The 144,179-nt window shown below is 33.4% G+C and overlaps 1 pseudogene; it reads left to right on the top strand.

The window, feature by feature from the left end:
* Nucleotides 1–22,754: 22,754 nt before the first annotated feature.
* Nucleotides 22,755–134,048, top strand: LOC149543300 (putative cellulose synthase-like protein H3; annotated as a pseudogene).
* Nucleotides 134,049–144,179: the final 10,131 nt, after the last annotated feature.

Here is a 144,179-nt window from a genome sequence, read left to right as displayed (position 1 = left end):
CTATACTGAATGTACTAGCTTATTTTCATAGTTAATACAATTTTCCTTTTGCTGTTGTGTCCATTCTGTGCTTGGGTTGTGTCCCCATCACAAAGTCCAAGAATGACATAACCAAATGAGAGACCAAAACAAAATATCACTAGATACACTATAGTAGCAAGGTTCTTCCAAGGACTTGGGGAAATGTCAAAACCATCACCCCCATTGTCTCTTATATAGAATTTTACAAAAAAAATGCCCTAGAAGCAATGGTGCTATAGAAGGACGGGCTTGATAAGGTAGAAAAATAAAAATAAAGCCCAACTCTAATAAAAAGATCATTATTATTGGATTCTTCTATGTGTCCCCACACCATACTCAACCCTAAACTATTGAAAATAGATTCCATCATCCATTCCAAGCCATTTTAAATACCAAAAACAATTACAAAAAAGTTGAAGGGGAAAAAGGAATTTTGAGAAAAGTATGTTGGTATTGCTTGAAAATTTATAAGAAATGGAGAAAAAATAATTATAAACCTCTTGGTGCCTAATGTTTTCTTCATCCTTTGCATCATTTTTCTCCTTTGACAGCTTCATAAACTCATCCAAATTTTTTTGCTCCAATAATTCTAGTGTCTAAGGTAGAGATTCTTGATAGCTAGCATTGATTTGTTGCTCATGTTTCGAGCCTTTGACATCTTTGACATTTTTTTTTTTGGCTGTCCTTTAGAATCTAACATTTGACTTGGATAGAAGGGGCTACCTAATTCAGCACTTGTAGGAAGCATGTTGCTACTGCTTGGATCTAGAGGACCTAGACCTATAATATATGCACTTAGAAAGGTGTCAAACTTACATGCTTGATCCAATTTTCAAATTAAAAACGTAGTTACTCTTTTTACAATCTAATTCTTCTAAAATAATTATAAATACTATCCATGCATAAAAAAATCTAATATCCAAATGCAATTTAGTCATTTAGACCTATTTCCCAAATTAGTGTCTGAAAGAAAGTGAAACTAGATGTAGCATAGATTTCTAATGAAAACATATTACCGTATAACTCAACATAACCCTAATTATTATTTCCAAGCCATTTTACCTATATGGATAAGAATCTCACCAAATCCCATGAACAGAAGTATCATTCACAAGAAGCAATTGAATCAAGTGAAAGCTAGTCTTGACTAACAAGTCAACAAGTAGTTTTAGGTCCAAAAATTTGCTTACTCCTATGTCATCATTTGTTCTAAGTGCAAAAATTGGAATTTCAAGTCCAACACCATGCCATGGCATTTCCTACATATTCAATGGTGATAAGAAAATGATTATAATTTTATATACCAACACTTTCTTAGAAATAAGAAAAAAGAACTAGTACTAGTCAAAGGTTATCTTTTGGAAATTCATCCTTTCTAATTATACAATTAGCTTTTTAGTAAGTATCTACACAAAATGAGAGTCTAATAGACTCCTTAACATTCTAGTTTCCTAATACTGATGCATTGCTGGTCAAGAATGCCTATAACACTCAAAATTTAGTTTTAAAATACAATCAAATCCATAACTTGTAGGCTCCTAAAAATGAATAATTTACCTGGTATGCACATGCTTTAATATTTTGGTGAAATCTAATTAGAATACGGTGAAAACCTGACTAACATAGCATATACTATATACAACAAAAACTTACAATTTTCCCACTTCCCATTTTTGGACAACAAAGTATGAAGTGGACAAGGACAGAGTCTGCACAATCTCAACACAATATTGTCAGATACAACTAGCACAATAATATAAAATAACAATAATCTGGTAATCTAGGTCCAGAGAACATATAAACATCAACGTTTCCCTATGATTTGAAATGTCTCTAGATTTATTTAAATCCAAATTTTAAATGTCATCAAAGAAATATAAAAGTTAGGAGAACAAAATAAAACTAACCTTGCATGTTGAAAGTCTCTACATGGACATCATCTTGTTGAATAGTTGCTTTGAAATCCTCAAGCTTATCTATGTTCCCATCTTGTTGGATGATGGCCTTTTGAAAGGCACTTTTAGAAAGTATTGATGTAAGGGCAAGAGGAATTTAGAAGCATAAGACAAGCACTTGAGGCAAACATGAGGAAGCTAGATGAACTTATGGAGTAGGATAGGAGAAACATTAAGAGATGGGAAGAATAGTGTAGACCAACTTTAGGAGCCTAGATGGATATAGAATACAATTGGAGAAAAGACCAGAACCCACACCTATCATCTTTGAAGAAAGATAAGAATGTTGTTGGTTATACCCACCCAACCAACTATATCCATCTAGGCTCCAAAATACATAATTCAGTTGCTACATTCAACCATCTCAAATTAGAGAGTTTTATTAATTAGTTGAGAAAATATGAAGATGACCTCTCAAATTAGAGAGTGACTAATAAAATCCTCACATGTTTGCTAAAGAAATTTTGAAGTAGATATATCCATAGAGGAGTTTAAACATTATAATACAGTTGTTAGGATTCAATTGTGTAGTTTTTTGAGTCAAACTCATTGGCCCATTATTCATGAATAGTGGCTTACAAAATCCCATCTCTCATGAGAGGTAATGGAACATTTAGCACTCATTGCATCTACGTGATGTTCATAGACTTGAACCATTGAGACTTCATTGCAAGTTACCCATCCTAATACTACGACAACTCAAGTGTGCTTGAGTAAATTAAATTTGAGATTTTGCAATGGATTATAATCACATGTTGTTATTCTTAATTTAGATGAAATTCAAGAACCAACTACTTAATCGATTTTCATTTGATGAATCTAGGAGAAAGGAAACTAAAGGTTTGATAGGTCAAATTTACAATGTTTTTATTGCACAAAATGGTCATTTTGCTAACAAGTGCCAGAAGAAGAAAGCTAATGCTGGCAAGCACTTCATACACATCACATAGGAGTCAGAAGATAATATGAAATCCATCATCTTAATGTGTAATGTGGCTTGTAAAAGTTCAAACAATGTTTCATTTTTGAATAGTGGATCCAATAATCACATGACTTGAAATAGAGAGTTGTTTACTAGTCTAGACACCATCAATCCAAATGATATTGGCTATTGATTTCCTATGTCTCATCTATTCTTTTGATTTTCTATGATTCCTTTTTATGTATATCTGATTGTGTCAATTATTTGTAGACTGTCATTTTGCTAGTAAAGTTCCTTTCGATGTTTTACAGTGAATCTATAATAATTTGTTAACATTTTAAGTCTTCCATATATATACAAATACATGTTCCCGTCATGGTTTAAGGGTTTAAAAGGACATGGATTGTTTTTAGAAAGATATAAAAATTTACTAGATATGTTTTGATGCTTTCCACACAATGTGCCACTTGGATCTAACTCTTTAGTTTTTACAATGTTCTAATCTTGGAAGCACAATAATCTTGTGTTCATGAAGAGAGCAATTTGGATTGTTAGGTGGTGTTTTTGTTTTTTTTTTATAGAATAACATATTGGGTAGTCATATGTTTAATGCTTTTATTTTTCTACTAGTCAAGAACCACTAGAGTTACCAAGCATACATATGTTTGTCTTCTTTACTATCTGTTATAAACAAAACTACTTTTGTAATATTGATCTTTTAAAATTTTTATGCAATGAAATAGTTGAATAAGGCAACCACCCTCTGAAATTCCTTGAACTCAATATAGTTCCTATATAAATATATATGAACTATCATCCCCACCTTAAAAACAATGTGGAACATGGTAGTTTTACAACACAATTTTTGACTTGATACGACTCAAGTTTTATGTCTTTTATTAATACTAGAATGCATAAAATTTTTGAAAACACAAAAAAAAATCCAAAAACTTATCTTCCAACACTTTTACATCATTATCCTCACCAAGAAAAAGAATTTAGCTATCATCAATGAAAACATGTAGAGCTATCAACTACATTTACACAGGACTCGAGTCAATTGCACATCATTGATTTAACAATCTGGACTCAACAATAGAGAGATATGTTAATAGATAATTACATCATAATTCTAAATTCATCTATTAGAGTGAGCATAATGATCCTTGTGCCCCTCATTTAACATTTGATTGAGAGATGTACTATAATGCAGTTAGAAAGAAAAAGAAAAGACAAAAAAGCTCATTCAATACTTTTGCACAACATGATAGCAAAGACCCATTTGACTTTTGACCTTTGTTGGAAATCTTCAAGCTATAAAAACAATGCACTGTATAATTTTTTTTTAAAAAAACATTAAGAAAAATTACATAACTATAGAAAGGATGCACATATACCATACAAACTTTGTAATATCCCCATTCAGGGATTTGTGTTAATTTAATCCTGAAATATAACTACAACTTGGGATAAGAATTGTAGTACATTTATTAATAAAAATGTACACATTTCAGGAGTGCAAAAGGGGTGAGATGTTGGAGCGCAAGGGAAATGGCAATGGCATTGAGGACAGGGGTAAGAGGGTTGACCTACATCATCCCAGGTGTGAGGGGGTCTCTCATGGCCTGGCTCATCAACAACAGGACCATTACATGCATGAGGGGAAGTGGCGTGGCTTGGAGTAGCATCAACATTGGTGTGAGGGAAAATCTCATGGTGACATGCGACAAGAACAGGGTAATCAATCTGGCTTTGATTCTATCTTTCACAAATTTTCTTCCATTTTTTCATCTAGCCCTATTGTCCAACCGGCTTAGGATCAAGATCTCAGATAGATTTTTTCTTCTACACCAATGGTACAACCTATTGAGTCTATGTCTAACCCTTTTCTATTTTAGAGTTTTCCTTTCAGAGATATTAATTCTAAATGGCTCCCAAATACCATTGATAAGTTTATTTTCAAAGGGAAAGCAATTGTTTAGCCTGCCAAAACCTTTTTCATTAACCCTCATTTTCATGATCGAAGGTCGCAATTGAGATCTATAGGATGAATCTTCTAACCATGCTCATCAGGCTCAACCTCCAAAATTTTTTGGGTGGGAAAATTTTTCTCATAATAATCATTCAATGAATTGTTCATCCCATAGAAATGCTTCAGATTCATTAGTTCCTACAAAGGTGAATATGCGATATAAATCTACACTTGCACAGAGAAGTCCAAAGAGAAAGATCTTCAAAAAGTAACTAGTTTTTGATATTTGTGAAGGTGCTCCTCTCAGTTTACCTGTCCAAATGCAATCTTCCTAGATGCAAAACAATGTGACTTAAGATAAGTTAGATTTGAGAATTCATAGAGCCCCCTTCAGTCCAAAAAAGATCTAGAGAAAGAAAGTTCAGGGTAAATTAGATCAAGGCCTTTCGATCTTTGCACCTGACCAATAGTTGCCAGACATTAGCAAAGAGAAATATTAGAATTATACCGATCAAGATCCTTTGAATTCTTCTCAACAGAAATTGCATGTTACTTTTTTAAATCAAATGTTGTAGGGCTCGATCTCTACTCTTCAGTAGACAACTCTCATAGGTAAGTTTTTTGTTGCTTCTTTATCTTTTATGGATATCAAGAATTGGGCTTTCATACGCTGGTCTGGACTTAAAGATATTTTTGATCATGACTCAGACTCCAACTTCTTTATTGCTATTTTTAATTCAAAGGATGAAAGAGATGCTATTAATAAGCAAAAGGGTTGGTTTTGTCAAGGAGTGGGGTTATATACCATGTTGTGGATTCCAAATTTTAATCCAGGAGATATTAATATCCAATTCTTTCCATAGTGGATTTCTTTTCCTTCCTTGCCTTTGGAATATTGTGATCCTGAGATTGTGAAAATTATAGCTAACAAGTTGGGTATTTTTTTGAAACATGATTTGATTCCATATGAGTGCCCCCAAATGGAAGTCAGGGTTTTTTTATTGAGTAATATGCATAAACCATTTCCTAAATCTATTGCTCTCATATCCAAATGGGGGAAATGGATGCAATCAGTTAAGGTGTAGGATTTTTTTGTGATTAACAAATTTCAAGATAAACTTGGTCATTTTAGTTTTATGTGCCAAACTGGTCAAGAGGATGTTTTACAAGTTTGTCCTGATCACTATTTAGACCCCAATATTTTCTCTCAGAAATTTTCTTTGATTGACTATCACACTTTTGTGGTCAATAACATTTTCTCTTTGTCAGGGGATCAAGATGTTACATAAGATAGCTTGCACAATATGCATGCAACAAACATGCATACAGGTGAATTCATGCCAATCTTATTCATGGTTTATCTTCAACAATTTCTTTGGATTATGGCTTTCTTCCAGCGTGCGTGCTTCAATAGTAAAATATTTTTGCTGGCGTTAACCTCATAATGGTTTTTGGCACTTGAGTTCCAACACACTTAACCACATTCCACATTAGAGCTGAGTACACCATACATGCCGAGTGAAGATCAGATGCCAAGTGAAGATCAGATACCAAGTGAAGATCAGATGCCGAGTGAAGATCAGATATCGAGTGAAGATCAGATATCGAGTGAAGATCAGATACCGAGTGAAGTGTAAGTGTCAAGTAGCACAAGTGCCGAGTGTTAACAAGTGCCGAGTAAGTTAAGGTGCCGAGTGATACAATTTTTTTTAGGTGTCGAGCTATCCAAGAAATAGCATGTGCTGAGTATCAGCAATACTTTAGGAGCTGAGTAACTCAGTATATTAGCATAAGAGTTTGTAATTGCACAAACTATGATGCAAACAGTTTTTACAGCCGACATAAGGTAAATCTCGAAGGACTTAATGATAAGATCAAATCTTTTATTTTTCCTATGCAATCTACATGCAGCCAATAAGAAAAATGATGAAGGCATGTAACCAATAGAATAAATGAAAAATAAATGGAAAATGAAGATTGAATATGGATCATAGATCCATACCTAACCCTAAATCCTCAAATGTCTTTATAAGGAAGATGAAATTTCATTGTAAATAAATGAGTGGTCATACAAGGGTGCACAAGGAAATCTATTTTTAGAGGCAAAGGTTATTAGATCACAAAGGATCAAGATCAAAAAAAGCAGAAAAGGTGCCTGCATTCAACAATCAAGGATTGTAATCTATCAGGTTCATTATACCTAATACTTTTTGGCAATTGTATTAGAATGAAAATCCTATGGTGATAGGTTAGCTTAACAACTATTTCATCAGATCCTTTAAATAGGTGATTAAATCCTTTAACAGGGTGACACTTCATGTTAAGTGTTTGGAAATCCTCTAACCAGGTCACTACTAATACAGTGTAAATCCTTTAACAGGGCAGACCATCAGAAGTGGTTGAACAATATTGCTGTAGTAATTTTTGTGGGTATCATCCCCACACTAGTTTTACCTTCTTATTCCTGGAGGGTTTTTGGGTTACCAAATTCTAGTGTTATGAGTTGTTGATGCATGTGTTTAGTTTCATGTTTATTTGATGTATTTACATGCATGCAATTTACTTTCAGTTAAAGGTTTTATTGGCTAAAGTGTGATACTTATGATTCACCCCCCCCCCCCCCCCCCACCCTCTCATAAGTACTCTTTCCATATTTGAATATTCCAATAGCTGGAGTTTGTCCCTTCATCTTCAATGGATTCCTTTAAAGATGTGAGATCCAAGTTACTTCCTCTGATAGACTTTCAACGTTGTGTATCTTCAAAGTCACTCAATTCAATCAATTTCAGAATAGAAGTTTTTCACTTTCATTGCTAGGGCGATCTATTTGGTGCCTCTCTATTCATCCTTCTCTTGTGATATTAACTTTTATTTGTGAAAAAATTTTGTCTGAAATTACCATTTCTATTATTTTTGATAATGCCAAAGAAGAAGTTTGCAAGTTGAGGATTACAATTCACCTGTAATTGACTCCTTGCTTCGAGAATTTCAATTTTGAAATAAATTGATCCCAATTTAGGCATTTGAAAAATAGATATTTCCTCAAGATTTTGGCACAAGAAATGTAGATTTAATGGTAGAAGATCCCTTGGGACTAGAGGCTAATCTCTATCAACTAGTGCAAAAGTCTACGGTATCATTTCCTAAAGAACCTCAGTCTCACGATCCTCACGATCTAGATAATTTTAAAATTCAGCCTCTATAAATATTGCAATATCCTTCTACAATACCTCCTATTGCTAAAACACCCAAGGTGCGAGGTAGAATGAAGGGTTCCAAGATAAGAATATAAAGTTCTATAGGTAGTCAAACAACTTTGGACAATAGCTTCACTATTATTAAAAGATCGACAAGGAGAACTAGGAGTTCTCCTTATCTCTAATGAAAATCATTTCTTGGAATGTCAGAGGTTTAAATTCCTCTGACAAGAGGCAAAGAATCAAACAAGTTATTGATTCGTTGTAGGCAGATATTATTTTATTAGAGGAAACTAAATTGTCCCAACATAACTTTGATAAAATAGTTGCTAGCTGGAAAAAATGGAATTCTTATCATATGCAAGGATTAGGTACTTCTAGAGGTTTAGCAATTCTTTGGAATCCTCTTACAGCTAATTCACAACTCCTCCAACAAGAGAACAATTGGTAGATGCTTCATATAACTGCATTTGACATATCTTTTATCCTCATTAATGTTTATGGACCTGCTTCGTCTAAGGATAAAGCTTGTTTATGGGATTCTATCATATGCTCTCTTCAAATGCAAGAGCATCTATAAGTGGTTATTGGATTGATTTTAATGCTTTATTATCTCAATCTAAGAAAATTGGAGGTATTATCCCCCCCCCCCCCCCTAAAACCATACAAGATTTTAATGCTTTTGTGGATAATAAAAATCTAATGGATGTTCACCTAAATAATGACTCATTTACCTAGACTAATAAGAGATTTGGATTTGCTAATATTGTTGTTCATCTAGATAGATTTCTCTTATCAAATGATTGGAAGTTGAATTGCTCAGATATTTCTTCAGAAATCCTTACACTACAAGGATCTGATCATTTTCCTATATCTTTAAGCCTCATTTGCAACAACAAATGTTTGAAACAACACTTTCACTCTTCATTTAAATTTGAAAGTATGTGGCTTAGGCATCCAAAATTTCTACATAGTATCCAACAGTGGTGGAATGAAGTTCCCATGGAAGGTCTTAAAATGCATCAGTTTGCTATGAATCTTAATTATGTCAAATCTCAAATTAGGATTTGGAATCAAAAGGTTTTCAAAAATGTGTTCCACCAAAAAGTAGAAGTCAAGAAATAGTTAGAAGAAGTATATAATCAGATCATCCAGTACGACATGAATGAAGAAACATATTCTTCTCAAAAAAATCTACAATCAGAATGGGAGGACCTATTTGCTAAAGAAGAGATGTATTGGAGACAAAAATCTTGAGAATTATGTCTCCAGGATGGGGACATAAATACAAAGTTTTTCCATTCTTCAACTAAGAAAAAAAAATTAATAGTACAATATTCCATATCAAAGATGCTACCTCTAGTGATCTCCTATTCAATAAAAATCTTATCAGAAATGAAGGTGTCAAATTTTTTAAAAACCTTCTTGCGCCTGACATTTTGCCTAATCCTTCTATGTCACAAGTGGATGAACTTCTTGACTTTATTCGAAAACTAATTACAAATCAAGACAATGATATTCTGATGGCTCCCTTCACTATTCAAGAAATTTGAAAGGTTGTATTTTCATTTCCACCTGACAAAGCCCTAGGTCCAGATGGTTTTATTGCTTTGTTCTACCAAAGTTGCTAGAATATAATTGGATGGGATTTATTGGTTGCTATTGAAGAATCTAGAAGATCTAAACTTATGTTGAAATATTTTAACACTACCAATATTTCCATTATTCCAAAAATTAGGGTGTTGGCATTATGATACATTTTTGTCATTAGTTACAACACTTATTGGATTCTGAATGCTTACCGAGCTCTCACCAGACATTCCTTTGTAAGCCAAGCTTTACCTAGTTCTCAGTGTTTACTGAGTGATTGAGGTGAACAAAGAAGTCAGTGTTTACCGAGTGATCGAGGTGAACAAAGCAGCCAGTGTTTACCGAGTGTTTGAGGTAAAGAAAAGAATCAGTTTTGACCGAGTGAAGATGTACTTAGTATTGACCAAGAACTTTGTGATAACCGAGCTCCTGAGGTTATCAAGGAAATTAATTTTATCGAGCTCAGACGGTTATCAAGGAAACTAACCATCACCGAGTCACAAGGTTCTATCGAGTGTTTCCTTTGATCACTGAGCTACAGTTCAGATAGAAGTGTTCACCGAGTGACATCTCTTCTACCGAGTCTCCAGTGGTTACCGAGTTCAGAACTACTCGAAGTGTTTAGTATGGACCGTGCCTTCACATCTATCGAGTGCATGACGATGTCGAGTAACGCAGTGGACGCCAAGTATCAGAAGGACACCGAGTCAGTTTAGTAAACCCGAGTTTTTACCTTGGGCCGACTTTGTATAGAGATTTGCACTTGTTGTTTTGGCCGACCTTGCATGTATTGTTTATTTGGATGGTATATATATGCAATGTATTGTATCATTCAAAAGAAAAAAAAAGAAGAGCAATGGAAATAGTAATGGTAACGAATGAAAATGCGAAAGTGTGAAAGAAATACATGCGTGCGAAAGTATGTGTACTGAGTTGTGAAGATATTCAGCAAGGTCAAGTTTTGGAGCAGAAAAGTTTTATCTATCACATCAAGGTGAATCAGAGCATAGCGGATCTTATCAGCAATTAGTTGTAATCAGATCCACTATTTCATTCTAACAGGTGAATCAATTTTTTAAATCCTTTAACAAGGTAGACTTAACAGTCTTTTGTAAATCTCCTAACAGAGTGCATACTTTATTGTATGTTTGTAAATCCTCTAACAAGGTGGATCTAGCAATCCTTTTGTGCTCCTAACAGGGAAGATCACCAGAAGTGGTCATTGTAAGCCTTAACCGGCCAACTTCATACTGCAGTAACGAAGCTTTGTGTGTTTCATCCCCACCCCAGTTTTACTTTCTATTTGGAAGGTTTCTGGGTCACCAAATCTGTGTGTTCAAGTGTTGCAAATGATTTTGTTTCATGCTTATAGTAGGTTACTTGGATGAATGGTGAATATATCAGTATGTAGTTTAATTGTTTGAAATTTTAAAAGTTACTGATTCACCCCTCCCCTCTCAGTAACTTGTCACATCTTGAATATTTCCAACAATTGGTATCAGAGCAATAAGGTTCTCAAGATAAAAGTTTCACAGCTTGAGCAAAGATCAAGGACAATGGAGATATTCAGACTTGACAAAACTATTGAGAATGAAAAGCTAGATCTAAAAATGGCCATGGCTCAACTCAATGAAGCAAAAGAGCATCTTTCACAATCCTTGAAAAGAAGAAAAGAACTTGCAAAGAAAATGAATGACCATCAGTATGTTGAAGAAAAGATTGAAGATCTCTCACCATCAAGTAGTTCAGATGAAGCTGACAAAGCAATCAAAGAACTTTTAGAAAAGAATGGATCTCTACAGGAAGAATTAAGAAAGCTCAAAAGAGAACAAGAAATCCAGTCCATTAGGCTATGCAAAATCTTGGAGCAAAGGAACAAGGCAGCTAAAGACTTAGAGGTAAGGAATAATCAATCCTCTCAGCTTGAAAATCTTGTAACTCAATTATCTAATGCAAATGAAGAAATTATGAATCTAAGATCTGAGAATGAGAATTTGAGAAATGACTTAATTACTGAAAGGCAAATCAATGCAAGCTTACAAAGTGATCTAATCTCTGAAAAACAAGTCAATGAGAGAATGGTAAAATCTCAAAAGGACATGGATCAATTGAAACTGCAAAATGAAGAAAACTTTCATAAACAAAATGGTAAAGCAGGCCTTGGATACAAGGAAGAAGGTGAATCCTCCAAACAGGGTACTCAAAAGAATCAAAAACCTACTTGTAGCCACTGTGGTAAGTTAGGTCATACATCTAACAGATGTTGGAGCAATGGAAAAAGAAAATTTAATGGAAAGTGCTACAACTGCAATCAGCATGGACACAAAGCCAATGAATGCAAAGAGAAACCAAAATTTGAAGGTAAATGTCACAAATGCCAAAAGCAAGGTCATAAGGCATCACAATGCAAATCCAAATCATTTAATCCAGCTGAACAAATTGTCAAAGAAATATTTGGTTGGGACTACAACACTTGGTGCAGATGTCATTATTGTGGAGAATATGGTCATATTGGCATAAACTGTGCAAGGCATCACCTAAGAAAAAGGGATACCACTGTAAGATGTTATACATGTACAGAACTTGGTCATATATCTAAAAACTGCATGAATATAAAGAAAGTCGAGGATGAGAAGAAAATCAAAGTAGACAATATTCGGAAGAAAATGAAGCAGCAATGGATTCCAAAGTCTACCGAGCCAGATAATTCAAGTGATGGAATGGTCACTCAAGAAGTGAGTGACTCTACCATTTCCAATTAAGACTCATCAGGATAAGACTAGGACTGTATCTACAAAGCAATATCCTAAGCAGTCCTAGAATGAAAATATGATCAAATCAATATTTTAGATACATCAGGATCATGGTCGGTACATGACCTTACCGAGCTCAGTCGGGTGCAATAAGGCTTCTTTCACCAAGTTGCACTTACCGAGCATGGTTGTTTCTTCTCTTACCGAGTTAAGGTCGGTTTAACCTATTTTCTTTTGGTCACCGAGTTGCAAAGTTTAAGCTGAGCTAGTGGATGACAGTCTGTCGATCGCAGCTACCTCTGTATTGAACATTAATGGCAATTTTTTCATCAAAAGGGCAGATTTCAACCTCATTTTTCACCGTGAATTTGAGATTTACACAAAAAAAAGGCTTTCAAGCAAGTTCAAGCGATTTGAATAGATTTTCTAGCGAAGTATTCTTAAGAAACCTTTTCACTCACCAAGCAGCAATGGCATCCACAAGCACCAGCAGCAGCAAGGCGAAGAAGGGTTTCGAAATACTTTTGAAGGGAACGGAATGGAAGGCACCTACGTTCAAGCTCATTCCTACCATTGCTGAATCGCTCAATCCCAATGGAGCTCAATCACAGATTCCACCCAAGGTACTCCTCGTGAACGACATTCGCACTCATTTTAAGTGTGCTATTCAAAAAATAGGGACATTGGACATGGATAATGCCCTAGCGGAGTTATGTGTAAATGGTTCTCTCAAAATCGAGCACAAGCATTTGGAAACTAAAGGTTTGACTCACATCACGCATATGCCTAGAAACTTCCAAACCAAATGGATTAGGTATATCTTGAGTTGAGTGCATAATGGTCAGTTGTGGTTGGAACAACCCGTTTTGATAACCAAGAAGATGATTCACAAAATCACGGGTCTCCCGATGCTCAGCAAAGCCAAAACCACCAAAACCCTAGGACAGGATGAGTTACAGAGGAAAACCCTAGCCGAGTGGGACGGTAGAGGTTTGAAGGTTAACACTGTAATAGATCTGGAACTAAGATTTGGCATACATATTATTGCATATAAGTTATATAGTTCCAGCAGATTAAATAGTGTACCGTGTGAAGCTGTGGATTTGGCCCTGAAGATTGTAAAGAAGAATCTTGAGTTTGATCTGTCAGAAGTATTGTTGAAGTAGTTAAACAAGAACATGGACAGTATAAGGACATCAAAGAATAACCCCTGTAAATTTGGATCTCTGTTAATATGTTTACTATTTTATGTACAAAAATTCTTTCCATCAAAGGGAATCGTAGAATGGAGAAAAGATGTCCCAATTTTGTATCAGATTAAAGAGTTTATAGCAGAGATGGGAGAAAATTTTTATAGTATCATGGATAACTATTTTGAAGACTTTAAGGAGAGAATGAATAACCGATTCAGAATTCCTCCTAGGCTTGTTGAAAAATATAAAGATGACGTATGTTTTATGGTTGACTCTGACAAGGTGTACATACAAGTAGTTAGACCCCAAGTTGCATGGGTGAAACCTCTTCCATATGAGGTAAATATTGATGAAACAAGGGATATAATTGAAGCACTGGTAAATGAGCCAGTAGACCCAAGGCAACGGATTTTTGGTACTTATGATGAAGCAAAGGCCAGAATTGAACTGGAAATCAAAATTCCACAGGCCATCAGCAAAGGTAAGAGGAAAGTGGCCAAATTGAAAACTGCAATAGGTCCTCTTATGCTCACTGAGGGAAAAGGTGAAGATAAAGAAAGTGAAGAAGAAGAAGAAGGAGAAAAAGAATCAGAAGAAGAGCAATCGGAAAAGAAGAAAGGCAAGGTAATCATTACCAAGCCCAAGAAGCAGCCTACTGCAGTATTTACTCGAAGGAAAAGAAGAGGTATTCAGGAACCTATATTGGTTAAGCCTGCACCTACATTCGAGCAAAGGCTCAAATCATTGGAAGAAGGAACTGGCATCACAAATTTCAAGGCATTGAAATTTGAGACAAGGACTGATGTAGAGAAAATGCAGATTGAGGAACTGGTACTTAACAAAATGGGAAAATGGAAATACTCCCTAGACCAGATTGCTCCTCATATCTCTAAAGAACTACTGGAGAGAGTACAGTCAAGATGGGAGTTAGCCACCAAGACGGTAAAAGATATATATGAGCAATCCCTGAAGAATCTTCGGCCTAGTCTCACTGGAGCAGAGGTAAAATCTAAATTGAAAACCTATGAAGGTAAAATGATGATCAGATTCCACAGTTGTTTGATTTTGATCAAAGATATAGAGCATGTTGTAAATGATGCTACAAACATGTGGAAAAACATCTATCATCTACATAAGCCCAGTGTAGACCCAGTAGAAATAAAGGATGATGACAGCAGCAATAGCAGTGATGAATCAGATAGCGCTCCATCCATCACAGTTACACCAGGAGAGTTGCATGCAATGATGGAAGAGAAAGAGGAAGAAGACAAAGAGGATGAAGCTAAAGAGGAAGATAAGGAGGATGATCCGGTAAAAATTGCAGCAGCAGTTATTGCATCCCTTCCTCACTCCCCAGCTAAACTTGTGACATCATCAAGGTTGGAGTCAGCTTCAGCAGGTTCATCTACACCAGATTTACCATCTACACCTGCCATATCTCAGCTCCAGGTATCATCAGTGGAAGTGACTACCACTTCGTCTACCGAGCTGCACCCCTCTTCATCTACCGAGTTGGCCTCCTCGATTCCATCATCATCAGTTGGTATTGCTGTGAGTTCTCCAATTTTGACTACTCCAATTTGTTCTACAATTTTGTCGCCATCTACTTCAGGCACAGTGAGCTTAGATACTATATTACCGAGTGTATCACCATTTTTGGCCAGTACTCAAATTTTTGACCCTGTACATAATCCTATTGGCACTCAAACCTCAAGCATCCCAGTTTTTACTGCTAGTCCTTCTGTCTCTACTGTTGTGTCTATTCCAAAGGTCAAACTAGTCATCTCAGAAGTCAAACAAAAGCAACCATTAAGACTTATGATCACTAGAAAGGAAATTCCTAAAGACATTGACTTGGACACAGAGATAGTAATTCCAAAGATTGACTTTGATAATGCTACCATTGAAGAAATGAGGTATGCTAGTCAACTTATTGAGAAAAAGGCTACTCAGATGCAGTTAAGATCGGAAAGGGATAAGGAATACAGGATAATTGAGGATGCCCGGAACATAATTACTGAGGCTATAGGTGTTGATGTTGATACTTCTCAACACATTTTGATTCAATTGGAAGAGGCAGTTAATAAATTCAATGAAGATGCCTCCGGACAAGAAAAGATGATTGAGCATGCAGCAAAGAAATTTGATAATAAGGTGTTGGGGTACATTGCCCAGAATATTGCAATAAATCAAGTTGCATTAACCTCAGTTTTGGCAGATATGGAAAATTCTTTTAATAATGTAACATCTCTTTTTGCTAAGATTTGTGATGTTACCGAGTACACTAAGGGAGTAAGAGAGAAACTAAATAAAATTGATGGGGATCTGAAGTGAGCGCACAGAACTTGAAGCTTGACCCCAGTTCAAGCTCATCTCATCACCTCAGGATCAAATTTTTGTTAGAGAAGCAGGCAGAGCTGTTGAGAGAAGAGGCAAGGATCCGATCTACATTGATAGATATCCAAAACATGATCCTTCCCATCATGAATTCAATGCAGAAGCACATTGCACATTCAAAGACATTAATCCATGATAATAACTTCTCCATTGCAGACCATGTGATTGAACTTTTGGCTGAAGTTCAAGTAGCTCTTTCCACCTGCAAAATTTTGCAAGAGAATTGGGATAAAACTCTCCAGCTTATTCTTCAGGTACATTCAGAGTTCATCTCTCATTTTGGTGTTTCTATATAAGTATATATATTCTTTTATTCTTTGGCATTATTGTCAAAAAGGGGGAGATAATTATTGTTGGATATGTATACTATGGGTGAATAAGTGTTTTCGGAGAAATTGTACAAAGGAAGAGATATACAACTCATGTAAATACTGTATGTACATTCTATGGGGGAGTTGTATATAACAAAGCTATGTATATTCAGAATCAGTCATCAGCATGTCAGATAAATTGTCTCATAAGTGTTTTTGTCACTAATGCCAAAGGGGGAGATTGTTGGCATTATGATACATTTTTGTCATTAGTTACAACACTTATTGGATTCTGAATGCTTACCGAGCTCTCACCGGACATTCCTTTGTAAGCCAAGCTTTACCTAGTTCTCAGTGTTTACCGAGTGATCGAGGTGAACAAAGAAGTCAGTGTTTACCGAGTGATCGAGGTGAACAAAGCAGCCAGTGTTTACCAAGTGTTTGAGGTAAAGAAAGGAATCAATTTTGACCGAGTGAAGATGTACTTAGTATTGACCGAGAACTTCATGATAACCGAGCTCCTGAGGTTATCAAGGAAATTAATTTTACCGAGCTCAGACGGTTATCAAGGAAACTAACCATCACCGAGTCACAAGGTTCTATCGAGTGTTTCCTTTGATCACCGAGCTACAGTTCAAATAGAAGTGTTCACCGAGTGACATCTCTTCTACCGAGTCTCCAATGGTTACCGAGTTCAGAACTACTCGAAGTGTTTAGTATGGACCATGCCTTCAATTCTACCGAGTGCATGACGATGCCGAGTAACGCAGTGGACGCCGAGTATCAGAAGGACACCGAGTCAGTTCAGTGAACCCGAGTTTTTACCTTGGGCCGACTTTGTATAGAGATTTGCACTTGTTGTTTTGGCCGACCTTGCATGTATTGTTTATTTGGATGGTATATATATGCAATGTATTGTATCATTCAAAAGAAAAAAAAAGAAGAGCAATGGAAATAGTAATGGTAACGAATGAAAATGCGAAAGTGTGAAAGAAATACATGCGTGCGAAAGTATGTGTACTGAGTTGTGAAGATATTCAGCAAGGTCAAGTTTTGGAGCAGAAAAGTTTTATCTATCACATCAAGGTGAATCAGAGCATAGCGGATCTTATCAGCAATCAGTTGTAATCAGATCCACTATTTCATTCTAACAGGTGAATCAATTTTTTAAATCCTTTAACAAGGTAGACTTAACAGTCTTTTGTAAATCTCCTAACAGAGTGCATACTTTATTGTATGTTTGTAAATCCTCTAACAAGGTGGATCTAGCAATCCTTTGTGCTCCTAACAGGGCAGATCACCAGAAGTGGTCATTGTAAGCCTTAACCGGCCAACTTCATACTGCAGTAACGAAGCTTTGTGGGTTTCATCCCCACCCCAGTTTTACTTTCTATTTGGAAGGTTTCTGGGTCACCAAATCTGTGTGTTCAAGTGTTGCAAATGATTTTGTTTCATGCTTACAGTAGGTTACTTGGATGAATGGTGAATATATCAGTATGCAGTTTAATTGTTTGAAATTTTAAAAGTTACTAATTCACCCCTCCCCTCTCAGTAACTTGTCACATCTTGAATATTTCCAACATAGGGATCCCTAAACTTTTACGAATTTTTGATCAATTTCTTTATGCAATTTATCTTATAAGATTATCACTAAAGCAATATATCTTAGGGTTTAGCATCTTATTCCATGTATTATTTCTCCAAAACAAGGTGGATTTGTCCTGGGAAGGGAAACCATGGAAGGGGCACTCGTGGCTCATGAAGTTCTCCACTCTATTAATTCAAGCAATTTTTCAAACTTGTTTATTAAACTGGATATGATGAAAGCTTATGATAGAGTTTCCTGGAAATTTTTGCTTCAAGTTCTTACTAAAATGGGTTTTTGAAAAAATTGGTGCAAATGGATTAAGGCATGTATTTTGGGAGCTTGGTTTTCGTTGATCATTAATGGTAAACCTATGGGTTTTTTTCCTTCTAAAAATGGGATTAGACAAGGGGATCCTTTTTATCCCTCGACTTATTTATTATTATGGCTGAAGCATTTAGTAGGGCCATTTCACACCAACACATGTTGCAGAAATGGAAAGGAGCTCTTATTTCAGGTACAAACATATCTATTACACATTCTCTTTTTGTGGATGGCACTCTTTTGTTTGGATTTTTAGATGTCTAGGAAGCTTGCCATATCCTTTATACCCTTGATCTCTACTCAACTGTGTCTGGTCAAGCTATTAATGCTAAAAAATCCAAGATTTATTTCTTCTCAATACTAAGAAAATGGTTTCTGGAAAATTTAAATTGATATTGGGTTTTTCAGAAGACTTTCTTCCCTCAGTATATTTGGGTATTCCTTTCTTCATGGGTTCAAATAAATCTTCATATTGGTCTTCAGTTATTTAGCATATTCAAAGTAGAATTGCTTCTTGGAAAGTTAGATGGTTGTCATTGGTAGGAAGAATTTTGTTGATCAAATTAGTTCTAGTTGCAATTCCTAATTATTTCATTACTGTCCTCAAGATCCCACCTAAAGTGTTACTAACAATTCAAAAATTGATTAAAGGTTTCCTTTGGTCGAGTAATATGAATGAATCTTGTAAGATCCCACTTATTTCATTACAAGATATGTCACAAATTTCAAGTGTTGGAGGGACAGGTATTCATGATCTATCTATTAGAAATGAAACATTTCGAGGGAAATTGATTTGGCACATGTATTGTAAGTTTCAGTCTATGTGGTGCAAAATTATGTAGCAAAAATATCTAGATAACAATGATCCTTCTAGAATCCTTACTATTTCAAACCCTCCTAATGGCTCGTTAATTTGGGATTTCATGATAGCTTTGTGCAAAATCATTGTAGATGACATCTCTTGGGAAGTCAATAATGGCTTAAGTATTAATTTTAGGAACGATTCCTGGAATGGTCAAATTCCACTTTCTAAGAGTGGAATCTCATTGAATGTTATCCAAGTTGCCGAGCTTCATTAGGGATCACAATTTAATCATTATGTGGAATATGTCTATGAATTTTCAAAGAAAATAGTTTGGAAGGATCCTACTAAATTACCTCTATCACCGCAAGAAATCATTCAATTTCAAAACATTTTGAATTCAAGGCAAGTCTTTTTTTCTGAAGCGCATGATCAAATTTTTTGGGCTCTAGCTAAGGATGGAAATTATTCAGTGAAAGAGGGGCACAAAATTTTAAAACAGATTGGTTTGAATAAATCTACTTCTAGAGCTTTTTCATTTTGTTGGAATCCAGTTGTTCTTCCTAAAGTAGGTTGTTCCTCATGGCTAGCACTTAAACACATGATTTTAACTAGTGACAGATTGAATAGACTACATATTGCTCCTCCTTTTAAATGTGTTTTTTGTGAGGAACAAGAAGAAACTATGGATCACCTATTTGTTACATGTTCATTTTCTTATCAATGTTGGTGCTTCATTTTGAGTAAACTTAATTACCTTACCCCTCAGCCAAACAATCTTTGGGATCTCTTTCAAGCCTGGCCACTTCTTTATCAAAAAAAACTATTTGCAAATCTCTGGAAATGCATACCAGCCTTGGTAGTTTGGGCTATTTGGTGGGAATGTAATAAGCATATTTTCAGAAAGGAATCCCTATCATTAGACATTGTTTTGATTGGTATTGAAAAATCAATCTCGGAAGTGACTAATTCTAGTCTAAAAGTGATTAAATTCAACTTGATTGTGACCCATTGGGATTCCCAAATCATCCAACAATGGCAACAATTATTCATACCAAATGGGTGGAAAGTTAGCCTCTCACCCACATATCTCTTACCTAGAAAGAATTTTTGGAGAACCCCTTCATATGGTTTTTGGAAGTTGAATTTTGATGGAGCTTCAAGAGGAAATCTAGGTCCATCAGGTTTTGGAGCATGTATTAGAAATCCCTCTAGTCAGGTTGTGGCTATCACAGTTTCTCCTTTTCCCTTTGATACTAATAACATAGCAGAGACTCATGCCCTATTGGCTGGGCTTATTTTAGCTAAACAAGGCAGTTTCCATAGGTTACATATAGAAAGGGATTCTTTAGTTATTATTGATGCTTGTATCCATAGGTACATCATTTCTTGGAAGTTAAAATATGTTCTTAACCAGATTTGGAGGCTTCTTGATGAATGTTTAGATATTTTCATTTGGTATATTTATCGAGAAGGAAATAAAGTTCTAGATTTTTTATCAAATTTGGGTTGTGATGGGGTTACTATCTCTACTTTTCATCCTTTACCTTTTATTGAGAAATACAAGGTTCTACAAAATCTTATTCAAGATGACTTGGAAGCCTCTACCCACTCAGCATTTGAAGTTCACGCTTCAAGAGCCAAGTAGATGCTAAGTCCAAGAGAAAGATAATTGATTAATATCAGATGCCAAGAAAGTCCTTAGGTGCCAAGCTGAGAAAGTTATATTCTAGTGCTGAGTAAGCTATGTTCTAGCACCAAGTAAAGTAGAATTATATTAGGTGTCGAGTTGGTCAGTTCACATGGTTGGTTGCTGAGTTCATCAAGAAGGTAATTGTAGTGGAGTAATCTTGATAAGTATCAAATGCATACGTGCAAGTGATGAGTGAAGTAGAATTGTATTAGGTGCCAAATTGTCTAGAAAACATAGCTGATCATGTTCTAGTTTGAATGTGATATATGCTGATTGAAATATAAAAGGTGTTGAGAATATTTGATATCCTTTAGGTATCGAGTTAAGGTGCTGATCCTATTCTAGATTGAATGTGATATATGTTGAGTGAAAAATAACAGATGCAGAGAATATTTGATATCCTTCAGGTGTCGAGTTTAGGTGGTGAGAAAGTCTTTAAGTGCTAAGCTGAGCAAGTTATATTCTGGTGTTGAGTAAGCTATGTTTTGGTGGTGAGTAAAATAGAATTATATTAGGTGCCGAATTGATTAGTACACATAGTTGGTTGCTGAGTTCAACAAGAAAGTAATTGAAGTGGAGTAATTTTTATAAGCTTCAGATGCCTACATTCAGGTGTCAAGTGAAGTAGAATTGTATTAGGTGCCGAATTGCCTAGAAAACATAGTTGATCCTATTTTCATCATATATGTCAAGTACACAATGGAAGTTGAGATAGAATCCCTTTATTTGCTGAGTCACAGATAGTGCCGAGCAAGTTATAGTAGGTGTTGAGTAGATGAGACCAATATGTGTTGAGTAACTCAGAATCCAACAGAAGCCAAGCATTGCAAAGTTAATAGGTGCTGAGTAACACATGAATTCTATAGATGCCGAGTGACACAGTAATTCTATAGGTGTCAAGCAACTAGGAAACACAATAGATGCCAAGAAATCCAAAATAGATGGTTCCAAGAATCAGTTTTACTGTAGGTAATTGTAGCAAAGTATTGTTGATTTAGGTGCCGAGTGAAGCAAAATGATATAAGGTGCCGAGTTTAGAAGGATTGTTTCATGTGCCAAGTAGAGTAGATTTTTTAGATTTTGAGTTAAGGTCATATATATTAGGTGCCGAGTTGCCTAGAAATAGAGTATGATTCAAAGATCATTAATGTCATATAATTTTATTAGAATCATTTATGATGACATGCCATGCATAGTATATTTTGAGTGTTTCAATTCTAATTATTCTCTGACGACATTTAATTTCTATTTCTGTGATTCAATTTCCTCATGTGGCTAAATTTGTGTCATTAAAATGCATCATCATTAGTAATTTTTCTAGCTCTTTCAAGGACATTTTTTGTGTGAGCATAGATGGCTTATATCATGTTGCACTATGTAATTTATTGCTTAAGGAATGACATCTTCAATTACACATATATGCAAGAGCTCAATTCTATGATCTATGCTCATGTTTGTGTTACAAGATGAGTTTTGGGTGGGATATCGCTCTGGCTTATGGAATGTGTCACAAACAACACTTTTCCATCATGCCAAGGAATTTTTATATATGCTTGCCAACAACATTGGAGGAAACTATGTTACCGAGTATTATTTTAGATGAGGTATTAGATCAAATGTTTTTTATTTCTTCACTCATAGTCCAAAGAGCTATTCGGCATATCATCTATGAATAATTTTTATATCCTTCGGCACTTGTATTTTTCTATCTATCTCAGCTCATTTCAATTTTCCTTTCCAATGCTATGGATCTCCTACAGTCTCTTGAAATGCTTCAAGCTTTGGCCCATAAGGTAATCTGACCTCACTTCTTGGGTGATAACAAATTGATTTTGGCTTTGCAAAAGTATGACTTATGGAATGGAGTGGCATTAGTTGGTGGTTTGTTCTCACATTTTCAACTCCTACACTATCATGAATTTTATGTTGTTTTTGAGGCACTTAAGCATGCTATTGACACTGGTAGTTTCATTTATTTAAAACATGCTTTGCCACCTGAACCAAGATTAATGGGTGTTCATTTGGTGGAATAAATAAAGATGGTGGGTCAGGCTATGATTGATTTGCAGAAGGAATTTAATGTTTCAAACTCTAGGGATATGAATGTTGCTTCTATGCAGCTGATTGAACAAAAATTTTGGGATTTAATTGATGAGGTTAACTTGGATTTGGATTGGATTCATAGCACTTCAGAGTTTTGTTCTGGCTGGGGACCTATTCTTGGTGGGCTTGGGTCAATTGAAGGTGGTTTTGTGTCTGATTGGGAAGATTTGTAAGATAAGTGCTAATTGCTAGGATACGTTTGTCATGAAGATAGTGCTTGGAATAGTCCAAAGAAATCAATGTAAAGGTACTCTCTAGTTCACTATTGGGTGGTAGTTGATACACCCCTTGTAATTATTTGCTTAAACTATATAAGTCTATGTATATTTTAGGGATGATGCTGGGTTTTCTTCACTGATTCTTTCCTAGTTGACCTCGTTGAATCAAACTTAATAAAATATTATAGTGGCTTGCCACTTTTTCATATAAAAAAATTTAAAAATGTACACATTTCATTATAATATTTAACTTTAATTCTGAGTCTACTTCATAAGATATGACTTATCTTTAGAACCGTGCAACTAAATGATCTTCAAACCATAAATGCATTTGGGTCAAGAGTAATAACTAATAACATATATGTATGTATGTTAGACAATTAAAAAACATTTTTTGTTTATTTATTCAATCTAATAATAGATGAGACACTTAAGGCTGACTAACACATTTCAAAATTAATCATGAGAAGTCCAAGATCATTTTATATCTAGATGTACCAAGGCCCTGTGGTATCTCAACCTCAAGTTACAAGCAATACCCATATTCTTGCTTCATTTTCTAGCTATAGATCATAAGAGAAAAGGGAATTGTTACATTAAGTGCCATGGTAGATTCAAAAAGAAAAACAACATCAAACATACCTTTATTCTTGTGGCATTCTAGAATGAATGCAGATTAATGGAAAGTTGCACTCCACAAGAAGCTTGTTCAGCTCTGTAGCTCTGCTAACACTCTTGCAAAATATCACAACTTGATTAAAGTATAGTGCATCAAGAAGATTATTTAGCTTTTTATTCTTCTCCATCTTGCTCAATTTGATGTAGTGCTAGAAGAATCTCAAGACATAAATACTAGACACAACAAAAGAGAGAATGGTTTACTATTTTACCAGACATTATTAAACTCAAAGAAATTCAATACCTAAACTAAACCATGAAGTGTCAATTTTGCCTCATCATCAACATATATCTCTATAGGCTATAAACAAAAATAAATGTGTGTAACATTAGGTGGTGTGATCACCATCAAGAGCCAACAATACCACAACAATTCCCTCATTGATCCAAGGAGCACATGTTGAACAAAAAGTACTAAAAAGGTTTAACTAGTAGCTTCATGGTCCAATATACTATCCTTGAATTCTAAATTTAATACTTTGCTATATCATTGAATTAATTGTTTGTATTATTGTTACAAAACTAGTAATAGAGGCTAGATGTAACCCATGTCTCCACCATGTACAATGAATGAAAGTTGGCCACCATAGAAAATGCAGCTCTACACTACCTCTAAGGCAACTCCATTTTTTGCAAATGCAAAGAAAAGGATTTAGGTAACATGCAATCCCAGGTTTGGAATTAAAATAAATCCATGGTAGTCCAGTATTGATGACCAATGATGAGAAAGTAGAGGAAATAAAGGGCTTGGCTAAGAAGTACAGAACTTCATGGAAACATGAATTGCCTTTGCAAATGTGTGCTACCAACTTATGGCCAAAACACATATCACCTTTGCAAGGGTTAAATAAACACCTTAAGATCAATACTATAGAAATAAGCATAACTATTATTCCACTTGAATAAAGCCAATTTAAATGAACTGACTAGTTTCCCCAATCATTAAAGTAATATATAATGTAGGATTAAATAGGTCAACTTATAGAAAAGACAATACATCTTGCATGAATCTCTTGCAAATAGGCTGAATCTCCTTGCTTAGTGTGACAAAGAACATCATAACTTGCTTATCATGAGAGGTCATCTTGAAAATCTCCTAGACATCTCTCCACATGTCTACAACATTAAAAAAATAAAAAAACCATACTAAACAGACTATGTAATCAGAATCTATTTAAAAAGATATCTAGTAACATACCAAGTAATTCTGACATTCTATCACACTCATCAAGGATAAAATGTCTAACATTTTTGAGACTCAAATCTTTTTCCCTTGCTGGAGCAAGTATCTTTCTAGGAGTACCCACCACTATGTGTGGAAACTCATTTTTTAGCAATTCTTTATGGACTTTAATGTTTTCCCCTCCATAAAGTACAATCACGTTCAAGTCTGTTAAACAAGTGATAAATTTCTCAAATTCATGTCATATCTGCAATATAAAATAGAACTGGTAAGAAACTGTTATTAATGGGTATTCTCATACAAACCTTCAGATGGTGTTGTGTCCTTGTACAAACCTTCTAACTTGTCAAGAAAATGGGGATCCAATGGATTGTTGGGGGAATGCCATCTAGAAATTTTTTTATTAGAATCCTAATGAAACTAGAAGCAACAAGTACATCTCTAACATATAGTAGATTAGGAAATTGTTCCTTTGAACAACAAATACCATCCATTCTTAGAGATTCAATATTAAAATTTTCAGTATGGGGTGTTCCAGCCTCTGATGGTGCGTTACAAGTATTTTCCCTTGCAATTTCCTCATCTCCAATTTTATGATCTTTGAAATGTAATAATCAATATTGAAAAAAATCAATGAGACACAACATTAAAGAAGCATAGCAAGCCAAAACTACAAAAGTTGCAGAAAAAAAAAGGGATCTTTTCTTTGGGGAAAACCATTTGAATTACAATGCAGCTCTTCCATTCCTCTATCTACACTTTACCTTTTTCAAAGACAATTACTGAGAAAATTAGAGCAACAAAATTCTAAATTTATATTAACAAGAAAAGTATAGAAAAATACCTCTTTATCATTTTGGCATTTGGTTATATTCATAGGGCTCTATGAGCACTAAAAATCATGGAGAACAACGTCCATAAGTAATGAATCTAATCTCAAATACCGTCCCTTGGTAAATAGTTTTAAAAGACACTATAGAGTCACCAATAAACTTACATCCATTATGGAAGCTTGAACTTTTGGATTCTAAAATGCCATGGAAACATCAGGATTCGCCATGATTTTTGAAATCACCTCTTCTAGTGTGAGTCTTATTTTCTATGCATAGAATAACCACACAAAATTAAAAAATCAATAATATCAAAATCAAGGCTTCCATGCATGATATTTTAGTGATAATAGTATATTGTTGAATCAAATAACATATAGAAGAGGCTATGGAATGTCTAAGGTAAACAAGATGAAGCTGATAATGATAAAAACATAATTTATGACTAAGCCTTTTAAAGGTTCTCCATAACACAATCATCCTATAGCTCAAATATAGAGGTTATACTCATGATATTCTAAAACAAATTCAAATTCTTGATCTCAAACAATGTCTAGGTATTCTTCCTATTTCCTCAAAGGTAGTAAACGCAGAGTATCAAAAGTTAATATTTTGAACTTCAAAACTGAAAATAATCTCATTTGGAAATATCAAGATTAGACAATAACCAAAAATAATAATCATCATCAGCTTCAAATGAAATGTAGAAACATTAAGAAAAGACAACCCTATTCCTGAAATGTGAACCCACTTGAGGCAAACATGCATAATTAAAGAATGTAATTAATAAAATAATGTATGTGACAACAAGACTATTTCTCAATCACATGTTTGGCAATTATAAAGATATTGCTGGCACAATAACACTGAGTGATACATGGAAACAGGGACATATATTATTGATGGAGCATAAACTCTTCAATCACTTTACCTCAAAATTATCGAGCATAACTCTGAGTTTGTAGCAAGCCTTACCAATGATGTCATGATTGGATACATATTTACAATAATCATTGGAAGTGACAAAGTATATGCTTTGAGTGTTTCACAATAAATAAAGTTTAGTAAATCCATAAATGCCACTTCCTCTGCAATCATTAAAAGAAACTTGGTATATTAGTTATCAACAAATGAAAAATAGTATTTTAAAAATTGCGAATCAAAATAAAACATCAAATGAAGTTTTGTATGTCCAAAATGCCATTTCCACTTCTCCAATTAACAAGAGGAACTTTACATATGCCAATAAGAAAATAGCATGCTGAAAATTCAAAAAAGCATCAATCAACAAATATACCTGTACAACTTAAATAAATAGTGACATCTCTTTGCTCTGATTCTTGTATACCATTCAAGAAAAGCTTCATTTGTTCCAAAAAGTTTGTAAATAGAGGTCTAAGAAAATAGGGTACATTAGAGAGATCGAAAGTATGTGCAAGCTATTATTACTTTGTAAAAGAAAGGACCCTTTTCCACCAATAGTAGTGAGCTAACATGTATTCTTCTAACTTTCTAACTCTCACTATAGAAGCAGAACAATCCATGATAAAAGAACATGAAGTCTTATTGCTTCCATTTTGATTATTTACAAAATAAGGAAATGGAAGAAAGTATCACTACACAACAAGCACAAGTTTTGTTTTATCAGATATGTAGACATCTAAGCAATCATTGTAGCACTAATTACAACTAGGGCTGCATATCCTAATACTTCTCAAATGTTTTATGATATTAATAAAGAAAGTGGAATATAAAATTTGAAGTAAGGCTATGGTCATAAAAATTAATCATAATTAGTGTTGTATCTAAATTTTTTTGTTAGCTCGCAAAAGTATCACTCCTAAGATTGACAACTTAGTCAAGACCTGATTGATCATTTCTTAAAATTTGTAGAGACTTTATAGTCAAGAGAATTTATTAGCTATGCTTAAGGTGTAGGAGTTTCTTTAATCACTTGCATAAATTCTTAATTTAGTTTTGTAATGTATACTATTGTGCATAAAAAACACTCCAAATTGGTCTATTTGTCAAGCCCTAAAATTTTTAATCTTTAAAAAGATTATGTGATAGGGAAGACCTATTAACCACAACACTTAAGGTGAAGGAATTTGTTTCCATAACTTGTTGATTGATTTTTTGAAATCCAAATTGGTTTGCATAGATTTTGCAGTCAACAAAGAATCAATCTATATTGGTTCAACGTACAAAGAGGAACAAAGGAAACATGCAGGTAAAAAAGAATTTTTCTACCCAAAGGAAATTATTCATGAACACCCTTCTTAAATCATGGGCATATGATGATGTAGGCCAAATTAATAGAAGCATCATGGTGGTATCACATTGCCTTCTTTAGTAGGCAAAATGCCATTTGTAATACAAAAACCCTTTCAAGGTTCCCTCATTATGTTCTATTTGTTGGGATAATTGTAGTAGAAAGTCTATAACTTCTAGGGTATTGTAAATTGTTTCTTGATCATGTTTTAAGATTTTCCTATCATACTGAATAAAATAAATAGGCTCATCAAGAACCTAGATTTATTAGCTCTAGTAGTTGCCCACATCTTGTTTGTTTAGATTTCATTCAACATTTGGTATACAAGTCCCCATACTAATCATGAGATTTTGATACTCTTTTGATTGATTTTTTTTGAAAGGCCCAATTAGGCACACATGGCCAAGAAATGAATATCAATATCTTACATTCGGTTCACAAAATGTTTGGATTGTATGTATCCTTACACCTTCATGTTGGATAGATCAGAATAGTTTTAAAATAGATATATAGAATTGTCAAAGAGAGTTGTATAGTTTAACTAGCACAGATTCATCTTAATGGAACCTGATATTATGATATATGATGAGGCATATAAAAAATTCTAGGAGCTTTCTAGCTTGTTTGAAGGAATATTTTGTTGCACAATACATTTTTACTCTAGTTTCAATAGTTACCAAAAAGTTGTCATACTTTCATTTAGGTATTGCTAAGAAAAGAATAAATGGAGTTTGAATCTTTTGTACTAGTTGAAGCTCATAAACATCGTAATGGTAGATTCTTAGATTGGAAAAGCAAAAGTAGAACCAATATTTGAGATGAAATTTCCCTCTACATGATAATTTATATCCATTATCTTGATTTAGAATTTCTTTTTATTTCAAATAATGCCTTAGTGGTTGTGTATATGCCATGGTGGTTGTGTCTTGAACTCCAAGGCAATTTTGTTAGTTTCAAACCAAAAATAAGAGTAACAATACAAAATGGTGCCACTTCAAGTTCCTATTATGTAGTATCTCTTCTTCATTTTTTTTGCTCATAAACGCCATCTAAGGATCACAAATATGCACTAAAAATAATTCAAAGGCAATAGAAATGCTTTACAGTATTGCCAAAGGTGATCTACAAGAGTTCTTGGGGACAAAGATTACTATAATAGTGGAGAGCAGCAGAGAAATATATTAAAGAAGTAATTCTCATCAAAGTAGGTTGCAGAGAATTGTAGGGATGCTCACAAAACCTACAATTCATTTTAAAACTTAGATGGAGTCACATGATTCTCAAGATGACAATAGACATAGGGAAGCACATATTCACTATTCTAAACTTATCCTACAATGAGGTTACCTAGGCTAAGCCCTTGCAAGTTGTGTCTATCTCTATTTAATGTTTTGATACAATTGTTTTCTTACTTTCATTCAATGAAACTACATCATTATCCTTTAGAATGATATGTTTAGATGAAGATATTAAAGTACTTTATCCTCCCTTAGCCAGGCTTGATCTACATATTTTTCTTTTCTTTTCTTGCATTCCCTCATCTTAATGATGGATCATAGAGTGTGATCTAAAGCATTGATACTAAAAGACATATACAATCAAATCAAGAAACAAAATTTATATTTCAAATGGATTGTCGAAATATAATAAAGTTAATTAGTTCTCAATGAGTCCTTGCAAAGCTCCCTAACTAAGAGCATCTCACACTTTCTAAGCATCTCAAGAAGAGCATGAAACTCCTATCTATAAGTCTACCTCCAAGAATATTCAACTTAAATAAAAAAGAATATATTCACATACACAAAATGGCATACAATTGAGCATTTCACAAGACACTAGATGGCAGCAATTATACAAAATGCTTAAGAAAGGTGACACATACTAGGCCACTTGCCCTAAAAATTGCTCAATGCATAACATAGCACTCCAACAGTAAGGCCCATCTACTCTGATACTTTCAAGTTACTAGCAATATATCTTTGAATTTGAGCTTCATGAAGAATACCTCTACAAGCCAGACATAATATCTAAAAAGTGCCCATCTAACCCTAAAAGCCTTCTTAATCATCATTCTAATCCCATAGATGTACCAAAGTTAGACTTCCATGGATAGGCATTCAATTCTAACATAAGGAGATGTGTCTTGGTCATAGGTTATAACAATCCCATCAATGGAGGATAGAACAATATCATGGAGAAGGAGATCTATGATTCACATGCTAATGAATGGACCCTTATCAACATGAATATATCTAACCCAATTTTTCCATGTAGGGGAGGGATTTATTCCAAAGGGAGTCTTTATTGGCTCAATAGTAAGAGTTATTTAGGGAATCCTAATTGGGTTAGTGGATATAGTACTAAGTTTTCATTTCATCTTGTAGCACTTAATGTTGCAAAGAGGGATTGGAGTATTATAGAACTATAAAGTTGGCCTGAGAATTCTGATGACACTTCTCATTAGAATTTAATTGGGTCTGATGGGAATGTAATTGTGGCATATAAGAGAGATCTTTTATTGTGGAAGTTGAATGAAGAGAACAATAGCTGGTTAGAATTGCAGTTGTTTCTAAGGAGTTTAGGTGAAGAAAACAAGAGGCATCTAAATTTCTATTGTGGGAAGAAATTGGCAACAAAAGTGGTGGTTAGCCATTGTGGGTAGATTTTGGTATACGTGTTATGTTGCAAACTAGTTATATTTGACACAAATGGGAGAATGTAAATGTGCATCAAAGATAATTCACTCAGATTCCTTGATGCTATTGGAGGGTCATGGAACATTTATGGGTATAGAGAGGAACCTCTACAAGCCAGATAGAATATCATCAGTAAGAATACTTTTGAAAATGCAAACATGTACAAGATCATAGAAAATATGGAATTAGATAGAAAAACTCTAGAACAAAATAGACTCTACAATACTAGCAGTGATTAAGAATCCAAAATGAACCTAGCAATCAAAATGAACTTGCAAAATAAACCCTAAAATGAACCCAGTATTAGCCACAATCAAAATGAGCCTACAAATTGAACCAAGTATTAGCCCAATCAAAATGAACTCAATATTAGCTGCAATCACTACAAAACAAGCCCTAAATTTGCCTACAAATTTCCATCATAGCTAGTGGGAATGAAATTAGTCAAAATTTCCACTCTTACCAACGTAGGAATGAATTTAGCTATGAATTTCCATTCTTCTAACCCCAATTTTTCAAGCTTGATGCATATGCATTAATAACATTCTAAAAGTTTGACTTTTCTATTATGACCAATTCTATTATGACCAAAGTTTTGACCAACTTGGGAAAATTTAGGATATTTTCAACTTGGGAAAACTTAAGTTGGTCAAAATTTTGACCAAAGTAGGCATACAATTTTTTTATTTTTGACCAACATGGGAATGAAAACAAAAAAGAAGAAGGATTCATAGCTTTGGTTGAAAAATTTGGTAGAAAAACAAGTGCAAATGTACTAGTGTTTGAAAAAGACTATTAAGTCTACCTTGTTAAAGCATTTAATTGATACACTTGTTAGGATGAACCACTGGCTAATCTTTGATTTGCAACGTTGATTTGCTAGTTGAGATTCTTTTGAAATGTAATGATCACCTTGTTGTAATAGATAAATCTTTTCTATTCCTTATATTGCTTATAGCCTTTTCACTTTGTACTTTTTCTCTTTATTTTTACATCATTACTTCTTGCATGGTATTTGGATATTATATAGTACATTCTATATATACCAATCGAAAACACAATTCATCAAATTTGGCTACAATATAGATTACCAAAAAGAATCTCAAAGCTAGCCCAACTATTGGTACTTGGGTTTTGAAGAGAAACTTGGTGAAGTTATGATACTCAACAACCATTATCCATACTTAGCATCATCATGCCCTTAGTAGAAATAGAAGCTTAGTTCATACTAATTGCTTTAAAGTAGTCTAAACTCAATCAACATTGGTGACTCGATAAACACTGCAAAACTTGACATATAAATTGAATCACTTGGTTGACACTCAATGGCTCGATCAACACTAATAATAAGCTTGTTTAAAATATAATCACTTGGTTGACCCTCCTTAGCTTGGTCAACACTAGATTCACATCATTGACACTACAAGCTTGATAGACATTAGAGACCATGGTTGACACTATGCAACTTGATAACAATTGTGAAGCTCAGTTTGCACTGTCACTGATCAACTCAGTAGATACTATTCAACATGAACTAAATACCAATTTTGAAACTTAGTAACAACTATAGAACTTGGTAGAACCTAGATTACTCATTTAACAAAACATACTGCAAGATAAGCTTAGTAATTGTTTAACCAATTGACTAAGTGTGAGTCACTAATAAACAAACTTGACCATAATGTCAACACCTTTCACAGAGAAGAAAAGACAAAGAAGAGGTAATGATTTGGCTTTGAGAATATGAAAATTATATTATTAGACTCAAAGAATGAGAGATATTTACAAAAGATCAATCCTTATAGAAGGAGATCAAAAAACATAAAAGTGAAACCCTAATAGGTAAATGCCATTTAATAATTACTAATTAATTATTAAATGGAAATGCAAGTGCATAAAGTGAAATATTAAGAAGGGAGTAAAGGTAATTTAATTAATAATTAAATTAATTCTTTACTCTAACACTATTTACTTAATCTAGCTATTAGAATGATTTATAATAACTATGGGGGGAGTTGAATTAGTTATCCTTAGGTCTAGATGTATGAATTGAACTTTAGTCACTTCAAATACTTCAGATCTAAACATTTAGTAGCTCAGTCTCTATAGCAAATAATTAATAACATAAAACATGTAGTCCATTGTCCTAATAGTAAAACACTTATAGAATGTAAAACATTAAATATAAAAAATCTTAGATAATATCCACACAAGTATGACACCAAGATTTAACACTAAAACCTAATTTGGGAAAATCCACTAGTAACATGCTACCAATTTTTCACTCTTCTAAAGTGAGCTCTATTAGGATCAAACTCTGTTAAAGGTTACAAAACACACTGTTAAATATGACCTTGTTAAAGTATTTCATCACTCTATTAGGAGTGCCCTTGTTAGAGGGCTTTAAAACATTCCATTAGAATGTCACCTCGATTAAAGGATTTAAAACTAATGCAATGGTTAGAAAGTAACAATAGGTTGATATTTGATAAATACAACTCACTTTGGAAATATAGATCACAATTTAGCTAGTATGTTGATCCACTAACTTACCCCCATTGTCATCTCTATCTTTGATCTTCTTGGCAATCCTTCAAGAAATCACACTTCAACTCTTCATAACTCTTCTTAACCTCCTACTTCAGTCCAGAAGTCAATAGCATCAAAAAAATCATCATTATAGATCTTAGGGTTTGGTCAGATTCATCGAATCCTTTACTCCTCCTTTCTTTTCTAGAATCTTCTCAAAACTTATCTTTAAATCCATGCATAGAAATTCTCAAACATAGTTTCCCTTGAATTAAATTCTCTAGGTCATCAATCCTTATCTTCAATGCACTTTCCATATTCCAAGAATTCAATTGTGTTGGCTCAAAATTAAGATTTCATGTTAAACTAAAAAATTATTGTCACTAGGCCAACATTGGTTTTTGATGCTCAATCATCACTGAATTACTCGGTCTATAATATCTATTCTATTTGACATATTTTTTGATACTCAATCAATACTTATTCTCATCTTATACTATCACTCTATCAATACAAGAATCATTTCATATATACTTCTAGTTCCTTAATCATTTGCTCATTCACTTGGTCAAGCCTACACATTTGGTCATCTATTGATCACTTCTTCTAGGCTTTAATACAACTAGCTTTTCACTTGGGTCATGATTAGACAATCATATTATTTTTTCAAGATCAAATTGATTAAGTGATCATTGTAGTTTCTCATAACTCAACCTCTTCTCTAGGTCCTTCTATTATCTCTACTTCTCAAATCCTCTTCATCAATCATCTTGATATAGCACTCTACTTAGATAGTAATTATCTTACCAATAAGGTTTGAAATCAATGAAAATATAATAATTGTTTGAATTTAGTTTACAACAATATCCCTCTTTGGCATTGATGGAAACACCTCTAGTTACCATGCAATTGAAAACATTGAAATATTTTGATAACTTGTCATGCCCTAAATTTTACTAGTAAAAACACTACAATTTTTTTTTTTGTTGTTGTAAATTTAAACTTGCAAAACTCATAGATAATCATTTTCCAAACGCATTTCTAAATTGATTACCAACTAATTATCTAAATGGAAAACTTTAATTTACTGCAGTTGCCAACTTCTTCCTAACATCCAAGGAATTATATGAGTGTCAACTATAATAGTCATATTTAAGGTAATTATTTACTTCCTAACTTTTATAAACACTAATTACATATTTATTATTAACACCACTTCTTAACAAACACTTTAACTTTACACACTTTAATAATAACACTATTATACTACCAAACTCCCCTACATTCCAAACTATAGCAAGAACATTAGTTAATACCAAAACAAATCTACATTAACCCCCCAAAACTGGCGCCTAGTCTCCCTTATCCCAAGGCTCCTTACCTATCTTTTCACCTCCATATGTGGCCCAGCTTCCACCTAGGTTCGCATGTCATGGGAAGCGCTTCATAGGAAAATCAAAAGTTGGTCTTAATACTTTCCAACACCCCTTATAACCACATAACCCACCTTTCCAAAGTGCAGATTCAACTGCCTAGATGTGAGATGGTAGGTGCAGTAATTGTATCATACCATCTTTTTTTAAAAATGGTGCCAATGGGGAAGCTGAACCAATACCAAGAAAGGGGTGTTTATTTATTATATTTTTCTATCATAACATTATTTTAAACATCCAAGCCCAAGGTACTATTTTTGTCTTATTCCAAGGAGGAGAGGAAGGATTTCTGAACCCATGTCAGATCCATCTCAAAGGAAATGCATTTATTATATGCTCACAAGGCAAGGTACACCTAGAATGATTGACCCCAAGTTTTGGTATTAGTGGCTTATCTTTTAATAAAGTGAGTTCTACTATACGTGTTAGAGTGGGGAAGGTGTTTTTCAAGCACATGCAAAGTCCTAGGTGAATGGGTAGTCATCTCAAGGAGATATTGTAATTATTGTTATTATATTATATTATATTTTTTTTCTTTAGATGTGACTCCTCTAAGTCACGGGTCTCTTATAGACCTTTACTATGATTATTTTTATCAATAGAGGGTTATTCAAAATTAGTCTATGGCTTAGCCCTATTTTATTCTATTTTATTTTTATTTGAATATATTTTAAGTACTTCCTATATTTTAGTCTCCTAGGATAAGAATAGATCTTTGTGACATATATATATATATATATATTTTTAAAGAGGGGTAAACGCTTTGACCTGGAGCTATGAACCAGTGAGGCCACAAATGGGGGACCTCATCCCCATTAGATTTGAACCTTGAAGGCAAGGATAACAACTCAACAACTTAGCCATTATAACATGCCACTATTGGCTTGTGATTATTATATTGGTCTGTAATTGGAGAGTGAATTTTTTTTTTCCCCTCTCCATACATTTTCCAAAGAGTGAAATACACTCTCCCAGCCATTTGTTTGAGTTCAGGTATGCTTGCTTACATTGTTTTTTCTCCTATTTGATTTTGCTCAAATGGAAATATTATATACATGAATGCTCACTTATGGTTAAATTTAAAGGAGGACTAACATTTTAATTAATGCATTCAAATAATCATTTCAATGCAACTTACTAAAAGATGATCTTGGGGCCTTACCACATGTTTTCTCACTTATCATCAATAGATTTTAAGTCCTTTCTTTTAAAAAAAATTGTACAAGATATACTATGAAACCTATTAATGCAATCTTTCTTTTATACAATGAATTTTTTCTATATTGAACTAAATCACTTTGTTGAAATCATCTACATTACCAACCATGATATGAGCACACTTTTTGTCATCACATTTCATACATCAATTGGGTATATTTTAAAGAAGATATTCACTTGATCTTGATGGCATTATCTACTATCAAATAATTATCTAAAATAATTCCATGGAACGTTTCCAATGTTATACACACTAAGACTTCACTTGAAATAATGAGTAAATAAATCTAGGATCCAAAGTACTTTCCCATACCATTGACTTAATCTATTACAACAACTTTATAGCTTGCATTTGAACAAGATCCCTTACAAAATTTACCAATGTATTCATTATAATGAAGCCTTAATGAAAATTCTAGCTTCTTACATGAACAATCAAAATCGAATGCATCTTAAATTTTTTATTCCAAGATATGAATATGACTATTTCTTAACATAAAACTATCTCATATATGGCAGAGAAGATAGTCAACTCCTTCTATTCCAATAAAGCACATAAAGATGGAGTCCTATAATGCACTTATTTAAGATAACCTCCAAATTATTTTCTCTGCCCATGTACCTATACATCACAGTGGCATATACAAATGGAGATCTTATTTTATAGCTCAATACACAAAACTAAAAGAAAAGGAAATATACTTCTACAAATACAATATTTGATGCCATGAAAAACAATATCTCCTTCCAAAAAAATGACATATCCCTTCTTCTCTACTATGCAATCATTCATTGCAACCACATGAACAATATGGAGAGTTCTCTATTATAGTTTTAAAGCAAAATGACAAGTTTTATCTTCAAGAAACGTCCATAAGATGATTATTCCAAGCTTGCTTCCATTGCTCCTTTGAGCACAAAATCTGCAAATACATCACAAATAAATAAAAAGGACCATGGGTGCTTTCCACCCAACCATAGCCCTCAAAGAGACCACCCCCGCGCTAGGGGAAAAAGGCTCAAACCGGGTTTCACACATACATCACAAAATTTTGCATGAAGACACAACACAAAACACAATCAATACATTTCCATGGCTTGCACAATGATTCACCATTGGAATCATAAAACGTTGGGTGAAGGTGGGCTCTTCAAGGAGGAGAAATTCTAACATCATAAGTATCATATTGCTAATGCATTTTGCCTCTCAAGGCCACCACAACATAAACAACATATTGCCACTACATTGCCTCTCAAGGCCTTCAAAACAACCATCTTCTCCTCATCCACCAAACCTCCTTGTACCTCCCAAACAACAAGATCCATGGCCATGATGGAGCTCGTGCTCCATGATAATAACAACCTCATCATGAGGTAAAAATAAAATTTTCTTTCTCACCTGCAATGTCAAGCCCAACTTATGCCCTTCACCCAAGGCTTCTCTGCCCTCCCAAGGGTGAGTGAAGCCTTCACACCCATAATCACAATCAACACTCCCATTCAACAAGAACAAAAAAAAACAAATGAAGAACAACAAAACACAACCAAGAAAGGATCTCCAAAAGCACAAAACACATTCACTTCTTCCCAACACAATGACAAGCTCATAACACAAGATTGACAATGCAATGCATACTCCATTGATAAACTCCACACTTGCAGATTTGCTTAACCATGCTAAAAGAAATAAATGGAAAAGAAGCAGGTTTGAGATACCAACCTTGGTCCAAGCTAGGGTAAGGATAGTTGTAGTAGAGCTCCCTTAATCTCCCTCCAAAACCTAACAGTCTCTAAAATTAGAGAGTGGATAGACACATCACTAGTTTGGCCAAGACCCTCTAATAAAGCCTTCCCACTAACTTTTTTAGCAAAAACACTAAGCCACCTCCTCTTACAAACTTGTCTCCCGTAATTTTTTTCTATTTTTGAGTTAGTGGAAAACATGAGAGAAGATAGATATGACAACTCCAAATTCGAATTGATGGAATAATGCATGGGTAAAAGGGCCCTCTAGGCTGCCTAGTCACTCACATGATCAAAATTAGGCCCCTAACTTGCTATACTATCATATGGGTAGCTTATTCTCTCATAAAAGACACTTTGGGACCACCTAATGACCCCTAAAAACCATAGCCAAGTCCAAAATCGAATTTCCTTTGATTGAGACTCCTAATGGCATTTTTTTTCTATGTGAGGTTAACTTGGGTTCTAACTTGGGATAGAAGCTTAGCTCATACTAATCACTTCCAAGTAGTCTGAACTTGGTCTATACTTGTGACTCAATGAACACTATGAAACTCATCATATAAACTAAATCACTTGGTTGGAACTACATAGCTTAGTCAACACTATTATCGTGAGCTTGATAAACATTAAAAAATGTTGTTTGCTGTATATGTATGTATATATATATATACATAAATATATATATATATACATATATGCATTATTCATTAGATGTGATATAATACATTGCATATATACATACATATATATATACATATATACATACATATATATATACATATATATATACATACATATATATATACATACATACATACATACATACATACATACATACATACATATATATATATATATATATATATATATATATATATATATATATATATAAGAGAAGAAGTGCAAAATAAGGAGGCTATAAGAAGTATAAGGAGTAGCAAAGATTTATCTATCACAACAAGGTGATCATTACACTTCAAAGGAATCTCATTCAACAAATCAAACTTGTAGATCAAAGATTAGCCACTGGTTCATCCTAACAGGTGGAACAGTTAAATCCTTTCACTAGGTAGACTTAATAGTCTTTTGTAAATCTCTTTGTTGAGTGTATACTTCACTGTATATTTTTAAATCCTTTTGTAAGGTGGACCTAGCAGTTCTTATGATGTAGGAGCATCCAAAGGTATAAGGGCAATCTTGTGTCATCCAAAAAAAATGTACTTAGACTTAGTTTCTATTTCATGTGCTTTAATTTTTGGATACCCATTTGGGTCAAATAAAGGTTCCAACTCTCATAGTTTAACTATTAGTGTTCTAGGTTAGAGTTTTTAATCACCTTGGGATACGTGTAAATGCTAGAAAGATAGGAGTATGTAATTGAGCCATCATTTTGGTGAACTAGAAGGTGTAACTTGGCCAGATGAATGAATGTAATTGTAATTTAGAGCATTCCAAAAAAAGAATCAGGTCAAAAGGCCCCACGGTTTGAAAGTTATTGCAGTTTTTTAGTTTATGGAGACCTCTTAAGAATGCTTCAAAGTTAGGTTAGGGGCATTAAATGACCTCAAAAAATTTCAAAAAATGGGGGATGGGCACAGCTAGTCCATAGGGCTATAGAGTTCTTTGAGAGCTTTCTGGAAATGTAAACGGTTTGTCAATCGGAGCTACGATTCAACAGTTATGCCTCTTAGAAGTTTGGTTATCATTTTTGGATTCTTCTAATTTTGTACCAACTTGTAGAGCCTTCTATTTGGTTGGTGGATGCCAAATAGCACTTTTTAGAATGTATTCCTAATCCTTAAGCCTCTGGGGTCTATTTAAGAACATTTCTGGCATTGTAAAAGGCAGTTTGGAGTGGAGTTTGAGAGAAGGTACTGTGAGGAAAAATTATCTCAAGTTTTATGCTATTGTAAGCCCATAGGGCCTGTTTTGGAGTCTATTTCTCTACACTAAGTGTACTAGCATATTTTTACAGTTAATAAAAATTTTCCTTTCTTGTTGTGTCCATTCTGTGCTTGAGTCATGTCCCCATCAAGTGGTATCAGAGCCTAGTTTTCCTGAGTGTGTAGACAAAGCACCAATTGTGAGGCAGTTTGCACCAGGACTGTGTGGTTGTGGGTTTGAGTTAAGAAGATGCCTCCACAAAGAGAACATGGTGGAAGGGTCAAAGCTATTAATCCTAAGGAGGTTAGAGCCCTCCAAAGGCAGGTACAAGCATTGCAGGAGGAGCTCTGTAGAGGAACAAATGTTGCCGCAGGCGAAGAAAGTGAGGATAAAAATGAAGAAGAAGAAATTGGACCAGATGAGGAATTTGATGAGGAAGTTTTGAATTAGGCAAAGGAAAGGCTTTTTAGGGACATTACTAAGTTTGGGAAAAGACCTACAATTGATGTGGGTGCATTTTCAGGAAATCTGAAACCAGATGAGTTGATCGATTGGATCAATGAACTGGAAGAGTACTTTGAGTATGAGGATATCAAGGATCCAGATAGGGTTAAGTTTGCTAAGGCCAAACTGAAAATCCATGCCAAAATCTGGTGGCAAGAGGTTCAATTGGAAAGAAATAGAAGAGGAAAGGAGAAGATCACAAGTTGGGATCATATGGTGGATAAATTGAAGAAGCAATTCATTCCTATTGATTATGAGCTTGATTTGTTTAAGAAGATGCATGGGTTAAAGCAAGCAGGAAAATTAGTCCAAGAATATATAGAGGACTAATAAGGAGAAGGTTTCTCATTATATCAGTGGGTTGTGACCTAGCATCCAGGAGGAATTAAGTCTAGTAAGAATGACCAGCATTGAAGAGGCATACCAATTTGCCCTATGAGTTGAAGAGAAGCTAAATAAGAGGTTTGAAGGGAGCCAAAGAGGTCATGGTCAAGGAGGAAGAGGTAGTGGTAGGTTATCTGGAGGCCAAAATGAAACCCAAAAGAAAAATGAAGATGTGGGTACTAGTAGGAATCAGAGGAACGAGGGTTTCAACAGCTCCCATGATCAAGACTTTGGAAATTAGAGAGGAAGAGGTAGAGGACATGGACAAGGAAGAGGAGGCTTCTATGGTACCTATTTCTATTGCAATGAAGAAGGTCATTATGCCTTTGAATGCCCTCAATGACAAGGAAGGATAGATAGGAGAGCTGAGGGTCAAGCTAGGGTTGCTCATGTGGATGAGGATGAACAATCATCACATTCAAAAGATGTAGAAAGAGGAGAGACTTTGGTAAATGAAAGGGTCCTACTAAGTGGTGAGATTGAACCAGGAAAAAGGAGGATTTTATTCTGTACTAGGTACAAGTGTGAGGATAAATGTTGTGATCTGATCATTGATGGTGGTAGCATTGATAACTTGGTGTCGAAGGAGATTGTCTCTAAGCTAAAGCTCAAGAGGGAGAAACACCCCCAGCCCTATCGGATTGCTTGGGTGAAAGATGATCATAAGTTCCTAGTAAGTGAACAATGTTTAGTGAAATTCAAAATTGGAAGTTACCATAATGAAGTTTTCTATGATGTTATTCCAATGGATGTTTGCCATCTATTGTTGGGAAGACCATGGTAGTTTGATAGGCATGCAGTACATGATGGTAATGCAAACACATACTCTCTAACAAAGGATGGAGTACACCACAAACTAAAGCCCATGAAAAAGGAAGGTGAAAAGGTATGTAGCAATGCTAGGATTTGTCTTGTTGATGGAAGGAAGTTTTTAGATGGCATGAAACATCAGTGTATGTGCTATGTTTTGATCCCTAGGAAAGATAAAGAAGGTAGTAGTGAAATACCACTTGAAGTTTCAAATTTACTAGGTGAGTTTGGAGATATCATCTCTGATAATGTTCCAGAAGGATTGCCACCAGTAAGGCAAATCAGTCATCAGATAGATTTAATTCTAGGAGCTAGTTTGCCTAACAAGGCTGCTCACAAGATGACTCCTACTGAAACTGAGGAGCTAAATAGATAAGTTTAGGAGCTATTGAGGAAGGGCTTGATTTAGGAGAGCTTGAGTCCATGTGCAGTACCTATAGTATTGGCACCAAAGAAGGATAGAGAGTAGAGGATGTGTACAGGCTCTTGAACTATAAATAGAATAACCATCAAGTATCAGTTTCCTTTCCCAAGAATGGATGATCTTATGGACTGCTTGAGTGGAGCTCAGTACTTCACAAAGATAGATCTCAAGAGTGGCTATCATTAGATATGGATACAAGAAGGATATGAGTGGAAAACAACCTTCAATACCAAGGAGGGTCTTTATGAGTGGTTAGTCATGCCCTTTGAATTGAAAAACGCCCCAAGGACCTTCATGCGACTTATGAATGAGGTACTTAAGAAGTTCTTGGGAAAATTTGTTATTGTCTATTTGGATGATATTTTAATTTTTAGCAAGACTTTGGAAGAACATTTATTGCATATTCGTAGTGTCCTTGAAAGGTTAAGGGAAGAGAAACTGTTAATTAATCTAAAGAAGTGTATCCTTGCAAAAAGGGAGTTAGTCTACTTGGGGTTTGTTATATCACCTAAAGGTCTCAAAATGGATCCAAAGAAGGTAAAAGCCATCTCGGAATGGCCTACTCCAAGGTTTGATACTGAGGTGAGATCATTTCATGGTTTGGTTAGTTTTTATAGGAAGTTCATTAAGAATTTCAGTGGCTTATGTGCACCCCTGACTGACACAATAAGAGGGGATAGAAAAGAGTTCAAATGGACTACGACAACTACGAGAAGTTTTGAATTGCTGAAGAAGAAGGTGACAATTCTACAACCTGTGTTGGCACTTCCAAATTTTAGAAAGGTGTTCCAGGTGGATTGTGATGCTAGTGGCAGTGCTATTAGGGATGTATTAAGCCAAGAAGGTAAGCCTATTGCATATTTTATTGAAAAATTGAATGATGCAAAAAAGAAGTATTATGTTTATGATCAAGAGTTCTATGCAATAGTTCAAGCCTCAAAGAAATGGAGGCATTATTTGTTTCCAAAGGAATTTTTTTCATATACTGATCACCAGGCATTATAGTACCCAAATAACCAAGGTAAATTAAATAAGAGGCATATGAAGTGGGTAGAGTTCTTGCAGAGCTATACATTTGTGTTGAAGCATAGAAGAGGAAAATCTAATAGGGTTGCATATGCACTAAGTAGGAGACAGTTGTTGCTTACAGTAATGCAGGTTGAAGTAGTTGGGTTTGATGAACTCAAGAATCTGTACCCTGAGGATCTTGATTTTGCTGAAGCATGGAAAGCTTGTAAAGAGCCTGTTGTTGTAGACAAAACTAAGTGGTTAGACTATCTAATTCAGGATGGTATGTTATTCAAATGTAGTCAATTATGCATTCCAAGGAGTTTCATGAGGGAAAATCTGATTAAGGAGAAACACAGTGGAGGGATGGCAGGACATTTTGGTCAAGATAAGACCATTTCCATTCTTAGAGAACATTATTTTTGGCCTCAGATTTCACAAGATGTGAAGAAGTTTGTACAAAGTTGTCAGATTTGTCAAGTTGCCAAGAGATTTAGTCACAATACTAGACTATATCAACCATTTCCTATTCCATCAAAGCCATGGGAGGACATAAATATGGATTTTTTTCTTGGATTGCCGAGGAGACAAAGGGGTAATGACTCAGTATTTGTGGTGGTTGATAGGTTCTCCAAAATGGCACATTTCATTCCATGCCACAAAATTCGTGATGTTGTCCATATTGCAGACTTGTTTTTCAGAGAGGTGGTAAGACTACATGGTCTCCCAAGGAGTATAGTTTATAATAGAGATACTAAATTTGTGGGGTATTTCTGGAGAACATTGTGGAAGAAGTTGAGAATAGACTTGAAATACAGTTCCACACATCACTCATAGACTAACGGTCAAACAGAAGTGGTAAATAGAAGTCTAGGAAATTTGCTAAGATGTTTAGTTGGGGATAAGCCCAAGGGGTGGGATTTGATTCTACCACAAGAAGAGTTTTCTTACAATAACTCTATAAATAGGAGTACTGGAAAATCACCATTCCAAATTGTATATGGAAGTACCCTAAGGACTGCACTAGAATTGAGGAAGATAGAGCAAGGAGAGAGGATAAGTGTTGAAGCTGAAGAATTTGCTGAACATATCAAGTGTCTACATGAGGAAGTTCAAGCACACATTACCAAGATGAATCAAGAGTATAAAGCTAGGGCTGATCAAAAGAGAAGACATAAGGAATTCCAAGTAGGGGATCTAGTCATGGTACACTTACGAAAAGAAAGATTTCCAACCAGTACTTACAACAAGCTGAAAATGAAGAAATTTGGCCCCTGCAAAATTTTGAAGAAACATGACTCAGGAAATGCATATGAGGTGGAGTTGCCAGATGGTATTCACATTTCTCCTATTTTTAACATTGCAAACTTAACAAAGTATCATGATGATGGTGCAGATGAGGAGTTGATGTTAGAGCCATGTCCAATTCTTGCTTCTAAGAAGGAGGAGATAGAAGACATTCTGGATCATCGTGTGGGTAGGAGTACCAGAAATAGGCAGTATGAAGAGTATCTAGTCAAGTGGAAAGAATGGCCGATAGAGGACTCAACTTGGATATCAACAGCTAAGGTTTCCCATTTGGGATTTCCTCTACCATTCATAAAGTGACAGGGTCACTTTTCAATCTACCTTGGGTGTTTGATGCGGGAGCATCCAGAGGTATAAGGGCAATCCTGTGTCATCCAAAAAAAATGTACTTAGACTTAGTTTTTGTTTCATGTGTTTTCATTTTTGGATACCCATTTGGGTCAAATAAAGGTTCCAACTCTCATAGTTCCACTATTAGTGTTCTAGGTTAGAGTTTTTAATCACCTCGAGATACGTGTAAATGTTAAAAAAATAAGAGTATGTAATTGAGCCATCATTTTGGTGAACTAGAAGGTGTAACTTGGCTAGATGAATGAATGTAATTGTAATTTAGAGCATTCCAAAAAAAGAATCAGGTCAAAAGGCCCCATGGTTTGAAAGTTATTGCAGTTTTTCAATTTTTGGAGACCTCCTAAGAATGCTTCAAAGTCAGGTTAGGGGCATTAAATGACCTCGAAAAGGGCTGAAAATGGGGGACGAGTAGAGCTGGTCCATAGACCTATAGAGCGCTTCTAGAGCTTTCCAAAAATGTAAACAGTTCGTCAATCGGAGCTACGATTCAAAAGTTATGCCTCCTGGAAGTTCGGTTACCATTTTTGGATTCTTCTAATTTTGTGCTGACTTCTAATGCGACTTCTAGAGCCTTCTACTTCGTCGGTGGATGCCAGCTAGCACTTTCTAGAATGTATTCCTAATCCTTAACCCTCCAGGGTCTATTTAAGAACATTTCTGGCATTGTAAAAGCTAGTTCAGAGTGGAGTTTGAGAGAAGGTACTGTGAGAAGAAATTATCTCTAGGTTTATGCTATTGTAAGCCCATAGGGCCTGTTTTGGAGTCTATTTCTCTGCACTAATTTTACTAGCATATTTTTACAATTAATAAAATTTTTCCTTTCCTGTTGTGTCCATTTTGTGCTTGGGTCGTGTCCCCATCATCTTATTGCTCCTAACATGGTAGTTCATCAAAAATGATCATTGTAAGCCTTAATAGGCCAACTTTATATTGCAATACTAAAGCTTTTGGGTATCATCCCCACCCTAGTTTTACTTTCTATTTGGGAGGTTTCTGAGCTAACACATTGTGTGTCAAAGTGTTATGAATGTTTTAATGCTTTCAATTTTTCATGCATGCAATTAGATCAAAATACATATGAAGGATTAATTGGTGAATTAAGATTAATTTTTATTGGTTACTATTTCACCCCTCCTATCTTAGTAACCTAACGTATCTTATATTTCCAACACTTAACATCATTCTATTAATGTTTAATAGCTATAGTCTATTTCTTGGTAGCTTGTTGCTGCAACTTGACATTCACAATTTGTTGTTGTTCAATAGCCTTGTTCTCTAGCTTAGGTAAGGTGCATGACACACCTTTATTGACATATATGAATGTTTTGTGATCTTTAGGTTCCTTTTTGAATTCTACTTTATTCTTTTTTATATATTCATGAACTTTCACATTTTCACTTTTCATAACTTTGTTAGTGTTAGAATTCAAAAACTTATAATCTTTTCTATTAGTGAAATATCCCAAGAATATGTCTTAGTCACTTTTAGCATCAATTTTTCCATTTTTATTATCCTTTAGTATATAAAATTTTCTTCTAAAGACTTTAAAGTATTTCACATTAGGTGCATACCCATACCATAACTAAAAGGGTGTAATATTTGTACCTTTCTTGACTTGTACTTAAATCGAAGTATATAAATATGTACTTACAACTTCTCTCCATTATTTATATGACACATTCTTCTCCATCATCAGTGTTATAGCACAATCCATGATTGATCTATTCGTCCTTTAAACTATTCCATTCTATGGAAGGGTTTTGAGTGCTAACATCTATCTCTTGATTCCTCTATCATTGAAGCATATGTTGAATTCATTAGAAATAAACTCTCCTCCTCTTTCAGATCTCAAGCACTTCAAAATTTTACTTATTTCCTTTTCTTCTCTTGTGAGATACCACTTAAAGAATTGAAAATCATCAAATTTTTCTTTAAGAAACATTTAGTAGTCATCAACAAATAGAATTAAATATTTTCCACTATACTAGCTTTGTACCCTAATGGGTCCACAAAGGTCACTATGAACCAATTCCAAAATATCATTACATGAGTATGTCTTGCTCTTGAAATTGGACTTTGTCATTTTTCCCAATTGACATTGTTTACACATAGCATTATCAGGTCTCTTCAATCTTTGTAATCCTCTTACTCTTTTCATCTTACTAGTGCTTACCAAATTATCAAAGTTCATATGACATAACATTTTATGCCATAACCATATATCATCATATTGTGCAAAAAAGCATGTCTCATTAGATAAATCTAGATAGAACAAGTTACCTCTTGTCTATTCTTCACTTCCAATTAGTTCACTAGTAGTCTCAAATATCTTGGCCTTCCTATGATGGAATTCAATTATGTACCCCAATTTGTTCAAATGTAAAACACTCAAAAGATTATACTTAAGTCCTTCAACCCAATAAACATTGTCACACTTGATCAGGACTAGGGGAACCAAAGGGCACAATAGCTGGAAGCGGAGGAGAATCAATTGGCCTTCGAGGCTACTTAGGTTATGCAAGAACTGGTGCAAAAGAACGAGGAATAACTCTCACCTATTCTTTTGTTTCTCGTTGTCTTTTGGCTTTTTGTTCTAGCTTTAGGCCGTGGTTTTGGTTGTCTTTTTTCCTGGTCTTTTCTCAGAACTCTACTTTTTGGCTAGGCTTTATGCTTATTATCAGCCTTTGAACTTATACTTTTTTGGCTAGGCTTTCATGCTTATTATCAGCCTTTTATGTTTTAACTATTGGGTTTCAGGATCCCTGTAAAACCTATTTATCTAATCAAAAACATTGTCACACCTGATCTTATTAGTTAATTTTATTGATCATTTACCTTTCACAAGACATGGTACATCATTACCAAACTTGATGCAACTACCCTTATATTGTTCCAAGGTTTCAAACTTACGTTTATCAATAGTCATGTGATGTGGGCAACCTCTATCAATTATCCATCCATCACTTGTATTCACGTAGGAAATATTTGTAGTTTTTGCATCTTAATCAAAATCTTCTTTCATAGAAACACAAACAACTTCTTTATCATTACTATAAGACTCATTGCCAGTTTCTTCTTTAGCAATATAACAAGATTTCTTACATTTAAGGTAAAAGCACAAACCTGTGTCACCTTATTTAAAGAATAAGGATATCAGAATGTGATTGTTCAACTTTAATGATGAAAAAAATGGTATTTGAGTTTAGAATTTGAAGATGGTGTACACTGATGAAATGTGTAGAATTAGATGACTTTTATGCCTATAATTTTTACAATTTTTTTCAGCAAGAATTTATTCCTTTTTAAAAAATTTTAAAGTCCCTTTTTAAACTTTAAAAAATATAGTGTAGTTCCCATCAAATAAGTATATGAAAATCTTTTTTTTTTTTTTTGATTTGCAAATATCTTATAAATGACATGTATAGCTAGGGAACAAAAAGAAATAATTATTTTTTATTTATATTTTCTATCATATAAGTACTCAAGGACAATCTTATCAGAATCCAACAACTTTTTCCTTTTGTCAAAACTTCCCTATCAAATCTACACCTTTTTGGAAAAAATTACATAATTGTGAAGATGACTCTCTCAACTAGAGATAAATATTATTTTTTATTTTTTTGATATGATTTACTGATTTTTTCCTTTTTTGAAGGAACATCTTCTAAAATGTTGAAATATCAACTTATAATATTTTGAAATTATAATATATTATAACTAATCAAAAAACTCATAAATTTATATAATGATGATATTGAATTTGAGATCTATAAAAGGATACTTTTAGTTTTTGAGAAAAATGAAGTTTTAATAGAGAAATATGATTTGATCAAAATAGGTTTTGGTATCCTAAAAGGTGACATAGATCTATGCTTTTACTATTTATCTTTGTAGTCCTTGTTTCTTTTGTTGTATCTATCATCTCTTCTACCTTTATACTTTATTTCCCTCCTCTCATCCTTGTCTTCTCTGTCAGGAAATGTTGCAACAATATGACCAACCTTGTTGCATGAAAAAAAAAATTATAGGAAGTTTACATTTGAATTTTTTATTTCCTTTTGGAAGTGTTCTAGCCATTAATACTTCAACCTCATCAAGATCATCATCAAAGATGTCACTATCATCATTCACAAATTTTCCTTTACCTTTCTTATTAAGAAACAATTGAGATTTGAAAACCAATTTGATAGTAGTAGGAGTAAAATTATCAAAGTGTGACAATTCAAAAGTAGTAAGCCTACCAACTAATCCTTCCAAAGTTAGATTATTACTAGGTGTACATCTAAATTCTTATATTACAAAAATTCTAATAGCATAAATGGAAATTAGGGTTCTTAATACCTTGTTGATCACAATTTTATCATCAATATTTCTATTAGATCCTTTTATAAGATTTACCACTTCTTTGACTTATCCACAGTATTAAGAAATGGTTTCACCTTCTGTCATTATCATCTCATCAAACTTGCCTCTCAAGCTTTCTAATTTTTCTCTTTAAACATTTATGTCTCCTCCATAGATACTTTTTCGTGTATCCCACATTTTCTTGGCATTAGTGCACTCCTTTATGTCATCAAACTTGGAAGAGCTTAGGGATGATGTGATCTCCAACATTTCTTGATTGTGTTCTTATTTCTCTTTCATCTACTAAGATGTCAAAGATCTTGGTATCTCTACATATGCATGTTCCACATAGCATATTGTTCCTTCTCCAACTCTTTCCAGATGTAACATCATCATACTCTACCATACAGTGAACATCTCCTTGTTCATCTGCAATACTTTCTTTTGTACATCGTGATCTTTAACTTCAAGTACCTTCAAAAAAAAATTGTATAAGCACCAATGCTCTCTTATTGATTGTTAGAATGATTTAGAATAACTAAGCAAGAGGGGTGTGGATTAGGTATCCTTAGGTCTAGATGTACTAATTGATCTTTTAACCTCTTTAGATACTTTAGATCTAAACATTTAGTAACTTGGTCTCTATAGAAAATAATCAATAACATACAACTTGCAGTCCACTATCCTAATAGTAACAAAATTGAAGAATGTAAAACATCTCAGATAATATCTACAAAAGCATGACACTAGGATTTAACATGGAAACCCAATTTGGGAAAAACCACCACGAACATGCCACCAATTTTTCACCCTTTTGAAGTAAGCTCTGGTAGGATCCAACCTTGTTAAAGGTAACAAAACACATTGTTAAATGTGAGCTTGTTGAAGGATTTAATCATCATGTTAGGAGTGACCTTGTTAGAGGGCTTTAAAACATTGCATTAGAATATCACCTTGATTAAAGGATTTACAAATGATTGTTAGGTCAACCTTGATTAAAGGATTTTAAATTGATATAATGGTTAGAAAGTAACAACAAGTTAATCTAATAAATACAACTCACATTGAAAATATAGATCACAATTCAGCTCATATATTGATCCACTAACTAACCTCCATTATAATCTCCTATTTGTGATATCCTTGGCAATCCTTTAAGTGATCACACTTCAACTCTTCATAACTCTTCTTAGCCTCTTGCTTAAGTTTGTCAATCACTAGTATCAACAAAACCATATACTTGTTAACCTTGATTAGGTCACCCTTGTGCCTTCTTAAATAGGTAGTACTAATGTTTTGTCACTTAAACATCACCATAGATCTTAGTGTTTGGTCAGATTCATTGAGTCCTTCCATCATTTTGTTTCCTCCTTTCTCTTATAGAAACTTCTAGAAACTTCTATTTGAATCCATGCATAGAAATGCTCAAACATAATTTCCCTTGAGTTAAATTCTCTAGGTCACCCATCATTATCTTCAACATGCTTTCCATATTCCAATAATTCAATTATGTTGGCTGGAAGTCATCATCTCCTCTTAAACTTAGAAAATGTTGTCACTCAACCAACATTGGGTTTTGATACTCTTCTTATAGTGTCACTTAGTCAACACTAGAATCACTTGACATATACTTCTAGTTCCTTAATCTTCTTCTCATTCACTTGGTCAACCTTATGCATTTGGTCATCTATTGATAACTTCTTTTGGGATTTAATACAATCCACTTGGGTTATGATTAAACAATCATATTATCTTTTCAAGATCTAATTGATCAAGTGCCCATTATAGTTTTTTATAACTCAATCTTTCCTCTAGGTCCTTATGTTATCTCTTATTCTTAAATCCTCTTCATCAATTATCTTGATATGAAACTCTACTTAGATAGAAATTTCTTACCAATAAGGTTTGACATGAATGAAAATATAACAATTGTTCCAATTATAGTTTCCAACACTAGTCACATCAGCTTCCAGAATATTTTATTTGTCCTGAACCTCTTGAACACTGGTCTCTACATCCTTTGGAGCTATAATACAAAATTTTACATTAATCCAAAGACTTATTGTAATTAAATTTGTATCACTACACCAATTTTAGTTAATGATTGTGAGGCCTCACCGAATCCACCATAGTATAGATGACATAATTGCATCATGGTACTTTTAATTTGATGTTTTGATATAGTTTTGAGACTATAGGGTTATGTCATTTGAATATCAACATTTTGATGATTCACACTTATTAGAACCTAATTATTATATTTAATTATTTTATTTCATGTTCTAAGCTATTTCGATTTGCTTTAATGAAAACTGAATTACATAAATACTTGAATGTCAAATTGTAATATTCAAATTAAAATTAGCACCAAAGGATAGGTTTAGATATGCAAATGAACCCAACTCACATACCCTGTAACTTAATAGTCATGAATTTAATATCTTATTACCATGATAGAGAATAGGTTATGAGGTTGTTCAGAATGTTAATTTGATCATGTTACATAAGAACCTATTATTTTGTATGAAATGATTGAACACATATGGATACAATTTTATGACTTGATACTATTAGATTTTGATGCGATGCGAAACGTTAATTATATTATGATGATTTATGATTTTTAGTTAAACGTTAATTCAATTATGATGCTTTATAAGATGAAATATTATGATATGAAGATAAATGTAATTTGATAATGAGGACAACAAGACATATGGTTACATTTGAAAATTGGTTTTATATTGTGATGACATGATTATGAAAACATTCTAACAGTCTGAGGAATTCACCCTAGAAACTCACACACAAACCCCTCATTATGTGATGAAGGGATATTGCTAGGAATGTCATTATCCTTAACCTGATTGAAAAGATACTAGTTAACATGTCCACATATTAGTGATTTCCATTTAAATACATATACTAGGATCCATTTATTTGCTTAAATAATTTAATAGATATGACCTTAGTGTTCATGGTTATGATAGACAAGTATTGTGATAGTGTATAGAATGGTAATTTCATTATGATAAGAAAGATAAATGTTGATACACATATTTTGATATTGAAATTTTTTGAATAGTTTATGGAAATAATTAGATGGAAGTTAACTGAATAAGTTAGTGTGGATTAAGTGATATTGGATTATTCTGCACTTATCTACATGTATTTTTATATTATTTCATTGGACTACTGACATTGAGCTAAATGTGCAGGAAAGTGGAACCATGGAAATTCTTGGGGAAACAAGTTCCAAACCTTGTGAACATAGTTTAACCAAGGAAAATCTTTGGAAGATTCAAAAGCCTTGTTGTGAAAGTATTTATTTATTATTATTATTTTTAAATTTTTTAAAAAAAAATTTCTTCATAATTGTATGGTTGCTTGCTTGTGGATATGTTTAATCATATATTAGATGCATTAAAGGCATGCCAAGGAAAAATGTAATGTATTTTTATGTGTGTCACTTGACACTTGTATAGTCTATGTGTCACCTATAGTGTTGGTCTCAAGGTTACTCAATCTTGGTCCTCTTCCTTCTTTTCAAATTAATGCTTGAGTACACCCATTTGGGAGAGAGTGTTGGATGGGTCACATCATGTTGCAATTCGAATTCAAACTTGATATGGAGTTTAGGGGGTCTAAATGGGATCCTAATGTGTTATTTTATTGCTAAAAAGCTACCCTAATGGTATTATAGTAGGTTAGGCGCCTAAATTTAAGTATTTTAATATTTTCCTAGCTTTGGGAACCCCTTAAACAAAGCCAACTTGAACCAATTCGAAATTTGAGTTTTTCTATGATAAAACCCTCTCAACCCCACTTGGTCAACCTTCTAATTTTGGAGGAGCAAAAATGTAAGATAGGGAGGCTTGATGTTTCTTACTAAAAAAAGGATTAGTGGAGAGTCTTTGAAGGGGGGGAGTGACAAGTTAGTGGGTTGTTCACCCACTCTCTAATTTTAGAGATAGCTAAGTTTTGGAGGGAGATTAAGGGGGCTCTACTACAACTATCCTTACCCTAGCTTGGACCAAGGTTGGTGGCTCAAACATGTTCTTTTATTCTTTTCTTTAGCATGGATAAGAAAATCTGCAAGTGTGAAAAGTTATCAATGGAGTATGCATTGCATTGTCAATCTTGTGTTATGAGCTTGTCATTGTGTTGGGAAGAAGTGAATGTGCTTTGTACTTTTGGAGATCCTTTCTTGGTTTTGTTTTGTTGTTCTCCTTTTGTTTTTTTGTTGTTTCTTGTTTGAATGTGAGTGTTGATTGTGAATTATGGGTGTGAAGGCTTCACTCACCCTTGGGAGGGCAGAGAAGCCTTGGGTGAAGGGCACAAGTTGGGCTTGACATTGCAGGTGAGAAAAGAAATCTTTTTCTTTTACCTCATGATGAGCTTTGTTATTATCATGGAGCATGGGCTCCATCATGGCCATGAATCTTGTTGTTTGGGAGGAATAAGGAGGTTTGGTGGATGAGGAGAAGATGGTTGTTTTGAAGGCCTTGAGAGGCAATGCAGTGGCAATATGTTATTATGTTGTGGTGGCCTTGAGAGGCAAAATTCATTGGCAATATGATATATATATTGTTAGAATTTCTCCTCCTTGAAGAGCCCACCTTCACCCAACGTTTTATGATTCCAATGGAGAATCATTGTGCTAGCCATGGGAGGGTGTTGATTGTATTTGTGTTGTGTTTCATGCAAAGTTTGGTGAAGTATGTGTGTAACCTATTTGGTTCTTATTTCCCCTGCTCAGTGGGTGGCTTCATAGAAGCCTAGGATGGGAGGTGAGCCTCCATGGTTCCAAGTTTTGTGTTGTTTTGCAGGTTATGTGAAGATGCATACCATGGAGTGTTAGGGTTTCACCCTAGTCACAATGGAGAAAATCCAAATGTGTAATAGGAGTCTCAATGTTCAAGTTCTCATTGTTCATGTTTTCAATGTTCATGCAACTCATTGTTCATGTCTTTCAATGTTCATGTTCCTTATGATTTTGGAAGGTCTCTTGTGTTGTCTCATTGTGATGAAAGGAGATTGTACCATTGTTACCTAATGCATATGTAGAGGAAATAAATTTGAAAATGTTGTATATGTATGTTCCTTGTTAAGAAATGATCATTTGAAGCTTCATGAGTTAAGGAAGAGATAATAGGAGATGTAGAATACTTTGGCATCATTGTTCCATTTGAAGATTGTGGAAGGTTGAAGAATTGTATCTCTTCTATGTTAAATTTGATATGTTATGAAGAAAGATTAAATGAGATTCTTCTCCTTGATGTATTGATAGATATGGATTTCATAAAAGGACATGTAGTTGAATGTTATGAGTAGAGTTAGTAAGATTCAAAATATATGAGTTGCATCGAAAGATTGTATGTTGTATATTTCAAAATTTGAAATAAAATCTTCATGTTTGAAGGCTCACTATACATGTATAAAATATTATGTACTTGGTCCCCAAGTTCATTTAGGTTTGCTAAGAAGGCTTAACTATCCTACTAGCACAAGTGCTCATTGAATTATGAAGGAATGAAAGGAGGATTTTACATGAGTAAAGAGAGTGCATATTTCAACCTTGCTAAAAGTCCACATTTTTCTCTCTGGAAAATGTATGGGGAGGAAAATAAAATCCTCTCCTAGAATACAGAGTAATATTTTAATCTAGAGAAGATTCCTAAAATCATGAACTTGAAAGATTAGTTGAAATATATATATATATATATATATATATATATATATATATATATATATATATATATATATATATATATATATATATATATATATATATATATATATATATATATATATATATATATATATATATATATATATATATATATATATATATATATATATATATATATATATATATATATATATATATATATATATATATATATATATATATATATATATATATATATATATATATATATATATATATATATATATATATATATATATATATATATATATATATATATATATATATAACATATGTGTACATCTAGTAGACCTAAGTATTATAGAGTGACAATCATCAAAATTCATGTAGGGAAACACAACTTGAATCTCGTGATCCTAGGCCTGCACAAAATCCACTTACAAGTAGATATCAAGGACATGTTAAATCATTAGAATAATATACTAGATATTTAACACTAACCTAGCATATCCCCTATACTCTACTTCACCTTGTTTTATTAAAAAAAAAAATATACATACATATCTATATATGCTAAGGGACTAATTATGGCCATGCACTGTGGCGGGCATGTGATAAACCAAAAAAATCATAATAATAAAACAAATCAACAATAAAAATAACATAGAACCCACTAGGCGAGTGTCTAGTCATAGTAAAAAGGGGGGGACAAGACATTATGGCTTCCTGACACAACTATGAGTTTTCCCATCAACTTTCTTCACGTCAAACAAAGCCTATTGTATGCAGATTTGGTAAGTTACATTCTCCCCAATAAAAAATTGTCTTGGTAGGAGTGCATGTGTTTGGAGAGGAGGAGAGTTGGTAGCTTGGAAAGCGTTCCTAGGGGGATATTTAAACTTCCAAAAATATGTGACAGACCTGTCCAAAATTAGTAAATGTCATCAAGTCAACAACATCAAAAATTTGTATGTGCACGTAAGCCTATGCTTGGTAGCTCGAAATTTGGAAAAGGAGGGTTAGGAAAATAAAGAAAAGCAATTAAATGATAAGGAAATAATAGCATATGTAATGGGAATTAAGGTAAATGAATAGATTTTAAATTTAATAAATTTTAAATTGTATTTGAGAGTAATTAACATGAAATATATTGAATTAGGATATTAAATGAGCCTTTGTTAATTGTTGAAAATTAGATTATTGTTTTGTCAGGCATTAGTGGTCAGGATAAAATAAGAGGAAGAAAATAAGTTTATGAAATTAGAAGTAATAAGTTGGAACCAATAGAATTAATTTTCTTATGGAATATCTTTTACATTATATATATATATAATTCATTAAATATCAATATGATACTGAGTCAATTTTGGAATTGAATAATGTTATGTGAGTAAGTTCTTTTATAAAATGAATTAATATCAGGTCTCATGATAATGGTTTCTTTTTAAGAATTTTTTTATAAAAAAAAAAAATAAATAAACACAATAAAATTATTGTATTTTGCCTTGGTAAAATTTGGGCATGACAATGATGTTTATTTGTATTATTAATTACATATAAGGATTTGATCAACTCATTGTTGAAAAATAGTTCAAATTAGGATTGCAATTTTTTTTGATAGAGATGGAGGAAATGATCCTAAAATATAGCTAAGAGGTTTATGGGTGTATGGTCAAATTCACTAATTTTTAAACCATGTAAGTGCATGAATAATTAATCCCAACATTAGAAATGAAATATTTTACTCATCATTGAATTAAAATTTTACAAGAAGATGATGTCCAAATTAGTAATAATTTTTCTGGTAAAAAGCACTACCCAGTTTAGAGTCAATAATTTTTGTATGAAGCTCTTTACTATATTGAACCTTTTCAAAAATTTCCACAAAAGCATAAATACTTGGATTTTTAACCTGGAAAAATATGTCACAATAACAAAAATAAAAATAGTTATTAACTTTTGCAAAAGGGACACATTTTGAGGATGATATAGTACCAATACATTTTTTATACTATAGTAGACCTCATGCTCTACACTAACTACAACTACTTCAACACAAAGTGGATTTTAGACTAGAGAGGACTCTTCCTCTTTTGTTCCAATACAATACCCATTCCACATGATATAAGTAAAGAATAACTTGTATGATGAATGAATAAGATAGAGAACACAAAGAAAATGGGAAAGTTTAGTCATATATTTTTAATAGTCCAAATGCATTCTATCAAAAACAACATATGTGAACACAAATTTAAAATGTAAAACACAAAGAAAAATACATTACACATCTTCTAAGGGCTAGAGGTGTAGGCCTAAGTGGTAAAATCAAAAGTAAAAGTTGATAATTTAATGGGTATTATGATAATTTCAAACCCTTGTGCTAAATGCAATAAACAAGTTTGCAAGTAATGAAACTAAAAGTTCTTTGTAATTTCCTTATTTTGTGCCCTATCACAGTTAGTTTAAACGATTTAAGGTAGATTAAATGAATTAATTTTGAGGTTTCCTTTATTTCTCATGAAAATAGGTTGAATCTAAGATGTTTTGGTCTTTGAATGATTCCATTTGGTAAACTATCACAAAAGATCTCTTCATTTCAATTTGATTGGTCTAACCCTCTTCTAGGGTAAACCATGAGTAGAAATAATGTAAATCTCTTTGTTCTTCATGTGAAATAAGGTAACCAACCTATAAAAGGATTTGGGAGAGAATGTATGTAAGTTGTAACCCATCATATTATTTGCAGAAGCCCCATGCAACCATTTGCATGTGATATAGACATAGATAAGTGATTGTTATAGTCACAATGAAGGGTTAGATAACCACGTTGCATGTGTTTACACTTTGTCTACAAAATCAAGAAAAGAAATTATTAGGGGTATTGAGAGGGGTGATGTAGAGAGTGTCTATGATTAGGAAAAAACCATGGGAGATTTTGGGAGCCTACAAATAGGACCAAAGCATTGAAAGTCCAGAGAAGGGTGTGGTTGTTACCAACAAAGATAAATGTGTTTTACTAATTTTTAAAGTTACATGTAAGGAATATAATGACAAGAGGAAGTGTAGATAGGACATGGGGTGCATTTTCCAATACTTTAGGATTATTCTTGAATGTAATGTCTTGAGTGTCATAGTGACTATTTTTTCTTTATGTGGAGTGATTGTCATAGTAGACAATGAATAGATGTTTTTTTGTGAATCAAATCATTAGAGGCTTGGTATTTTAAGATAAAAGACATGTAATCCTCGTGAGGGATAGTATGTTGGGAAATCAATTTTAGGGATAGATCTATGACAAGGGTCTAGAAATTGTCATGCCCATAATTCAACAAGGCGAATACACAACTTTTTTTTTTTGATTTGCTAACTAGACACTACTAACTAGGGCCCAACTAATTATTCAATAGTTTCATTATTTCATTTTATCATTAAATCCTAATAATCCTAATTTAATAGAAGCATTTCCACTAGTTCCATACATAGTTAGTTAGTCATAAGAATTTTTAGCCTCATATATATACATCCTTCTAAATCCTCGATTGACCTATAACTACCCATGGTTGAAGTATCAATACAAAAAAATAATGCCAACAATGTATATATATATTTTTAACATAGTATTTCGTAAAGTTGAACTCTTATATTAATGTTTTTTATTTAAAAATAAAACTTACATTTTCTAATTCTATGGCCCATCTCAACTTAAACTTATTTATTGATTTTGTTATTATTATTACATTTTAATTTTACTATGTACACTATTCTAATTATACATCCTTTAATCATTATTATCATTCTACGAATATTATATTAGTTAGACATTATACATATACATTATCCTTAAGATTATCTAATAACTATAATCAAATACACTATAACCATAACTTGCAACCCCTAAATCAATTTAATCAAATATATCATTCCTTTATTATGCATATATTTATTTAAATAAAAAGAAGACACCCTCAACTCTAACCCCACCCAACAACTAATACTTAATATCATATATTTTATCTCCCCCCCCCCCCAATATACCTAAGGATTCCTACATTCCACACAATTCCTATACTACCTATGCGACTCTTAACAATTATTTAAAAATAATATTTAAAACAATAATTAAAATATACTATATTCATAACATCTAAAAACAACCAATGTATAACTATTACCCATAAAAATTATTAGTAAACTATATTTAAAATATTCTAAAAATAAACTAGAACCTAAATATACATTTACCTACTATCCAAGCATAATCCACATAACATTAAAAAATATTTATGCATTCTGGTTTATTATGCTTAGCCCCTTATTTTCCTTCTGCACATGTATCACTCCTCAACTAGGCGTGAGTGGTGGAGGATCTAAGGTAACCACTTTTTTCCATGCTCAAGGATAGGTGCCTAGGATAAAAGTGGTCATGTCATTGCAATCATGGATTTTTTTTTTTTTAACTTCCCACTTGCTCTCCCACATGGTCGCCTACTACTTTCCCTTGCTGCTCATGTAATTTCTATGACATGGTGGTACGAGAGATGGGAGGGTGGTTTGACAAGACTGACATCCACCTTATTTAATATGCCTCCCTAGTTTGAGGCACCTAGTAGAATGAGAAGTCCTATTTAGGACATATGAAAATGAATAATTAAGTTGACTTTTAAAAAAAACCATGTCCCTTTTTTCCCATGTGTGGGTAGGTGAGCAGCTAGTGGTTGCTTAATAAATTTTATCCCTTTCAAACATCTCCCAAACTAGGCATGTAAGGAGGAATGTCTGACATGTCAAAATTAACTTAAAAGCATGATTTTTATTTCATAAATCAACATCTTCATGGCCGCCTAGAGTGGGGAACAATCCCATCATCAATACCTAGTTATTTGTATTTATATATTTTATTTCTTATGCTTGGGTTGGAGAGGTGGTACATATAGGTAGGTGGAACTGGGTTAGGAGGAGAAATGTGTTTCCTCATTAATTATGCTAGATCAGTTTTGAATTATGAAAACATTCCCTTTTTTCTTCTTGTTTTTTTAATTTAAGTATTTTTTTTTACAAGGTCATATCACAAGTCAAGGACTTCTCTTTCCAAGTCTGACATATATTTAATAGGAAATATTTGGAAAGGATATATTTCTACTTACCAACTCAAGATATTAATATGTTATTCAAGGCCTATTTTTTTATTTGACTGTAATAGCAAGGAACTTTTTTTTGCTTTAGTCCATACATTTTCCTGAACATATAAATACATCTATAGGTCTTATATGAGCTTATCTTATTGGTCTAGTTCTTTCCATGTATTCTCTATGATTGTTAAGATTGAATTGGTGATAGTCTACTATTACATTATGTATTAAGTTTTCTAATACTAATAAGAAAATTTAACAATAATCAAATATCATATTACTACTCAAATCTACTTACAGTATACACTAACATGGAGCTCAAATGAAATTCTTGAAATTATAATTTCATGAACATCAAATATTGAATCTACTTTATTGATATCCAATTCCATAATTCAAACTATCTACAAGTTCATTGCTATCAATTTCATATTCTACAACCAATTTTGAAATTCAATACTAAACATCAAGAAAGTAAATTAGTCTCAAGAAATTTGAGGAGATAAAGATATCAAGGTGATAATGTCCGATTTATTCTTCAAGATATATCATGATACAAATTATTTCCTTGAACACATTCCAAATTTAAGAAATGATAAGACAACATCAACCCAATACAAACAAGCAATGGGGTGGTGGAATCATCCCATCAAGATACACAATGGAAGAACCTTAAAAACAAGGTATTTCAGAGTTCCTCTCTAATTTTCACATGCATGAGGCCAATAAAAACACTCCTAAAATACAATGAATGCACATAACATGATATAATTATCCTCCATTTCAATACAAAAACATTGGTATGCTCTTCTTCTATACAAGAGTAAAACTTCACAATTTTCAAAATGTCCAAGGCCTCAAGCAAGAACCTACAACAAAAGACAAAAGTAGAACCATGGAGGCTCACCTCCCAACCAAGCCCTCAAGGAGGCCACCCATTGAGCTTGGGGAAACAAGGCACAAATGGTTGCATGCTACACAATCACATATCATGCATGATCACAACAAAATAACATAACTCTACACAATACATAATATGACAACCCAACCCAAGGCTTGCACAAAGATTCAATAATTGAATTAAATATAGGTTGAAGGTGGGCTCTCTCCATAAGGAGTATTTTCCAAAAGCTATGATTCGCTATTTACATATATTCTCATTATCAACATGCTCTTCTGAGGCTTACAATAACTTCCTTTCCACACACCTCCTTATCCCTCCTAAATGCAAGTAACCAAGAAGATCACATTCCATTGAACATATAAAATCATCTCCACACATGGGAGAGTTCCTCAACTACATGTATGAGTCCAACTAAGCCCTTCACCCAAGCATCTCTTCCCTCCCAAGGGTGAGTGATGCTTCACACCCATTACATAAAACACACAACATGAAAGAAAAACAAGATTCAAGGATGGTTTCACACAAAACTTCTCACATGCAACACTCAAACAAAAGATCCTTTCCCACAAACCACATCTACAATACACCAAATTTGTCATGGAAGGAAGAACACCATATCCATTCTACATGAAAAATGAAGAACACCATGGATCATGGGTACCAACCCGACTCCAAGAAATGACAATGAAATGTTGAAGTAGAGCTCCTTATCCTCTTTGTCCAAACCCTAGTTGTCTCTAAAGATAGAGAGTGGGCAAGTGCATTTCTAATTTGGCCAATCCTCCATATATCACCCTCATTTTTGGATTAAATAAAAAATGTATTCTTTTTGTGGTCTCCTAGGTCTACTAGGCACCCTAGAGGTCATTATTAGCCCCCTAACTTAAAGTACTAACATGAGTAGGGTTTAGTTTTGTCACAATTTCACCTTAGAGTTACTTTATGGACCTCACAATTCTAGATAAGTCCAAATTCAAAATTTCCCATGGTGGTAACCTTTTCTCTTTACTAATTTAAGGCAATAAATCAAATTTCTCAATTAAGGCATATAACTCAAACTAAGGTGGCTGGATGATTCATCATCAAAGAACATGTCATTTCACATAATGAGCACAAGTGTCAAGTGACACAAACAAAATAAACTATACATCACACATGACATGTTAAGAATCTACACATGAAATACATACTACACACATACATCTCATATTTACAAAATAAACACATCACAATGAGGTGTAAAAATCTTACAAAGATTCACCTTGGCAGAGTCATTTAAACATGTGTTCATACCTTGTTTCCCTATTAAATTTCAATGGTTCCTTTTTCTTGGTGCAGGAGCACATTAAATACAAGAACATGGAAAATTTAAGATTCATTATTTGTGATATTAAATACATTTGAGTCATTAATATTGTATTTGGGTCAAGTTGTAAAGGCTATGAAGCCATTTTTGTCAAAAATGTAAAAGTTGCGTAAAAAGTTGTAAAATGCAACATTGAAAAAGTTGCTAATAATAGAAAAATGATGTAAAAAGGTATATGGTTGGTCTTGGGGGTAGTTAGGAAGGTTTATAACTGTCACATGGATATAAAAACCATTGTATGGTCGAACCAAATCAATTGGAAGAAGAGAAAATACTTTGATACATTTTTGGTGCATTTTATTGTTGTGGTTTTGATTGGTTTTTTTAGTTTTAGAGTAGTTTCCAGAACTTGTACGGCTATGTACAGCCTGGAAACCATGTGATATAGTAATGGATATATAGTATGATGAATCCTTATTCTCATGCTTTTGGTTTGGTTAAATTATATGAAGAAATGAATAAGTTATGGGTATTTTGGTGAAAGTGGATGTTTGCAGATTTGAGATTTGCTGAATACAGTCATGTTACAGCGTGTGATGCGGACATATTTTGGAGACTCAAGATCTCTAATTATATTCATTGGAAATATATGTGAACTACCTTTCATTTCCAACTGGTTTGAATTATTTTTATATATATTTGTGAAAGTTATGGGCATTTGAGTGAAAATTGGTTTTTAACAATTTTCATTGGAGTTACAGACAGTGATTTGTGTTTGGAAATTTATATATGAATGAGAAAAATGAATGGATTAAATATTTCAAAACTAGACTCAATAATGGATAATATGGAATTGGTTTGGTTTCATTTAGATTTATTTTGAAGAAGATATTTGATGCCCTAGGCAGGGTTACCAGTTTTGGTTCTGGTTTATGACAGAGAAAATGGGTCTTGGTTCAGAGTACCTAATTTATAATCTGCTTATTGAATTGGTCTCATATTTGGATATGTTTTAGAATTACTAATTTGGAACAATTACTACAAAAGGTTTTTCAAGAAGACGTTTAGAACAGAAGTTATGAACAATGGAATCAGACATAGCAATCTGATTGTGTGAGTGAAGATTTTGTCTTTATCGATGTATAATGTCAGGGTTCTTTGTTGTAATCTTTGAGATGTTCTTGGTTCTTTGAGGGTGTACCAGCCTATTGTGAATCCCTTGAGTTGAACTAAGATTCCTTAAAGATAAATACAGAAGGCTCTGCATCAGATTGGTATCAGAGATCAGAAGATTCTGAGTGTGTAGAAGGTAACCTACACCAGGCAAAGTTGGGTATATGATTTTTGTTAGTGAAGTTTTTGTGGTTGCAGGTGCTAGTTCACTCAGCTGCAATGGGTGGACAAGAGAGGTCTACCAAAGGATCATAGGAGATGATCTAGGGCCAGAGAGGATGGTCCTTTGTGTGTTGCCAATAGACTGGGGAGAGAGGCATGATGGGACTCCCAGGTGAGGGACAAGAGGTTGTGATGCAGCATGGAGGAGTGGACTGAGGAATGAGAAGCACCATAGAGGCAACTAGCATAACTCCATTGATGGGAGTCATTAGTGAAAGAGATAGGAAAGTGGAGGAGGCAGAGATCCAGTGATGATGGTGAAGAGTCAAAGGAAAAGATGAGGATTTTGATCTAATATTTTTTCTTGCAGGTTATTGATTCCATGTTTCCAAGAGACTTGGAAACTTTTCAAGTTTGGGAGTATGGTGCAGGAGCACATTAAATACAAGAACATGGAAAATTTAAGATTCATTATTTGTGATATTAAATACATTTGAGTCATTAATATTATATTTGGGTCAAGTTGTAAAGCCTATGAAGCCATTTTTGTCAAAAATGTAAAAGTTGCGTAAAAAGTTGTAAAATGCAACATTGAGAAAGTTGCTAATAATAGAAAAATGATGTAAAAAGGTATATGGTTGGTCTTGGGGGTAGTTAGGAAGGTTTATAACTGTCACATGGATATAAAAACCATTTTATGGTCGAACCAAATCAATTGGAAGAAGAGGAAATACTTTGATACATTTTTGGTGCATTTTATTGTTGTAGTTTTGATTGGTTTTTTTAGTTTTAAAGTAGTTTCCAGGACTTGTACGGCTATGTACAGCCTGGAAACTATGTGATATAGTAATGGATATATAGTATGATGAATCCTTCTTCTCATTCTTTTGGTTTGGTTAAATTTTATGAAGAAATGAATAAGTTATGGGTATTTTGGTGAAAGTGGATGTTTGCAGATTTGAGATTCGCTGAATACAGTCATGTTACAGCGTGTGATGCGGACATATTTTGGAGACTCAAGATCTCTAATGATATTCATTGGAAATATATGTGAACTACCTTTCATTTCCAACTGGTTTGAATTATTTTTATATATATTTGTGAAAGTTATGGGCATTTGAGTGAAAACTGGTTTTTAACAATTTTCATTAGAGTTACAGACAGTGATTTGTGTTTGTAACTTTATATATGAATGAGAAAAATAAATGGCTTAAATATTTGAAAACTAGACTCAATAATGGATAATATGGAATTGGTTTGGTTTCATTTAGATTTATTTTGAAGAAGATATTTGATGCCCTAGGCAGGGTTACCAGTTTTCGTTCTGGTTTATGACAGAGAAAATGGGTCTTGGTTCAGAGTACCTAATTTATAATCTGCTTATTGGATTGGTCTCATATTTGGATATGTTTTAGAATTACTAATTTGGAACAATTAATACAAAATTTTTTTCAAGAAGACGTTTAGAACAGAAGTTATGAACAATGGAATCAGACATAGCAATCTGATTGTGTGAGTGAAGATTTTGTCTTTATCGATGTATAATGTCAGGGTTCTTTGTTGTAATCTTTGAGATGTTCTTGGTTCCTTGAGGGTGTACCAGCCTATTGTGAATCCCTTGAGTTGAACTAAGATTCCTTAAAGATAAATACAGAAGGCTCTGCATCATTTCTGCACATCAAACTCAAGCATCAGTAGTTCAAGGTGTCAAATAAATATATACAACATAAGTGCATATAATAATAATATCCTGATTAACATAATTTAAATTAGATTTCCTTTCCTAGTCTTTTCAATTATTCCATTCAAAATGTTAAGATATCAAAATCTGCATGTCATAAGTCATCATTATCAAATTAACATCTATCTACATATCCTAACCATTCATCTGCATGTCATAAAGCATCATAATCAAATTAACATTTATCTATAAATAAGAAATTATCAAAATAAAATTAAAAAATTTCATTACATCAGAATTTGATAATATTATGTCATAAATTTGCATCCATATTTTTTCGAACATTTCTTACACAATAATAGGTTCTTAGTGCATATAACAATGTAAAACACTACTAAAGTATCAAAATCAATAGATAAAGCAATCCACTATCCATCTAAGTCTTGAATAACTATCCAAATATCAAGGTCTCAAATACCAAAATATAAATAAAATATCCATGCTATGATAAGTTAGGGTAAGGCCTCACATCCTCCCCCCTAGGCATGAACTTCCTCCTGGAGTTCATCAAAAAGATATGAGTACTATGCCTTCATCTAAGCTACATCCTCCCATGAAGTTGTGACCTCATCATAACAATCCCACTAGACCCTAACCTGGTCTAGCTCTCTACCTCAAAGTTTGAGGGTCCATCGAGCCAAAATGCAAATGGGCTCTAATGCTATCTGTCTGTCTGACTCCACCTACAAAGCATCCCAATCTATGATGTGGTACTTGTCATAAACATGTGTTCTTAATACAAATACATGAAATACATCACGAATGCATGACAAGCTAAGTGGCAAGGCTAAATGATAAGCAACTAGTCCTATCCGCTCCAAAATCTCAAAGGGACCCATAAAGCAAGGTGCTAACTTAGAACCTTTTCCAAAATGGATTGGACTCTTATGTGTTCACACCCATAGAAATACTCTCTCCAACCATGTACTCTCTATGCACCCTCTTTGCATCTACATATTTCTTCTATCTATCTTGGGCTTCTCTGAGGCATTGTCTGATTAATACTACGTGTTGCTCGATGTCCTTGACTAACTATGGCCCTATAGATATCCTGTCATCAATCCTATCCCAACTTAGGGGTGTCCTGTGGGGCCTACCATACAAGGCTTGATAGGGTAGCATGCCTATAGAAGTGTGATACTCATTATTGTAGGCAAATTCTGCAAGATGGAGGTACTCTTCCCACTTGGACTGGTGGTCCATCATATACATTCATAACATATCCTCTAGGATCTAGTTAACTCTCTCTATTTGCCCATCCATTTGAGGATTATAGGTAGTGCTAAAGTTGAGCTTGGTACCAAGTAATGTTTGCAACTCCCTCCAAAAGGATGATGTAAATAAGGAGTCTCTATTAGATATTATCTTATGAGGAATGTCATGGAGTCTAACAATATCTCACAAGAATACCTATGCCATTGCAAGTGCTATGAAAGTGGTATAGATTGGTGAAAAGTGAGGAACTTTGGTCAAAGTGTCAACTATCACCATGATGGCATCATGATGACAAGAAGCCATCTAAAGACCAACAATGAAGTCCATGGAGATAGTGTCCCACTTCCACTTGGGTATCTCATGTGGCTATAAAAGTCCACCTAGATGACCGTGTTCTACCTTAACTCTTTGATACTCTAGGCATTTTGCAATGATGTCAGCAATCTGCATTCTCATTCCTAGTCAATGATATAACTACCTCAAATTTGCATGAATCTTCTTAACACCTAGATGTGCTACATATGGTGCTCTATGAGCCTCCAAAATGATGAACTCTCATAAGTCACCCAAGGATGGTACATAAATGTACCCTTTATGGCATAGTAATCCTTTTCGTCCCAATGAAAAATCAAAAAACCTTCCCTCTAGGGGTCTGTTTGAATGGACTAGTTGACAAACTTTTGCAATCAAAGCATCTTTAGGAAGGTGGTGTAGTATGTGCTCCCTCATATCTATCTCAGTAATCATGGAAGATATCTCATGATGCCTCCTACTCAAGGCATCTGTGACTATATTCTCCTTACCTTTAATGTAATGCACCTCAAAACCATACTTACATAGGAACTCCATCCATCTCCTTTGCCTAGAATTAAGGTTTGGCTATGTGAAAATATATTGCAAGCTCTAGTGATCTCAATGAAGTTCAAATCATCACCCTAGAAGGAAATGTCACCATCATGCCAATGCATGGACCACTACTGCAAGCTCAAGATCATGAGTAAGATAATTGATCTGATGCCTCTTGAGTTTCCTCAACTCGTAAGCTATGGCTTGATCCTCTTGCATAAGAACAACTCCAATTCCATCCAAAGAAGAATCTGTGCATACTACAAAATTCTTTGAGGGGTTAGGTACTGCTAAAATGGGTACACTAGTGAGTACCCTTTTGAGCTTTTGAAAGGCCTCTTCACACTTTTTTGTCAACTCAAACTTCTTCCTCTTTCCCTGAAGAGAGGTAATAGGGTGAGCTACCTTAGAGAAGCCTACCAGAAATCACCTATAGTAACTTGCTAATCCCATGAAACTTCTAATCTTTGTGACATTGGTAGGTTTTGGACAATCCATGATGGCTTAGATCTTGGATGGGTCCACTAAGATCCCATCCCTTGATATCATATGACCCAAATAATGCACTTCGCATTTGAAAAAGGAACATTTTGACAAGCTACCATAAAGCTAATTCTCCCTTAACCATTGTAATACTTTTCAAAGGTGCTCTTCGTGTTCCTTCTCATCACAAGAATAGACCAATATACCATCTAGAAAAACTACTACAAACTTGTCTAGGAATGTGCAAAATACCCTATTCATGAGGCTCATAAATACAACTAGGGCATTTGTGAGACCAAAAGGTACCACCATAAACTCGTAGTGACCATATATTGTATGAAATGTAGTCTTGTGGATATTACTTTCCACGATGCACAACTGATGGTACCTTGACTTCAAATCTATTTTGGAGAATACCATGGTACCCTATAACTGATCAAATAAGTCATCAATCCTAGGTAATGGGTATTAGTTCCTGATAGTTACCTTATTTAGCTATCAGTAATCAATGCACAATGTGAGTGATCCATTCCTTTTCTTTACAAAAATCATTGGTGCTCCCAAAGGTGATACAATAAGTCAGATATGTCCCTTCTCCAAAAATTCCTCTAGCTAAATCTTAAGCTCATTGAGCTCATGGCTGGTCATCCTATAGGGTGCTCTAAATATGAGTTTAGCTCCTAGTACGAGATCAATATGGAAATCAACTACCCTTGGTGGTGGCATGCCAGGAAGCTTTGATAGAAACACTCTTCAAACTCATGTAATATCAGATAGTCATCGAGGGAAGGTTCCTCCCCTACATCCTCCTCTCTATCACTAATGGTGATGGCAAACAATTAACACCCCTTCCACATGCACCACTTAAGCTACATGGTGGAAATCATATGGAGGGATATTAGCCTTTGAACTCTTAAAATCACCCTAGGTGTACCATGGTCATCTACACACTCAATTATCTTTTGTCTACAATCCACCTTGGCACTATGGGTGCTAAGCCAATCCATGCTAAGGACTACATCATAGGACCACAATGAAGTAATATGCAAGTCTAATGTGATGAGCATGTCTCCAATCTGAATCAGACACACATGGATCAAGGAATCAATTGACACCCTAGCCCTTGAAGCTAACTCAACCTCCTAGTCAACATAATGTCTAGCTACCACTAGTGTGTAATGTTCCACTACAAATGAGGATATAAAAGAGTTTGTAGCTCCGAAGTCAAATATTATAGTAACCTCATATCCTCTAATCATACATGTAGCCTCAATCATTGTGGCCTAATGCTCAGCTTGGTGGTCCTCAACCATTGCAAACACCCTGTGGGACCTGCCCATATCACCTATTGTGGGCTTTGAGGCAACCCTTTGCTGACTACCTACTATGGGACCCTATGGAAACTCTCTCACAATATGACCCATACCACCATAGACATAACATGGCCCATGTGTTTGCATCTGTACTCCATGTGGCCTAGATTGCTGCTTACCCCTAGTCCTGCTAGACCCACTAAAGCCTCCCCTATAGGAATGTTAAGTCCTAGCTGGCTGTGTATACTAGTTCTATGGCCTCGAATCCTATCTGGGGCTCTGTGACTACCACTATTTAGGCTTAGATGACCTCTATCTAGTGTCCTACTACCCTCTTTGCTATGTCTATGGCCCCTTTGAGGACCTTGTTGAATGACTCTGATTACCCTTCCAAGAGGGTTTCTATTGTACTGGCTTCTGAGAGGAGTTTCAGTTATGGGACCTTTCCTGAGATTCCTATTTGGTATGAATATCTTTGGTAACCAATGCCATCTCAACTACCTCTCTAAAAGTGCTAGGAAAATCCAACTACACTAATCCCTAGAGAGATAAGTTAAGGGCCTTAATGAATTGATGGATGTGTAGTTTCTCATCTCTCATGTACTCCACATAAGGAAGTAGCTCTAACAACTTGCTCTCATACTAGGCCACCGTGAGACCCCTCTATTGAATATCATGGAACTCCTTAACCTGCCTTAGTCTAAAGTGTTCTAACAAATATTTGTCCCTAAAACAGTCCACAAAGGACTCCCATGTGAGTGTCTCTATGTCTACTCTCTCTATCATCTCCTCCTATTGCAACCAAGTGGAGGTATAATCTCAAAGTAGGTGTATGGCTAGTCATGCCTTTAGATTTCTCTTGTGGGTACACAATATAAAGCACCTTTGTAAACTCTGTAGCCATGCCTCCATATGTGTTTCATCTATGATACTAGTGAATAGGGGTGGCTTGAGTCATAGTGGGTCATTAATCTCATCCCCAATATCTTAGGGTGCTCTCGTTGGTGCTCACTCTAATGTAGGGGTTGGCTCAACCTAATGTACTGATGCCTCCCCATGATCCTCTACAAGTCTAGGTGGGGGAATTCTACTCCTTTCCCTAATATTGGCCCCATGCCCCTCTTATTGTCCTAGCTGTGGAATGATAGGTGGTAACCTCTACTGTACTAATCCAATCAGATTATTAATAACATTCAAAACCTAATAGAGATTTGGAGGTTTCCCTGGTGGGGGTCCTCCCACATCTTGTCCTGCCCCCTCTTAGCCTACAGGGTTTGCTCTAGGACCCCTGGGCCTCTAATGACCATTGTGGGTGACTATAGGCATCCTACACAAAGTTGTAGTTCATAGCTTAGACATAATGGGTTAGGCTCCTAGTGTTGAACCAAAAGCTCTGATACTAGAATGTCATGCCCATAACTCAATAAGGCAAAAACACAACTTTTTTTTTTTTGAGTTGCTAACTAGACACTACTAACTAGGCCCCAACCAATTATTCAATAGTTTCATTATTTCATTTTATCATTAAATCCTAACTAATCCTAATTTAATAGAAGCATTTCCACTAGTTCCATACATAATTAGTTAGTCATAAGAATTTTCAGCCTCATATATCTACATCCTTCTAAATCCTTGATGGACCTATAACTACCCATGCTTGAAGTATCAATACAAAAAAAATAGTGCCAACAATGTATATATATTTTTTTAATATAGTATTTCCTAAAGTCAAACTCTTATATGAATGTTCTTTATTTAAAAAGAAAACTTACATTTTCTAATTCTACGGCCCATCTCAACTTAAACTTATTTATTGATTTTGTTATTATTCTTACATCTTAATTTTGCTATGTACACTATTCTAATTATACATCCTTAAATCATTATTATAATTCTATGAATATTATATTAGTTAGATATTATACATATAAATTATCCTTAAGATTACCTAAAAACTATAATCAAATACACTATAACCATAACTTGCAACCCCTAAATTAATTTAATAAAATAAAAGAAAATTCAATATACCATTCCTTTGTTATGCATATATTTCTTTAAATAAAAAGAAGACACCCTCAACTCTTACCCCACCCAACGACTAATACTTAATATCATATATTTTATCTTACCCCCCATATACCTAAGGATTCCTATTTCACACAATTCTTATACTACCTATGAAACTCTTAACAATTATTTATAAACAATACTTAAAACTATAATTAAAATATACTAAATTCAAAACATCTAAAAGAAACCAATGTATAACTATTACCCATAAAAATTATTATTAAACTATATTTAAAATATACTTAAAATGAACTAGAACCTAAATATACATTTACCTACTATCCAAGCATAATCCACATAACACTAAAAAATATTTATCCATTCTAGTTTATTATGCTCAGCCCCTTATTTTCCTTGTTGCATGTGTATCCCACCTCAACTAGGTGTGAGTGGTGGAGGATCCAAGGTAACCAACTTTTTCTATGCTCAAGGATAGGTGCCTAGGAGAAAAGTGGTCATGTCATTGCAATCATGGAATTTTTTTTAAAAACTTCCCACTTGCTCCCCCCCATGGTCATGTACCCCTTTCCCTTGCTGCCCATGTAATCGCTATGGCATGGTGGTATGAGAGATGGGAGGGTGGTTTGAAAAAACTACCATCCACCTTATTTAATATGCCTCCCTAGTTTGGGGCACATAGTATAAGGAGAAGTCCTATTTAGGACATAAGAAAATGAATAATTAAGTTGACTTTTAACAAAAACCATATCCCCTTTTTCCCATCCATGGGTAGGTGAGAAATTGGTGGTTGCTTCATAAATTTTATCCCTTTCAAACATCTCCCAAACTAGGCATGTAAGGAGGAATGTCTGACATGTCAGAATCAACTTAAAAGCATGATTTTTATTTCATAAATCAACATCTTCATGGCAACCTAGAGTGGGGAAAAATCCCATCATCAATACCTAGTTATTTTTATTTATATATTTTATTTCTTATGCTTGAGTTGGAGAGGTGGTACATATAGGTAGGAGGAAATAGGTTAGGAGGAGAAATATGTTTCCTCATTAATTATGCTAGATCAGTTTTGAATTGTGAAAACATTCCCTTTTTTTCTCATTGTTTTTTTTTTTAAGTATTTTTTTTTATAGGGTCATATCACAAGTCAAGGACTTCTCTTTCCAAGTCTGACATATATTTAATAGGAAATATTTAGAAAGGATATATTTCTACTTACCAACTCAAGATATTAATATATTATTCAAGGCCTATTTTTTTATTTGACTGTAATAGCAAGGAACTTTTTTTTTCTTTAGTTCATACATTTTCCAGAACATGTAAATGCATGTATAGGTCTTATAGGAGCTTATCTTATTGGTCTAGTTCTTTCCATGTATTCTCTATGATTGTAAAGATTGAATTGGTGATAGTCTATCATTGCATTATGCGTTAAATTTTCTAATACTAATAAGAAAATTTAATAATAATCAACTATCATATTAATACTCAAATCTACTTACAATATACACTAACATGGAGCTCAAATGAAATTCTTGAAATTATAATTTCATGAACATAAAATATTCAATATACTTTATTGACATCCAATTCCATAATCCAAATTATCTACAAATTCATTGCTATCAATTGCATATTCTACAACCAATTTTGAAATTCAATACTAAACATCAAGAAACTAAATTATTCTCAAGAAATTTGAGGAGATAAAGATATCAAGGTGATAATGTCCAATTCATTCTTCAAGGTATATCATGTTACAAATTCTTTCCTTCAACACATTCCAAATTTAAGAAATGATAAGACAGCATCAACCCAATACAAATAAGCAATGGGGTGGTGGAATAATCCCATCAAGATACACAAAGGAAGAACCTTACAAACAAGGTATTTCAAAGTTCCTCTCTAATACTCACATGCATGAGGCCAATAAAAAAACTCCTACAATACAATGAATGCACATAACATGATATAATTTTCCTCCATTTCAATACAAAAACATTGGTATTCTCTTCTTCTATACAAGAGTAAAACTTCACAATTTTTGAAATGTCCAAGGGCTCAAGCAAGAACCTACAACAAAAGACAAAAGTAGAACCATGGAGGCTAACTTCCCAACCTAGGCCTCAAGGAGGCCACCCACCAAGCTCAGAGAAACAAGGCACAAATATTTCTATGCTACACAATCACATATCATGCATGATCACAACAAAATAACATAACTCTACACAATACATAACATGACAACCCAACCCAAGGCTTGCACAAAGATTCAACATTTGAATCAAATATAGGGTGAAGGTGAGCTCTCTCCATGAGGAGGATTTTCCAAAAGCTATGATTCACCATTTACACATATTCTCATTATCAATATGCCCTTTTAAGGCTTACAATAACTTCCTTTCCACATACCTCCTTATACCTCCCAAATGCAAGTAACCAAGGAGACCACATTGTATTGAACATATAAAATTATCTCCAAACATGGGAGTGTTCCTCAACTACATGTGTGAGCCCAACTAACCCCGTTCACCCAAGCATCTCTTCCCTCCCAAGGATGAGTGATGCTTCACACCCATTACACAAAACACACAACATAAAAGCAAAAAAAGATTCAAGGATGGTTTCACACAAAAATTCTCACATGAAACACTCAAAAAAAAGATCTTTTCCCACAAACCACATCTACAATACACCAAATTAATGATGGAAGGAAGAACACCATATCTATTCTACATGCAAAATGAAGAACACCATAGATCATGTTTACCAACCTCACTCCAAGCAATGGCAATGAAATGTTGAAGTAGAGCTCCTTATCCTCTTCATCCAAACCCTAGTTGTCTATAAATATAGAGAGTGGGCAATTGAGTTTCTAATTTGGCCAAGATTCCATATATCACCCTCATTTTCGGATTCAACAAAAAATTTATTCTTTTTGGGGTCTCCTAGGTCTACTAGGCACCCTAGAGGTCATTATTAGCCCCCTAACTTAAAGTACTAACATGGGGAGGGTTTATTTTTGTCACAATTTCACCTTAGAGTTACTTTATGGCCCTCACAATGCTAGGTAAGTTCAAATTCCAAATTTCCCATGGTGGTAACCTTTCCTCTTTACTAATTTAAGGCAATAAATCAAATTTCTCAATTAAGGCATCTAATTTAGAATAAGGTGGCCACATGATCCATCATCAAAGAACATGTCATTTCACATAATGAGGACAAGTGTAAAGTGACACACACATAATACTCTATACATCATACATGACATGTTCAAAATCTATACATGAAATGCATACTATACACATACATCTCACGTTTACAAAATAAACACATCAGAATGAGTTTTATGAATCTTACAAAGATTCACCTTGGTAGAGTCATTTAAATATGTGTTTATACCTTGTATCCCTGTTAAATTTCCATGGTTCATTTTCCTACACACCAAACCTAAGCATTAGTAGTCCAGGGGGTCAAATAAACATATACAACATAAGTGCATATAATAATAGTATCCATATTAACATAATTTGAATTAGATGTCCTTTCCTAGTCTTTTCAATTATTCCATTCAAAATGTTAAGATATCAAAATCTACATGTCATAAGTCATCGTTATCAAATTAACATTTATCTGCATATCCTAACCATTCATCTACATGTCATAAAGCATCATAATCAAATGAAAATTTATGTATAAATCATAAATTATCATAATCAAATTAACATTTCACATTACATCAAAATCTAATAATATCATGTCATAAAGCTGTATCCATATATGTTCTAACATTTCTTACACAATAACAGGTTCTTAGTGCATATAACAATGTAAAACACTATTGAAGTATCAAAATCAATAGATAAAGAAATCCACTATTCATCTAAATCTTGAATAACTATCCAAATATCAAGGTCTCGAATATTAAAATGTAAATAAAATATCCATGTTATGAAGGGTTGGGGTGAGGCCTCATAGAAATGAATAGGGTTAGGGTGTATGTTGAAGAATTTATGTGTTACAGTTATAGGAAAATGTAAGATGATCAAATGACATGATCATAAAATTATGTAATTAGGATTGGGAGGGAAAGTGTGTTGTCAAGATTCTTCAGTTGATTCTTTAACTTCCCTCTATGTGTCAATATTTAGGTTTTAATAAATGGATAAAATTTAATTAACATATTACATAGTATTATTTGTGTTATTTCTATAGCTATTAGGTGTATCTTGTAATCAAAAACTATTCCTACAAAAAAAAATTGCATTGGAAACTTTTGGAGTAGCTTATTATGAGTTTTTACAACTATTCTAGCTTTTGTGGCTTATTTTAAGTTTTTATAAATAAATATTTGGCACTAATAAACTTGGTAATTATTTGTAGCATCAATTTACCTAGTTTGTGTGTATTTGATCATTTAAAGAAGTGTGGGTATTGTTAGATTTATCTAAGAGAATTGTTAGTGTGTAGATTGAGAAATATAGGCATATATCAAAAATGTTCAGAATGTGTAAAAGAATCAAGCTACATGAGAAGCTAAAATACTAGTAATCATTCAAAATAATATATGAGTATCATATTAGTAAATAAAGAATAGCTCTTGTAGATCCTGGAAATTTCCATGCCAATATGCACCAAAAAATTTTAGTTTCTCCTTAAAGAACACCTTGATAAGCACATTTGTATAGTTTCAAAAGAAGATATCAGGAGTACCTATGAGATGGATTTTTTTCTATTTTGGATGGTATAGGGAAGGAACCCCATGAAGTAATGATTTTTACTATTTTAGATAACAAAGATGAAAGGCTTGAGAAATAGATTTTTGTTACAAGGTCACACATACTAACACAAAGTGACTATGAAATAGCTTTTTATGTTGTTTCAAAAGTACATTCAAGTGCCAATTGTGAAGTTGTGATTTCTGTTGTTTCAGAAGGGATAAGTGAACCACATAGAAAAAGTATAAAAAAAATTGAATAACATATTAAAAGGTGAAGTAATTAATTTCATGTACATTAAAGTACAAGGCATTAATTGTAGAATGTTTGAACTAACAATTAAGAGAAATGGAGAAGTGGCCACTTGTGTGAAGTCTCTGAGGTCATAAATGAGAATTAAAAGAAGAATAAAGGCTATAAGTTATTAGAGGTAAGAAATTATTTTGTATGCAAAACCACTTCAAGTTGTAGAAGAATTTGGAGAACAAGAAAGTGAGTCATGAGGTTGTAACTTCAAGCTTTGAAAAGCTATAAGTTGAATTTTCTTCTTGAATTTGAACTTCCTTTCAATTGTTACACAAGAATGAGGTTAGTGATGAGAAGTGAGTAGTTGCTAAAAAAGATAAAGGGGAAAACATGGAAAAAAATATTTAGAAAAAACTCTTAGAGTTATTTCATGACTTCTCTCCTACTAGAACCATGTCTATCTCTTCTGATAAGTATGATGGATGCAAGGATGCAAAGAGTCCAATCTATGGTAGGTCCTTATTTTGGCACTTTTATGAAAACAAGGATAAAAAGGAACCCAATTTTTTTTTGAGAAGATAGACTTCAGAAAAATTATAGTTGCTAACATATATGTAGACATCAAACTCATCAATATTTTAGCTCAACATTGCGAACCAACTACAAGAACAATTAGGAAACTAGATGGAATGCCTCTACTAGTCATAACTAGGTCTTTCATTGAAATTTTTTTAAGTTTAAGCACTCAAGCCATAACCAAAATAGATAGAGGTTAATTTAATTGAGAGAATAATTAAATTTGGGCACACCAAAATAGCACATTTGATGAATAGAGGCAAAAATAAAAGGTTGGTGCTAGTCGAGCACATGGGTCCTCATTCCATGGAAAAGTTTATGGGTTTCTTCAAGAACACCTATTATGGTTGGTTAGTTGCTTGGAGATGATTCAAGGGAGTCTATTCCCTTTGATTACATGTACATACCCACAAGGATTCAAAACCCTCATTCTTACCTAGATTTTGATTTTTCTAGTGGAATTGAAAGAACACATCATACATAGTTAGCTAGATGGAGGACCACCAAGAATTTCAAAAACCATTCCCTACTATGTCATCTACTACTATTCCAAAATGTTGACTAGTTTAGGAGTTGTTTGAATTTGACTACCACTAATGACCAAGGAAACCCATTTCCCATTTAGATTTGGTGTATTTTTTGGGACAAGCATGGTAGATATGGGGATATTAAGGTATTCAGAGATATGTTTGTAGTGTGGATCACTAGGTTGTTTGGAGGGTCAATTACTAGGATACCCAATCCAATAAAGATCATAATGAGACCTAAAGAATACTTACCTAATAAGAAAAATAAGTTCAACTTTGAGGATTTGATATGAAACCCTAATTCTATATTGATTAGATTATATGGATGTAGGCAACAACCTCCTAGACTACCTCTGCTTGCATCTCAGAGGGTAGGTTTTCTTGAATTTACCTAGCAATTAATGTGGATATAAAGGGACATCGCAAAACCATGGAGAAAGAGAAATCAAATGCCCCATTTTATAAATTTTTATGGCTTCATAATAGGGTATTCAAACATAAAGGAGATGAAAAAGTACATAATGAATAGGCTTGGGTTCACAAGTGATTAAGCAAGAGAGTATGATCCCAAAAGACACATTAAGTTTTTCATTGCAAGATATTATTATTAGAATGATTTAGAATAACTAAGAGGGGAGGAATGAATCGATTATCCTCTGGTCTAGATATACCAATTAAACTTTTGAACTCTTCAATAGCTTATATCTAGTATCTAATCCACTCAGTCTCTATAGAAATATATCAATAACATAAACTTGTAGTTCACTATCTGAATAAAAAAAAACTTACTAAACATCTCAAATAACATCCACACAAGTAAGACATGAAATTTTCTTATCTTCTACTATTTACTCAGTCGACACTAGCACAACTTGGCTTTAATTATAAGTTCCTTAATCTTCTACTTTGAAGCTTGGTTAAGCCTAAGTATTTTTTCTTCATTGATCATCTCTTCTAGGCTTTAACACAACTAAGTTCTTTACTTAGTGTAATGTTATAAAGATCAAATTATCTTGCCAAATTCCAATTGATCAAGTACTTATTATAATTTCTACATAACTCAACCTTTGCACTAGGTCCTCTTATCTTTTTTTCTCAAATCCTCTTCATGAATCATCTTGAAATGGCACTCTATTTTGGTAGAAACTATCTCACCAAAAAAGTTTCACATCAATGACAATATAATAGTTTTTTCAATTGCAGTTCTAACAATTTCCCTCTTTGGCATTGATAGAAACATGTCAAGTTACCATGCAATCCAAAAAAGTTAGTCAAGTGTCATTTTGATTTGTAATAAACTCCTATGTTTAGTATCAGATCTTCATTAATATCCTTGGTTTCATTCTGATTCTCATCTCAGCAGCCAACAATCTCTTTGATCTCATCATTTATTTTCATTCTTATATAGAATACCCCAATCTCTCCCTCATTATATAGATGGGAACCTATGAACGTATCCCTCCTTCATATTACATGTATGAATTCATCTCTATATTTTCTTCTTCATATGGTAATTGCATAATCTCCTAATTTTTCACTACTCATGGTAATTATTCTCATATCTCCCTCTTCACTCATGCTTCTATGGTAACTATATAATATCTCCCTCTTTGAAAACAATGCCAAAGACACTTCCATAGACTCTTCAACAACTTTGGTTAGTTTTATGAACTAGGTTTTTCTTCTATCATCTTTCTTATGACTGATTCAATATCTTGTGCTTCTTTCTTCCTTCACAACTTTAGGTAGGTCCTAAATTGTGACCTTTCGCATCAACTCATAAGATATTCTGATCAAAATATTTGATGCATAGCTCCATATTTTCTTTAGTAGCCTTATTTAGGAGAATCAACCCTAGTTTACCTCTTAGATATCCATGTGCATCCTTAGGTAAGGCTTTTGTGAATATATCAACTATCTATTCCTTTGTATTTACATATCCCAATCTCTCTTCTTTGTCTTGTACCAACTCTCTCAAGTAATGATACTTAATAGCAATATGCTTGATCTTAGTGTGCATAATAGGATTTTTAGATATTTTTATAACACTTGTGTTATCATAGATTATGAAAACTAGTTCAATGATCTCTTACTTCATTCCTCTCAATAATTTATTTGAGCCATACTATGTTAGAATAATTAACTATTGCAACTACATATTTAGCTTCTACTATAGATTAGGAGATAAAAAAATTCTTCTTGCTTATCCATGAAACTAGTCTCTATCCTAAAAAGAAACTCCACCGCTTGTACTCTTTCTATCATCAAAATTTCCATCCCAATCTGCATCAATATACACTTTTAGTTCAATCTTTTCATTCTTCTTGTAATACAATCCATAATAATGTTCCTTTTAGATATCTTAGTATTTTTTTCACAACCATCATGTGATTCTCCTTAGGATTATTAGAAAATCTAGCTACAACCCCAATTTCTAGTGAAATATTTGGTCTCCTATGAACAACATATTGCAACTTTCTAATCATTGATCTATATAGAGTTTGGATCACATCAACAGAATCATAATTCTTTAAAAGTTTATGTCCAGTAGCCATGGGTGTTCCAATTGGCCTTGAGTCTTCCATACTAATGTTTTTAGTATCTTGATATATTTTAATTGTGTAATGTAGATGCTTGTCTTCTCTTGATAGACTTGCAAGGAAACAAAAAATTTGATCTCTCCAAACATATACATCTCAAACTCTTATCTCATTTGATCTTCAATTGACTTACATAATGTATCTTTTCCTCCAAATATGATATCATCAACAAATATCTCAGATAGTATTGTCTCTTTATTAGATTCAATTTTCAAGTATAAATTTCCATTGTCTTTTGTCCTTGCAAAGCCAATATTTTCCAAATATGTGTGCAACCTTTCATACCAAGCTCTAGGGGATTGTTTAAATCCATATAAAACTTTGTGCAACTTACATACCATATCAATTTTTTTTTGGATTGAAAATCCTTCAAGTTGTTCAATGCAAACCTCTTCTTCTAGAATTCCATTCAAAAATGAAAACTTGGCATCCATCTAGTATACTTTGAATCCTTTGTAAGAAACATATGCAAGGAGGGTTCTCAATCCTTCCAATCTTTCTTTCTCCATAGTCCACACTTTTTTCTTGTGCATATCCCTTACAAACTAACCTTTCTTTGTTTCTTTTTACTTCACCTTTCTCATTTAGCTTGTTCCTAAATACCCACTTTGTTCCAATAAAATTCTTCTTCTTTTGTGTAGGTACCACTAACTAGGTTTTTTTTGTCTCCATCATCTCATTCTCTTCATTCATTTCTTGAATCCAATGTTCATTATCTAAAGAATTTTTTACTGATTTTGGATCAAAATCACTCAATAAGCATGTGTCACTTCTCAATCTTTTTCTTTTCATAAATCTAGAGTCTTTCTCTCCAATTATTTGATTAGCATGGTATCTTCTCACATATTTTGGTAGTGTAGGCTCTTTTCTTCTTTCTTCTTCTTTAGGTTCACGTTGTTGATTTTCTTAAGGTAGCACTTTATGTATCTCTGCTTGTCCCTCTAGTTGTTCAATAATTTCTTGCTAATACTCGACATGGAGTTGGTGCAACTCAACATGTACTAGTTTTTTTTGCTCAAGAGCTTTCTTCTTAGGTTTAGGTAAGGTTCTAGGCTCACCTTCATCAATGTATATGAAACCTTTGTAATCTTTAGGCTACTTCTTACATTCAACTTCATTCTTTTCTACATATTCACCAACTTTCACATTTTTAGTTTCCACAAATTTTTTAGTGTTGGAGTTCAAACACATATATGCTTTTCTCTTAGTGGAATAATCTAAGAATATTCCTTCATCACTTTGCATCAAGTTTTCTATTTCTATTATCTTTCAATATATAACTTTTACTTCCAAAATAATTTAAATACTTCTCGTTAGGTGCATATTCATACCATATCTCAAAAGGTGTAATATTTGTAGCTTTTTTTGTTTGTACTCTATTCAAGGTATAAATAGTTGTACTTACAACTTCTCTCTAGTACATAGGTGCAAAATTCTTCTCCATCTTCAATGTCCTAGTATATTCCATGATTGATCTATTCCTCCTTTGAGCTATACCATTCTATGGAGGGGTCCATAGTGTAAACATTTGTCTCTTGATTCCTCTATTATTATAGAATGGGTTGAATTCACCATATATGAATTCATAACCTCTATCAAATTTCAAAAACTTTAATATTTTACGTATTTCTATTTCAACTCTATCCAAATACCACTTCAATATTTGAAATGCATCATCAGCAAGAGCATGTGGATTAGAGCAGTGAGGAGCGGTAATTTGAATTAGGTTTTAAGTAGGAATTTGGAGAACATGGGTATCGGGGATCAATTTATAAGTGCAAAGCAGGAAAAGGGGGGGCAAGATGTTGATGCATCTAAGGATGGGGACCTAGAGGCACTACAATCTCATCCAAGTGAGAAGATGCTTCCCCCTCTCTAGGTGATGGGTCTTCTGGGGCCTAGGGTTAGTGGACAAATCTCTTTGGGTTCAAACTGACAAGTAAGTTTAAATTTCCTAAAATCATTGACAAATCTGATAAGGAGAAGGGCATCTTTTCTCTAGAAGTTCCTAGAGAAATCATCGATCATAATATCCTCATTATGGTGACAACTCTGGTGGGTAAATTCATTGGCCCACGACCCAACATTGACTTAGTGAGGGTCTTTACAAGGAACAAATGGGAGCTGAAGGGGCATGTCAAGGTGACTTCTATGGCCAAAGGGTTCATGACTTTTGAGTTCTCTTGTTTGGAGGACTATGCTAAAATCTTGTGTGTGGGAAACTAGTCTCTAGGTAGATCTACTTTGATCCTCCAGAAATGGACCTCCAACCTAGATCTGAACAATGATTTCCTAATCCAGGCCCCAGTCTAGATTAGATTTCCCAAAATTCCTCTTGAATACTAGCATGAGGATATCTTTGATGGTATTGCTAGAACATTTGGAGAACTCCTTTCCATTGATCCTATCACAATAGCTAAGAAAAGGCTTACTTATGCTAGGATTTGTGTTGGAGTGATGGAAGGATAAGACATGCCTCAAGTCATTGAATTTTAGTCCTATTTGGGAAGAAGGGTTCAAGAGATCAACTATGAAAGTGTTCCTTTTGTGTGTTTCCACTACAAAAAGGTAGACAACAAAGTTGGCACCTGCCCATTACTTAAAGGTAAAGGAAAGGAGGGAAAACCCCAAAACAAAGCTGGCAAGAACTCTGCCAATGCTCCCAAAAAGGAATAGAAGATGAAAAATACTTTAGACAAGAAAGTAGGAGAGATAGTAGAGAAATTCAATACTAGTAAGGTTATAGACCCTCAAGTTGAGGTCTTAGCCCTTCAAGATGTGGAGGTTGCTTCAGATAAAGATGTGAAGGATAAGCCTATTGATTCAACTTGTCCCCCTTATAAGAAGGCAATCACTATTTTACCAGAAGAGGTAGGTAATGGGGAGACCCCAAGGTCCTAAGAAGAAGATTTTACAAGAGGTCATGATCTCTATTGAACTAGAACCTAATGTATCCTTTGTCCTAGACTCTATGGAGGAACCATTAGAAGAACAACATGTTCCTCCTCTCTTGCAGGAGTCCAACACTAGCCTAGTCAATAGGTTAACCCCTAAGATTGTAAACAGAATCCTTAAGAGGCTCTTAGCTACCACACTAGGGTATTTGGCTAGACTAGAAGCTTTGTTTGATAATTGCAAGGAGGCTAAGGAATATCCTTGGTCTTTGGTCAAAAATAGAAAGAAGAAGAATAGTTAAGACCCTTCACCTACTTCTCTAGCTACTACTAGGAGCAGGGTGAAAGCTGATCTAGGCCTCATCTCCAATCATTCAAGTAGGAAAAATAAGAACTAGCTTAGAAAGAAGGAAACAAGAAGAAACATTATGGATGGGACACATCATACCATCCACGAATCATGTTCATCAATGAAAGCATGAAGATCATATCTTGGAACATTCATGGACTCAATGGAATCCACAAAAAGGAGATTGTTAGGAATATGATCAGGGACCAAAGGCTAGATGTTTTTTTAATTCAGGAAACCAAAATGAAGAAGGAAAAATTTGAGATGATTTCTTATGGAAAATGACTTCATAGTACTACAATAGATTCAGAGGGAGCTTTAGGAGGTCTTCTCACCATTTGGAAGGACTTGTTGGAGGCCACCACTATTTATAATGAAGGTAACATACAACTCATTAATTTTTTTAACCCCTTCAATCAATCTAGATGGTTTTCTTTGAATCTGTATGCCTCCAACTCTTGACATGATAGAAGGTTATTTTGGATCAAAATCTGAGACCTAGTCTCCAATTTGGGGGGTTCTAAATGTATCATTATGGAGATTTCAATACTCCTCTTCTAACCTCTGATAAGTTAGGAGGGCTCCTGCCTGATGGGGAAAGTAGACAACACTTGGTTGATCTGATTAGGGATTTAGCTCTTCTTGATGTGGACATTGGGAGATGCAAGCTCACCTAGTCTAATAGGAGGGTGGGCCAGGGCTACATTTAAGTTAAGTTGGATAGAGCTCTCATTTCTATGGACTAGTTGGGAAATTTCCACTATAAGTTGTCTACTCTGGTGCAAATTGGATCTAATCATTCCCCAATCTCCCTTTCTATGGACAAGATTAATAGGATGAAATATTTTTTGTTTAGATTTGAGAAGATGTGGTTGGACCATGCTGGATTGTGCAACAAGATCAAGGAGTGGTGGGACATTGCTATGGATGGGACTACTATGTACAAGGTTACTAAGAAACTAAGGTATATCAAATCTAAAATTTTCAAGTGGAACAAGTCTAACTTTGGAAACATTTTCTAGGACAAAGAGAGGCTTATAGGCAACTTGGTGGATGTTCAAAATGGCATCCAAACCTAGGGTTATGATGATGTCTCTCTCAATTTTGAGAAAGACATATTTACTAAGCTTCATAATGTGGTTGGGATCAGGGATTTTTTTTAGTGGCTATTATTTGCCAATTGGCTAATATGTCCCGATTGGGATATAGAAATTGGCTAAAAAAAACACCGTATACTAGTTGACTGGTTTTCCCAAATTTTATAAAATACTCATATAGTGGTCAAAATATTTGCCACTATTATTACATAATTTTAGTTTACTACTCAGGTTCTTCACCCATATTTCTATTTAATGTTCACTCTTATTCACCACAAAATTAATTGAGTGTCTCTTTCGATGATCATCATTTGCCAAATTCCCATTTTCCTATGTGAATTTTTTTTTAAATGAGTGACACTGTACTCCACAAACAACTTACCTTGATATGTGTCAACATTCTGGTGACTACCTCAACAATTCTTCTTCCTTCAAGAAATGTTGGCCAAAATTAAACCTCAGCCATTGATCTTGGATCATTAGACGGTCTAAGTTCTCAAATAATACATTTAACATAATTACATTTCAAAACATAATTCACCATCAATATCAATAATTTTATTAAAAACAAAAATTATAATCGCCATTATTTTATAAAAATTGTCTAAACTATTAAAAAATTCACCACCAAATATCCATCAATTGATGCATAATTTGCCAACACTATTAATTTTTTTTCACCCAAATGACATGTGATTTGCCACAATTTTATAAATTTTAGGAGGGCGGGTGGGGGGTTCCTTAAAGTTATCCCTGGTTGGGAAAGAGGAGATGTACTAGAGATAGAGATCTAGAGTGGTTTGGCTTCAGGAAGGAGACAAAAACACTAGATTTTTCCATATGTCCACCCTGAAACACTAGGCTAATAATAGATTCAATGAAATCAAAAAGGGGAATGAGACTATCAAAAAAGACAATCTCATTGTAGAGGAGGCAATTGGATATTTCTATGAGATTCTCACTAAGGATCTTAACTTGAATATGGAAGACCAGAATGATGTTATCTTGGCTATACCAAAAATAATTGGGCAAGATTAGAATTGGAACTTACTGGCCATTCCCAAGCATTAGGAAATTAAAAAAGCTATTTTTGACCTACTAGTAGAAAACGCCCCTGGTCAAGATGGCTTCCTGAATTTCTTCTTCCAGCATTTCTGGGACATTATTCATGAGGATATTGTTCAAGCTATTCAAGTATTCTTTGGGGTGAGGGATCTCCTAAAAGAAGTTAATGCCACCTTCCTTGTCCTCATTCCTAAGATTATTGGAGCTAACTCTTTTGGTGCTCTTAGACCTATTAGTCTATGCAATTCCTTTTATAAGATCTTCACTAAAGTCCTTGCAAATAGACTTTTAGTCATTTTTGCAGATATCATCTCTCCCTAGCAATCAAGATTTGTCCCAGGTAGGAAAATTCTTGATTCCATTATGGAAGTTCATGAGTTTATCCACTCTTTGGATGCTAGCAAGAAGGAGGTCTTTCTTCTCAAGCTAGATCTTTCTAAGGCATATGATAGAGTTGACTGGGGTTTTTTGGACCAAATTCTTGATGCTTTTGGCTTCAATTCTAAGGTGAGGGGGCTTTTCTCTCAACTGGTTAACACTCTTACCTTTTCTATCCTAGTGAATGGTGCTCCCTTTTAATTTTTTAAACCTTCCAAGGGTCTCAAATAGGGAGACCCTTTATCCCCCATCCTATTTTTCATTATGGTGGAAGTCCTGGGAAGGCTCATCCATTCTAGTAGAAGGAGAGGGGATCTAGTGGGGCTGAAATCATCCTCTAGACCTTCAGTGTTCACTCACTAGAAATTTTTTGATGACACCATATGGGTGGTGAATCATTAGTCAAGGAGGCTAAATTTGTTTAAAATATTCTAAACACTTACTCCAGAGCCTCTAGTCAACTAATCAACTGGGACAAAAGTTGTGTTTTCTTCTTTAATACCCTAATTAAAAGGGAGAAGAAGATTGCTGATATTTTAGGATGTAAGGTTGGCTTGCTCCCCTCTACATACTTAGGGCTCCCCTTGGGAGTTAAGCCTCCTAACTCTTTCTAGGATAATCTAGTGGATTGTTTCAATAGAAAATTGGCTGGTTGGAAAGGGATTACTTTGAGTTAGGTGGGTAAGGTCATCCTAATCAAGTCTACTCTTTAGAACCTCCCCACTTATGCCCTTAGCCTATTCTACATCACTTCCAAGGTTTTTGCCCACTTGTAAAGAATTCAAAGGAACTTTATGTGGTCTAGGCCTAATGACAGAAAGAAATACCCTTTGGTGGATTAGGACTCTATCCATAAGCCCAAGAAGCATGGAGTGTTGGGCATAAGAAAGCTGAAATAGTTTAACTATACATTCCAAGCCAAATAGATTTGGAGAATTTTAGATAATGTTAGTGAGTGGAGAGACATTATGTTATCCAAGTACACTAACAACCTCAACCTTAAATAGTTCATTAACAAAGAGGCTCACCCCTCTCGCTCTTTCATCTAGAATGGGTTGGTGCATTCCAAGGACTTGGCTTTTGGCAAAGCCAAATGATCTGTGGGAAATGGAGAAGATATCAATTTTTGGAGGGATGACTGGCTCAGCTAGTGCCCTCTCTAGGAGATTGAGGATTTTAATGTCTAGGCTAATTTTTGCATTGAGAGATATGGCAATAGGGTAAGGGAGTCCAGAGTTAACAATAGGTGGATTGACCTTATTGAGTTTTCTCAGGATTTGAAACCGCTCGTGGAACTATTGAGACTCATTTCTTTATCTAATAATAAGGATGTTATTGTTTGGGGGGACGCTGCTAATGGCCTCTATTCAGTGGCTTTTGGCTATGCATCTCTCCTACCTTAGGTCCATGCCCTAGAGTGGGTGAAAGCTTGGCTCCTTGGTCTTACCCCAAAGATCAACTTTTTCTTCTAGACCCTTCTACAAAATTGCATCCTCATTGTGGACAATCTCACCAAATGAGGTAACATGATACTTAATAGATGTATCATATGTAAATAGAATTGTGAGAGTGTTAATCATTTTTTCTTACTTTGCCCTTTCATAGCAGCCATCTGGTCTCATCTCCTATCTTTTTTCAATATGTCCTAGTGTTTTCCTTCTAACATCTTGGAGCTCTTTTTTCATTGGCAATATGGTTTGAAGTTTAATCTCTCCAAGTCATTATGGCTATGGGCTTTACCCCATGTTTGCTAAGGAGTGTGGAAGGAGAGGAATAATCGTATCTTCAAGGACAAGGAGGCAAATGAGAAGGTGGTTTTCCATAAATGCTTTCATGCTCTAATGGAAAACCATACCATTGCTAAGGGCCCTATCCCCACCCTTATGCCTAAGGTTAAAAATAAAAGAGAAGATTTCTATTGGTCTCTCCCTCCTGAGGGATGGCTCAAAGCCAATTTTGATGGGGTTGCTAAAGGAAACCTTGGTAGCACTGGGGTTGGGGGAATCATTAGGAATGAACATGGTAAAGGCATAGTGTCTTTTTCTGTACCCATTGGGAGCCAAACCAATCACTATGCAGAGGCCTTGGAGGCTCACCAAACTACTAAGTTGGCTAGAGAAGTAGGAGTTAAATGTCTCTAGCTAGAGGGAGACTCCAAAAACATTATAGATTTCCTTAAGGGAAAAAATTAACCTACTTGGACTATAGTGAATATAATTGGGGAAAGCATCAAAGACCTCCAATCTTTCAAAAAATTATACGTGGCACATGAGTACCGTGAAGTCAATATGGTGGTGGATAGGCTGGAAAATTGGGGGATAAAACATAGTGAGGTTTCTAAGTGGACGGATGGATTTGATATTCTGTCAGAAGTTAATGAAGCCATTAAAAAGGATCGTATCCTAGGAAGATTGGGAATTATTATTGATCATAATGAAAATTAGTTGTTCACAAGTTGGGTGTAGTACAAACTTGTGTGTTCTTAATAAGGTAATTATTATGTTATTAGGAAGGCATAGAACTATGAAGTGGAAGTAAAATCTCTCTAGTTCTTTCCATATCAAAAATATCTTTCATCACAAGCTGAGAAACCAAATTCACAAGGATATTACTAGTGAAGAGAAAAATAGGGGAGCTAAAAACTTGAAGGCTTTGAAGGTTTTGGGTTTTAGAGGGAAAGGTGAGGAGAATGTCATGGTGGGAGAACAACATAGACAGGAACTAGAGGATGATGCACTAAAATGGCAGAGGAGAACCAAAATTTGGGAAATCCTGAAGAAAGGTGAGATTACCAGCTACATTAAGCACCTTCATGGTTGGAAACCCTCAGTTACCAAATTAATGGTCAAAAATTGGAATGAAGGCATGGTAGAGATTGATGGGGTGGATTTCTTAGTCACAAAAGAAATTATTTCACATGTTATTGGTATCCCCATCATTGGCAAAAAATTCTATAGAGATCATAAAATCTTTGGGCAAGCAGTTGTGGAATTCACCAAAAACCAGGAGGAGAAAAAAGGGCTAGTGAAGTAGGGCACCCACTACCTCCCAAGCTCTATCAAGATTCTTTGGAGAATTTTTATAAAGGCTATCATCAAATAGATCACACTTGATACCAGGTTTGACCGCATTTGCACCTACCATTTCATGCATTTTCTCCGTGAGGAGCTACTCCTCTTGATTTATGAATATTTTAAGGCTAGAACTATTAGCAAGCACATCAAAGATAGGAAAGAGGGAAAGAAAGTGAAAAGGGACTCTAAGGATTCCAATGAAATTTACTCCCCTTCATAAATAGAGGAAGGTATGGACTTGTATGAGGACTCTGAAGACTCTAAAGTCTCATAGCATAGTTTGGGCAAAATATCCCATAATAGCAAGGAGTTGGTTGCACCCCCCAAGCTAGGGAAAGATACCTCTTTGGATAGGGAGTACAATGAGTAGGATGAAGGTATGGATACAAAAGGAGATAGTGCTAAGGTTGAGGAGAATATTAGGGCTAATAAAGGAAAAGAACAAAGGTAGACCAAAAGAAACATAATAATAAAAGTGCCTTCCAGAAGAGAAAAGGATGCCATAGGGTCTGTCAAGTGAAAGAGGAAAAGTTTGGAAGACAACAAGGATAAATAGGGGGAGGGAAGTTAGAAGATGGAGGTGAACCCTATATACAAGCCAGAGAAAGATCTTGACTAGGGTTATGAAGAGGTTGGCACTTCCACCTATAGGTGCTTGATCACTGGGAAGGATAGGATAGTGGTTTAGAGAAACTTTGACCACTCCAAGGCTGATTTGGGGATCAAAAGAGAGATTATTTGCACCCAAGTTAGAAAGAATGAAGAATGCAGGATCTTGCTAGAAGAACTTATTGATCCTACCTTGGTCATCCTCAGTGACATTGCCAGGGAGAATCTAGAGATGGATGTCTTGAATAATGCTAAGAATAGTGTTGTGGATAGCTATAGGACCACTAAATGGCTCTACCATGAAATCCTTGAGCTTAAACATAGACTCAGTGTACTAGAAAGGGATACCTATAGCCTCAGGAATCGGGTTAATGAAGATGAGCTTAGCATGGAGAAGAAAATGGACGCTTTCAATAGTCATTCCCTTGAGATGGAAAATACCTTGCAAGGCATGGCCGAGAAAAATATTAACATTCTCAAGGAAAATGAGAGCAACAAAAGGCTCATCCACTTTTTGCATGAACCAAATATTGGCAAGGAACAGGAATAGGACATCATCCCGAAAGACAAGCCTCTAGAGGAAGGTGCAAGGAAAAGAACTAGGTCCAACACTAGGAAGAAAGATACACTGGCCCCTGAGTAGGAGCCTTTGGAGATGAAGGAGTAGGTGAGCAAGCTATTTGAGCTTGAAATCAATGCCGTTGAGATTCTTAGAGACATCGTCTGATGTGTTGTGGTCTTTGGCGGCCTGTCCTAGTTTTTTGGTGCTTCTCCCTAGCTTTTTCATGTTTTTTTATTTTAGGGAGTTGTTGTTTTGTTTTTAGGCACTCAGCTTCCTTTTTTGTTTAAACTGTTGACTATTTTAATTATGTATGGGGTTTCAAGGCCCTTTTAAAGTTGATTTTCCTTAATAAAAAACATTTGAAATGCATCATATTTTTCTTTAAGAAACATCACAATCATCATTCTAGAGGAGTCACCAACAAATAGAATGAAATATTTTTTACTACAATGATATCTTTGTATAGTAATAGGCCCACAAATTTTAGTATGAACCAACTCTAAAATAACATGAGAGATATAGGTCTTTCTCTTGAAACTAGAATTTGTCATTTTTCCTAATCAACATTGTTTACACATCAAATTATCATGTTTCATCTATCTTGGTAACCCTCTTAGTTTCTTCATATTACTAATGTTTACCAAATTATCAAAGTTCACATGACATAGACTCTTATTCCCTAACCATATATCATCATATTGTGCAAACAAACATGTATCATCATATTTGTCTAGATAGAACAAATTACCTCTTGTTTAGTCTCCACTTCCAATCATTTCTCTTGAACCATTGTAGATCTTGGCCTTCCTATGCTAAAATTCAACTTTGTATCCTGAACTATTCAACTATGCAACACTCAAAAAAATTTAGTTAATTCCTTCAACCTAATAAGCATTATCAAATTTGATCTTAGTAGTCAATTTTATTAATCCTTTACCTTTCACAAGGCATGGTGCATCATTACCAAACCTAAAAATACCTCCTCTATAATGTTCTAGGTTTTCAAACTTGCTTTAATCGCCACTCATGTGATGTGAGAAACCATTATCAATTATCCATATATCATCTCTTTACTCACACATGAGATAAGTGTATTTTTCTCATCTTTATCAAAATCATCTTTCATAGAAACATAAACAACTTCCTCATCATTACAATTAACCATATTTACCCTCTGCCAAAAACTTGAGTTTGTATGTTAAGCATGGCCAATAGTCATATCTATTCAAAATATTCAAATGATCAAATTTTATAAAATATATATTTCAACTTTAGCTTATCCCTTTTTTTCCTAACTTCAAGCTTTGATGCTTTATCCCCTTGGAGACCCAAGTCACAATCTTGTGACTATCCTTCATCACCCACTTACTATATTCTATGGCTTAACCATGAAAGGATGTATGAATGTGAGCACAATCTTTTTAGTGGTTAGTACAACTTCATACTTTATAAGGCTAACATCCTATTATGAGTGGTAATGTAGAGATCTCTCTTTATCACTCAATTGTAGGGTTTTTTGGAAATATTCTTAACAAGGCTATGTTACTAAGAGGGGAGGGGTGAATTAGTAACTTTTGAAACTTTTAAAAATTTAATCCAATCGGCACTTAATCCAATATGAATATTCTAATCTAACTACGTGCATGAGAAACTAAAAACATGAAAGCATACATAACATTTTTATACAAATATTTGGTGACCCAAAAACCTTACAAATAGAAAGTAAAACTGGGGTGGGGATAATACCCACAAGCTTTAGTACTGTAGTATAAAGTTGGCCTTTTAAGGCTTACATTGATCACTTCTGATGATTTTCCCTGTTAGGAGCAATAAGGACTACTAGGTCCACCTTGTTAAAGGATTTACAAACATACAATGAAGTATGCACTAGGTAAAGAGATTTGCATAGACTGTTAGGTCTACCTCATGATAGGATTTGACTGATCACATGTTAGGATGAAGCAATAGCTGATCTTTGATCTACAACTTGGTTTGTTAAATGAGATTCCTTTGAGTTTATAAATCACCTTGCTATGATAGATGAATCTTTGCTACTCCTTATACTATTGTAGCCTTTGTAATTTGCACTTTCTACTCTTCTTGATGATCACATTACTTCCATACATATATTCACTCACCTTAGATGTGATACAATACATTACACATATACCAATGTAACTATACAATTACAAATTTTGTCACAATAAAAGTTTACACAAATATTACAAAGTCAGCTCAAATGTAGGCACTCGGGTTCTAAAGACTGACTCTGTGAGGCTCTGATGCTCAACATCCACTGTCAATGCTCAACATTATTATGCACTTGATAGATGTAGAAGCTTGGTCCATATTGATCACTTCCAAGTAGTCTTGAACTTGGTCTACATTGGTGACTCAGTGAATACTATGAAACTCATCATATAAATTGAATCACTTGTTTACCATTGCATAGCTTAGTAAACACTATCACCTTGAGCTTGGTATAAACTGAGTCACTTTGTTAATACTAAGTAGTTCAGTTAACACTAGACTCACATCACATCAACTATGAACTGAGTAAGCATTGCACAACTTGGTTTGCATTGGTAAACTCAACATATACTAAGATGCTTAGTTTACAATGTTGATCTTTACAATAACTATAACTACTCATTTTACATTGGAATTTGTATAAAGGACTTGATAGCAACTATAGAACTTGGTGACAACTGAAATGCTTGGTAAACACTATTATCTATACAATAAGCTTGGTAGATACTTACAAATTGAATAAGTGTATGTCACTAATAAAAAACTTGACTAGTATGTCAACAATCTCCCCCTTTGGCATTAGTGACAAAAATACTTATTTAGCCAAAACTAAATTCAAAAAGTTCCTGAATATCTTTATCCATCACCTTGTGATTCTAGCTCGATAGAGTATACTATTTTTGAGATTTTTCAAAGTTGGTTTTGTAAGATATATTTCTATACATGGTAAGGCTCCTATATAGTATATTGTACATCTATCTCACATCTATCTCCCCCATTACATTTTCAGCTTATGTGTCAATTCTTACATCTTCTCCTCATAACTCATCATTTCCATTCTCCCCCTATATGTTCTCTATATCTTCTCCCCATTTTGACAATAATGCTAAAGATTTATTCTATATATTTACATATTAATTCCCAAATGAGACAAAAAATTTAAATGTACCTTGAGTATGATAGCCAAAGTTTTGTCCCTATTGTCCTATAAGACCTTACATGTGTGTAGTGCAATTTGTACTTTTGTTGACAACTCAATCATGTGGTCTACTATGGATAAGTTGTTGTCATGAATGAAGGTTTTGGAATGTGCAATATGTTTCTATAGTGCATCCATGTTGGGAAGAATCATATTCTAAATATCTATTAATGTAGATCTATTTCTAGCCACTTCTCTATGCAATCCTACCTATAAATCTGTAAAAAATTTAATCTTATTGAAATTTGTAGAACTTGAACTTGGGTCAAGCTACAACTACTGAGCACTCACGTTGAGATCTTCATCAATCTTGGAAAATTTTTCCTTTATTTCCTTGGTAAAATTTGAAACATCACATAGCTTACCAAAAAGTAATGATACATTTGTACATGAAGTTTCCAGAGAGCCCAAAATGGGAGAGAGTTCTACTTGATAGAGGGTAATTTGCTGAGCAATGTGCTCTAGAACCTTATTTTCAAACTTTTTCTTTTCCTTTTGTAGTAATTTATCATGTACATCTGAATCTTCATTGAACTTCTAAACTACCTCTACTAGTTGAAACAAAATTGGTTGAGATGAATCAACCTCTATACTTGCAACCTCTGGAAAAATATTCTTGGCATCCTCAATGATTTTAAATTATTTGTCCCTTTCCTCTCTTAGCCTCTTCTACTTGTATTTCTTTTAGAGAAGTTCACCAAATGTTTTCATTTGATATAGATAGAGTTTGGATATGTCCCAATTTGGGATCACTATATCCTCATCAAGGTCTATTTCCTCCTCCTTTTCTTTTCCTTGGCCCAAGTTTTTTTTTCTTGGTTGAGACTTGGTCTCAATTGTCCTTACACTTATTTCTTGCTTACTAGGAATGGAAACAATAGTAGACATAATAGGACTAGCCACAAAAACTAATACAACACTTATTTTAGAAATACCTATAGAAGCCAAAACTGATGCATCCAAAACTGATGTAGCCAACATAGGAGAAGAGGGAAGAATCTATAGCTTGGTAGGTGAAGTGGAGTTCACTTTAGTTAATGATGTGCTGAGCTAATTGGTGCAAAGATTGATTGGCTAGTTGTGCTTGGAGTATTTGTCACAATCAATCCCACAAAGACCATCTTTGTGCTTGATGTTTTCAATACCTTTCTTGGAGAATGAGGAAGTGAGGCTATAACCACTACAACAATCTTGACTAGGTCAATTTCCTCATCATCCTATATTTCTTCCTTGGTAGCCTCTTTCTCTTGTTCCTCTTCACCATCAATGTTATCAAAATGTGTTGTTTCTTCAACATTTTCCACTTCATCCTTCTCTTCTTTATCATCATCATCATCTTTCACTTCAACAACAAAATCAATCAATTTATGAAGATAATATACATTCTTCCAAGTATTTGTTTTATTCTTTACAACATGCTCAATGTCTTTCATCAAAATCAAAAAAGTGTTGAATTTTAAAGTTAATTTCTCCTCATTTTTCTTTAGAGATTCCTTAACCTCATTTTTTATGCTCAAAATAAGCTACTTTAGGGTTTTCCCATAGATTTCTTTTATAGTTTGCATGGAAAATTCTCATCTTGACTTAATCTTATGCATCAAAATGTTAGGAAGCTGAGAAGGAAGCTGGTCTAGTTAGTATTTCCACTTACACATTTTTTCCATCACTAAGTCTTCAATTTGCTTTTGCTCTTCTTCAATCCTGATTTCATATTTTAATTCTTTAAAAAAAATTATACCTTCCCTTTCCTCCAGTTCTTTTAGTCTATCTTGGAAGGTGGGTGGAGGTTATTTGAATATTATATCTCCTCCTTCCTTATCAACTTTCTTCTTTGAGTATCTCTTGTTAAACACAACAATGGATGGTTTGGTAGGCTTGGTAATGATTACCTTTCCCTTCTTCTTTAATGTTTCCTCTTCCACTAATTCTTCCTCATCCTCTACTTCTCCATCCTTATCTTTTCCCTTGATCAACAAAAAAGTTGAACTAGTTTTCAACTTGGAAATTCTTTTCTTTCCTTTGTTTACCGCTTAAGGGAGCTTGATCTTTAGTTCTATCCTAGCTTTGGCTTCATCATATGTACCAAAATATGCAACCTTGGGATAAACTAGTTCATTCACAAGTGCCTCAATAATATTCTTAGTTTCATCTATATTAACCTCATATCTAAGAGGTTTCACCAATGCAATTCTAAATCTAACTGCCTAAATGTATACCTTATCACTATCTACCATAAAACATACATCATCCTATAATTTTCAACTAATTTTCTTGGAATCCTAAATTTTTTATTCAGTTTCTCTCTAAATGTATCAAAATAGTTATCCATGATACTATTATAATTCTCTCACATCTCAGCAATGTATTCATTAATTTGGTAGAGAATTGGGACATCTTTTCTCCATACTATTGAACCTTTTGAAGGGAAAATTTTTCAAAAATAAAAGAGTAAACAAGTCAGCAGAGAGCCAAACTTACACGAGTTGTTTTTTTCCATCTTGATGCCCTCCATGTTTTTATTGAATTGTTTCAACGAAAGCTCAACAAGGTCAAGGGGAAGATTATTCTTCACTACCTTGTATGCAAGGTCAATTGCTTCACACGACACACTATTCAACCAGCTTGAACTATATATCTTATGTGTAATGATATGTATACTAAATTTTAATTCCATATTAGTCACACTACTTATCTTCATACCTCTACCATCCTATTTTGTTAGGGTTTTCTTTTCTAGTTTAGCCCAACCTAGGGTTTTGGTCATTTTAGCTTTAGCCAAAATTGGAGACCAATGATTCTATGAATCATCTTCTTCATGATTAAAACTAGTTTCTCCAACCATAACTTTCCATTATGCACTTGACTAAGAATAAACCTAATCCATTTTACTTGGAATTCATGGGGCTTGTGAGGAATATAGGTTAACCATTTTGTCTTGAAGTGTTGATGTTTAGGTTTTAAGACACCATTTACATACAACTTTTCGAGGGCTTCATCTATTTCCAAAGTACCAATATCTTTAATCGTGCATTTGAAATGAGAAAAAATGTCATTAATCAACAATACCTTTGGAGGGATTTGTGACTACACTCCACTTAGATCTAGGGTTTTAGTGATGGCAGGAGTGAGCTTGAAGTCTGGAGCTTTCCATTCACCATGAACTAGCATTTATGAACCTCACTTTTCCTTGCTATTGCTAGATACCATCTTCACTCTGTAGGGTTTGAGATAATTTGAAATCTTTTGGTAACAATTTTCTCAAAACACTTGGATGCTCTTGAAGATCACTCTACACAATTTTCTCTTAAATATTCACTATGAAAATGACTTCAATTCTATTATTTTTATCAAATTTTTCCATAAATCTCAATATGGATGGTAGATCAAATTGATAGACTATCATCCACTTCCTTGCATTGATTACTTGGTAGAGTATTCCATTATTCGGTAACCATATGAAATTTAGTTACTCTCGACCTTGCTTAGTAGATTCTGTGACCCGACCTCACTTAGTAAGGAAAGTAGCTCAGTCATAATTGGTAACCTTTCACACAATGATCCCTTTGTATCTTGAATATAGATATGGATCTTTTTTCCTTTCAATTGGAACTAATTTGGATGTCTTCTTTGATAGCCTAGTCCCAATTCTCCTTTGAGAACTCAAGTAGAGATTGTGGAGCCACCCAATTCTTGAGTGACTTGTTCATCATTGTTTGGACTTGCATTCTTAGTAGACTTTCGAACCCATTGCTATCTCATCCATTTTTGGATGTTATCATCCTTTTCCTTCTTTTCATCTATAATTATACCAGTATTCATGCAATTTTTGGCAAGATGACCGAGTTTTGTACAAATGAAACATCTTTTAGTAGTATCTCTTTTTCTCAAATAATGCTTTACACAATTCATTCCAATGTGTCTAAATTCTCCATAGTAATGACATCTACACCAGGTGTTATAGTTCTAACCAAATATAGCTTTCATAATTTGTTCTACTGGATTTAATATCTTGGTTTTGCATTCTAATGATTTGTGCCCATGCTTCTTACATTTGTGAAATTTTCCTTCAAATCTTGGTTTCCCTTTGCATTCATTTGTGTTATGACCATGTTGATTAGAATTGTAACAATTTCCATTAAATTTTTCTTTTCCATTGCTCCAACATTTGTTTGAAGTATTACCTATCTTACCACAGTGATTACAAGTAGGTCTTTGATTCTTTTGAGCTCCTTACTTAGATGATTCTCCTTCTTCTGTTATCCAATTCCTACTTTTCCTTTTTGTCTATAGAGATTTTTCTCATTCAATTGATTCATGTCTGCTTGGGATTTCATCATTCTTTCATTGATTTGTCTTTTAGAGTTTAGGTTATTCTACAATCTTTCATTTTTAGATCTTAGGTTCATGATTTCTTCATTTACATTGGAGAGCTAATCAATGAAGTCTTCTTGCTAAAAGAATAGGTGTTGGATTTCATTGTTCTTTCCTTCTATCACTTATCTTATCTTTTTTCTCTCTTCTATTAATTTACATAGCCTTACTAACTAAATTTCTTGCTCTCTTCTTAGTTTTCTTAATTCTTCTTGTAGTGAACCATTCTTTTCCAAAAGTTCTTTGATTGCTTCATATTCTTCATCTGGATTTCTTGAATGAAGGTCTTCAATTCTTTCTTGAATGTAGAGATGATCATTCATTTGAATTGCAAGATCTTTTCTTCTTTTCATGGACTGAGAGAGTTGCTCCTTAGCTTTCTTGAGTTGGGCAATAGCCATTTCCAAATCTAGCCTCTCATTGTCAATAGCCTTGTCAAATCTAAATATTACCATGGCCTTTGATCTTTTCTCAAGCTATCAAACTTTTCTCTAAGAACCACAAAGCTCTAATACCAATTGTTGAAAATATTCTTAACAAGGCTAAGTTACTAAGAGTGGAGGGGTGAATTAGTAACTTCTAAAACTTTAATCCATTATGAATATTCTGATCTAACTGCATGCATGAGAAACTAAAAACATGAAAGCATACATAACACTTTGACACAAAGATTTGGTGACCTAGAAACCTTCCAAATAGAAAGTAAAATTGGGGTTGGGATGGTACCCACAAGCTTTAATACTATAGTATAAAGTTGGATTGTTAAGGCTTACACTGATCACTTCTGATGATGTTCCCTATTAGGAGCAATAAGAACTGCTAGGTCCACCTAGTTAAAGAATTTAAAAACATACAATGAAGTATGCACTCGGTAAAGAGATTTACATAAGACTATTAGGTCTACCTTGCTAAAGGATTTGACTGATCCACCTATTAGTATGAAAAAATGTCTAATCTCTAATTTACAACTTGGTTTTTTGAATGAGATTCCTCTAAGTGTATAAATCACCTTGCTATGATAGATGAATCTTTATTGCTCCTTATACTATTGTAGCCTTTGTGATTTGCACTTTTTTCTCTTCTTGATGATCACATTACTTCCATACATATATTCACTCACCTTGGATGTGATACAATACATTACATATATACGAATCTAATTATACAATTACAAAGTCAGCCACAATACAACTTTACATAAATATTACAAAGTTAGCTCAAATGTAGACACTCAAGTTCTAAAGACTGACTTGGTGTGGTTCTAATACTTGCCATCCACTCTTAATGCTTGACATCATCATGCACTCAATATACATAGAAGCTCAATCCATACTAATCAATTCCAAGTAGTCTTGAACTCAGTTTGCACTGTTGACTCAATGAATACTATGAAACTTATCATATAAATTGAATCACTTATTTACCATTGCATAGCTCAGTAAACACTATCACCTTGAGCTTGGTATAAATTGAGTCACTTGGTTAACACTAAGTAGCTTGGTTTACATTGGACTTACATCACATCAACTACAAACTTAGTAAGCACTTTATAGCTAAGTTTGCACTAGTAAACTCAGCATATACTGAGATGCTCAGTTTACACTACTAATGTTCACAATAATTGTAACTACTTAGTTTACATTGGAATTTTTCCAAAGGACTCAGTAGCAACTATAGAACTTGGTAACAATTGAAATGCTTGGTAAACACTATTATCTATACAATAAGCTTGGTAGATACTTACAAATTGAATAAGTGTATGTCACTAATAAAAAAATTGACTAATATGTCAACAGGGTTATGATCTTAACTCAAGGATTAAGTTGTGATGTCATGACCCTTCCTCATATGTGTGATCATAGAGACTTTAGCATCAACTATTTTTAGGATGGAAAAGTCACAAATCACCTTGTATGCATGGTCACTAGGTGTTAGTGATGGTTTAAATAATCAAGCCACAAAACAATGAAAACATGAAATGAGTAGGCTAGATGATCGTAGTGCCTTCATTTCAGTTATGGCTTGAAAAAAAAAAGTATTGTGGTCATGTGTCTCTTCCTATTTGCATGGTCATAATGAGTTAAGATAATCCCAAATGGAGAGAAAAAAATGGTGGTTAATTCCATTTTCACATGGTCGTAGCCATTTCATGTCAAGCCAGGCTTCAAACCATGATGGTGGGAATAGTATATTGGAAGTTTGGATCACAGTTCTACATAATCATAGGAATCTAATGCTAGGTTAAATATTAAGTGGTGATGATGCAAGATGCTAGTTTTGTCACCTAATTGTGGTAGTTAGGGGAATATGTTAAGGATAAGTTGCAAAGTAGTGATATGGTTTGTTCGTGGTTTCATAAGGTAAAATAGTTAAAAAATAAAAAGAGTTGGAAAGATGTGATTGATTGCAGTTAGAGCTCAAACATGAAAGATAGAATATGATTGGTCCATATGGGGAAGCTTGAAGATTGACTCTAGTTGACTAATGACATGGCTAAATTGGCATGTTGATAACAAAGGAAGCAACTCTTTAATAGTAAATCTAATCTTTTCAATCTCCTTCAGCCACTTTCATCATTTCCTAGGTCTAATAAATGTGAAGGGGCACTCCATCACCACTTGGAAATCCATCTAATCAATCAAAAAAATAATAGCCATCATTTTTGTCTTCTCAAGGTTTTGTTTGGTGAATAAGTATTTTTCCTATGTCTAGATTTGTGCCATGATCAGATCTTTTCCAAATTTTTAGTTACTATTCTCTATAATTTTGAATGTAGTTATTGAGTTTTGCCTTAGGGTAGAAGCTATTTGAGTTATGCTTTCATTATAAAAGAAGATTTCGTAACCTTTCTTAGGGTTGATATTTTCTCTAATTCTATAGCATTGTATTTCTATGCTTTGCTACTATAATTTCCTTTGCCTCTAAGTTAATATACTCCTCTATTGTATCTTTTTCTTTCTTTCACATACTGTGCAATACCTTCTTGACTTTGTGTTAATGGATTTTCTTCATTCCCTATTTGTATGATTGTATCTACTTAGCTTTTGAATGATATAAAGTAAATTCTCTTCCTTGTAGCATTCTCTTGGCTCTGATCTACATATGGTTGTTACATCAAGCAAGGATTGAATTTGTATACTTTGAGGTTATATTGATCAAATGTGCATTCTTTGGCAGAGTGAACATACTATTTGTTGTATCACATCCTCTTAGAATAGATTAGGTAGTTTGCTTTCACACACTCCTCCTCCCTTTTTCTCTTAATAAATAGTTGATTGTGTCCTAATAGTAAGGAAGTCAGCCTTCTCCATAGACTCAATCTCAAGTTGCAAAGTCCCACACTGAAGAGGTTTTTTCCATGATATAAGAGGCTACCTTTAGGCAAGACTTTAGGAAAGGGTGAACAATTTTTGGCATGGCCAAAGGGACTAGCACTTAACAAATTTTAAGTTCACTAGCATCAATGAAGGAAAGTTCCAATATATGTTGAGAAGATAGTGAAGATAGTGCTACTCTCAGTATTCTAGGCCTTCAAGAGGCTCATTTTCAAGTACTTGGAAACTCCATCTCTACATTCTAGTTTCCAAACCAAAGTTTTTGTGATTCATACCCAAGGCTCATACAAGGGCATCTTCTAGAGGTAATTTTCAATACACTAAGCTCTCATTTTAAAACCCTAGAAGGAAGAGAAATATTATCTCTATCATCAATTAGGAGTTTAGTAGTACCATATACACCTACAAGATCTCTCTCAACTTATCCCATTGATAGATCACAACCTAGGTTGCCATATTTTTATGTAAGTAGGTCATTATTCCATATGGTACAACCTAGAGAACATGCATTTTCCACCTTTAATGGTAGGAGTCCTCTTCTTTTAGCTCAAAGACATGATATCCCACTATCAGCTCTCAAAAGTATACCTAATTTCATTGGTGAAACTTCCATCTCCCCTGTAGAACATATTCAAGAGATTTCAAATGTTTTTAATATACATGGTATTATAGAAGATGATGTTGTGGTTAGGCTTCTAGCCTCATCCTTAAAGGGAAAAGCATTACAATGGTATAGATATTTGCCTCATAATTCTATTACTAATTAGGATGGTTTACAAGTAGGGCTTTGTAAACATTTTGAAGACAAAACTGATCACCTATTACTTTTAGCGCAACCAACAACCATTATGAGAGCACCCCACAAATATATGATTGATTTTAATTCTAGGTTTCAAAAGAAATGGGATAGAATACCCACTATAGTAAAGCCTTCCCCTAGTAATGCATTCTTGTATTACCTCATAGCCTTTAACAATGATATTTCTACCACTCTGCAATCTATGGAAGAAGACACTTTACCAAATGCTTATGAGATTGCCATAAGGGTAGAAAATATCTTGATACAAGGAGGGAAGTTATCTCCAAGGCCTCCAAGGCCTTTCTTTTCTTAATATTCCCAATCATCAACTTGCAATAGCCCCTATTCCTACTCCCTTTCCAAGTCATTCCCTTTTCATGGTCCTAATATCATCCACATCTTCTAATGGACTTGATAAGATTGAGGCTACCATGCAAACATTGATACAAAATATAGATAAGAAGTTGCAAGATCAAGAAAAGAAGATGGAGGACAACAATGTAGTGATGTAAAAAATGAGTAATGAGTTGGTGACTATAAAGAAGCAACAAGCTCAAATAATAAGCCTCCCCAACTTCAATATCAAGGTCCCATACATAATAGATCCCCAAACCAAAGTCATGTTCCCTACAATTAGAGTAGACCTATCAACAATCCCCCTAGTACAAATACCAACCTAATAGGGCTTTAGTCCCTCAAAATAATATTGTTCAAGATCAAGACTTATGCCCATGTTGTAACTATTCCTATGGATATTGCATGTGTCAGAGGGTAGAGTCTTACTTAGCACTAACTACACAAGATCAAGTATTAGGGAAATAACACAATTCTGATCAGCCTACTAATGCTTCTCATCTACAAAAAAAAAAGTGATTGTTCTTTCATGAACCATCATTCAAAGGAAAATTTCCATACTAATCATAATGGCATAGCTAACAACACTAGAAGTAAGAGAAGAGATATTGAGGATTTCATTCCTTCACCAATTCAAGCTTTATCTTTAGATGTTTCTCCTCATGTGCCAATGATAAATGTACAATATTATGTTACTTCTCAAATTTATCCACCTATCCATACAGTTCCTAAAGCTTTAATAAAAAGAAGTCAGTGCTCCTCTCTTGAATGTGGTAGATTAAATGAAAAAGACTAATGTTAGTATCTCTATATGGGATGTTGTTGCTACTATACCATCAAAGAAGAAGCTACTACATCAAGAGCTAGAGAGCATAGAAGTGAAAGATCAACCACCTAGAGAGGAAAATGCAACAAGCTTGGTGCAACCAACCAAAGAAATAGAAATAAGTAAAAAAATAGGCCTCTTCCTTTCTATGTCTCTTTAATCATAGGAGATAAACTAGTCCATAATTGTATGATATATTTAGGAACTAGTAGCTCTATAATGCCTAGCTGTTTAACTAACTTCATGGGTATAAAATATGGACTAATAGTTAGAGATGTTTTCCAATTAGATGTCATCTCTGTCAAGACCATAGGATTCTTAAAAAATGTAGAGATGGCAATGCATGGTTTCCCTAGTTGTACTATAACACAAGATATATCAGTAGCTAAGGTCAAACCACAATTTTCCATCTATCTTTCTAGATACTTTACTACATAAATAGGTGGCTATATTTCATCTAACTAGTCTTATATGTTTTTTAGAATAAGGCATGGAATGAATTCTTCCATAAGAGTAGAGCCTCTAGCCCTCAATCCTATAGAAGCCTACACCACTAGTCCCAAAAACATGAATTACACTATTTTTGAAGAAGAGTATGGAGGTATAGCACATCAACCTACTACTTCTTTGGTAGAAGTGTTTGACTTTCTTTTGGATGGGTGGGCCACTACTTGCATATCAGAGAGGGATGCTCCTATTCCTAATCTTATAAAGAAGGAAGAGAATATTGATGGATTGTGGAGCATTTTTTTGATGGTTCAAGAAATAAGAATGGTTCATGAGCTAGTGTCTTGTTCATTTCCCCTAAATTGGAGAAATACTATTTTTCTTATAGGCTCCAATTTAGTTGAACTAATAATGTAGAAGAGTATGGAGCTCTAATCCAAGGTTTACAATTGGCCCAAAGGAGAGGGATCAAATCCTTGAAGGTATATGGGGATAGTGAGTTGGTTGTTCATCAAGTAAGAAGCTAGAATATTATCTAGAACAACCTCCTCAAATCATACAAGCATAGAGTTTGGGATTTTCTTAAAGGCTTCCAATCTTTCAACATCTAGAGTGTCCCTAGAAGAGAAAACAAACATGCTAACAGGCTTGCAGAAATTTGTGCTTCTTATGATATACCAAAGCATATTTTTGATGGAAAAGAGCAAGAAATTAGAATTTTTATAAGGCCTAATTTCCCTAATAATCACACAAATTGGCAAGTTTTTGACACTAATGTGCATATTGTCAATTTCTTGCAAAATGAAGTAGAGTTCTCTGCTATAATTCAGTCTAAGATCCAAAGTTAGTATAGGGACCAAATTTTGAACTTAGACTCCAATAGATTACCTAATGGTCTAATCACCTTGGAGGGTATTTTCAACTTTGATGATCAAGAAAAGGGCAAGGGTTCAAATCTGATTACAAGCAAGGATGATCATACACCTATCACCATTGCTAATGGAAGGACTCTCAACTTGGGAAAGGTATGGACTAATATTGAACAAGAGGTATTCATTAAATTATTTCAAGAATTCAATGATGTTATTGCTTGGACATATGAAGACCTAAAGTGTTTCAACCTAAAATTATCTTAGCACACCATAGATTTAAATAATAACTCCAAGCCTATTAGGTAGAAGAAAAGGCCAATCAACCCTAAGATTGAACCATTAATGAGAAAAGAATTGACAAGGCTCATAGAGGCCAACATTATTTTTCCTATCAAGCACTCCTCATGGGTGGCTAACATTGTTCTTGCTAGGAAGAAGAGTGGAGAGATTAGACTATGTGTAGACTTTATAGACCTTAATAAGGCTTCTCTTATAGATCACGACCCCCTTCCCTCCATGGAACTAATCCTATCTAAGGTTAGTGGTTCAGAGAAGTTTTCTTAGATGGTTTTTTAGGCTATAATTAGGTGTTAGTACAAGAGTATGATAGATATAAGACTACTTTCAATTTACTAAGTGGGGAACCTATGCTTATGGTAAGATGTCTTTTGGACTAACCAATGTAGGTGCCATGTTTTAGAAGGCGATGAAGATGGCCTTCAAGGATATGTTGGAAAAATTTGTGCTAGTGTATCTAGACGATATAATTGTATTTTTAAAGCATGTAGTAGATCATTTTGATCATCTAAGACAAGTATTTGAAAGATACAAAGAGTATAGTGTTTCCTTGAACCCCTCAACTATCATATCCAATAATGTCAAATCTTTTGTTGAAGCTCACATATGTTCTTGGGCTCCAAAACATGGCTTGATTGAATCCCCATGGCTTGATTAAATCATCAAATTATTACCCCCAAGGAAATGGCTTGGTTGAATCCTCTAACAAGAATCTCATTAAGATCATGAGAAGGACAATTGAAGGCAATCAGAGTTGGCATGCCAAGTTGAAGATAGCCCTTTGGGCTAACAGAATTACAACCAGGAGAGTAGTTAGGAATAGGGTAAACTTTAAGAAAGCCACCTCCAAAACAAGATATAAAATATTGGTGAATCTTTGATTATTTTGAAAAAACAAATTATTTCTATTGGCAAATCTCTCAATTTTTTATTCTACATATGATTAATATAAGCTATTATTTTTTAATCATAATTTTTTAAAATAAAATATTGACAAATCTCAATAATAATAGGAAGTCTATTAATCACAATCAAATATTACAAATCAAAATTGAACATCTTTTCACCTCCTGGGACATTATGAGGATCGTTACATAGACTTTAAATCAATACTGAAAACTAAATATTGGTGATATATCCCTAAAGTAACTAATAATTATGATAATTATTGGTTAGTTTAATTTAATTTCTCCAATAATGTATTATATTAAGGTGACTCAAATCTAATCATGTAACAAATATTGTGGTGAATATTTGAGTTTAATATTTTTAATAAAATAAATTATTGAGCGATTTTAAATATTCTAGAACTATTTTTTTTATAAAACTATGGCAATTTAGGTTTATCAAATCTTAAATTATTAGCCAAATTACTAGCCAAAAAACTTTAAAATTAGTCAATTTGTGAATATTAGCCACTAAAAAATACCTTGGTTGGAAATTCACCTTTTATTCTAGTTTATGGAAGGGAAGATAGGCTTCCTATTTCACTAGAATTCCCCTCTCTTGAGTTGGCTCATCAACTGGGGCTAGAAGAAAATTATTCCATAACAATTAGATTAGTAGAACTAATTGAATTAGAAGAAAAAAGGCAAAAAATTATGCATACACTTGAGGCTCATCAATAGCAAGTCAAAAGAAGTTTTGACAAAAAGGCTGCAACTAGGATTTTTAGGGAAGGAGATCTTGTTCTCAAGTGGGATGTTGACAGAGCCAAGTTAGGAAGGCATTCTAAGTTTGATGCTATGTGGAGCAGGCCTTATGTTATCACCATTTTCAAGAAGGCCAATTTTTTCTAGCTATCCAAGCGCAATGGTGATGTTCTACCCATTCTAGTTAATGGGATTTATGTCAAACCCTACTTCTAGGGAGGGTTAAGGGTTTTTGTACATAGTAGGTTAGTTTCTAGTTTTCCAAGAAGTGTTGAGCACAAGTTATCTCTCTATAAGATAGCCAAGTTTTGAAGTTTTGTAGTTTCGAAGAAGTTAGAGGTAGAGTTATGATTTCACAATGCAAAAGATCTTAGTTTTTTATGACTCCATAGCCCAATGGATGCTTAAGGTCACTGGTCATATACATAGCAGGCTAGTATCCCCTCTGAGTCACCAAAATTGTTAGCCATATTTTCCCTCCCACAAAAAAAATGGGTTTTCTTGTCAAGCATGACCAATGGTCATATCTATTCAAATATTCAAATAATCAAATGTTATAAAATATATGTTAGAATTACAATATTAAAGGTAAAATTCTGAGGGGGAGTGAATCAGTAGTTTAAACTTGGACCCATAAAAATTTCACCACACATTCATCTCATGCATTTAATTAATAAACTAAAATAACATGTAAAGCATGTATATCGAATGCATGTAAGAAAGAAAACATTCATACATTTAACACTAGATATGATCACTCAGAAACCCTCCAATGAGAAGGTAAAACTGGGGTGGGGATGACACCCACAAATCTTCACTACTATAGTAATAAAGTGTATCCAATGAAGGTTAAAATGTTTTGACCATGAAACATGATCTACCCTATGAAAGGTTTTCCCTGTTAAAGGCTTACAAAGACTATTAGGTCTCACCTTGTTAGAGGATTTCAACACCTTGTTAGAAGTGTGCCTTGCTAAAGCACTTTAACTCACAATTAAGTAAGTACACTATTAAAGGATTTCATATAGCTTATTAGGACTACTCTGTTAAGATATTTTGATTGAAATCACCTGTTACAATGTCTCTACTTTGATCCTGTGGTTAACACTTGACTTCTTGATAATAGATCACCTCTAAACTGATGTATTCTTGATCCTCCTTGATTAGATGTCACTTTGATACATCCTTTTCCTTTCCTCTATTCTACTCTAATTGAATATGTAATGTAATTTCACATCATAACTCCTTAGCCACTATGAAATCATTGTTTTCACATGCAAAAGCTCCTTTAATGCCTTACTCACTCACTAGAGAGTTTAGGGTTTGTCCTCCTTAAGAAAATTTAGGTGACTTAGGGTTAGGTATGAATCTATGGCTAAGATTCATCCATTTTTCCACTTAATCCTTCCCATTTTTTGATTGGCTCCATGTAATTGCATAGGAAATTCAACTTGAGATTTGTCCTTATCTCCAAAATATCAAAATATAATCTTTAAGTTGCCTCAAAAATGGTTTACATAGTTTCTTGTGCCTTTACAAACGAATATGTCAAAACTATCACTCAACATCTAAAGTCTTTGATGCTTGGCATAAACTATTATCTATGTGATGGCTTGACATCTGTGTTACTTAGAATACATTGCTTACTCGACTCCTGTGTCACTCGACATACACTGTCTATTTGGTACTTGAGTGACTTGGCACATGAGTGACTTGACACTCACTATGACTCAACATGTTCTATAATATACATGTTGTTCTTGGCATGTACTTCTTTTTTGGCATGAACTAAGTAAATAACTTAAGTGTTTTGACACTCACTTGTCAAAACCAATCTAAGATCAACAATCTCCCCCTTTGACATAAGTGTCAAAAACACTTGAGTATACATTAATATCCTTAATCTCATGAGCATAACATATCTTTGACTTGGCTTATATACATATTTTAAAATTTTCAAAATTTTGTAACAACTTAGATGCTTGATAATCTGATATCTCCCCCTAAGTTGATATGTCTATTCTATATCCAAAATTTTGTACTCCTACTGATTAAATGTATCTTATCGATACTCTTTGACTTCATGCACTATTTTGCTAAAATTCTTTCATCTGATACTTCTTGTATGTTGATGCTTATCCTTATTTTCTTACTCTCCTTATATCTCCCCAAAATTCTTATTCTTTATTACTCCTAAAAGTTATGTCTTTGACAAAATTTTATTCTCCCCCTTTCATTTCATTTCTTTTATCTTTTACTCTCCCCCTTTGTCTTATTCTCTTTTCTCAAAATATTTCATCTCCCCCTTTTTGACACTTATGTCAATGAGATATACACTTATTGTGTGTTTTTTCAAAAAGGATTTATGGACATCTAATATTATCTTGAAAGTTGCATCCCAGTTCTCACATGTCACATCCAAAGACTTTATTTGGATAGCTAGCTTGGCAACAAGGTGAACTAGACCATCTAAGGTTGAAAGATTTGGGTCTTTCTTCATTTAGGTTTTAGCATAGTCTAGCTCCTTGTGAAAAATTTCCATATGAGGGGTTAGAGTGGCTTGGATGCTAGTTAGTTTGGCCCTTATGTTGGCCTCATTCACTAACAATGTAGTTAACTGATTTTGGGTTTGAAGCAATGTCCTAAAATGCTTCTCACTCTAAGTTGGATTCATAGGTAGTTTGGCACTTGATGAACCTATCTAACTTTCCAAGCTCAAGATGTGACTTCTAGTTTCTTGGGTGAAGAGTGTTGGATTACACAATTTAGTGTACAATGAGAAGATACTCTCAAGTACTTTCTTCACATCCACAACCTTAGTTGCCAATGCAACTTGTGTCAATGCTATGTCACCTGATATTTTCTCATTGGCTTTACTTTGAAACTTCTTTTCTAACTATTCTAATAATTTTGCATTTGTGTCTAGGTTAGAATCACTCACCTTCTCCACTATATTTGTTAATTTTTCTATTAGTGGCTTTGTCTCATCCAGAGTTGGTAGACTGGATGCATCCAAAAAGATGTCTTTAATATCCTATAGTTTTTGCTTCTATCTGTGCTCCCTTCTAAGAGTTTCTTGATGCTTCTTCCTTTCTAGGGCTTGTTGCAATATTCCCATTTGCTCTATGGTCATTGTATCATAGTCATACTTGGGTAAAATTATTTCTTCATCAAGGCTCACATCTCCATATTTAATTACTCCTTCTACCTTTGATGAACTCAAGTTTGACACTGAGATCTGTAAAGGAGTTACATCTATGCTCATCTTCTAAAGAGTTTGTATGGAAAGAGTACCATATGCTAGTAAGGTTACCAATGCTTTGATGGTTGTTTTCTCCTTCAATTGAGGTTTCATCTCACTCTCTTTAGACTTTCCTTGTTCTACCACAATGACTTGACTTGCACCTTGATCTTGTGTTGTAGGTGTAGATAAGACTATCTAACCTATTCCACTTTGATCTTCTATAGTGGCTTTCCCTATTCTACCCCAATGACTTGACTTGCACCTTGATCTTATGTTGTAGGTGCAGATAAGACTATCTAACCTATTCCACTATGATCTTCTGATCAACTGCATCAACCTTATCTATTGTAGCTTTAGGTTCTTTGACCAAAAGTTAGATGGTAGTGACTTGAGGGATGATAGAAGGTGGTTCTTATGGATTCACCTTTTCCCTTTCAGTATTAGTCACTAATTTTTACAATACCTCTACACTGACTAAAACAAGATGTTCACATAGTTTGGCTTGCACTGTAGACTAATCTAATATTCTATTCAAATCATCCTTTATAAGGGGATTGATGTTCTGAGCTGATAGGTTAAAAACATCCTTAATAGTTATCATTTTAGTAGTCTCACTTATGACATGTTGAGGAATGACACTTGGCAATTGTGTGTCTTACACACTTTGTTCTTCATGCTGCTCTAGCTTAGTTGTTTCCTTATCATCCATTTTTGTTGATGTACCTTCCTCAATAGTGTTATCTTTGTCATCATCCTCTTCATCATCCTTTACTTCAATGGGTTCTGGTTCTCCTTCTCTCACTATAGTCAACCCATAAGTAAGTTTCCACATCTATGTGGACTTTTTCACTACATCCTCAATGTTGTTTTGTGATATGCTAAACACTTTGTATTTAGGTGTAAACCTAACTACATATTTCTTTACAGCCTTAGCAATTTTTGGTTTAGTTAGTTAAGGCATCACTTGTGCCAATGAGGTCTCCCTATTTTTTCTCTCTAGGTTTATACAATAATACCATTTCTACTCAACTTGGTCTTATAAAATTTTGGGCATAGAGTTGGCAATCTCTAATGGAGTAGTCTTGAATTTTTCCGTTATGGCATATATGGCCTCCTCCACTTGGTTCTTCTCTACTTTACCAAGATTGTCAAAATCTACATGTGTAAATCCTAATAAATTTGCACTTTTCTTAACATTTTCACATAAATTTTCTAAGTCTAAAAGAGGATTGTGACTCACCACCTTAAATGGGTTGATGTCATCTAACTTAGCTTTCTCTTCATAAGACTTAGCTTGTGCTACATACTTCTTCCTTGGCCTTTTTTGCAATTGACCTCTTTTCTCTACTTGTTTGGTCTTTTCTTTAGCCTTTTGTGTAGTTACATGTGTACTACCTCTTGTAGTAGATGCAGTAGGCTTGGCTTGGCTTTTTTTTACAATTTTATTAGCCCTTACCGATAGTTGTTCCTTGTCCTTCCTCTTCTTTGTAGTAGTAGGTGTAGGTGATTTCTTAGCTTTTTCTTCCTTGGAACCTTTAGCTATTTCAGTCTCCTCCTCTTCTGGCTGATCTTCACCCATGCCCTGAGTTAATGCAAGAGGTGCTTGTTCTTGAATGTCTTCTTCCTCCTACTCAACACCCTCTCCAAACATGGCTTTTAATTTCTTCACTATCTTCTCCTTTTTCTTCATGGAAGAGTTAGTCTTGAGGTCCATTGTGATTTTGGATTTAACCATTTCATAATTTCCAAATACCTTTGCACTTTTATCTACCTCTTTTGCAAGTAATATAGTAATAGCTATAGAGGCTTCATCCAAATTGATTTCATAACCTAAGGGTCTCAACCATCTCACCCTTGGTGTTGTAGCTTGTACAAAAGGGTAATCAAAATCCACTAGAAAACATACATCATCATAGTGTTTCTCTACTAGTGACACTGGTATTCTCAACCTCTTCTTCATTGACTATTTAAAATCCTCAAAGTAGCTAGTCATCATAGATTCAAAGTTCTCTCCTAGTTGCTCAATGTATTCACCAATTTGAATTGCTATTGACATGTTGGTTTTCCAAGATACTATTCCAAATTTTGGAAAGGTATTTTTCAGATAAAAGAATGTGCATATCAATATAGAACCAAATTTTCATTATGCACTCTTTGTCTTTCTAATGGCTCCAAGTTTCTCAACTAGTTGTTGTAGTTGGAGTTCTGCTAGATCATATGTATGATCTTTCTTGAAAATTTTGTATCCCACATCCATAGCTATTTAGGGCACACAATTTAATTTTCTAGATTAGTAAAATTTGTGTGAAATAACCCTGATAGCAAGTTCAATCAATATATCAGTAATTATATCAATAGTCATGCCTCTTTTGTTCCAAAAAACTCTAGTGTTCTTCTCAATCACCTCCTTTAAGTCACTTCTTAGTGTCTTAGGCTAATCTAGGATTGGATAACTAGTAACCCTATGGATTATCCTCTTAGTAATTTTGATAGGTCCATTGTCCAACCATAATGAATTATCATGAATTCAACTAAGCACTATCCTTATCCATTCTATCTTAAACACATTTGGAAAATCTAGGGCTCATGTAAATCCCTTTTTCTCTAGAATTTTGAATTCTTCCTTTAATACACCATTATCATAGAGTTTTTTATATGCTTTCCTAATCTCCATATCCCCAATGCTACCAATTTGATAGTTATAGTGTTTCCTTGCATCTTGCACCATTAACACGTTTGGTGGAATCATTGACAATGCACTAGAAGGGTCTTGCTTGTACATAATATCAAGAATAGCCTTGAAAATGGGTTGCTTAACTTCATTAATGTGAATCAAGGGTTTATGAAAATGTAAATTGCATAGCTCAGCTCTTGATAAATACCTTATGAAATTTGACAAACTATTGTAGAATTGTTGCTCAAACCTTCTGTAATTGCTTCGAATGGTTTTCCAAATTACCTTTTGTAGACACCTAAATCTTTTAGAAAATAAAGTATTTTTATTTTCTAAAAAAGTCCCTGATGACATCATCATTTATTAATTAATTAATTATTTAATTTATTTATTTATTTTTATGCGATTAAATCCCTTTATCTTAATTAAAAATATTTAATTAAGGAATCCCTCCCAAAAATGTTTAAATCTTATTTAAACATTATTTCCTTATTTATTAATTATTTAATTAATAAATTGACCAAAAATCTCAAAATAAATTATTTATTTATTTTTTTCCCAAAACTTGGCCAATTTCCTTAAGACCACTAACCTCTTCCAAAATCTTCTAATCCTTCTTTAATTTCAATTAAAGGCTAATCGCATCATTTCCTACCCCTAATCCCAAGTCAAAATATTTAATTAAGATTAAATATTAATCCTCGTGTTTATTAAAAATATTTTAATAAATATCTCCTCAACCCAAACCCTTGAAATAAATTAAACTTTATTTATTTCCTAAAAACTTTATTTATCCGCATCCTAGGAAGTTCTAGACTCTTCTAGAAAGTCTTCATCTTCATCCTAATACTATCTCTAATCCCCCATTTAGCCTAATCCACCCCATCCACCCATACCAACCAAGCTTAGCTACTAACTCACCCACCTTCATAAATGCCATCCACTTGCAGATCTCTAACATCCCTAATCTAATCCTAAACCATCTCTAATCTTACCCTTAATCATTTGCACAATCCTAAACAAGTTTAAGACTTTCCTAAGCCAAGCCAAAGTCTATTCCCTCAAAATATCCCAACCATAAAACTTTATGAAGCCCACAAAGCCATAAATGACTCTTACAAGCCCATTCATTGCTCTTACAAGCCATTATGAGGGTCTTTATGAGCTTTGAGCCTCCTTTGTTGACCCCTCAACCCCTCTTGCTCTAACCAATGACCTTGTGACATGTGTCACTCTTTGATTGGCTGTAAGGAAGCACAATCCATGTGCTCTCCTCTTATGCAATTTGAGCCCTCCATGAGCTTTTCTCCATCCTTGCATCTTAGCCCTCAAACCCTCAAGCCCTTAGCCTATAAATTGGATCCCCTCCCAAGCCATTTTAACACACTCCATCATCCTAAAGCCATAATGTTGTTTTGAGAGCAAGTTTCACATCAAACCACCATATATCCACATCCAAAATCCAAATCCTCCATTGAAGCTATTTTGAGTATTTGAGCATAGATACCAAATCTAAGAAAATAGACACATCCCTAAAACAAGAGAACAATCTCATTGAGAGAGCCCCTTAATGACTCATATTCTCATTTGAGTTTTTTCTTCTTTGTCTATCTTGAGGTTTATGTTAATTTAGTTAATGTTAATATTTTTTTTTCATTCAGTTAAGTGTTTACTTGCATACTAAATAAGTGTATACACCTTCTACTCTACTCTCTCATTCTCAATTTTATAATGATGAAAAATGAGTGAAGAATTGATAAAATACCTTTTGAAACTCTGTAGTTAATGTTGAGTGCTTACACAACTATAAGCTCATCATAAATCAATTTCAGGCTCATTTAGCATCCATTGATATTTTCATCACTTAGAAACCACTATGAGCTCGACATCAACTAGCCAGTTTGTTAGCTCAACATCTTTTAGCATTCCACTTGGCACATATAGGAGAATTTTCATACTCTATAGTGACATGAAAAACGTAAAGATTTATCTTGGATTTCTAACAACATCTTGCATCATTGTTCATGCTAATGTAATCTTTTTAGTACTAAAACCTTTTGGAACTGATGTATGATATAACTCTTTTAAATATTAGTCCCATATGCCTCTTGATTTCCTAGTTTGATGGGGTGTGTTCACCTGACTCATTGGGTGAAGTGATCCCTTCTCTATTTGATGTGTTGCAATCATCCTTCTTCTTCCATGTTTTATTCATTTCATCTCTGATGTGTTCAAAATATACCTTGCCTTGGCTTTTATCAAATTCACAACTTGCTACCTTTGACCTTGTTAGAAAATATTTATTGATGTGACCAGTCTTCAAATAGATAAAACATGTGGTTTGACTCAACCACCTTTGATAGTTACCTCAGAAGTGTGTCCTAATACAATTTTTAAGAACATTTCCATATTCTTGACAACAATGATAGCTATATATTGTATTATAATCCCAATTATAAGAGTTATCATTGTTCCTTACCTTTTTTTTCATATTTGATGACCACATGGGTTTGAATCTACATTCAAAAGCTCTATTTCCATACTTTTGATAGTTGTAGCAATATCCTTCAAATCTCTATATATGCATGGTCTTGGCTCAGCATTCATATTCCTAATGACCTTTTTTTTTTTTACTTATGGTAGTGAACTATGTGCTTAGGCTTGATATTCTAATTTGCAGTCTTTCTCCTACACACATTAGTAGTATGCCCTTTCTTACCACAATTATGACAAGTAGGTTTGGAGTACTTATCTTTGTTGTTCCTTTGTTCAACATTTTTGGATGACTCTCCTTCTTCAGTGCTTGTATATCCCAGTCTAGATATATCATTATTGGATCTAGGGGATCTCAATAATTTCTCAAAGCATTTGATGGCTTCATTTAGCTTGTTAAAACTTTTAGAAAATTCCTTTTCCCTCTTTAGATCACTCTTTAATTGCTCATTCTACAATTTCAATGTAGTCATCTCAATTTCCTTGACATTTAGTTCAAAGTTGGCATTCATCATTTGACTTAGAGTATCCAATTGCATGTAAGAAATCTTAGTTAACTCTATTGACTTCTCTTCTAGTCTATTGGCCAAAATTCTTTTATCATCTTCAATCATGGCTTTGTCTTCTATGGCTTTCTTCTTTTGTTCAATCACCACAGATAGCAGTATGGCTTGTGATTCTTGCTCTAACTTGAGATTTCTAATTTTCTCAGCTTAGGCTCTATTCTTTTCCATTAAACTTGCAACTATTGAATCAAATTAATTGGAGTCTCCACTTGAAAATAGCTTTGTAGTGTCCATCTTTTTGTATTGTGTGTCATTCTCCACAATAGCAATTTATTTCCTTCTCTTAAAATATTTCTTTAGTTCTTCTCTCACTTCATCCAGTTGATGTAGAATGAGTTGTATTTGAATTCTCTAGTTCTCAATAATCTTTCCCAATTTTTAGACTTCTATTTCAAGATCTTTCCTCAACGTTGCAAAGCTTCTATTTCAAAGAACAAGGCTATGATACCAATTGTTAGATTTACAATAGGAAAGGTAAGCTTCTAAGGGGGAAGGGGGTGAATTAGTAGTTTAAACTTGGACCCATAAAACTGTCACCACACCTTCATCTCATGCATTTAATGAATAAACTAAAATAACATGTAAAATATGTACATCTAATACATATAAGCAAGCAAACATTCACACATTTAACACTAGAAATGACCACTTAGAAACCCTCTAATGAGAAGGTAAAACTAGGGTGGGGATGATACCCAAAAATCTTCACTGCTATAGTAATAAAGTGCATCTGATGAAGGTTACAATATTTTGACCATGAAACATTATCTACCTTGTGAAAGATCTACCCTGTTAAAAACTTACAAAGACTATTAGGTCTCACCTTGTTAGAGGATTTCAACACCATGTTATAAGTGTGCCTTGCTAAAGGACTTTAACTCACAATTAAGTATGCATCCTATAAAAGGATTTCATACAGCCTATTAGGACTACTCTATTAATAGATTTTGACTGAAATCACCTATTAGAATGTCTCATCTTTGATTTTGTGGTTAGCACTTGATTGCTTGATAATAGATCACCTCTAAACTGATGTCTTCTTGATCCTCCTTGATTAGATGTCTCTTTGATGTATCCTTTTCCTTTCCACTATTCTACTCTAATTGATTCTACAATGTAATCTCACTTCATAACTCCTTAGCCACTATGAAATCATTGTTTGTGCATGCAAACTTCTCTCTTAGCTCCTTCAATGCCTTACTCACTAGAGAGTTTAGGTTTTGTCCTCCTTAAGAAGACTTAGGTGACTTAGGGTTAGGTATGAATCTATGATTGAGATTCATCCATTTCTCCACTTAATCCTTTCCATTTTTTGATTGGCTACATGTAATTGCATAGGGAATCCAACTTGAGATTCATTCTTATCTCAAAAATATGAAAATATAATCTTAATTTGGCTCAAAAATGGTTTACATAGTTGCTTGTGCGTTTACAAAAATATATGTCAAAACTATGTCACTCAACATCTAAAGTCTCTTATGCTTAGAATATACTATTCTCTATGTTATAACTTAGTATTTGTATTACTTGGCATACGCTACTTACTTGGCTCCTATGTCACTCAACATACACTATCTACTCGACAATGAGTGACTCGACACTCACTATGACTTGACATGCTCTATAATATACATGTTGTGTTCAGCACGTACTACTTGTTTGGCATGAACTAAGTAACTAACTTAAGTTTTTTGACACTCAATTATCAAAACCAATATGATATCAACAAGATATATTCAAACATTGGCTTATCCCTTATTTTCCTAAGTTCAAGCTTTTATGCTTTATCCCCTTGGAGACTCAAGTTGTGATCTTGTGACTATCCTTCATCACCTAGTCATTATAGTCTATGGCTTAAAAATTAGAGGAGGTGCAAATGTGCACATGATCTTTTTAGTGGTCAGTGTGGCTTCATGATTTAGAAGGCTAATATCTAGGTACAAGTGGTAACATAGTGATCTCTCTTTATTACTTGATCATAGGGTTATGATCTTGACTCAAGGATTAAGTTGTGATGTCATAACTCTTCCTCATGCATGTGATCTTGGAGAGTTTATTGTTAACCATGGTCAATATGGTGAAGTCACAAATCCCCTTATGCACATTGTCACTAGGGTCAATAATGGTATAAAGAATCAAGCCACAAAACAATGATAACATGAAATGAGTAGGCTAGATGATCATCCCAGCTTCACTAGAGTTATGGCTTGAACCATAGTTAGTATTGTGATCATGTGTATATTCCTATACGCATGGTCACAATGAGTTAAGATAGTCCTAGATGGAGAGAGAAAATGGCAGTTAAGTCTATTTTTGAATGGTCACAAGCTTTGATGTCAAGCTAGGGTTTAGGCTTTGATGACATGAGTGGTATGTTGGCAGTTTGGATCATAGTTATACATATTCATAGGCATATTTAATGCTAGGTTGGATATTAAGTGGTGATGATAAAAGATACTAGTTTTACATTGTCACTTGATCAGCACAATTAGGGGAAGATTTTAAGGACAATTTTTGAAGTAGCAATATGGTTTGTTTGCAGTTTCATAAGGTAAAATATTTAATGAAGATAAAGGGTTACAATGCCATGATCGACTATAGTCAAGGTCAAACATGAAAGATAGGATATTACTGGTCCACATGACAAAGCCTAAGGATTGACTCTAGTTTACTAATGACATGATTGACTTAGCATGTTGATAACAAAGGAAGCAACTCTATGATGGTGAATATAATATTTCCAATCTCCTTCAACCACTTTCATCATTCCCTAGGTCTGATAAATGTAAAGGGGCACTCCATCACTACCTGGTAATCCATCTAATCAATCAAAATGATAATGACCAACATTTTTATGTTCTCAAGGTTATATTTGGTGAATAAGTATTTTCCTACATCTAGATTTGTGCCATGATTAGATCTTTCCTATATTTGTAGTGATTGTTCTCTCCAATCTTAAATATAGTTGTTGATTTTTGCCTTTGGTTAGAAGCTATATGAGTTATTCCTGCACTACAAAAGAAGATTTTTTAACCTTTCTTAAGGTCGATCTTTTCTATAATTTAGTAGCATTGTATGTCTATGCCCTACTACTATAATTTCCTTTCCCTCTGAGTTAATATACTCCTTTGTTTTATCTCTTTCTTTCATTAATATATTTTGCAATACCTTATTGCCTTTGTGTTAATGTATTGTCTTCATTTCCCAACTGTATGATTATATCTACTTGGCTTTTGAATTCCCACTGCCACCCCCTCCCTTCTTTCTAATAAATTGAAGTCTCTTCCTTGTAGCATTCTTTTGGCTGTGATCTACATATGGTTGTTAGATTAAGAAAGGATTGAATATGTATACTTTGAGGTTATATTGATGAACTAAGCATGCTTTGGCATGTTGTGATGTGGAGCCTAATCCAAATTAGAGGTTTATTCAATGTAGTTTTCTCGCCATATTATTTCTATGGGGGTTTGGGGGTAGTGTCCCCAAGATGGGATCAAGGGACATCATGCCTACAGGGTCCTGGATAATAATAATAATGGACTTGTTGTTTGGGAATGTAGCCTAGGGATTGGGTGAACCACGTTAAATCTTGGTGTCTTATGTTCTCTTTTGTGTGATCTATTATTATTTTTTATTGGTTATATTTGTATGTATTTATTATTTATGTCTGAGGTAAATCCTAACAAGTGGTATCAGAGCCAGATGATCATCATTTTTTTTTATCTCAGACTGTCATCATTTTTTTAGATTGACCACTATCATTTATTTTTTAGTGATCCTCTATAGGAAGGTCTCATCATTGAGTGGGAGCAATAGAAGACAAGAATAAGCTAACGATGGAGAAGTTTAGTGGGCAAAACTTTCAGTTATGAAAGATGCAAATGGAGGAATATCTTTATCTGAAAGATTTATGGAAGTTGTTGGAAGGAAAATCTAAGAAATAGGGAACTATGATAGATGAGGACTAGGAGATTTTAGACAGAATGCACTTGGAAGCATTTAATTATGCGTGGCACCATTAGTGACATGTAATATTACAAAAATGAAGATGATGGAAGAGTTGATGTAAACCCTAGCAAAACTATATGAAAAGTCCTTTGCTTCAAACAAGGTATTTTTTATGAATAATTTATTTAATATAAAAATGACAAAAGGTGGATCTATTGTGGATCATTTCAATAATTTAATATTGTTACTAGTTAGTTATCTTCTGTTAGTATTAATTTTGATGAAAAAATTAGGGCTCTCTTGATTTTGTGTTCTTTTCCTACAAGCTAAAATGGCTTGGTAATGGTTGTGAGTAATTCTGTTTTTGGATCTAATACCCTAAAATTTGATGATGTGATTGGTGTTATTTTGAGTGAGGAAACTTGTAGGAAAACCTCAGGTGGATTTACATCAAGAAGTGCTTTGAATGCATAAAGTAGAGGTAGAATGACTGAGAGAGGAAATAATTTTAAAAATTGTGGGAAATCAAGAGGAAAGCCCAAGGGGAAGAGGTCTCAATCCAGAGGACCAAGAGATTTTTGGTACTGTGGTAAACCATGGAATAAGAAGAAAGATTGTTGGACTTGAAAGAATAATAAAGGAGATAAACCAGAAGGGAATAAGGAGGAAAATGTGGTAAGTAAAAAATTTAAAGAGGATGCTTTGCTTCCATCTTTAGAAAGTGTTGATGATTCATGCATTTTAGATTATGGTGCTTCATTTCATGCTACACCTCATAGAGGTTATTTACTAATTATGTCTAAGGGGATTTTGGGCTTGTTTATTTGGGGAATAATAAACTCTATCAGATTTTTAGAAAGGGAAAAGTTAAGATTAAGTTGCAGAATGGGAATCATTGGCTACTACATGAGGTAAGACATGTTCCAAGGTTGAGTAGGAATTTAAATTCAGCAAGGCAACTCAGTGATGAGGATTGTGTAGTTACTTTTAATGATAAAAATTGGAAGGTTTTGAAAGGTTCCCTTGTATTAGCAAAAGGTGTGAAAGTAGGAATCTTATATCTTTGTACAGGTTATATTGTTCCTTCTACTTTGATTGTTTCAAATAAAAATGAATGTTTAGGAATAGTTGTTGTAGTTAAGTAGGGAGAAAAAATAGCTATAGATTTTGATATAGCACTATGGTACCATAGACTTGGGCACATGAGTAAGAAAGGTATGAAAGTAATTCATTTAAAGAAAGTTTTACTAGGTCTAAAATGTGTTAATATGGATTTTTATGAAAGTTGTGTGTATGGAAAACAAAAGAGAGTGATTTTTATGAACACTAAGAAGGAAAAGAAAAGTAAAGAAATTAGAGCTTGTGCATATATATGTATGGGGACCAGCTCAAGTATCTTCCGTTGGTGGCTCTCATTATTATGTTACATTTATTGATGATGCAACTAGAAAAGTATGGCCTTATTTTCTTAGATAGAAATCTAATGTATTTCAAACTTTCAAGAAATGGAAATGCTTGGTTGAAAATGAGACTAGTAAGAAATTAAAATGCCCCAGATCTGATAATGGTGGTGAGTATTAGTGTCATGAATTTAAAGATTATTGCTCCACTAATGATATTCATAGATAGAAAACTATTCCAAGGACTCCATAGGACAATGGACTAGCTGAATGCATGAATAGGACTATAATGGAGCATGCAAGAAGCATGAGGTTGCATTTAGGGTTGCCCTTAAACATGTGGGGAGGTTGTCAATACTACTATATATTTGATTAATAAAGGTCCATCTACTCCTTTGGGTTGTGGTATTTTAGAGGAAGCATGGACTGGTAAGAATGTGAGTTATTTTTTTCTCAAAACCTTCGGTTGTGAAGCATTTGCTCATATAGATTTTGAAAATAAAAACAAGCTAGAAGCTAAGTCAAAGAAATGTGTATTTTCTGGATATGGCATTGATGAATTTGGTTATATGCTTTCAGATTTTGAAAATCATATAATTGTAAGAAGTAAGGATATCATATTCAATGAAAAAGTGTTGTACAAAGATCTATTGTAGCAACATGAGAAGAAAGAAGATGATTATGTAGTGTTGGATGATACTCCAAAAGATGATGTTCTAACAATTACTCATGATGTGTAACAACCACAACAACAAATACCACAAACCCTAGTAAATGTTAGATAGTCAACAAGGCTAAGTAGACCTTCAAAAAGATTTTCTCCTTCAATATACTCTATTTTACTAATAGATGCTGATGAACCTAAATTTTATGATGAAGTTGTGAAAATGGATACTAAGATTCAATGAGAGTCTACAACAAATGATGAAATGGAATCCTTATTGAAAAATAAGACTTGGGATTTTTGCAAGTTGCCTTCAGGTAAAAGGGCTTTATAGAATAAATGGTTTATAGGTTGAAAGAAGAGGATGGAGGTAAGAAAAAATTTAATGTTAGGTTAGTGGTAAAAGGATTTGCATAGAAAAATGACATTGATTTTGATGAGATATTTTCTCCTTTTGTTAAAATGACTTCTATTTACACTATTTTAAGTATTGTGGCTACTGAAAATTTACATTTGGAGTAGCTTGATATTAAAATAAGATTTCTTCATGATGATTTAGATGAAGAGATCTATATGGCACAACCATAGCGATTTGAGGTCAAAGGTAAGGAGAATTTAGGGTGCAGATTGAAGAAAAGTTTATATGACTTAATGAAAGTACCTCGGCAGTGGTATCTAAAATGTGACAAGTTCATGCATGCACATCGATATAGAAAGTGTCATTTAGATCATTGTGCTTATTTTAAGAGGTTGTATGATGGAGCTACATTATTTTATGTGTATATGTTGATGATTTTCTTGTAGCTGGTTCTAACATGTATCACATTAAGTGGCTGAAATGCTAGTTAGCACATGCATTTGCTATGAAGGATTTGGGAATAGAAAAAAGTCATTAATATGAAGATTTGTAGAGATATGAAGAACAAGAAATTGACATTATCTCAAGCTAATTATATTGTGAAGGTGTTGCAATGTTTCTCTATGGAGAATGCTAAAGCTGTCAGCACACATTTACCTAGTTGTTTGAAGTTGACTAAGGAGATGTGTCCCAAGACACAAGAAGAGGAAGATAAGATGTCCAAGGTACCCTATACTTCAGCTATAGGAAGCCTGATGTATGCTATGGTATGCATTAGGCCAACTATTACACATGCAATGGGAGTTGTTAGCAGGTATATGAGTCATCCAGGAACTGAGCATTAGAATGCAGTCTAATGGATTCTCAGATATTTGAGAGGAACATCCAATAAGTGTTTACACTTTGGGGGCTCTACTATTGATTTATAGGACTATGTTGACTCAGATTTGGCAGGGGATATTGATACTAGGTGGAGTACTACATGTTATGTCTTTACTATGTGTGGGGCAATTGTGAGCTAGGTTTCTAGGTTATAGAAGGTTAATGCTTTATCCACTACAGAGGCAGAGTATGTAGCTATTATAGAGATAGCAAAGGAGATGATTGATGTATGCCATGCTTCAACTATAGGAAGATTGATGTATGCCATGGTATGTACAAGGCTAGATATTGCCCATGTAGTGGGAGTTGTTAGCAGGTATACGAGTCATCCAAGAATTAATAATTGGAATGTAGTTAAATGGATTCTTAGATATTTGAGAGGAACATCTAGTAAGTGTCTACATTTTGGGGGCTCTACTATTGATTTACAAGGCTATGTTGACTCAAATTTGGTAGGGGATATTGATACTCAGTGGAGTGCTATATGTTATCTATTTACTATTAGTGGGGCAGCAATGAGCTGGGTTTATTGATTGTATAATTTTAATGGTTTATCCTCTATAGATGTTGTTGCTACAAAGGCAACCAAGGAGATGATATGGTTTCAGTTCTTCTTGGAAGAATTAGGACATCCTTAGAAGGATAATTATTTTTTTATAGATGTTCAAAGTACCATTCATCTTGCAAAGAATTATGTTTTGCATTCAAAGAGAAAACACATACAATTGCGGTACCATTTCATTTTGTTAGTTTTGGATAATGGACAGTTAAAACTAGACAATATACATATAGATGATAATCCAATAGATATTTTTACCAAAGTTGTAACAAGGGTGAATTTAAACTCCTCTTTAGCTTTAGTTGGTCTTCTCAACTAAACATAATAAAAGAACAATAGAGTCTAGGGTGATTTGATATTCAAGTGGGAGCTGCAAGTTTAGCAGTACTATGATTAGTCTCCAAGTGGGAGGTTATTATTGTGGAGTCTAATTAGTCTCCAAGTAGGAGATTATTGTGATCTGGAGCCTAATTAGACTCAAAGGTTTATTCAGTGTGGTTTTCTCCCCATATTATTTCTAAGATGGGGTCAAGGGAAAACACCCCTATGGGGTCCTAGGGCAGCACCCTAGATGCACTCCCTGTCATAGTATAGGGTGGGGTTGAGGGGAAATGCCTCTCTAGGGTCTTTGAGGGTAGCACCCCCAAAGCCAAAAATGCCCTTATATTGTAAAAGGTGTCAGCTAATATTTTTTCTATTAGATGACTTACTCTAGCCCTTATTTTGTAAGTGACAAAAGCTTTTATAAAAAGGCTTAGGGTTAGGGATTCCATAATGTAATGGTGATATTGTAGCTTCTTGTGGTGGTATTGAGTTGTAAGGGATTGTGGATTATAATCATTGGATAATAATAATATTAGACTTGTTGTTGGTGGACGCAGCCCAAGGATTGGGTGAACCACATTAAATCTTGGTGTCTTGTGTTCTCTTCTATGTGATCTATTATTTTTTGATATTGGTTATATTTGCATGTAACTATTATTTCTCTCTGCGGTTAATCCTAACATGGTAGAGATAAATTTGAATATACTATTTGGTGTATCACCTCCTCTTAGAATAGATGAGGTAGTTTTCTTTCATGCATTCATCCTCCTTTTCTCTCTCAATAAATAGTTAGGTGCATTCTAATAGTAAGGAAGTCAACCTTCTCCAAAGACTCAATCTCAAGTTCCAAAGTTCCACACTTTAGATATTATTTCCATGTTATACAAGGCTACTTTTAGGTAAGACTTTAAGCAAGGGTACAAGCTTTTGTGTCAACAATTACTACTAGATTCATCATCAATGTCTTCTTCAACAATGTAACAAGACTTCTTATCTTTTACCTTTGTAGTCCCTATATCCTTTTTTGTCTTTTCCATCTCTTCTTCCTAAAAACTTGTTGTCTTTCCTTTCATCCTTATCACCTCTATTAGGGCATCTTGTAGCAATATGACCAACTTTATTGCATGAAAAAATAGATTATAGGAAGTTTACCTTTGTATTTTCATTTGCCTCTTGGTAGTTTCCTAGTCATTAATGCTTCAAGATCCTCAAGATCATCATTAGAAGATTCACTTTCACTATCCTCATACTTTCCTTTCTTCTTATATTTATGTAAAACCAATTGTGACTTGAAAGAAGATTTTATAGCTGGGGCATTAAAATTATCAAAATTTGATAATTCAAAAGCAGCGAGTCTACCAACTAGACTATCCAAGGTTAGATCATTACTAGGAGTACATCTTAGTTCTTCTATAGAAGAAACTCTAATAACATAAATAAGAATTCAAGTTCTTAATACCTTGTTGATTATAGTCTCATGACTGATCTTTCCATTAGCTCCTCTAATAGCATTCACAACTTCTTTGATTCTCTCAATATATTGAGCAATGCTCTCACCTTCTATCATCTTTATGTTATCATAATTTCCTCTTAATATTTATGATTTTTCTCTTAGTATATTCTTGTCTCCTCCATGGATCTTTTCCAACTTTATCATCAAACATTGAGTAGCTTAGGGCAGATGCAATCTCCAACATTGCATGATTGTCCTCTTGTTTCTCCTTTATCTACTAGGTTGTCATAGGTGCAGGTATAGTCACATACTAATTCTCCAAGTAGAATACCATTAAATATCAAATCCAAATAATGTGAGGCTTCATCAAACTTTTCCATGCAGGGAAGTTTTCCTTGTTCAACTTAGGTATCTCCTTCCTATACATCTTGATCTTTAGCTTTAAGTCCCTTCAAACTTTTCCTTCACAAATAGAAATAGCTTTGATACAAATTTTTATAATGATTTAGAATAACTAAGAGGAGAGGGGTGAATAATTTATCCTTAGGTCCAGATGTACCAATTAAAATTTTGAACTCTTCAAATAACTTAGATCTAATATATAATCTAATCAATCTCTATAGAAATAAATCAGTAACATAAACTACCAATTCACTATCCTAATAATAATAAAATTTTGTAAAATGTAAAATATTAATAGTAAACACCTAAAATAATATCCACACAAGTAAGACACTAGGATTTAACATAGAAACCCAATTTGGGAAAAACCACTAGTAACATGTCAACAAATTTTCACTCTTATGAAGTGAGCTTTGTTTTGGACCAACCTTGTTAAAGGTTACAATATACATTGTTAGGTGTGAACCTTTTAAATTATTTAATCACCATGTTCGGAGTCACCTTGTTAGAGGACTCAAGAACAGTCTAATAGAATGTCACCTTGATTAAAGGATTTTAGCTAATGCAATGGTTAGAAAATAACAACAATTTGACATGATAAATACAACTAACTTTTTAAATAAAGATCACAATTTGGTTCAACAACTGATTCATTGGCTAGCCTTCATTTTCATCTCCATTATTAATTTTCTTGGCAACCCTTCATGCAATCACATTTCTCCTTAGCTCTTAATTGTTCAGCCTTCTTCTTAAGTTCACTAATCAATAGAATGAACAACTACTCCAACCTCTATTAGATTAGCCCTTATACCTCCTTAAATAGTTAGCTTTATCTTTTATTTCTTAAATACCACCATTGATCTTAGGTTTAGGTTAGATTCATCGAATCCTTCTATATTTATTTTTCCTCGTCGTAGAAAATTCTCCTAACTTCTCTTTGAATCCATGCCTAGAAACATTTTTTCCCTTGCGTTAAGTGTTCTAGCTCATGATTCCTTATCTTTAACATGCTTTACATACTTCAAGAATTCAACTATGTTAGCCAAAAATCTCAATTCCTTCACAAAATTATAAATGCTAATACTTGGCCAAAACTATGTTCCTCGGCCTTAGTCATCACTCACTAGTAGATTTGGGGTTAATTTTTGACCTTATACAATTTTCCATTTATATTTATTTTTGTGAATATCCTAAGTTGGTCAAAAATTTGACCAACAAGGATTATAAACAAAAAAAAGAAAAGTGCATGGGAGGAGGGATTTTCACTATGAGCTCATGAGTGCGAGAGGGATAATGCAAAAGATAATGAGGTGAAAAAAAAACCTTGATTTCACCAATAACTACAAGAATGATTTCATTGAGAATTGACACAGTGATAACACAAAAGCTGAGTTCTATTCTTTACTTGGTCTCTATACTACTATACTTCCCTTTTTCAAAGTGATACAATTTACAACTGTCCAAGGTATCATTGATGCCTTGAAGCATGGGAAGAGAAATCATGTGATTTATTTGGGAATTCAAACTAGGTGTCAATGGACAACATTGACTCAATCCCTCTCCATGCAATCTTCTTCTTCTTCTATAGTTAAGCATCTCAAGATCACAGTCATTGGTGTGAATTATGATAACCTAGAAGACAACAGAAGAAGACTTATAGAGTTTTCTAAATCTCTAGAATTCCCATTTTGTACAACCCAGTAAAGATCTCAAAGCTAGAGGACATTAATAAAGGTGTATTCAATGTAAAATCATGTGAGTTCATGGTCATGAATGTTCCAACTATTTTCAAAACTTTGTTATATGAACCTAACAAACAAATCTCATTTCTCTGGTAAGTCATTTGTTTAGGAGGATAATTTCCAAACAAAGCTCAAAGACATTATTGAGTGAAAAATCATCAATTTTTGAGTCATTTAATCAACTCATTGGACACCAAAAACTTGTTCATCATCTTATCGATGGAGGTAAATTAAGAATAAATGTTTTTCTAAAGCTCTATTGTTAATATTTTGAGTAATGGTGTGTTTTTATAGGGGTAAGTTTTATTGTTTTACAATTTAGAAACAAGGCAGTAGAGTTAATCTAGATTTTTGGAATTTCGTTATTTTTCTGTAGATCATAGAAATTTAGATACCTAAGAACTTTACACTAAAATTTTCTTTACAATAATTAAAAATAAGGGTTTTCATACAGTTGTATAAAATTACTCATTTGAAATAGGGGTAGGAGCAGGGGCATTTTTTGTCCCAAACAATAAAACTAAAGTTTTCATTAAGCTATCTTTCCTCATTGTTTGGTTTTGTATACAACTATCATGTCTTATTAAGGAGAGATAGTGTTCTTTCTAGTGCGACATTCATATGGCTTCTTTTAGAGTGGCTAGAGTACCACTTGTTGACACTAATTTGCATTAGCCTTGTATTTTGTATTATGATCTCTTTTCTTTGGTCGAGTGTTGCATTTTTCTTTAACAGGTTAGTCTTTTTTTCACATTGTATTATAGGTTAGGCTAATTTTTCTATGTAGTGGCTCATAGCATAGTCTATCTTAATGGATTTCATGTTTTGAAAAATATTTAACCTTCATTTTTATTTCTTTTTAGGTCTTCTCCAAGTGTTCCCTAAATTTCTATTCCAAAGAATATCTTTATTGATGTTGTTGTTACTATCAAAAATTAAAAAAATTGGTTATGAAGCTTTCTACAAGATGTTGTAGTAGGGAAAGATGTTAAGACATTCCTTGTGGTATTTTTGTTTTCTTATATAATGTTCTTTCCTACAATATTATATCATATTCATCCATTAAAATTTGAGCCATGTGGAATCCAAAATACAATTTTTTAACTTTGTAGGTTGTAGGAGTTTTGTTTATTGCTGCTATAATTAGTAGTTATTGCAACATTTTCATAATATTTTACATAGGTAAGTTATTAAGAGTTTTCCCTGAGTTTATTTTTCCATTATTATGAATAGTTTATTTCATTTGTTTTGAGTTGAATTGGTATTTGGTATATTTGGAAAGAGAGAAATAATATGATTTTCAAATATAGAAAGATTCCAATGGTTTTTTTTAAGCCCTTATCCATACAATCAAGGAAAATATGATGATTTTGCATCCTTTTAGTCATGGTTGTCCTCTCAAGTCCTTAGATTGGGATATCACTAAAAAATGGAACCTTGTGGAGTCTCATAATAATAACAAAAATTTCATGGTTAAAATAAAAAAGAAATATAAAATGCCCCCCAACCCCTTATTATTGGTTGTTAATCATATGAATTGCAATGATGTGGTCGTATCTCATATTTGTGGAGTGTAGTCTAGTGATTTGGTTTTAGAAATTGAGAAATAGTTGTTACAATATGACATTTATTATTAGTGTATTGAGAAGGAAATGGATAAGAAGTATAAAATTGTATTATAGGTATGGTCCCTTGCTATTGGTTAGATCAAAACATGTATGGAGGAAATTAATATCTTCTAAAAATATAGTCTATAGTGGTATGCCATGTAGTAGCCAGTTTTCAAATACAATGTGAGTAGATCAAGAATGATCTTAGTGATATTGATAAAACCTACAAAATTATCAAGGGTTTGAATGGTGTGTGTAGGAAAAGAGTCAATGAGCTACAGATTGAGTTTCTACCTCAACAACAATAGAGGGAAGACTTGATAAAGATATTTTGGCTTACAATGGATATGACTAAAGTTAGGATGGAGCAAGTTGTCAATCTATTGGCTCAAGCAAAACCACCTGCTCAACACTATGGTATCAATACAAAACAACAATAAAAAATCCTCAAACTTATCCAAATGATTTGTTTTGCAAGATCTTGTGTACTTTCTCGTACACAAAATGGAGTCAAATATCAAAAAAGGAATCAACCAACCATAACAAAAGAAAAACATTTTCCTACCACACCACAATGGTGTATATAGATGTATGAGAATTAAACTATTTTTTTCTCGTGCAAGAAATGGACACTTCATACTATAAGTAAATCAATCCTTCCCTAATGATTATAGTCAAAGCCTACTTATCTCCTATCTATGGATTCATTGAAATTCATCCTCTTAACATAGGTTAATGGATGCATAAATATTTTTATACTAAACAAAATTATTCAAACACATTCCCCTACCATATATTTACACAAAAAGCACACATAGATATTATATATATAGTTTCCTTGAGATTGGTCAAGGATAGAATAGTGGAAGAGTTTCCATGGGCAAGGAGTAAAATTGGATTTAAAACAAATATGAGATTATCATCCATACACCTCCAAATGTTCTTAATTCTTCCAACTCATGGAATATTTTAGCTACCTAACATGTCTAGAGCAAGAGCACGTTGGTAAATGGGAAATCAACATCACCAAATAAGAAAATCTTTTTCTATCAAAAATCTAACTTAAGTTGCTAAACCTTTTCAAATGAAACTACGTTGATACCAACTATAAGGGAGACAGGGGTGAAACAACATGTACAATTTTAAACTTAATTTAACTTTAATATAGTTATTATTCATAAACTATAACAAATACACAATATGAAATCTTTCACAAGTACACAAGAGTAGTAAACTTATATAAAAATCCAAGATGGGAAATATCATAGGACATTCAGCCTCATAATAATAATGAATTACTTATGATAAGTAGACAACAGCCAACAAGAGGCACCAATCTTAGATTAAATATATGACCACCAACCAATGGATTATATTTATATCTATTGCATGATTATTGAGTGACAACCTAGTGACAAGGACATCAATCTTGTAATATCCCCTTATATTAATTCTTAGGAATAAGGAACAATTAAATCACAATAATCAATTTGAAATTTCCTTTCAAGAAGACTCTAAAAGTCCTTTACAAGATGTGTAATGACAGTAATTGACACCAATTAATATAAGAATGAAAAATTATGATTTACAAATGATGCTACATATAATATGATGATATAAGATATATTACTTATCAATAAAATAGAGTATCATAGTTAACTCAGCTATACTGACGAGATTTATGCCAAGATGATCTCTACTATATATCAGATCTACACTTCTATTATAACAATATGAATTGTGTGAAGTATCCTTGCAATTTTTACTATTTGTTTCTAATATATCAATATAAGATATACTACAAGTCTTCTCAATGTCCTGATAGCTAACTTTGATATGGCACTAATATCATAAAGTCTACTTTTATTGCTTATAGGAATGATGTATCTTGTTTTTCCTAATCTATATTATAAGTACCTAGAGAGGCTTGCAGAGAAGTAGAAATGAATGTTGTTCATTTACACATTTTTTTTATTATTATAAAAGTGGAGGTCTTATATGTTTATTTCTCTATGAGTGAAGGTCCTATATTTTTATTCCTCTTTGAAACATTACAAAAACTTGGGTGTTGTGTTATGTTTTTATCTTGTAGATATAGTGGAGAATTTGTTTCCAAGCTTTGTGTTGTGGATGTTATCATCACTATAACAAATCCATTGAAGGAGCTCGTATTGATAACTGCCAATATAATTCTTTTTGTTCTTTCACTTAATTATCTGATATAAAAAATTTCTTGTTATATCTTAGATGATGGTGCATCTCCCATCACTTCTAGTCTCTTGTAGAAATTTTGAGCTTTGCCAAAAAATGGGTACCATTTTGTAGAAATTTCAAAATAAAGAACAGGGCACCCTTTATGTATTTCTCCAAAGAAAATGAGTCATATGATCTTGATTTTGTCTGAGAATGGAAAGTATGAAGGTTATGATCATGTGATTAAAATATAGAAATCAATAGTTCCTATGTTATTAAATCATCATGCCTCCTTAACATTTTTAAATGATATTTTTTAGGATGAGTATGAATTTTCAAGAAAAGGATAAGAAAAACATTGAAGAAAAACAAGTTCCACCTAATTTTACTTCTGATCATAGTGTTGATGGTTTTGTGTATAGAAGCTTGGATGTTAGAAACCATACAAGTGTAGTATAGGTAATAGGGAGAGTATGAAGTTAAAATGATTGTGTATTATGTTTTTGCAATATAAACTTTAATCAAGATAGTAAGAGCTTCTCTAGAGGATGAATATCTCATACTATTAATTATTTTATATGTACATGTTATTCATGAAAACAAAATGGATCATGACAAGAAAGTTGATTCTCTTCCCCACCTGATATATTTTGCTAGAGAGAAATGCCCCAATGTCAGACATCAGTATAGGGCTAGTGCCATGAATGTCATGGTTAGTAGATTTTTGTTATTTATCTTTCTATAACTTATTTACAAAGTTTCTAGTATAAATTGTGATTGAAAAAGTTTTTGAATAATTGCTTGGAAATTTTAATAGTAATGTCAACTATGAAGAATAACATGAAATATATAATATTGTACCATCAACTATGATAGGTTTTGATGGTTTGAAAATATATACTATTTCTTAATATGAAATTTGCTGATATAATGTGGTGTTGGGTTTTTAGAAAATAGTCTAAGTGTTGATGACAAATTCTCCTTTCACACTAAATTTGGATAGTGATATGCATGCCAATGATTGTAGAGCTATACAACATGCTATGTGTTTTTTCCTTGAATGTAAATCAGAGAAATAATGTAGTTTTGTTCAATTCCCTCAAGTTTTCCATGGAAGTCTCAAGCATGATCCCTTTGGACACTAGCTGAAAATACTCATAGAAGTAAGAAGTAACTTACTATCTTTTCTAAACTAATTATTCAACAGTTGTATAACATTTTTGGCCAATTTATTACATGATTATAGATATAAAAATGGAGATGTTGGGTGTATGCATACTATTGGTAAGGGATCAAATGCACTCCAAGGCCCTCTTTATGGAGGAACTAGCTGCTTTCGTAGAAGAAAAGGCTTGTATGTGTTGTCACTTGAGATTGATCAATACCAGAGGAAAGGAAGTGAAAGACAAAGACAAGGTAATAGAATATCTTTGGCATTAGATTGGTTTAGAGATTGAAGTTTAGTATATATGGCATGTTGTTTTACCAAATTCAAATATTTCACATGAAATAATGATATATATTACTAAATATATTTTAATAGCTTAATGTTCATAGTAGTATTGTATATTAATGGTAAATGTTTAATTATTTTTATATTTAAGTATAATCTTGATATCTTTGCTGATTTTATTTTTGTTGTTAACTATTTGGTGTGTACTAACAACATTTTAAAACTATGGGAATCCTTTGGAAAACTCCCCAAACCTAATTAAAAACAATAAATTATAATTTCAATCCTATTTGAAGCAAGCTTTCTAGAAGTTACTTTTATAGTTGTACACCATTTTGTTTTTAGGCGTGTGACAAATATAGTATCTAGTAGATGTTTGAGGCAATTATGATAAGGACTCATCTATTCTACTTTCTTTTATTTACTAAGATTTTTATTGCACTTGATCCTATTTGAATTTGTTATTTTTTAAGAAGCTTATCTAATAATGCATTATTATCTTTTATTAAATAAAATATATTTATAGAAAATGAAATGTGAGGAACAGTCATGTTGACATGTGGTTGGAATAGTGATTCATAAAAGGCTTATAAATTTTTTTTGTAAACCCTTTAAATATTCAATCAATAACATGTATGATTTACCTAAGTAGAGATTCTAGACTTTACATCATCTTGTTCATTTGAGGTATTGAGGAAAGCATTTGGAGAATCCCATGCCCTAGTTGAAGTAGCTTGATCTATACTAAGTTTCATTCCATGCAATCACTATACCCTTCCTTCCTTGGTTATAGAGGAAGCTTTGATGGTTGCTAGTTGTAGTTATGAAACCAAAACTACTTAGGGTAAAGTGGTAGAAGATGCATAACCTTTCTCTTTTTCTTAAAAATAATTCCTACTGAAAGAGAGCCCATCATCTTATATTAATCTTATAGGATGTCCACTATCCATTTGAAATGTAAATTTTTGTTTTTGGATTTGATTATGTATGTTTTTTTAGCATCAATTTTCTAGATCATACTTTGCAATCCATCATCAAGATAAGAGAAAGCAAGAATGGAAAAGTGAAATATGAAGACCAATCCTCTTTTTCTTTTTATTTCCCTTTGGTTGGGCTTGGTCTATATATTTCACTTTTTAATGCATTCTCTCATTCTAATGATGGATCATGAAGTATGATCTAAAACATTGATGCTTAGAAAATATACACAATCAAATCCAAACACAAAAATCTACACGTCACCTTATATATTAGATATTTGATGCAACCCACAAAAATCTTCCAAAGCATAAATGCTAACTCACTTTTGAATGGTTGAAGGTGAGATGGATGTATGGATCTATAGTTGAGGATGTTATGATAGGAATGAAGATTCATTATCTAGCTTGGCATTCCATTAGTGTCCAACCAAAGGAACCATTTTTCATGGGATGTACAAAAACCACTAGTTCTAATACCCTTTTTTAGAAGAAGAGATGGGAAACAGAACTGCTTGAAATATTTGTAAGCAAACATTGTCCTTTCATTGGACTCAAAAGAGCCATTAAACTGAGGTAGAGGATGCTTTATTCTTATTTCTTCCTATGGGTTGTTTGGTCAATACCAATTATTTGCTATGCCTTACTTCCTACCATGAGTCTTCTATATCATAAATCATTCCTACCCAAGGTTAGTTAAATTTAATTTTATATTAATATCATCTTATCTATCTAAATTGAAATACACTATTAACCTATTAGCCACTGGTCTTGTCATATGGTTGTGGTATGAATAATATATTATGTGTTTTGATTTAGATCATCTTTATGACAAGATAAGTTTTGAAAAAGGAAGTCAATTTTGACTAATTAACAATTAGACCTTATGTGTGATGTCTAAACGACCCATTTGATTTGTTGAGTTGGTGCATCTTTAATCATATTAGTAAATGAGTCTATGTGTTTTTAGATGGGCCACCTAAACAAGCCAAATCTTAGAATGTGTTAATTAAATTATATCAAAAAGATGAACTCATTTTTATTTATAGATTTATATACGATAAGTTTCATTTTTTAACTCTATCTTTACTTCTAATGTAGATCACAGAGGTTTCTTTTCCTATTACACTAGCACTCTTCCTTTCAGTCTATGGATATTAGCTTGTGAAATACATTCTTCTTGGGTGTTCTATAAGAGAGTGGTGGAATAACCAATTCATGTGGCTCATTATGTGCACATCTTAATGGTTCATTGAAATATTTGATGTTGCAATGAAGTTCTTGGGATTGTCTAAGACAATATTTGTTGTGACTCCAAAGGGGTTAAAGGAAGAAGATAATGGTGATGAGGGTGAGTTTACATTTTTTTCCTCTACATTGTTCATCAGACCACTACAATATTATTATTAAACTTAGTAGGCTTTTCTTGGAACATAATTTCAATTATGGACAGTGTAAGTGAGGTTGTTTGTAAAGTATTTGTGCAGTGTTTGGGTAGTCATAAATCTCTAGCCATTTGTGAAAGGATTGGTTAGAAAGGGAAAGAGAGGCATTCCTTAGAGTGTTATCATGAAATCTTGTTCCTTAGCTATTTTCATAAACACTACACCAGCTTAATTTAGTGAAGGGTGTTTTTCCTATTTGCTAATCTCACTTATTTAAATTGTATGAATCTTCCTAGATATATTCTTCTATTATGAAATGTTTTATCTTTCATCCTTTCTACTAAGGAACTCTTCTTCTATTAACAATATGTCTATATTTCCATACCATTTCTGAATATATATTTATGGTCCACTAAATTCTTTGAATAAGAAAAATTAGAAAATGATAATATTTTTAATTCAAATTTAAGTTGGAGAGGTTCTAGATACTTGATAAGTATGTTGTGTGTGGTAATTACAATTGATTGTGATTTTTAACATTGTAAACATTTTTGTAGTTCTTTTCTCAATAGTAGACATGCAATATTGTTTTATGTGTTACTTTTGTAGGTCTCTTGTAGGCATTTCTTGATATGCATAACATGATTTTTCATTTAAAAATATAAATAGATTCTCTTTTTTTTTGTATCCATGCTAAAATATTTTTTTACTTTCAATATATAAAATGCCAATAGTTTAAAATGTAAATTTGAGATGACTTAAGTTTTTTCTTTGAGTATTTTGTTAACTGTGAAGTAATGTCATATAGTTTTTAAATGATTTTTTATAACTAACTAAATATCTTCCTTTTTCTATTCAATTATAGGGAGGTGACTTCTTAAAGAAAGATGGTAAACACTTGCACTTTACTATTATTTGATTACTTAATAGTTGGTGTATCTCTTAAGTCTCATGTTAAAACATACTCCCTATAAAGTACAATATGATCTAAATCCAAAAACCATCGCCTTTCCTTATTCTAGATTGAGATGCTTGCAGGGATGTTGAATGCAAAGATAATACTCCTATGACTTCAAGTTTGAGTGCCCTATTCTATGAAGTGCATGTACATGTGATAACTGTAGACACTTTACCTAGAGTTTTGTTAAACTTTTCTAATATCTTTGTTGGGTATATAAAGATACCCATGGAGCCCATTGCTTGTAAGCAAGCCTTTTTTATTTATGATTCTTGATGCAGTAAAAATAAACTTGAACACTTGAGATAACTACCTAATATAAAATGTAGCTATCTTATTATTCTCAAGAATACTATAGGCATTTAGTCTATTGGGAATTTAGTGTCTAGTTAAAATATAAAACTATATGCATGGCTCTCTACAGGTGCATTGTATCCCTTAATACTATATTATTAATACAAGTTATAAATGTGGATCTATACCAAGACATTCTTTTCTTTCTTTAGTTTCCTACAATAGTATGATATTAATTCCTTTTAGATCAACAACTTTGTATAAAAGCTAGACAAGTCAATGTATACACCAATCATATTATTTAGGAATCATGTCTGAAAAATATAGCTATAGAAAAAATATTGACAACAACAAGTGAAGAGGCATCATAGAGTGTTAGGCTCTAGTTTGCATCATTTTAAAGAACATGTTGAATAACCTAGATATGGTAGGATACTCTTTGTAGTTTTGTTCCTACAATTTAAGTTTTATCATCCTCACATGTAGAAAGAAATTGGTAACATGCATTTGTTGCAATGTCCCCTATAGACTAACTTAAATTCTGCCCTCAATCTAAAAGATCTAAAAGGATCCAAGGTTGTGAGAAACCAATAATTTCTAAAGGTTATATAAAATTATATAACTAGTTATACAAATTTTCTAGTTCACCCTTGGTTTTATTCAAAATTGAACTCCTTTACACTAGAATTTATTAATGAACACCTTATACATTGATAGAGGAAGGTAATAGATAATATTATCCACACCCAAGTCTACAGCCTTGGTTTTATTCAAATTTGAACTCCTTTACACTATAATTTATTAATGAACACCTTATACATTGATAGGGAAGGTATTAGACAGTACTATCCACACCTAAGCCTGATATGATTTAAGGTAATCTATTTTGAGCATTAGTTTGATATTGAGAGTTGACAAGAGTATGAAATTTTTGTTCTAGATATATTTTGATGTGTATAAGATAGTACTTGTCCAATTGTTTTTTCTAGATAAACCTCTATATTCTGTGGTGGCCTATTGATGATTTCTCTAATATAATATCATAGTACTAGTGCATGCTTATTCTAGTCATAGATGGGTCATGTACACTCTTCACTGAATGTATGCTAGGTTATGAAACATTTCCTATTTGATCAGATATGTAAGCATTGGCCACACTAATTTCAACAAACATTTAGAAGATACTACAAAACCCTTCCTTAACTTCTCTGTATATTTCTTTGATGCCCACCTCATTCAAACCATCAAATAAGCATTGGAATCCATCATTTGACATTTTTTTTAACAATTAATGAGATTTTTTCACATAGGCAAGTCAGAAACCTCAGTCAATAGAAATGTTGTTTCTTTGTTCAATGCTTCATATATTGCTATAGTTACAAAAAATTAGGCTTCATGAGTCAAGATACATTATAGCCATCACAACATGATCAAAAGAGATTTTAGGTACTACATTGCTATAAAATATAACAAAATCTTCTATCACTTTATGGAGAAGTCCTAATCTTGACATAGCGATGAGTGATGAGGAAAGTATACCACTATGACACATAGTGATCCCTTTTATTGCAATGTGGAGAAATTGCAAAAATAATATAGCAATGAGCAATAAAGGAGGATTATCACTATGACATTTAGTGATCATTGACAAACAAAAATATATATAATCATTACAATAATGAGCAATAAAGATATTGTATCACTATAACTCATGGAAATGAGTGTTTTTGGTGATTGAAAAGGAGGAGATATCACTATAGAATATAGCGAACTCTTCTATTTCCATATGGAGAAAGCCTAATCTTGACATAGTGATGAGTGGTGAGGAAAGTATATCACTATGAAATATAGTGATCCCTTTTATCTCTATGTGAAGAAACTATAAAAATAATATAGAAATGAGTGATAAAGGAGGCTTATTGCTATAACATTTAGTGATCATCAAAAAATGGAAAAAAATATAATCATTACAATGATGAGAGATAGAGATGTTGTAGGGTAAAAGTACAAAGCTATGTCATCTTTCATGCTGACTTATTAGAATGACTAAATTTGAGTATTTATATCTAAAACTTATTTTTTTTCAAACATGCAATCTAGATAAATTCATTCTAGCTAAGTTATCTATGGTTGTAACAACCTCCAACACACACATAACCAAAAGATAACCATAAAAACAATAAATCCATACATAACTATAAGATCAAAACCTCGAACAATTTTCTTTTAATAATTCTCCAATACATATTAACCTTACAAAATAGGTATAGTAAAGTACTCATAACAACAATGTAACAATTCAAATTAATGCATCAAAGTGTATTATATATCTGCACTCTTTTTGAAGTACAACATCTTTTAAATACATTAAAATTAACACTGGTTCTAAATGTTAAACAACTATTTTATTCTAAGTCCATAACCAACCCTATCTCAAACCTGAAATCAAAACAACACAATCACAAAACACCAAACAGGGCTTAGTAACACTAATTAAATTGATGAGATCTCTAGTAAACCTGCATGTTAGATTTCATAACAACATTATAATCATTTACTCCAAATAACAGATATACTGAAAATACAATTTCCTTTTTCACAATCAATTATAAAGCAAGTACATAATTTCTTGCACGCAGATATGCAGAAATAAACTTGCACAGAATATGACAAGGTAATGATCCAGTAGTACATGGGTGTCAACATAAGGATCTACGTTCAACCACTTGTAGAACTCATTATGTCAAGTGAAACCATAATTTTCTTATCTTATTATATGATGCCCAACCCATGAAATTATTAAATATTACCACTTGATTAAATAACTATCATAAACTTTCCCATAAGGATCTAGACTAGTGTCGGAGGGCATCCGGTAAAATAATTCTTTCACCACAAGTTGCTCGCTTTATGATAGCCACCCAATCTAAAGGATCACACTTGCATAATCTAATACACACATAATTCTAGTTATATTAATTGGAAGAAAACATAGTTTAATTTTCCAATTCCAACCAATACACTTATTTCATTTGCTTCAATTTAACAATTGAATCAGCAACAGAAATATCATATGAAACCAACTTTCAAGCTTTCAAAATAATCTTCTTATAAAAGTACCAAATGAAACCATATTAATATCCTTTCATACAATCCACATTACATATTACCAAAAGCATCTTTGTCCCTTTTAAATTTTCACAAGTAACCAAGCTTTTCAAACTACATATTAACTATATTTAAATTTAATAGTAAGGAATTGATTTTTCCAAATTCATTATATTTACATCTCATTTTAAAATACCAATATTAAAACTATCCACATATCCTAATACTTACAACATCGGAATATAAAAAATTAATCAATTTTTATTTTCGAAACAAATAATCATACTAATTCCATAACTATAAATATATATTTCAATTCTAACAATCTATTCATAAGGAAGAATACATATATGTTGATACATATAATTTTATATATATATATATATATATATATATATATATATATATATATATATATATATATATATATATATATATATATATATATATATATATATATATATATATATATATATATATATATAATGCCCTATTAATTTAAAGTCAGAATTAAAATAGATAATTAATCTTTGTTTAAGACCAATATACCTAAATTATAACTGTAGGCTTGACTCATCTTCACAACAATATGTATATAATTTTTATAAGACATGCTCAGATTTAACACATCGAAAACCTGTTAAGAAACAAGATAAATCTCTTTCTAATCATTATAAGGTTTGGCTGAGCATTGTAAACTCAAAACTCCAAAATCCTGCTAAGAGTTCAACACAATATCTATGCCTTGATTTCAAGCAAACTGTTAGATAAAATGACCATGTTCTTGTTCATGATAATAGTTTAATGTATAGTGTCCAAACCCTAGTCTCATGTTTGTGCCCTCAATTCATAGTCATGAGTTCGTAGATCACTGGGAACACGTGGCCATGGTTGAGTCGCATACAACCAAACGAATAAACACAAAGGCATGGTACACACAGAGCTCATCTCAATAGAAGCCGATATCCATATGTTGTTTACACATTCCCCTAAATAAATTACAGCCTCAAACAAACATATAATATAGCAAAACCCAAAAACAAACAACATTGCCAAAGTAAAATTCCCATACTCACACTTAAGTATGAGTATATACAAAGCTCAACAACATACAATGTTGAACCCTACATATGTCCATGCTTGGATGTCAATATCATTCACCATATCTAAATGAACATTAAAAAAAAATGGATAGAGGATAAAGTTAAAGAAGAGCCCCCTGCCTGTGTAAGTGGGGGATGATACTTGAGAAAAGCTACCTGGAGAGCCCTTTACTTCAAAGTCATAGCCCAAGCCTCCAAACCCTTTCAAACCTTATCATAGAGATATCAATGAAACCCTTATGAAAATAGAACTAAGAAAATGCAACCACGAAAAGTCAAAAACCATGAAAAATGTGAAATTGTGAACATATATAGAGCTGGAGTGAATCAAAAATCTCCTTCATGGCTAATAGTTTGCTAATATTAGTGCCAAGAAACCTGTTCAATAGAGGTTTCATATTTTTCCAACTGAAGTTCATAATGGCAGACTGAAATCAAGTTACAACTAACACCCAACAAACAAAACGACTAGACATGCAAAGTAATGCTCATAACTACGAGCTTATCCCTAAATCCCCACTCTCTGTACCTTCTTCAACACTTGGCAATAGTGGTACCAGCTCGACATTCAAAGAACCTGCCATCTTTAATTCCCATTGACATGGCCGCCAATGCCTAGTCCAACACAATGCCAAGTTCAAGTTATGCATTGATAAACTTAGGCTATGCTTCTAGTTTAGGTTTAGACTTAGTTTTAATTCCATGCGATAGGTTAGTTTAGGAACTAAGTTAGATAGTATTAGATATGAATGTGAATATTAATATTTATACTTAATATTAATATTAATATCAATATTAACATTAATATTAATACTAGTTAATATTAATCCCACTGTCATAAATGTTGTTAATAGATAAGTATATATATACATATATATGTATATATATATACATATATATATACATATATATGTATATATATATACATATATATATACATATACATATATATATATATATATGTATATGTATATGTATATATATATATATATATATATGTATATATATACATACCTATATATACATATACATATATATACATATATATAGGTATGTATATATATATATACATATATATATTTATATATGAACTAATATATATAATTATTTCATACTATATGCAATTATATTTATATGTATATATATTTATTTATTTATAAAATGCTATAATTATATAAATATATATATATATAAATATATATACTTAAATTCGGAAAAAAAAATAGATTCAAGGTGCTGCAAAAACTTAATGCCACTTCAAATATAAGTCTGAAAGTATGAACCAGACGAATAGTAAAACTGAAACCATACTAATATTGCTTTATTATTTAAAAATTGATTCCTGAATCTAAATTGATTCAAATAATAAGATTCTGAATAAAACACAATACTGAAAGTATTAAAACATCTGTTTTGAGAAACAGATTTTAGTAACGTCTGAATTCTCATTGAGTTTAACATAATGATACTAGAGTTAAAATAACTTCAAAAAGTACCAAACTATCCAAAAAATTAAACTAATCTCAGAATCCAAGGTGTCAGATGTAGAACTGTTAGGGTCATGACAATGGTCTCATAGTTTTCCAATTGGAAATGTCTATTAAATGCATGTTTTATACTAGTTTGTATCCAATTACTAAAAAACTAAAATTATTTTAGAAAAGTGGTGTTTCCATAACTCTTACTATTTTTTATGATTTTTTTTAATAACATATAAACTCCATTTTATAGATCTCAAAGTCAAAAATATTCTCATATAGATTTTATAGTGTTTTAATTAGCTATAGTATATTTTAATTAAAAAATTCTACAAGCACACATTTTAACACTTGAAAAGATGTTGATTTTGAGAAAGAAAAAAATATCAAATCACATCAAAAAAAATTTAAAATTATATGATATTCTAGAGGAGAGAGTCCTCTTCTAGAATGTATAATTTTTCTCCTAGTTAGAATAGGTTTTTTTTTCAAAAATGTGGTGGGAGATGAAAACTATTGATTTCAAGTGAGTTGAATTTTGAATCCTTATAAAAGCAAAAATATAGGTCTAAAGCTGATTTTTCTTTTTGATTGTTCTTGGTATATATGTTATCTATAACATAGTTTGAGATCAAAGGGAAATAAGTTTATTTCCATATAGTTTTTTGGTGGCAACTAGACCCCTAATTTATCTATAAAAATTGGGAAAATATATGGATTCTTATTCCAAATAATTATTAAAAAATATAGTCTTAAACTTCATCCATTTCTACACATTTCATTAGTTTACTTTATTTTCAAATTCAAAATAATTTTATACCAATTTTATGTCATTGAAGGTGAACAGGTATACTTTTGTTAGCCTTTTCCTTTACAAAAGAGTGATACAGGTTTGTGCTTTTACCTTGTATCGCTACAATTCATGGAAATGAGTGTTTTTGGTGGTCAAAAAGGAGATATCACTATAAAATATAGAAAACTCTTCTATCACCTTACATAGAAGGCCTAATCTTGACATAGTGACAAGTGATGAGGAAAGTATATCGCTATGACATAGAGTTATCCATTTTATCACTATGCAAAGAAATTGCAAAAATATTATAGCAATGAGTAAAAAAAGAGGTTTATCACTAGAACATATAGTGTCATCAACAAATGGAAAATAAATATAATCATTATAGTGATGAGCGATAGAGATTTTGTATTGCTATAAGTCATGGTGATGAGTGTTTTCGATGATCGAAAAGGAGGAGATATCACTATAGAATATAGTGAACTCTTATATCACTATATGGAGAAGGCCTAATCTTAACATAGTGATTAGCTAGGAGGAAAGTATATCACTATGACATATAGTGATCCCTTTTATTACTATGCAAAGAAACTACAAAAACAATATATTGATGAGTGATAAAGGAGGCTTATTGCTATAACATATAGTGATCATCAGCAAATTGAAAACAAATATAATCATTAAAATGATGAGAGATAGAGATATTATATTGCTATAACTCATGGAAATGAGTTTTTTCAATGATCAAAAAGGAGATATCACTATAGAATATAGTGAACTCTTTTATCAAAGAGGAGATATCGCTAACAGTCATAGTGATGAGTATTTTTTGTTATTGAAAAGAAGGAGATATTGCTATAGAATATAGTGAACTCTTCCATCAAAAAGGAGTAGATATCACTATAAGTCATGGAAATGAGTATTTTTAGTGATTGAAAAGGAGGAGATATCACTCTAGAATATAGCAAACTCTTCTATCAAAAAGGAGGAGATATCACTATAGAATATAGCAAAATCTTCATCAAAAAGGAGGAGATATCACTATAAGTCATAGTGATAAGTGTTTTTAGTTATCAAAAAGGAAGAGATATTGCTATACGTCATGGTGATGAGTTTTTTTGGTGAGAGATAAAGGAGGCTTATCACTATAACATATAGAGATCATTAACAAATTGGTCATAATTTTGACCAAAGAAAAAATTGGTCAAAGTTTTAATGACAAAAATAGTGACAAAATAGTTTTAAAAAAATTCAACTAACATGAGTCAAAAATTCAACCAATTTTTGTGAAAAAATGAGCCAAAATGTACTAGTATTGGTCAACATGCCCAATAATGATTGAGCACTAGTCCTTCTATGACCAAGTTATGCAACTTCCAAGATCCCACCATTTCACCATGCAAGATCTCCAACTATCCTAGGATTCTCCTACATTATCCACCCTAGATGCAAAAAATGTTCTTAGTAGCTAGAAGAACATCTTCTAGGATTCAACACATAAAATACCAAACTAATTCACATACATGTCCTCCAAGCCTTCAACTTGCACACTCTTTCCCTTGTTCCATCTCTTCTTTTTTACATTCATCCTTGGCATGACACAACTTTATTTTCTACATTGATCTCTAACCCTCTTAGAATCCTTCAACTCAACTTGGCTGCTAATACTCTGGTTCCTTTTACAAAGTTCTTCATTTTGCAAAGGAATTAGGGAATGCTTCCTTCCACCTTTCTCAATACTAATCACATTCATGAAAAAAACATGCATAGGCCTACAATCATACTGCCAAGGTCTACCAAGCAATATGTGATAACTACTCATGTCCACAATGTCACACAACACTTGATCCTTATAATACCCAATTTGAAAATCAACAAGACATTTTTCCCTTAGTTATAAATCATGTTCATCTTACACCTAACCAAATCCATAAGGATAAGGATGTCTCATTCTCTTCAAACCAAGCTTTTGAACCATCTCCTCACCAAGAAGGTTATCTGTACTACCACATTATAGACTTTACTACCAGATTTATAATGAGTCCTAAAAAAGTTACTCCTTTGACAAGGTTCCAAGGCCCTCTTACCAAATAGTACTCACCAAACTAGCAAGATATCTCTCTACTCAAGTTCATTGACCAAGCCTTCAACTTCATTCACAACAGCAACTCTTTTATCACCCACCTTCTAGGAAGATTCATAAGCTTGATGTCCTTCTTCACCACAACAAAAAAAATTACCTTTAAAGGAAACCTTACCTATCCTCTTCAATCTCTCACCTAGTTTTAATTCATCTTTTTCAATTATTTTATCCTTTTTTGAATGGTCTTGCTTCTCTTTCCCATAGGAACTACCTTGGTTTCTTCTCTTCAACTTATCTTCTATCCTTAGAGCATACTTATAAGAATCCTCAATAGAATAGATATTCAACATACCAATCTCATCCTAAATCTTGAATCTCAAGCCATTAATGTACCAAGCCACCTTCTCCTTAGATAATTCTCTATGTCCAGGCTGAATAGCCAACTTGTAGAACTCCTTAGTATAATCCTTCTATTTTAGATTTTGCAACCTCTTAAACAACTCAAGTTCATAATTAGTAGGAATGAACTTATCCTTCAACTTAGTC

Source organism: Cupressus sempervirens, chromosome 8 (assembly GCF_028749045.1).
Source record: "Cupressus sempervirens isolate cs-2001-9-10 chromosome 8, ASM2874904v1, whole genome shotgun sequence".
NCBI lineage: Eukaryota > Viridiplantae > Streptophyta > Pinopsida > Cupressales > Cupressaceae > Cupressus > Cupressus sempervirens.
This window is presented reverse-complemented; position numbering and strand designations above follow the sequence as displayed.